Below are 142403 nucleotides of genomic sequence, written 5' to 3'. Positions count from 1 at the left end.
TGGGGAGTTCAGTCGTACCCAAAGCCTTCCTTTGGGGGCACTTTTGGATGGGTGAAAGGGGCTCGCAATGCGTTTTCTGGGGCCTGAGCTTTCAGACGTCTCCCATGCCGGCTAGTGCTATGTTTAGGGTTGCTGGGAAAGACCAAACACGGAGAGTCCAGTTGCATGTGGGGCTGCATAAAGGCTCCTCTGGGGAGTTCACTTGTACCCAAAGCCTTCCTTTGGGGGCACTTTTGGATGGGTGAATGGTGCTTGTAACGCGTTTTCTGGGGCCTGTTTTTTCAGTCGTCTCCGATGCCGGCCAAAGCTGTATTTAGGTTTGTTGGGATAGAGTGAATACGGGGGGTCCAGTAGCATGTGGGACTGCAAAAAGGCTCCCCTGGGGAGTTCACTTGTAACCAAAGCCTTCCTTTGGGGGCACGTTTGGATGGGCGAAAGGGGCTCCCAACGCGTTTTCTTTGGCCCGGTTTTTTAAAACATCTCCGATAGTGGTGAGGGCTATGTTTATGCTTGCTTGGAAAGAGCTAACACGCAGGGTCCAGTTGCATGTGGGGCTGCGTAAAGGCTCCCCTGGGGAGTTCACTTGTACCCAAAGTCTTCCTTTGGGGGCACGTTTGGATGGGCGAAAGGGGCTCGGAACCCGTTTTCTGGGGCTCGATTTTTCAGACGTTTCCGATGCCGGCCAAAGATATATTTAGCCTTGCTCGGAAACAGCAAAGGCGGAGGGTCCAGTTGCATGTGCGGCTGCGTAAAGGCTCCCCTGGGGAATTCAGATGTACCCAAAGCCTTCTTTTTGGGTTACTTTTAGATGGTCCAAAGGGGCTCGGAACTAGTTTTCCTAGGCCCAATTTTCAGTAGTCTCCGATGCCGGCTTGGGATATATTTCGCCTTTTTTGGAAAGAGCGAACACACAGGGACCAGTTGCATGTAAGGCTGCGTAAAGACTCCCCTAGGGAATTCACTTGTACCCAAAGCCTTCCTTTGGGGGCACTTTTGGATTGTCCAAAGGGGCTCGGAACGCGTTTTCTAGGGCCCGATTTTTCAGTCGACTCCGATGACGGCTAGGGATATATTTAACCTTGCTCGGAAACAGCGAACCCAGAGGGTCCAGTTACATTTGGGGCTGCGTAAAGGCTCCCCTGGAGAGTTCAGTTGTACCCAAAGCCTTCCTTTGGGGGCACTTTTGGATTGTCCAAAGGGGCTCGGAACGCGTATTCTCGGGCCCGATTTTTCAGTCGACTCCGATGCCGTTAAGTCTATATTCAACCTTACTCGGAAACAGCGAACCCGGAGGGTCCAGGTGCATGTGGGGCTGCGTAAAGGCTCCACTCAGGAGTTCACTTGTACCCAAAGCCTTCCTTTGGGGGCACTTTTGGATTGTCCAAAGGGGCTCGGAACGCGTATTCTGGGGCCCGATTTTTCAGTCGACTCCGATGCCGTTAAGTCTATATTCAACCTTACTCGGAAACAGCGAACCCGGAGGGTCCAGTTGCATGTGGGGCTGCGTAAAGGCTCCCCTGGGGAGTTCAGTCGTACCCAAAGCCTTCCTTTGGGGGCACTTTTGGATGGGTGAAAGGGGCTCGGAACTTGTTTTCTGGGGACCAATTTTTCAGTCGTCTCCAATGGCGGCTAGGGCTATATTCAACCTTGCTCGGAAACAGCGAAGGCGGAGGGTCCAGTTGCATGTGGGGCTGCGTAAAGGCTCCCCTGGGGCGTTCAGGTGTACCCAAAGCCTTCCTTTGGGAGCACTTTTGTATTTTACAAAGGGGATCGGAATGCGTTTTCTGGGGCCCGATTTTTCAGTCGTCTCCTATGCCGGCCAGGGTTATGTTTCGGGTTCCTCGGAAAGAGCGAACCCGGAGGGTCCAGTTGCATGTAGGAATGCAAAATGCTCCCCTGGGGAGTTCAGTTGTACACAAAGCCTTCCTTTGGGGGCCCTTTTGGATGGGTGAATGGTGCTTGTAACGCTTTTTCTGGGGCCCGATTTTTCAGTCGTCTCCGATGCCGGCCAAAGCTGTATTTAGGATTATTGGGATAGAGCGAATACGGAGGGTCCAGTTGCATGTGGGGCTGCAAAAAGGCTCCCCTGGGGAGTTCACTTGTACCCAAAGCCTTCCTTTGGGGGTGCTTTTGGGTGGCCGAAAGGGGCTCGCAATGCGTTTTCTGAGGCCCAAGCTTTCAGACGTCTCCAATGCCGGCCTGGGCTATGTTTATGCTTGTTCGGAAAGAGCGAACACGGAGGGTCCAGTTGCATGTAGGGCTGCGTAAAGGCTCCCCTGGGGAGTTCACTTGTACCCAATGTCTTCCTTTGGGGACACCTTTGGATGGGCGAAAGGGTCTTGGAACCCGTTTTCTAGGGCCCGATTTTTCAGTCGACTCCGATGACGGCTAGGGCTATATTTAACCTTGCTCGGAAAGAGCGAACCTAGAGGGTCCAGTTGCATTTGGGGCTGCGTAAAGGCTCCCCTGGGGAGTTCAGTTGTACCCAAAGCCTTCCTTTGGGGGCGCTTTTGGATGGCCGAAAGGGGCTCGCAATGCGTTTTCTGGGGCCTGAGCTTTCAGACGTCTCCCATGCCGGCTAGTGCTATGTTTAGGGTTGCTGGGAAAGACCGAACACGGAGAGTCCAGTTGCATGTGGGGCTGCGTAAAGGCTCCCCTGGGGAGTTCACTTGTACCCAAAGCCTTCCTTTGGGGGCACTTGTGGATGGGCGAAAGGGGCTCCCAACGCGTTTTCTTTGGCCCGATTTTTTAAAACATCTCCGATAGTGGCGAGGGCTATGTTTATGCTTGCTTGGAAAGAGCTAACACGCAGGGTCCAGTTGCATGTGGGGCTGCGTAAAGGCTCCCCTGGGGAGTTCACTTGTACCCAAAGCCTTCCTTTGGGGGCGCTTTTGGGTGTCCGAAAGGGGCTCGCAATGCGTTTTCTGGGCCCTGAGCTTTCAGACGTCTCCGATGCTGGCTAGGCCGATGTTTAGGGTTGCTCGGAAAAAGCGAACCCGGAGGGTCCAGTTGCATGTGGGGCTGCATAAAGGCTCCCCTGCGGAGTTCCGCTGTACCCAAAGCCTTCCTTTGGGGGCACGTTGGGATGGGCGAAAGGGGCTCGGAACGTGTTTTCTGGGGCCCAATTTTTCAGTCGACTCCGATGGCGGTTAGGGCTATATTTAGGGTTGCTCGGAAACAGCGAACCTGGAGGGTGCAGTTGCATGTGGGGCTGCGTAAAGGCTCCACTCAGGAGTTCACTTGTACCCAAAGTCTTCCATTGGGGACACTTTTGGATGGGTGAAAGGGGCTCGGAACCCGTTTTATGGGGCCCGATTTTTCAGTCGACTCCGATGCCGTTAAGTCTATATTCAACCTTACTCGGAAACAGCGAACCCGGAGGGTCCAGTTGCATGTGGGGCTGCGTAAAGGCTCCCCTGGGGCGTTCAGGTGTACCCAAAGCCTTCCTTTGGGAGCACTTTTGTATTTTACAAAGGGGATCGGAATGCGTTTTCTGGGGCCCGATTTTTCAGTCGTCTCCTATGCCGGCCAGGGTTATGTTTCGGGTTGCTCGGAAAGAGCGAACCCGGAGGGTCCAGTTGCATGTAGGAATGCAAAATGCTCCCCTGGGGAGTTCAGTTGTACACAAAGCCTTCCTTTGGGGGCACTTTTGGATGGGTGAATGGTGCTTGTAACGCTTTTTCTGGGGCCCGATTTTTCAGTCGTCTCCGATGCCAGCCAAAGCTGTATTTAGGATTGTTGGGATAGAGCGAATACGGAGGGTCCAGTTGCATATGGGACTGCAAAAAGGCTCGCCTGGAGAGTTCAGTTGTACCCAAACCCTTCCTTTGGGGGCACTTTTGGATGGGTTAATGGGGCTCGGAACGTGTTTTCTGGGGCCCAATTTTTCAGTCGTCTCCCATGCCGGCTAGTGCTATGCTTATGCTTGCTCGGAAAGAGCGAACACGGAGAGTCCAGTTGCATTTCGGGCTGCGTAAAGGCTCCCCTGGGGAGTTCACTTGTACCCAAAGACTTCCTTTGGGGGCACTTTTGAATGGGCGAAAGGGGCTCCCAACACGTTTTCTTTGGCCCGATTTTTTAAAACATCTCCGAGAGTGGCGAGGGCTATGTTTATGCTTGCTTGGAAAGAGCTAACACGGAGGGTCCAGTTGCATGTGGGGATGCAAAAAGGCTCCCCTGGGGAGTTCACTTGTACCCAAAGCCTTCCTTTGGGGGCGCTTTTGGGTGTCCGAAAGGGGCTCGCAATGCGTTTTCTGGGGCCCGAGCTTTCAGACGTCTCCAATGCCGGCCTGGGCTATGTTTATGCTTGTTCGGAAAGAGCGAACACGGAGGGTCCAGTTGCATGTGGGGCTGCATAAAGGCTCCCCTGGGGAGTTCACTTGTTACCAAAGCCTTCCTTTGGGGACACTTTTGGATGGGCAAAAGGGGCTCGGAACCAGTTTTCTGGGGCCCGATTTTTCAGTCGACTCCGATGCCGGTTAGGGCTATATTTGGGGTTGCTCGGAAACAGCGAACCTGGAGGGTGCAGTTGCATGTGGGGCTGCGTAAAGGCTCCCCTGCGGAGTTCACTTGTACCCAAAGTCTTCCATTGGGGACACTTTTGAATGGGCGAAAGGGGCTCGGAACCCGTTTTATGGGGTCCGATTTTTCAGTCGACTCCGATGACGGCTAGGGCTATATTTAACCTTGCTCGGAAACAGCGAACCCAGAGGGTCCAGTTGCATGTGGGGCTGCGTAAAGGCTCCCCTGGGGAGTTCACTTGTACCCAAAGCCTTCCTTTTGGGGGCACTTTTGGATTGTCCAAAGGGGCTCGGAACACGTATTCTGGGGCCCGATTTTTCAGTCGACTCCGATGCCGTTAGGTCTATATTCAACCTTACTCGGAAACAGCGAACACGGAGGGTCCAGTTGCATGTGGGGCTGCGTAAAGGCTCCGCTGGGGAGTTCAGTCGTACCCAAAGCCTTCCTTTGGGGGCACTTTTGGATGGGTGAAAGGGGCTCGCAATGCGTTTTCTGGGGCCTGAGCTTTCAGACGTCTCCCATGCCGGCTAGTGCTATGTTTAGGGTTGCTGGGAAAGACCAAACACGGAGAGTCCAGTTGCATGTGGGGCTGCATAAAGGCTCCTCTGGGGAGTTCACTTGTACCCAAAGCCTTCCTTTGGGGGCACTTATGGATGGGTGAATGGTGCTTGTAACGCGTTTTCTGGGGCCCGTTTTTTCAGTCGTCTCCGATGCCGGCCAAAGCTGTATTTAGGTTTGTTGGGATAGAGTGAATACGGGGGGTCCAGTAGCATGTGGGACTGCAAAAAGGCTCCCCTGGGGAGTTCACTTGTAACCAAAGCCTTCCTTTGGGGGCACGTTTGGATGGGCGAAAGGGGCTCCCAACGCGTTTTCTTTGGCCCGGTTTTTTAAAACATCTCCGATAGTGGCGAGGGCTATGTTTATGCTTGCTTGGAAAGAGCTAACACGCAGGGTCCAGTTGCATGTGGGGCTGCGTAAAGGCTCCCCTGGGGAGTTCACTTGTACCCAAAGTCTTCCTTTGGGGACACTTTTCGATGGGCGAAAGGGGCTCGGAACCCGTTTTCTGGGGCTCGATTTTTCAGACGTTTCCGATGCCGGCCAAAGATATATTTAGCCTTGCTCGGAAACAGCAAAGGCGGAGGGTCCAGTTGCATGTGCGGCTGCGTAAAGGCTCCCCTGGGGAGTTCAGATGTACCCAAAGCCTTCTTTTTGGGTTACTTTTAGATGGTCCAAAGGGGCTCGGAACGAGTTTTCCTAGGCCCAATTTTCAGTAGTCTCCTATGCCGGCTTGGGATATATTTCGCCTTTTTTGGAAAGAGCGAACACGCAGGGCCCAGTTGCATGTAAGGCTGCGTAAAGGCTCCCCTAGGGAATTCACTTGTACCCAAAGCCTTCCTTTGGGGGCACTTTTGGATTGTCCAAAGGGGCTCGGAACGCGTTTTCTAGGGCCCGATTTTTCAGTCGACTCCGATGACGGCTAGGGATATATTTAACCTTGCTCGGAAACAGCGAACCCAGAGGGTCCAGTTACATTTGGGGCTGCGTAAAGGCTCCCCTGGAGAGTTCAGTTGTACCCAAAGCCTTCCTCTGGGGGCACTTTTGGATTGTCCAAAGGGGCTCGGAACGCGTATTCTCGGGCCCGATTTTTCAGTCGACTCCGATGCCGTTAAGTCTATATTCAACCTTACTCGGAAACAGCGAACCCGGAGGGTCCAGGTGCATGTGGGGCTGCGTAAAGGCTCCACTCAGGAGTTCACTTGTACCCAAAGCCTTCCTTTGGGGGCACTTTTGGATTGTCCAAAGGGGCTCGGAACGCGTATTCTGGGGCCCGATTTTTCAGTCGACTCCGATGCCGTTAAGTCTATATTCAACCTTACTCGGAAACAGCGAACCCGGAGGGTCCAGTTGCATGTGGGGCTGCGTAAAGGCTCCCCTGGGGAGTTCAGTCGTACCCAAAGCCTTCCTTTGGGGGCACTTTTGGATGGGTGAAAGGGGCTCGGAACTTGTTTTCTGGGGACCAATTTTTCAGTCGTCTCCAATGGCGGCTAGGGCTATATTCAACCTTGCTCGGAAACAGCGAAGGCGGAGGGTCCAGTTGCATGTGGGGCTGCGTAAAGGCTCCCCTGGGGCGTTCAGGTGTACCCAAAGCCTTCCTTTGGGAGCACTTTTGTATTTTACAAAGGGGATCGGAATGCGTTTTCTGGGGCCCGATTTTTCAGTCGTCTCCTATGCCGGCCAGGGTTATGTTTCAGGTTCCTCAGAAAGAGCGAACCCGGAGGGTCCAGTTGCATGTAGGAATGCAAAATGCTCCCCTGGGGAGTTCAGTTGTACACAAAGCCTTCCTTTGGGGGCCCTTTTGGATGGGTGAATGGTGCTTGTAACGCTTTTTCTGGGGCCCGATTTTTCAGTCGTCTCCGATGCCGGCCAAAGCTGTATTTAGGATTATTGGGATAGAGCGAATACGGAGGGTCCAGTTGCATGTGGGGCTGCAAAAAGGCTCCCCTGGGGAGTTCACTTGTACCCAAAGCCTTCCTTTGGGGGTGCTTTTGGGTGGCCGAAAGGGGCTCGCAATGCGTTTTCTGAGGCCCAAGCTTTCAGACGTCTCCAATGCCGGCCTGGGCTATGTTTATGCTTGTTCGGAAAGAGCGAACACGGAGGGTCCAGTTGCATGTAGGGCTGCGTAAAGGCTCCCCTGGGGAGTTCACTTGTACCCAATGTCTTCCTTTGGGGACACCTTTGGATGGGCGAAAGGGTCTTGGAACCCGTTTTCTAGGGCCCGATTTTTCAGTCGACTCCGATGACGGCTAGGGCTATATTTAACCTTGCTCGGAAAGAGCGAACCTAGAGGGTCCAGTTGCATTTGGGGCTGCGTAAAGGCTCCCCTGGGGAGTTCAGTTGTACCCAAAGCCTTCCTTTGGGGGCACTTGTGGATGGGCGAAAGGGGCTCCCAACGCGTTTTCTTTGGCCCGATTTTTTAAAACATCTCCGATAGTGGCGAGGGCTATGTTTATGCTTGCTTGGAAAGAGCTAACACGCAGGGTCCAGTTGCATGTGGGGCTGTGTAAAGGCTCCCCTGGGGAGTTCACTTGTACCCAAAGCCTTCCTTTGGGGGCGCTTTTGGGTGTCCGAAAGGGGCTCGCAATGCGTTTTCTGGGCCCTGAGCTTTCAGACGTCTCCGATGCTGGCTAGGCCGATGTTTAGGGTTGCTCGGAAAAAGCGAACCCGGAGGGTCCAGTTGCATGTGGGGCTGCATAAAGGCTCCCCTGCGGAGTTCCGCTGTACCCAAAGCCTTCCTTTGGGGGCACGTTGGGATGGGCGAAAGGGGCTCGGAACGTGTTTTCTGGGGCCCAATTTTTCAGTCGACTCCGATGGCGGTTAGGGCTATATTTAGGGTTGCTCGAAAACAGCGAACCTGGAGGGTGCAGTTGCATGTGGGGCTGCGTAAAGGCACCACTCAGGAGTTCACTTGTACCCAAAGTCTTCCATTGGGGACACTTTTGGATGGGTGAAAGGGGCTCGGAACCCGTTTTATGGGGCCCGATTTTTCAGTCGACTCCGATGCCGTTAAGTCTATATTCAACCTTACTCGGAAACAGCGAACCCGGAGGGTCCAGTTGCATGTGGGGCTGCGTAAAGGCTCCCCTGGGGCGTTCAGGTGTACCCAAAGCCTTCCTTTGGGAGCACTTTTGTATTTTACAAAGGGGATCGGAATGCGTTTTCTGGGGCCCGATTTTTCAGTCGTCTCCTATGCCGGCCAGGGTTATGTTTCGGGTTGCTCGGAAAGAGCGAACCCGGAGGGTCCAGTTGCATGTAGGAATGCAAAATGCTCCCCTGGGGAGTTCAGTTGTACACAAAGCCTTCCTTTGGGGGCACTTTTGGATGGGTGAATGGTGCTTGTAACGCTTTTTCTGGGGCCCGATTTTTCAGTCGTCTCCGATGCCAGCCAAAGCTGTATTTAGGATTGTTGGGATAGAGCGAATACGGAGGGTCCAGTTGCATATGGGACTGCAAAAAGGCTCGCCTGGAGAGTTCAGTTGTACCCAAACCCTTCCTTTGGGGGCACTTTTGGATGGGTTAATGGGGCTCGGAACGTGTTTTCTGGGGCCCAATTTTTCAGTCGTCTCCCATGCCGGCTAGTGCTATGCTTATGCTTGCTCGGAAAGAGTGAACACGGAGAGTCCAGTTGCATTTCGGGCTGCGTAAAGGCTCCCCTGGGGAGTTCACTTGTACCCAAAGACTTCCTTTGGGGGCACTTTTGAATGGGCGAAAGGGGCTCCCAACACGTTTTCTTTGGCCCGATTTTTTAAAACATCTCCGAGAGTGGCGAGGGCTATGTTTATGCTTGCTTGGAAAGAGCTAACACGGAGGGTCCAGTTGCATGTAGGGCTGCAAAAAGGCTCCCCTGGGGAGTTCACTTGTACCCAAAGCCTTCCTTTGGGGGCGCTTTTGGGTGTCCGAAAGGGGCTCGCAATGCGTTTTCTGGGGCCCGAGCTTTCAGACGTCTCCAATGCCGGCCTGGGCTATGTTTATGCTTGTTCGGAAAGAGCGAACACGGAGGGTCCAGTTGCATGTGGGGCTGCGTAAAGGCTCCCCTGCGGAGTTCACTTGTTACCAAAGCCTTCCTTTGGGGACACTTTTGGATGGGCGAAAGGGGCTCGGAACCAGTTTTCTGGGGCCCGATTTTTCAGTCGACTCCGATGCCGGTTAGGGCTATATTTGGGGTTGTTCGGAAACAGCGAACCCAGAGGTTCCAGTTGCATGTGGGGCTGCGTAAAGGCTCCCCTGGGGAGTTCACTTCTACCCAAAGCCTTCCTTTGGGGGCACTTTTGGATTGTCCAAACGGGCTCGGAACACGTATTCTGGGGCCCGATTTTTCAGTCGACTCCGATGCCGTTAGGTCTATATTCAACCTTACTCGGAAACAGCGAACACGGAGGGTCCAGTTGCACGTGGGGCTGCGTAAAGGCTCCGCTGGGGAGTTCAGTCGTACCCAAAGCCTTCCTTTGGGGGCACTTTTGGATGGGTGAAAGGGGCTCGCAATGCGTTTTCTGGGGCCTGAGCTTTCAGACGTCTCCCATGCCGGCTAGTGCTATGTTTAGGGTTGCTGGGAAAGACCAAACACGGAGAGTCCAGTTGCATGTGGGGCTGCATAAAGGCTCCTCTGGGGAGTTCACTTGTACCCAAAGCCTTCCTTTGGGGGCACTTTTGGATGGGTGAATGGTGCTTGTAACGCGTTTTCTGGGGCCCGTTTTTTCAGTCGTCTCCGATGCCGGCCAAAGCTGTATTTAGGTTTGTTGGGATAGAGTGAATACGGGGGGTCCAGTAGCATGTGGGACTGCAAAAAGGCTCCCCTGGGGAGTTCACTTGTAACCAAAGCCTTCCTTTGGGGGCACGTTTGGATGGGCGAAAGGGGCTCCCAACGCGTTTTCTTTGGCCCGGTTTTTTAAAACATCTCCGATAGTGGCGAGGGCTATGTTTATGCTTGCTTGGAAAGAGCTAACACGCAGGGTCCAGTTGCATGTGGGGCTGCGTAAAGGCTCCCCTGGGGAGTTCACTTGTACCCAAAGTCTTCCTTTGGGGACACTTTTCGATGGGCGAAAGGGGCTCGGAACCCGTTTTCTGGGGCTCGATTTTTCAGACGTTTCCGATGCCGGCCAAAGATATATTTAGCCTTGCTCGGAAACAGCAAAGGCGGAGGGTCCAGTTGCATGTGCGGCTGCGTAAAGGCTCCCCTGGGGAATTCAGATGTACCCAAAGCCTTCTTTTTGGGTTACTTTTAGATGGTCCAAAGGGGCTCGGAACGCGTTTTCCTAGGCCCAATTTTCAGTAGTCTCCGATGCCGGCTTGGGATATATTTCGCCTTTTTTGGAAAGAGCGAACACGCAGGGCCCAGTTGCATGTAAGGCTGCGTAAAGGCTCCCCTAGGGAATTCACTTGTACCCAAAGCCTTCCTTTGGGGGCACTTTTGGATTGTCCAAAGGGGCTCGGAACGCGTTTTCTAGGGCCCGATTTTTCAGTCGACTCCGATGACGGCTAGGGATATATTTAACCTTGCTCGGAAACAGCGAACCCAGAGGGTCCAGTTACATTTGGGGCTGCGTAAAGGCTCCCCTGGAGAGTTCAGTTGTACCCAAAGCCTTCCTTTGGGGGCACTTTTGGATTGTCCAAAGGGGCTCGGAACGCGTATTCTCGGGCCCGATTTTTCAGTCGACTCCGATGCCGTTAAGTCTATATTCAACCTTACTCGGAAACAGCGAACCCGGAGGGTCCAGGTGCATGTGGGGCTGCGTAAAGGCTCCACTCAGGAGTTCACTTGTACCCAAAGCCTTCCTTTGGGGGCACTTTTGGATTGTCCAAAGGGGCTCGGAACGCGTATTCTGGGGCCCGATTTTTCAGTCGACTCCGATGCCGTTAAGTCTATATTCAACCTTACTCGGAAACAGCGAACCCGGAGGGTCCAGTTGCATGTGGGGCTGCGTAAAGGCTCCCCTGGGGAGTTCAGTCGTACCCAAAGCCTTCCTTTGGGGGCACTTTTGGATGGGTGAAAGGGGCTCGGAACTTGTTTTCTGGGGACCAATTTTTCAGTCGTCTCCAATGGCGGCTAGGGCTATATTCAACCTTGCTCGGAAACAGCGAAGGCGGAGGGTCCAGTTGCATGTGGGGCTGCGTAAAGGCTCCCCTGGGGCGTTCAGGTGTACCCAAAGCCTTCCTTTGGGAGCACTTTTGTATTTTACAAAGGGGATCGGAATGCGTTTTCTGGGGCCCGATTTTTCAGTCGTCTCCTATGCCGGCCAGGGTTATGTTTCGGGTTCCTCGGAAAGAGCGAACCCGGAGGGTCCAGTTGCATGTAGGAATGCAAAATGCTCCCCTGGGGAGTTCAGTTGTACACAAAGCCTTCCTTTGGGGGCCCTTTTGGATGGGTGAATGGTGCTTGTAACGCTTTTTCTGGGGCCCGATTTTTCAGTCGTCTCCGATGCCGGCCAAAGCTGTATTTAGGATTATTGGGATAGAGCGAATACGGAGGGTCCAGTTGCATGTGGGGCTGCAAAAAGGCTCCCCTGGGGAGTTCACTTGTACCCAAAGCCTTCCTTTGGGGGTGCTTTTGGGTGGCCGAAAGGGGCTCGCAATGCGTTTTCTGAGGCCCAAGCTTTCAGACGTCTCCAATGCCGGCCTGGGCTATGTTTATGCTTGTTCGGAAAGAGCGAACACGGAGGGTCCAGTTGCATGTAGGGCTGCGTAAAGGCTCCCCTGGGGAGTTCACTTGTACCCAATGTCTTCCTTTGGGGACACCTTTGGATGGGCGAAAGGGTCTTGGAACCCGTTTTCTAGGGCCCGATTTTTCAGTCGACTCCGATGACGGCTAGGGCTATATTTAACCTTGCTCGGAAAGAGCGAACCTAGAGGGTCCAGTTGCATTTGGGGCTGCGTAAAGGCTCCCCTGGGGAGTTCAGTTGTACCCAAAGCCTTCCTTTGGGGGCACTTGTGGATGGGCGAAAGGGGCTCCCAACGCGTTTTCTTTGGCCCGATTTTTTAAAACATCTCCGATAGTGGCGAGGGCTATGTTTATGCTTGCTTGGAAAGAGCTAACACGCAGGGTCCAGTTGCATGTGGGGCTGTGTAAAGGCTCCCCTGGGGAGTTCACTTGTACCCAAAGCCTTCCTTTGGGGGCGCTTTTGGGTGTCCGAAAGGGGCTCGCAATGCGTTTTCTGGGCCCTGAGCTTTCAGACGTCTCCGATGCTGGCTAGGCCGATGTTTAGGGTTGCTCGGAAAAAGCGAACCCGGAGGGTCCAGTTGCATGTGGGGCTGCATAAAGGCTCCCCTGCGGAGTTCCGCTGTACCCAAAGCCTTCCTTTGGGGGCACGTTGGGATGGGCGAAAGGGGCTCGGAACGTGTTTTCTGGGGCCCAATTTTTCAGTCGACTCCGATGGCGGTTAGGGCTATATTTAGGGTTGCTCGGAAACAGCGAACCTGGAGGGTGCAGTTGCATGTGGGGCTGCGTAAAGGCTCCCCTGGGGAGTTCAATTGTACCCAAAGTCTTCCATTGGGGACACTTTTGGATGGGCGAAAGGGGCTCGGAACCCGTTTTATGGGGCCCGATTTTTCAGTCGACTCCGATGCCGTTAAGTCTATATTCAACCTTACTCGGAAACAGCGAACCCGGAGGGTCCAGTTGCATGTGGGGCTGCGTAAAGGCTCCCCTGGGGAGTTCACTTGTTACCAAAGCCTTCCTTTGGGGACACTTTTGGATGGGCGAAAGGGGCTCGGAACCAGTTTTCTGGGGCCCGATTTTTCAGTCGACTCCGATGCCGGTTAGGGGTATATTTGGGGTTGCTCGGAAACAGCGAACCCAGAGGTTCCAGTTGCATGTGGGGCTGCGTAAAGGCTCCCCTGGGGAGTTCACTTCTACCCAAAGCCTTCCTTTGGGGGCACTTTTGGATTGTCCAAACGGGCTCGGAACACGTATTCTGGGGCCCGATTTTTCAGTCGACTCCGATGCCGTTAGGTCTATATTCAACCTTACTCGGAAACAGCGAACACGGAGGGTCCAGTTGCATGTGGGGCTGCGTAAAGGCTCCGCTGGGGAGTTCAGTCGTACCCAAAGCCTTCCTTTGGGGGCACTTTTGGATGGGTGAAAGGGGCTCGCAATGCGTTTTCTGGGGCCTGAGCTTTCAGACGTCTCCCATGCCGGCTAGTGCTATGTTTAGGGTTGCTGGGAAAGACCAAACACGGAGAGTCCAGTTGCATGTGGGGCTGCATAAAGGCTCCTCTGGGGAGTTCACTTGTACCCAAAGCCTTCCTTTGGGGGCACTTTTGGATGGGTGAATGGTGCTTGTAACGCGTTTTCTGGGGCCTGTTTTTTCAGTCGTCTCCGATGCCGGCCAAAGCTGTATTTAGGTTTGTTGGGATAGAGTGAATACGGGGGGTCCAGTAGCATGTGGGACTGCAAAAAGGCTCCCCTGGGGAGTTCACTTGTAACCAAAGCCTTCCTTTGGGGGCACGTTTGGATGGGCGAAAGGGGCTCCCAATGCGTTTTCTTTGGCCCGGTTTTTTAAAACATCTCCGATAGTGGCGAGGGCTATGTTTATGCTTGCTTGGAAAGAGCTAACACGCAGGGTCCAGTTGCATGTGGGGCTGCGTAAAGGCTCCCCTGGGGAGTTCACTTGTACCCAAAGTCTTCCTTTGGGGGCACGTTTGGATGGGCGAAAGGGGCTCGGAACCCGTTTTCTGGGGCTCGATTTTTCAGACGTTTCCGATGCCGGCCAAAGATATATTTAGCCTTGCTCGGAAACAGCAAAGGCGGAGGGTCCAGTTGCATGTGCGGCTGCGTAAAGGCTCCCCTGGGGAATTCAGATGTACCCAAAGCCTTCTTTTTGGGTTACTTTTAGATGGTCCAAAGGGGCTCGGAACTAGTTTTCCTAGGCCCAATTTTCAGTAGTCTCCGATGCCGGCTTGGGATATATTTCGCCTTTTTTGGAAAGAGCGAACACACAGGGCCCAGTTGCATGTAAGGCTGCGTAAAGACTCCCCTAGGGAATTCACTTGTACCCAAAGCCTTCCTTTGGGGGCACTTTTGGATTGTCCAAAGGGGCTCGGAACGCGTTTTCTAGGGCCCGATTTTTCAGTCGACTCCGATGACGGCTAGGGATATATTTAACCTTGCTCGGAAACAGCGAACCCAGAGGGTCCAGTTACATTTGGGGCTGCGTAAAGGCTCCCCTGGAGAGTTCAGTTGTACCCAAAGCCTTCCTTTGGGGGCACTTTTGGATTGTCCAAAGGGGCTCGGAACGCGTATTCTCGGGCCCGATTTTTCAGTCGACTCCGATGCCGTTAAGTCTATATTCAACCTTACTCGGAAACAGCGAACCCGGAGGGTCCAGGTGCATGTGGGGCTGCGTAAAGGCTCCACTCAGGAGTTCACTTGTACCCAAAGCCTTCCTTTGGGGGCACTTTTGGATTGTCCAAAGGGGCTCGGAACGCGTATTCTGGGGCCCGATTTTTCAGTCGACTCCGATGCCGTTAAGTCTATATTCAACCTTACTCGGAAACAGCGAACCCGGAGGGTCCAGTTGCATGTGGGGCTGCGTAAAGGCTCCCCTGGGGAGTTCAGTCGTACCCAAAGCCTTCCTTTGGGGGCACTTTTGGATGGGTGAAAGGGGCTCGGAACTTGTTTTCTGGGGACCAATTTTTCAGTCGTCTCCAATGGCGGCTAGGGCTATATTCAACCTTGCTCGGAAACAGCGAAGGCGGAGGGTCCAGTTGCATGTGGGGCTGCGTAAAGGCTCCCCTGGGGCGTTCAGGTGTACCCAAAGCCTTCCTTTGGGAGCACTTTTGTATTTTACAAAGGGGATCGGAATGCGTTTTCTGGGGCCCGATTTTTCAGTCGTCTCCTATGCCGGCCAGGGTTATGTTTCGGGTTCCTCGGAAAGAGCGAACCCGGAGGGTCCAGTTGCATGTAGGAATGCAAAATGCTCCCCTGGGGAGTTCAGTTGTACACAAAGCCTTCCTTTGGGGGCCCTTTTGGATGGGTGAATGGTGCTTGTAACGCTTTTTCTGGGGCCCGATTTTTCAGTCGTCTCCGATGCCGGCCAAAGCTGTATTTAGGATTATTGGGATAGAGCGAATACGGAGGGTCCAGTTGCATGTGGGGCTGCAAAAAGGCTCCCCTGGGGAGTTCACTTGTACCCAAAGCCTTCCTTTGGGGGTGCTTTTGGGTGGCCGAAAGGGGCTCGCAATGCGTTTTCTGAGGCCCAAGCTTTCAGACGTCTCCAATGCCGGCCTGGGCTATGTTTATGCTTGTTCGGAAAGAGCGAACACGGAGGGTCCAGTTGCATGTAGGGCTGCGTAAAGGCTCCCCTGGGGAGTTCACTTGTACCCAATGTCTTCCTTTGGGGACACCTTTGGATGGGCGAAAGGGTCTTGGAATCCGTTTTCTAGGGCCCGATTTTTCAGTCGACTCCGATGACGGCTAGGGCTATATTTAACTTTGCTCGGAAAGAGCGAACCTAGAGGGTCCAGTTGCATTTGGGGCTGCGTAAAGGCTCCCCTGGGGAGTTCAGTTGTACCCAAAGCCTTCCTTTGGGGGCGCTTTTGGATGGCCGAAAGGGGCTCGCAATGCGTTTTCTGGGGCCTGAGCTTTCAGACGTCTCCCATGCCGGCTAGTGCTATGTTTAGGGTTGCTGGGAAAGACCGAACACGGAGAGTCCAGTTGCATGTGGGGCTGCGTAAAGGCTCCCCTGGGGAGTTCACTTGTACCCAAAGCCTTCCTTTGGGGGCACTTGTGGATGGGCGAAAGGGGCTCCCAACGCGTTTTCTTTGGCCCGATTTTTTAAAACATCTCCGATAGTGGCGAGGGCTATGTTTATGCTTGCTTGGAAAGAGCTAACACGCAGGGTCCAGTTGCATGTGGGGCTGCGTAAAGGCTCCCCTGGGGAGTTCACTTGTACCCAAAGCCTTCCTTTGGGGGCGCTTTTGGGTGTCCGAAAGGGGCTCGCAATGCGTTTTCTGGGCCCTGAGCTTTCAGACGTCTCCGATGCTGGCTAGGCCGATGTTTAGGGTTGCTCGGAAAAAGCGAACCCGGAGGGTCCAGTTGCATGTGGGGCTGCATAAAGGCTCCCCTGCGGAGTTCCGCTGTACCCAAAGCCTTCCTTTGGGGGCACGTTGGGATGGGCGAAAGGGGCTCGGAACGTGTTTTCTGGGGCCCAATTTTTCAGTCGACTCCGATGGCGGTTAGGGATATATTTAGGGTTGCTCGGAAACAGCGAACCTGGAGGGTGCAGTTGCATGTGGGGCTGCGTAAAGGCTCCACTCAGGAGTTCACTTGTACCCAAAGTCTTCCATTGGGGACACTTTTGGATGGGTGAAAGGGGCTCGGAACCCGTTTTATGGGGCCCGATTTTTCAGTCGACTCCGATGCCGTTAAGTCTATATTCAACCTTACTCGGAAACAGCGAACCCGGAGGGTCCAGTTGCATGTGGGGCTGCGTAAAGGCTCCCCTGGGGCGTTCAGGTGTACCCAAAGCCTTCCTTTGGGAGCACTTTTGTATTTTACAAAGGGGATCGGAATGCGTTTTCTGGGGCCCGATTTTTCAGTCGTCTCCTATGCCGGCCAGGGTTATGTTTCGGGTTGCTCGGAAAGAGCGAACCCGGAGGGTCCAGTTGCATGTAGGAATGCAAAATGCTCCCCTGGGGAGTTCAGTTGTACACAAAGCCTTCCTTTGGGGGCACTTTTGGATGGGTGAATGGTGCTTGTAACGCTTTTTCTGGGGCCCGATTTTTCAGTCGTCTCCGATGCCAGCCAAAGCTGTATTTAGGATTGTTGGGATAGAGCGAATACGGAGGGTCCAGTTGCATATGGGACTGCAAAAAGGCTCGCCTGGAGAGTTCAGTTGTACCCAAACCCTTCCTTTGGGGGCACTTTTGGATGGGTTAATGGGGCTCGGAACGTGTTTTCTGGGGCCCAATTTTTCAGTCGTCTCCCATGCCGGCTAGTGCTATGCTTATGCTTGCTCGGAAAGAGCGAACACGGAGAGTCCAGTTGCATTTCGGGCTGCGTAAAGGCTCCCCTGGGGAGTTCACTTGTACCCAAAGACTTCCTTTGGGGGCACTTTTGAATGGGCGAAAGGGGCTCCCAACACGTTTTCTTTGGCCCGATTTTTTAAAACATCTCCGAGAGTGGCGAGGGCTATGTTTATGCTTGCTTGGAAAGAGCTAACACGGAGGGTCCAGTTGCATGTGGGGATGCAAAAAGGCTCCCCTGGGGAGTTCACTTGTACCCAAAGCCTTCCTTTGGGGGCGCTTTTGGGTGTCCGAAAGGGGCTCGCAATGCGTTTTCTGGGGCCCGAGCTTTCAGACGTCTCCAATGCCGGCCTGGGCTATGTTTATGCTTGTTCGGAAAGAGCGAACACGGAGGGTCCAGTTGCATGTGGGGCTGCATAAAGGCTCCCCTGGGGAGTTCACTTGTTACCAAAGCCTTCCTTTGGGGACACTTTTGGATGGGCAAAAGGGGCTCGGAACCAGTTTTCTGGGGCCCGATTTTTCAGTCGACTCCGATGCCGGTTAGGGCTATATTTGGGGTTGCTCGGAAACAGCGAACCTGGAGGGTGCAGTTGCATGTGGGGCTGCGTAAAGGCTCCCCTGCGGAGTTCACTTGTACCCAAAGTCTTCCATTGGGGACACTTTTGAATGGGCGAAAGGGGCTCGGAACCCGTTTTATGGGGTCCGATTTTTCAGACGTCTCCGATGACGGCTAGGGCTATATTTAACCTTGCTCGGAAACAGCGAACCCAGAGGGTCCAGTTGCATGTGGGGCTGCGTAAAGGCTCCCCTGGGGAGTTCACTTGTACCCAAAGCCTTCCTTTTGGGGGCACTTTTGGATTGTCCAAAGGGGCTCGGAACGCGTATTCTGGGGCCCGATTTTTCAGTCGACTCCGATGCCGTTAGGTCTATATTCAACCTTACTCGGAAACAGCGAACACGGAGGGTCCAGTTGCATGTGGGGCTGCGTAAAGGCTCCGCTGGGGAGTTCAGTCGTACCCAAAGCCTTCCTTTGGGGGCACTTTTGGATGGGTGAAAGGGGCTCGCAATGCGTTTTCTGGGGCCTGAGCTTTCAGACGTCTCCCATGCCGGCTAGTGCTATGTTTAGGGTTGCTGGGAAAGACCAAACACGGAGAGTCCAGTTGCATGTGGGGCTGCATAAAGGCTCCTCTGGGGAGTTCACTTGTACCCAAAGCCTTCCTTTGGGGGCACTTTTGGATGGGTGAATGGTGCTTGTAACGCGTTTTCTGGGGCCCGTTTTTTCAGTCGTCTCCGATGCCGGCCAAAGCTGTATTTAGGTTTGTTGGGATAGAGTGAATACGGGGGGTCCAGTAGCATGTGGGACTGCAAAAAGGCTCCCCTGGGGAGTTCACTTGTAACCAAAGCCTTCCTTTGGGGGCACGTTTGGATGGGCGAAAGGGGCTCCCAACGCGTTTTCTTTGGCCCGGTTTTTTAAAACATCTCCGATAGTGGCGAGGGCTATGTTTATGCTTGCTTGGAAAGAGCTAACACGCAGGGTCCAGTTGCATGTGGGGCTGCGTAAAGGCTCCCCTGGGGAGTTCACTTGTACCCAAAGTCTTCCTTTGGGGACACTTTTCGATGGGCGAAAGGGGCTCGGAACCCGTTTTCTGGGGCTCGATTTTTCAGACGTTTCCGATGCCGGCCAAAGATATATTTAGCCTTGCTCGGAAACAGCAAAGGCGGAGGGTCCAGTTGCATGTGCGGCTGCGTAAAGGCTCCCCTAGGGAATTCACTTGTACCCAAAGCCTTCCTTTGGGGGCACTTTTGGATTGTCCAAAGGGGCTCGGAACGCGTTTTCTAGGGCCCGATTTTTCAGTCGACTCCGATGACGGCTAGGGATATATTTAACCTTGCTCGGAAACAGTGAACCCAGAGGGTCCAGTTACATTTGGGGCTGCGTAAAGGCTCCCCTGGAGAGTTCAGTTGTACCCAAAGCCTTCCTTTGGGGGCACTTTTGGATTGTCCAAAGGGGCTCGGAACGCGTATTCTCGGGCCCGATTTTTCAGTCGACTCCGATGCCGTTAAGTCTATATTCAACCTTACTCGGAAACAGCGAACCCGGAGGGTCCAGGTGCATGTGGGGCTGCGTAAAGGCTCCACTCAGGAGTTCACTTGTACCCAAAGCCTTCCTTTGGGGGCACTTTTGGATTGTCCAAAGGGGCTCGGAACGCGTATTCTGGGGCCCGATTTTTCAGTCGACTCCGATGCCGTTAAGTCTATATTCAACCTTACTCGGAAACAGCAAACCCGGAGGGTCCAGTTGCATGTGGGGCTGCGTAAAGGCTCCCCTGGGGAGTTCAGTCGTACCCAAAGCCTTCCTTTGGGGGCACTTTTGGATGGGTGAAAGGGGCTCGGAACTTGTTTTCTGGGGACCAATTTTTCAGTCGTCTCCAATGGCGGCTAGGGCTATATTCAACCTTGCTCGGAAACAGCGAAGGCGGAGGGTCCAGTTGCATGTGGGGCTGCGTAAAGGCTCCCCTGGGGCGTTCAGGTGTACCCAAAGCCTTCCTTTGGGAGCACTTTTGTATTTTACAAAGGGGATCGGAATGCGTTTTCTGGGGCCCGATTTTTCAGTCGTCTCCTATGCCGGCCAGGGTTATGTTTCGGGTTCCTCGGAAAGAGCGAACCCGGAGGGTCCAGTTGCATGTAGGAATGCAAAATGCTCCCCTGGGGAGTTCAGTTGTACACAAAGCCTTCCTTTGGGGGCCCTTTTGGATGGGTGAATGGTGCTTGTAACGCTTTTTCTGGGGCCCGATTTTTCAGTCGTCTCCGATGCCGGCCAAAGCTGTATTTAGGATTATTGGGATAGAGCGAATACGGAGGGTCCAGTTGCATGTGGGGCTGCAAAAAGGCTCCCCTGGGGAGTTCACTTGTACCCAAAGCCTTCCTTTGGGGGTGCTTTTGGGTGGCCGAAAGGGGCTCGCAATGCGTTTTCTGAGGCCCAAGCTTTCAGACGTCTCCAATGCCGGCCTGGGCTATGTTTATGCTTGTTCGGAAAGAGCGAACACGGAGGGTCCAGTTGCATGTAGGGCTGCGTAAAGGCTCCCCTGGGGAGTTCACTTGTACCCAATGTCTTCCTTTGGGGACACCTTTGGATGGGCGAAAGGGTCTTGGAACCCGTTTTCTAGGGCCCGATTTTTCAGTCGACTCCGATGACGGCTAGGGCTATATTTAACCTTGCTCGGAAAGACCGAACCTAGAGGGTCCAGTTGCATTTGGGGCTGCGTAAAGGCTCCCCTGGGGAGTTCAGTTGTACCCAAAGCCTTCCTTTGGGGGCGCTTTTGGATGGCCGAAAGGGGCTCGCAATGCGTTTTCTGGGGCCTGAGCTTTCAGACGTCTCCCATGCCGGCTAGTGCTATGTTTAGGGTTGCTGGGAAAGACCGAACACGGAGAGTCCAGTTGCATGTGGGGCTGCGTAAAGGCTCCCCTGGGGAGTTCACTTGTACCCAAAGACTTCCTTTGGGGGCACTTGTGGATGGGCGAAAGGGGCTCCCAACACGTTTTCTTTGGCCCGATTTTTTAAAACATCTCCGATAGTGGCGAGGGCTATGTTTATGCTTGCTTGGAAAGAGCTAACACGCAGGGTCCAGTTGCATGTGGGGCTGCGTAAAGGCTCCCCTGGGGAGTTCACTTGTACCCAAAGCCTTCCTTTGGGGGCGCTTTTGGGTGTCCGAAAGGGGCTCGCAATGCGTTTTCTGGGCCCTGAGCTTTCAGACGTCTCCGATGCTGGCTAGGCCGATGTTTAGGGTTGCTCGGAAAAAGCGAACCCGGAGGGTCCAGTTGCATGTGGGGCTGCATAAAGGCTCCCCTGCGGAGTTCCGCTGTACCCAAAGCCTTCCTTTGGGGGCACGTTGGGATGGGCGAAAGGGGCTCGGAACGTGTTTTCTGGGGCCCAATTTTTCAGTCGACTCCGATGGCGGTTAGGGATATATTTAGGGTTGCTCGGAAACAGCGAACCTGGAGGGTGCAGTTGCATGTGGGGCTGCGTAAAGGCTCCACTCAGGAGTTCACTTGTACCCAAAGTCTTCCATTGGGGACACTTTTGGATGGGCGAAAGGGGCTCGGAACCCGTTTTATGGGGCCCGATTTTTCAGTCGACTCCGATGCCGTTAAGTCTATATTCAACCTTACTCGGAAACAGCGAACCCGGAGGGTCCAGTTGCATGTGGGGCTGCGTAAAGGCTCCCCTGGGGCGTTCAGGTGTACCCAAAGCCTACCTTTGGGAGCACTTTTGTATTTTACAAAGGGGATCGGAATGCGTTTTCTGGGGCCCGATTTTTCAGTCGTCTCCTATGCCGGCCAGGGTTATGTTTCGGGTTCCTCGGAAAGAGCGAACCCGGAGGGTCCAGTTGCATGTAGGAATGCAAAATGCTCCCCTGGGGAGTTCAGTTGTACACGAAGCCTTCCTTTGGGGGCACTTTTGGATGGGTGAATGGTGCTTGTAACGCTTTTTCTGGGGCCCGATTTTTTAAAACATCTCCGAGAGTGGCGAGGGCTATGTTTATGCTTGCTTGGAAAGAGCTAACACGGAGGGTCCAGTTGCATGTGGGGATGCAAAAAGGCTCCCCTGGGGAGTTCACTTGTACCCAAAGCCTTCCTTTGGGGGCGCTTTTGGGTGTCCGAAAGGGGCTCGCAATGCGTTTTCTGGGGCCCGAGCTTTCAGACGTCTCCAATGCCGGCCTGGGCTATGTTTATGCTTGTTCGGAAAGAGCGAACACGGAGGGTCCAGTTGCATGTGGGGCTGCATAAAGGCTCCCCTGGGGAGTTCACTTGTTACCAAAGCCTTCCTTTGGGGACACTTTTGGATGGGCAAAAGGGGCTCGGAACCAGTTTTCTGGGGCCCGATTTTTCAGTCGACTCCGATGCCGGTTAGGGCTATATTTGGGGTTGCTCGGAAACAGCGAACCTGGAGGGTGCAGTTGCATGTGGGGCTGCGTAAAGGCTCCACTCAGGAGTTCACTTGTACCCAAAGTCTTCCATTGGGGACACTTTTGGATGGGCGAAAGGGGCTCGGAACCCGTTTTATGGGGTCCGATTTTTCAGACGTCTCCGATGACGGCTAGGGCTATATTTAACCTTGCTCGGAAACAGCGAACCCAGAGGGTCCAGTTGCATGTGGGGCTGCGTAAAGGCTCCCCTGGGGAGTTCACTTCTACCCAAAGCCTTCCTCTGGGGGCACTTTTGGATTGTCCAAACGGGCTCGGAACACGTATTCTGGGGCCCGATTTTTCAGTCGACTCCGATGCCGTTAGGTATATTTATTCAACCTTACTCGGAAACAGCGAACACGGAGGGTCCAGTTGCATGTGGGGCTGCGTAAAGGCTCCGCTGGGGAGTTCAGTCGTACCCAAAGCCTTCCTTTGGGGGCACTTTTGGATGGGTGAAAGGGGCTCGCAATGTGTTTTCTGGGGCCTGAGCTTTCAGACGTCTCCCATGCCGGCTAGTGCTATGTTTAGGGTTGCTGGGAAAGACCAAACACGGAGAGTCCAGTTGCATGTGGGGCTGCATAAAGGCTCCTCTGGGGAGTTCACTTGTACCCAAAGCCTTCCTTTGGGGGCACTTTTGGATGGGTGAATGGTGCTTGTAACGCGTTTTCTGGGGCCCGATTTTTCAGTCGTCTCCGATGCCGGCCAAAGCTGTATTTAGGTTTGTTGGGATAGAGTGAATACGGGGGGTCCAGTAGCATGTGGGACTGCAAAAAGGCTCCCCTGGGGAGTTCACTTGTACCCAAAGACTTCCTTTGGGGGCACGTTTGGATGGGCGAAAGGGGCTCCCAACGCGTTTTCTTTGGCCCGGTTTTTTAAAACATCTCCGATAGTGGCGAGGGCTATGTTTATGCTTGCTTGGAAAGAGCTAACACGCAGGGTCCAGTTGCATGTGGGGCTGCGTAAAGGCTCCCCTGGGGAGTTCACTTGTAACCAAAGTCTTCCTTTGGGGACACTTTTCGATGGGCGAAAGGGGCTCGGAACCCGTTTTCTGGGGCTCGATTTTTCAGACGTTTCCGATGCCGGCCAAAGATATATTTAGCCTTGCTCGGAAACAGAGAAGGCGGAGGGTCCAGTTGCATGTGCGGCTGCGTAAAGGCTCCCCTGGGGAGTTCAGATGTACCCAAAGCCTTCTTTTTGGGTTACTTTTAGATGGTCCAAAGGGGCTCGGAACTAGTTTTCCTAGGCCCAATTTTCAGTAGTCTCCGATGCCGGCTTGGGATATATTTCGCCTTTTTTGGAAAGAGCGAACACGCAGGGCCCAGTTGCATGTAAGGCTGCGTAAAGGCTCCCCTAGGGAATTCACTTGTACCCAAAGCCTTCCTTTGGGGGCACTTTTGGATTGTCCAAAGGGGCTCGGAACGCGTTTTCTAGGGCCCGATTTTTCAGTCGACTCCGATGACGGCTAGGGATATATTTAACCTTGCTCGGAAACAGCGAACCCAGAGGGTCCAGTTACATTTGGGGCTGCGTAAAGGCTCCCCTGGAGAGTTCAGTTGTACGCAAAGCCTTCCTTTGGGGACACTTTTGGATTGTCCAAAGGGGCTCGGAACACGTATTCTCGGGCCCGATTTTTCAGTCGACTCCGATGCCGTTAAGTCTATATTCAACCTTACTCGGAAACAGCGAACCCGGAGGGTCCAGTTGCATGTGGGGCTGCGTAAAGGCTCCCCTGGGGCGTTCAGGTGTACCCAAAGCCTTCCTTTGGGAGCACTTTTGTATTTTACAAAGGGGATCGGAATGCGTTTTCTGGGGCCCGATTTTTCAGTCGTCTCCTATGCCGGCCAGGGTTATGTTTCGGGTTCCTCGGAAAGAGCGAACCCGGAGGGTCCAGTTGCATGTGGGGCTGCAAAAAGGCTCCCCTGGGGAGTTCACTTGTACCCAAAGCCTTCCTTTGGGTGTGCTTTTGGGTGGCCGAAAGGGGCTCGCAATGCGTTTTCTGAGGCCCAAGCTTTCAGACGTCTCCAATGCCGGCCTGGGCTATGTTTATGCTTGTTCAGAAAGAGCGAATACGGAGGGTCCAGTTGCATGTGGGGCTGCAAAAAGGCTCCCCTGGGGAGTTCACTTGTACCCAATGTCTTCCTTTGGGGACACCTTTGGATGGGCGAAAGGGTCTTGGAACCCGTTTTCTAGGGCCCGATTTTTCAGTCGACTCCAATGACGGCTAGGGCTATATTTAACCTTGCTCGGAAAGAGCGAACCTAGAGGGTCCAGTTGCATTTGGGGCTGCGTAAAGGCTCCCCTGGGGAGTTCAGTTGTACCCAAAGCCTTCCTTTGGGGGCGCTTTTGGATGGCCGAAAGGGGCTCGCAATGCGTTTTCTGGGGCCTGAGCTTTCAGACGTCTCACATGCCGGCTAGTGCTATGTTTAGGGTTGCTGGGAAAGACCGAACACGGAGAGTCCAGTTGCATGTGGGGCTGCGTAAAGGCTCCCCTGGGGAGTTCCGCTGTACCCAAAGCCTTCCTTTGGGGGCACGTTTGGATGGGCGAAAGGGGCTCCCAACGCGTTTTCTTTGGCCCGATTTTTTAAAACATCTCCGATAGTGGCGAGGGCTATGTTTATGCTTGCTTGGAAAGAGCTAACACGCAGGGTCCAGTTGCATGTGGGGCTGCGTAAAGGCTCCCCTGGGGAGTTCACTTGTACCCAAAGTCTTCCTTTGGGGACACTTTTCGATGGGCGAAAGGGGCTCGGAACCCGTTTTCTGGGGCCCGATTTTTCAGACGTTTCCGATGCCGGCCAAAGATATATTTAGCCTTGCTCGGAAACAGCGAAGGAGGAGGGTCCAGTTGCATGTGCGGCTGCGTAAAGGCTCCCCTGGGGAGTTCAGATGTACCCAAAGCCTTCTTTTTGGTTTACTTTTAGATGGTCCAAAGGGGCTCGGAACGCGTTTTGCTAGGACCAATTTTCAGTAGTCTCCGATGCCGGCTTGGGATATATTTCGCCTTTTTTGGAAAGAGCGAACACGCAGGGCCCAGTTGCATGTAAGGCTGCGTAAAGGCTCCCCTGGGGAGTTCACTTGTACCCAATGTCTTCCTTTGGGGACACTTTTGGATGGGGGAAAAGGGTTTTCAACGCCTTTTCTGGGGCCAGATTTTTCAGTCGTCTCCAATGCCGGCCAGGGTTATGTTTCGGGTTGCTCAGAAAGAGCGAACCCGGAGGGTCCAGTTGCATGTGGGGCTGCAAAAAGGCTCCCCTGGGGAGTTCACTTGTACCCAAAGCCTTCCTTTGGGGGCGCTTTTGGATGGCCGAAAGGGGCTCGCAATGCGTTTTCTGGGGCCTGAGCTTTCAGACGTCTCCCATGCCGGCTAGTGCTATGTTTAGGGTTGCTGGGAAAGACCGAACACGGAGAGTCCAGTTGCATGTGGGGCTGCGTAAAGGCTCCTCTGGGGAGTTCACTTGTACCCAAAGCCTTCCTTTGGGGGCACTTCTGGATGGGCGAAAGGGGCTCGGAACTCGTTTTCGGGGACCCGAGTTTTCAGTCGTCTCCGATGCCGGCTTGGGATATATTTCGGCTTTTTCGGAAAGAGCGAAGGCGGAGGGTCCAGTTGCATGTGGGGCTGCGTAAACGCTCCCCTGGGGAGTTCCGCTGTACCCAAAGCCTTCCTTTTGGGGGCACGTGTGGATGGGCGAAAGGGGCTCCCAACGCGTTTTCTTTGGCCCGATTTTTTAAAACATCTCCGATAGTGGCGAGGGCTATGTTTATGCTTGCTTGGAAAGAGCTAACACGCAGGGTCCAGTTGCATGTGGGGCTGCGTAAAGGCTCCCCTGGGGAGTTCACTTGTACCCAAAGTCTTCCTTTGGGGACACTTTTCGATGGGCGAAAGGGGCTCGGAACCCGTTTTCTGGGGCCCGATTTTTCAGACGTTTCCGATGCCGGCCAAAGATATATTTAGCCTTGCTCGGAAACAGAGAAGGCGGAGGGTCCAGTTGCATGTGGGGCTGCGTAAAGGCTCCTCTGGGGAGTTCACTTGTACCCAAAGCCTTCCTTTGGGGGCACTTCTGGATGGGCGAAAGGGGCTCGGAACTCGTTTTCGGGGACCCGAGTTTTCAGTCGTCTCCCATGCCGGCTTGGGATATATTTCGGCTTTTTCGGAAAGAGCGAAGGCGGAGGGTCCAGTTGCATGTGGGGCTGCGTAAACGCTCCCCTGGGGAGTTCCGCTGTACCCAAAGCCTTCCTTTTGGGGGCACGTGTGGATGGGCGAAAGGGGCTCCCAACGCGTTTTCTTTGGCCCGATTTTTTAAAACATCTCCGATAGTGGCGAGGGCTATGTTTATGCTTGCTTGGAAAGAGCTAACACGCAGGGTCCAGTTGCATGTGGGGCTGCGTAAAGGCTCCCCTGGGGAGTTCACTTGTACCCAAAGTCTTCCTTTGGGGACACTTTTCGATGGGCGAAAGGGGCTCGGAACCCGTTTTCTGGGGCCCGATTTTTCAGACGTTTCCGATGCCGGCCAAAGATATATTTAGCCTTGCTCGGAAACAGAGAAGGCGGAGGGTCCAGTTGCATGTGCGGCTGCGTAAAGGCTCCCCTGGGGAGTTCCGCTGTACCCAAAGCCTTCCTTTGGGGTTACTTTTAGATGGTCTAAAGGGTCTCGGAACGCCTTTTCCTAGGCCCAATTTTCAGTAGTCTCCGATGCCGGCTTGGGATATATTTCGCCTTTTTTGGAAAGAGCGAACACGCAGGGCCCAGTTGCATGTAAGGCTCCGTAAAGGCTCCCCTAGGGAATTCACTTGTACCCAAAGCCTTCCTTTGGGGGAACTTGTGGATGGGCGAAAGGGTCTTGCAACGCCTTTTCTCGGGCCCGATTTTTCAGTCGTCTCCTATGCCGGCAAGGGTTATGTTTCGGGTTGCTCGGAAAGAGCGAACCCAGAGGGTCCAGGTGCATGTGAGACTGCAACATGCTCCCCAGGGGAGTTCAGTTGTACGCAAAGCCTTCCTTTGGGGGCACTTTTGGATTGGTGAAAGGTGCTTGTAACGCTTTTTCTGGGGCCCGATTTTTCAGTCGTCTCCGATGCCGGCCAAAGCTGTATTTAGGTTTGTTGGTATAGAGCGAATACGGAGGGTCCAGGTGCATGCAAGACTGCAAAAAGGCTCCCCTGGGGAGTTTAGTTGTACCCAAACCCTTCCTTTGGGGGCACTTTTGGATGGGTGAATGGGGCTCGGAACGTGTTTTCTGGGGCCCAATTTTTCAGTCGTCTCCCATGCCGGATAGTGCTATGCTTATGCTTGCTCGGAAAGAGCGAACATGGAGAGTCCAGTTGCATTTGGGGCTGCATAAAGGCTCCCCTGGGGAGTTCACTTGTACCCAAAGCCTTCCTTTGGGGGCACTTTTGGATGGGTGAAAGGGGCTCGCAATGCGTTTTCTGGGGCCCGATTTTTTAGTCGTCTCCGATGCTGGCTAGGAAGATGTTTAGGGTTGCTCGGAAAGAGCGAACCCGGAGGGTCCAGTTGCATGTGGGGCTGCATAAAGGCTCCCCTGGGGAGTTCCGCTGTACCCAAAGCCTTCCTTTGGGGACACTTTTGGATGGGCGAAAGGGGCTCGGAACCCGTTTTCGGGGGCCCGATTTTTCAGTCGACTCCGATGCCGGTTAGGGCTATATTTAGGGTTGCTCGGAAACAGCGAACCCAGAGGGTGCAGTTGCATGTGGGGCTGCGTAAAGGCTCCCCTGCGGAGTTCACTTGTACCCAAAGTCTTCCATTGGGGACACTTTTGGATGGGCTAAAGTGGCTCGGAACCCGTTTTCTGGGGCCCGATTTTTCAGACGTCTCCGATGACGGCTAGTGTTATATTTAACCTTGCTCGGAAACAGCGAACCCAGAGGGTCCAGTTGCATGTGAGGGTGCGTAAAGGCTCCCCTGGGGAGTTCATTTGTACCCAATGCCTTCCTCTGGGGGCGCTTTTGGATGGGCGAAAGGCGCTCCCAACGCGTTTTCTGCGGACCGATTTTTCAGTCGTCTCCAATGCCGGCCAGGGTTATGTTTCGGGTTGCTCGGAAAGAGCGAACCCGGAGGGTCCAGTTGCATGTGGGGCTGCAAAAAGGCTCCCCTGGGGAGTTCACTTGTACCCAAAGCCTTCCTTTGGGGGCACTTTTGGATGGGCGAAAGGGGCTTGCAACGCGTTTTCTGGGGACCAATTTTTCAGTCGTCTCCGATGGCGGCTAGGGCTATATTTAACCTTGCTCGGAAACAGCGAAGGCGGAGGGTCCAGTTGCATGTGGGGCTGCGTAAAGGCTCCCCTGGGGAGTTCACTTGTACCCAAAGCCTTCCTTTGGGGACACTTTTGGATGGGCGAAAGGGGCTCGGAACGCGTATTCTGGGGCCCGATTTTTCAGTCGACTCCAATGCCGGTTAGGGCTATATTCAACCTTGCTCAGAAACAGCAAACCCGGAGGTTCCAGTTGCATGTGGGGCTGCGTAAAGGCTCCCCTGGGGAGTTCAGTTGTACCCAAAGCCTTCCTTTGGGGGCACTTTTCGATGGGCGAAAGGGGCTCCCAACACATTTTCTGGGGCCCGATTTTTCAGTCGTCTCCACTGCCGGCCAAAGATGTATTTAGCCTTGCTCGGAAACAGCGAAGGCGGAGGGTCCAGTTGATTGTGGGGCTGCGTAAAGGCTCCTCTCAGGAGTTCAGATGTACCCAAAGCCTTCCTTTGGGGTTACTTTTGGATGGTCCAAAGGGGCTCGGAACGCGTTTTCCTAGGCCCAATTTTCAGTTGTCTCCGATGCCGGCTTGGGATATATTTCGGCTTGTTCGGAAAGAGCGAACACGCAGGGTCCAGTTGCATGTGGGACTGCAAAATGCTCCCCTCAGGAGTTCAGTTGTACACAAAGCCTTCCTTTGGGGGCACTTTTGGATGGGTGAAAGGTGCTTGTAACGCTTTTTCTGGGACCCGACTTTTCAGTCGTCTCTGATGCCGGCCAAAGCTGTATTTAGGGTTGTTGGGATAGAGCGAATACGGAGGGTCCAGTTCCATGTGGGACTGCAAAAAGGCTCCCCTGGGGAGCTCACTTGTACCCAAAGCCTTTCTTTGGGGGCACTTTTTGATGGGCTAAAGGGGCTCGGAACTCGTTTTCTGGGACCCGAGTTTTCAGTCGTCTCTGATACTGGCCAGGGGATATATTTCAGCTTGTTCGGAATATGCGAACACGGAAGGTCCAGTTGCATGTGGGGCTGCGTAAAGGCTCCCCTGGGGAGTTCAATTGTACCCAAAGTCTTCCACTGGGGACACCTTTGGATGGGCGAAAGGGGCTCGGAACCGGTTTTCTGGGTCCCGATTTTTCAGTCGACTCCGATGCCGGTTAGGGCTACATTCAACCTTGCTCGGAATCAGCGAACCTGGAGGGTCCAGTTGCATGTGGGGCTGCGTAAAGGCTCCCCTGGGGAGTTTACTTGTACCCAAAGTCTTCCATTGGGGACACCTTTGGATGGGCGAAAGGGGCTCGGAACCCGTTTTCTGGGGCCCGATTTTTCAGTTGTCTCCGATGCCGGCCAGTGTAATGTTTCGGGTTGCTCGGAATGAGTGAAACCGGAGGGTCCAGTTGCATGTGGGGCTGCGTAAAGGCTCCCCTCAGGAGTTCACTTGTACCCAAAGTCTTCCTTTGGGGACACCTTTGGATGGGCGAAAGGGTCTTGGAACCCGTTTTCTGGGGCTCGATTTTTCAGTTGTCTCCGATGCCGGCCAGTGTTATGTTTCGGGTTGCTCAGAAAGAGCGAACCCGGAGGGTCCAGTTGCATGTGGGGCTTCAAAAAGGCTCCCCTGGAGAGTTCACTTCTACCCAAAGTCTTCCTTTGGGGACACTTTTCGATGGGCGAAAGGGGCTCGGAACCCGTTTTCGGGGGCCCGATTTTTCAGTCGACTCCGATGCCGGTTAGGGCTATCTTTAGGGTTGCTCGGAAACAGCGAACCCAGAGGGTGCAGTTGCATGTGGGGCTGCGTAAAGGCTCCCCTGCGGAGTTCACTTTTACCCAAAGTCTTCCATTGGGGACACTTTTGGATGGGCGAAAGGGGCTCGGAACCCTTTTTCTGGGGCCCGATTTTTCAGACGTCTCCGATGACGGCTAGGGTTATATTTAACCTTGCTCGGAAACAGCGAACCCAGAGGGTCCAGTTGCATGTGAGGGTGCGTAAAGGCTCCCCTGGGGAGTTCATTTATACCCAATGCCTTCCTCTGGGGGCGCTTTTGGATGGGCGAAAGGGGCTCCCAACGCGTTTTCTGCGGACCGATTTTTCAGTCGTCTCCAATGCCGGCCAGGGTTATGTTTCGGGTTGCTCAGAAAGAGCGAACCCGGTGGGTCCAGTTGCATGTGGGGCTGCAAAAAGGCTCCCCTGGGGAGTTCACTTGTACCCAAAGCCTTCCTTTGGGGGCACTTTTGGATGGGCGAAAGAGGCTTGCAACGCGTTTTCTGGGGACCAATTTTTCAGTCGTCTCCGATGGCGGCTAGGGCTATATTTAACCTTGCTCGGAAACAGCGAAGGCGGAGGGTCCAGTTGCATGTGGGGCTGCGTAAAGGCTCCCCTCAGGAGTTCACTTGTACCCAAAGCCTTCCATTGGGGACACTTTTGGATGGGCGAAAGGGGCTCGGAACGCGTTTTCTGGGGCCCGATTTTTCAGTCGACTCCAATGCCGGTTAGGGCTATATTCAACCTTGCTCAGAAACAGCAAACCCGGAGGTTCCAGTTGCATGTGGGGCTGCGTAAAGGCTCCCCTGGGGAGTTCACTTGTACCCAAAGCCTTCCTTTGGGGGCACTTTTGGATGGGCGAAAGGGGCTCGGAACGTGTTTTCTGGGGCCCAATTTTTCAGTCGACTCCGATGCCGGTTAGGGCTATATTTAGGGTTGCTCGGAAACAGCGAACCTGGAGGGTGCAGTTGCATGTGGGGCTGCGTAAAGGCTCCCCTGGGGAGTTCACTTGTACCCAAAGCCTTCCTTTGGGGGCACTTCTGGATGGCCGAAAGGGGCTCGCAAAGCGTTTTCTGGGGCCCGAGCTTTCAGACTTCTCCGATGCCGGCCAGGGCTATATTTATGCTTCTTCGGAAAGAGCGAAGGCGGAGGGTCCAGTTGCATGTGGGGCTGCGTAAAGGCTCCCCTGTGGAGTTCACTTGTACCCAAAGTCTTCCTTTGGGGACACCTTTGGATGGGCGAACGGGGCTCGGAACCCGTTTTCTAGGGCCCGATTTTTCAGACGTCTCCGATGACGGCTAGGGATATGTTTATGCTTGTTCGGAAACAGCGAAGGCGGAGGGTCCAGTTGCATGTGGGGCTGCGTAAAGGCTCCCCTCAGGAGTTCACTTGTACCCAAAGCCTTCCTTTGGGGGCACTTTTGGATTGTCCAAAGGGGCTCGGAACGCGTTTTCTGGGTCCCAATTTTTCAGTCGACTCCGATGCCGGTTAGGGCTATATTCAACCTTGCTCGGAAACAGCAAAGGCGGAGGGTCCAGTTGCATGTGGGGTTGCGTAAAGGCTCCCCTGGGGAGTTAACTTGTACCCAAAGCCTTCCTTTGGGGGCACTTTTGGATGGGCGAAAGGGGCTCGCAATGCGTTTTCTGGGGCCCGAGCTTTCAGACTTCTCCGATGCCGGCCAGGGATATGTTTATTCTTGTTCGGAAAGAGCGAACCCGGAGGGTCCAGTTGCATGTGGGGCTGCGTAAAGGCTCCCCTCAGGAGTTCAGATGTACCCAAAGCCTTCCTTTGGGGTTACTTTTGGATGGTCCAAAGGGGCTCGGAACGCATTTTCCTAGGCCCAATTTTCAGTTGTCTCCGATGCCGGCTTCGGCTATATTTCATCTTGTTCGGAAAGAGCGAACCCGGAGGGTCCAGTTGCATGTGGGACTGCAAAATGCTCCCCTGGGGAGTTCAGTTGTACACAAAGCCTTCCTTTGGGGGCACGTTTGGATGGGCGAAAGGGGCTCAGAACTCGTTTTCTGGGACCCGAGTTTTCAGTAGTCTCCGATGCCGGCTTGGGATATATTTTGGCTTCTTCGGAACGAGCGAACCCGGAGAATCCAGTTGCATGTGGGGCTGCGTAAAGCCTCCCCTGGGGAGTTCCGCTGTACCCAAAGCCTTCCTTTGGGGGCACTTTTGCATGGGCGAAAGAGGCTTGTAACGCGTTTTCTTTGGCCTGATTTTTCAGTCGTCTCCGATGCTGGCTTGGGATATATTTAGGCTTGCTGTGAAAGAGCGAATAAGGAGAGTCGAATTGCATGTGGGGCTGCATAAAGGCTCCCCTGGGGAGTTCACTTGTACCCAAAGACTTTCTTTGTGGGCATGTTTGCATGGGCGAAAGGGGCTCGGAATGCATTTTCTGGGGCTCGAGTTTTCAGTCGTCTGCCATGCGGGCCAGGGCTATATTTAGGGTTGCTGTGAAAGAACGAATACGGAGGGTCCAGCTTCATGTGGGGCTGTGTAAAGGCTCCCCTGGGGAGTTCAGTTTTACCCAAAGCCTTCCTCTGCGGGCAGCAGACTTCCCTACGGGTAGGGTCAGGTCGACAAATAGGGTTGCTCGGAAAGTACGAACACGGAGGGTCCAGTTGCATGTGGGGCTGCGTAAAGGCTCCCCTGGGGAGTTCACTTGTACCCAAAGCCTTCCTCTGGGGGCGCTTTTGGATTGTCCAAAGGGGCTCGGAACGCGTTTTCTGGGTCCCAATTTTTCAGTCGACTCCGATGCCGGTTAGGGCTATATTCAACCTTGCTCGGAAACAGCGAACCCGGAGGGTCCAGTTGCATGTGGGGCTGCGTAAAGGCTCCCCTGGGGAGTTCACTTGTACCCAAAGCCTTACTTTGGGGGCACTTTTGGATGGGCGAAAGGGGCTCGCAATGCGTTTTCTGGGGCCCGAGCTTTCAGACTTCTCCGATGCCGGCCAGGGATATGTTTATTCTTGTTCGGAAAGAGCGAACCCGGAGGGTCCAGTTGCATGTGGGGCTGCGTAAAGGCTCCCCTCAGGAGTTCAGATGTACCCAAAGCCTTCCTTTGGGGTTACTTTTGGATGGTCCAAAGGGGCTCGGAACGCATTTTCCTAGGCCCAATTTTCAGTTGTCTCCGATGCCGGCTTCGGCTATATTTCATCTTGTTCGGAAAGAGCGAACCCGGAGGGTCCAGTTGCATGTGGGACTGCAAAATGCTCCCCTGGGGAGTTCAGTTGTACACAAAGCCTTCCTTTGGGGTTACTTTTGGATGGGCGAAAGGGGCTCGGAACGCATTTTCCTAGGCCCAATTTTCAGTTGTCTCCGATGCCGGCTTCGGCTATATTTCATCTTGTTCGGAAAGAGCGAACCCGGAGGGTCCAGTTGCATGTGGGACTGCAAAATGCTCCCCTGGGGAGTTCCGCTGTACCCAAAGCCTTCCTTTGGGGGCACGTTTGGATGGGCGAAAGGGGCTCAGAACTCGTTTTCTGGGACCCGAGTTTTCAGTAGTCTCCGATGCCGGCTTGGGATATATTTCGGCTTGTTCGGAACGAGCGAACCCGGAGAATCCAGTTGCATGTGGGGCTGCGTAAAGCCTCCCCTGGGGAGTTCCGCTGTACCCAAAGCCTTCCTTTGGGGGCACTTTTGGATGGGCGAAAGGGGCTTGTAACGCGCGTTCTGGGGACCAATTTTTCAGTCGTCTCCGATGGCGGATAGGGCTATATTCAACCTTTCTCGGAAACAGCGAACCCGGAGGTTCCAGTTGCATGTGGGGCTGCGTAAAGGCTCCCCTGGGGAGTTCACTTGTACCCAAAGCCTTCCTTTGGGGGCACTTCTGGATGGCCGAAAGGGGCTCGCAAAGCGTTTTCTGGGGCCCGAGCTTTCAGACTTCTCCGATGCCGGCCAGGGCTATATTTATGCTTCTTCGGAAAGAGCGAAGGCGGAGGGTCCAGTTGCATGTGGGGCTGCGTAAAGGCTCCCCTGCGGAGTTCACTTGTACCCAAAGTCTTCCTTTGAGGACACCTTTGGATGGGCGAACGGGGCTCGGAACCCATTTTCTAGGGCCCGATTTTTCAGACGTCTCCGATGACGGCTAGGGATATGTTTATGCTTGTTCGGAAACAGCGAAGGCGGAGGGTCCAGTTGCATGTGGGGCTGCGTAAAGGCTCCCCTCAGGAGTTCACTTGTACCCAAAGCCTTCCTTTGGGGGCACTTTTGGATTGTCCAAAGGGGCTCGGAACGCGTTTTCTGGGTCCCAATTTTTCAGTCGACTCCGATGCCGGTTAGGGCTATATTCAACCTTGCTCGGAAACAGCGAACCCGGAGGGTCCAGTTGCATGTGGGGCTGCGTAAAGGCTCCCCTGGGGAGTTCACTTGTACCCAAAGCCTTACTTTGGGGGCACTTTTGGATGGGCGAAAGGGGCTCGCAATGCGTTTTCTGGGGCCCGAGCTTTCAGACTTCTCCGATGCCGGCCAGGGATATGTTTATTCTTGTTCGGAAAGAGCGAACCCGGAGGGTCCAGTTGCATGTGGGGCTGCGTAAAGGCTCCCCTCAGGAGTTCAGATGTACCCAAAGCCTTCCATTGGGGACACTTTTGGATGGTCCAAAGGGGCTCGGAACGCATTTTCCTAGGCCCAATTTTCAGTTGTCTCCGATGCCGGCTTCGGCTATATTTCATCTTGTTCGGAAAGAGCGAACCCGGAGGGTCCAGTTGCATGTGGGACTGCAAAATGCTCCCCTGGGGAGTTCAGTTCTACACAAAGCCTTCCTTTGGGGGCACGTTTGGATGGGCGAAAGGGGCTCAGAACTCGTTTTCTGGGACCCGAGTTTTCAGTAGTCTCCGATGCCGGCTTGGGATATATTTCGGCTTGTTCGGAACGAGCGAACCCGGAGAATCCAGTTGCATGTGGGGCTGCGTAAAGCCTCCCCTGGGGAGTTCCGCTGTACCCAAAGCCTTCCTTTGGGGGCACTTTTGGATGGGCGAAAGGGGCTTGTAACGCGCTTTCTGGGGACCAATTTTTCAGTCGTCTCCGATGGCGGATAGGGCTATATTCAACCTTTCTCGGAAACAGCGAACCCGGAGGGTCCAGTTGCATGTGGGGCTGCGTAAAGGCTCCACTCAGGAGTTCACTTGTACCCAAAGCCTTCCTTTGGGGGCACTTTTGGATTGTCCAAAGGGGCTCGGAACGCGTTTTCTGGGGCCCGATTTTTCAGTCGACTCCGATGCCGGTTAGGGCTATATTCAACCTTGCTCGGAAAGAGCGAACACGGAGGGTCCAGTTGCATGTGGGGCTGCGTAAAGGCTCCCCTGCGGAGTTCACTTGTACCCAGAGTCTTCCATTGGGGACATTTTGGGATGGGCGAAAGGGGCTCGGAACCCGTTTTCTGGAGCCCGATTTTTCAGACGTCTCCGATGACGGCTAGGGCTGTATTTAACCTTGCTCAGAAACAGCGAACCCGGAGGGTCCAGTTGCATGTGGGGCTGCGTAAAGGCTCCCCTGGGGAGTTCAGTTGTACCCAAAGCCTTCCTTTGGGGGCACTTTTGGATGAGCGAAAAGGGCTTGCAACACCTTTTCTGGGGCCCGATTTTTCAGTCGTCTCCAATGCCAGCCAGGGTTATGTTTCGGGTTGCTCGAAAAGTGCGAACCCGGAGGGTCCAGTTGCATGTGGGGCTGCAAAAAGGCTCCCCTGGGGATTTCAGATGTACCCAAAGCCTTCCTTTGGGGTCACTTTTGGATGGCCGAAATGGGCTCGCAATGCATTTTCTGGGGCCCGAGCTTTCAGACGTCTCCCGTGCCGGCCAGGGTAATGTTTATGCTTGTTCGGAAAGAGCGAAGGCGGAGGGTCCAGTTGCATGTGGGGCTGCGTAAAGGCTCCCCTGGGGAGTTCACTTGTACCCAAAGTCTTCCTTTGGGGACACCTTTGGATGGGCGAAGGGGGCTCGGAACCCGTTTTCTGGGGCCCGATTTTTCAGTTGTCTCCAACGCTGGCCACTGATATGTTTCGGGTTGCTTGGAATGAGTGAACACGGAGGGTCCAGTTGCATGTGGGGCTGCGTAAAGGCTCCCCTGGGGAGTTCACTTGTACCCAAAGTCTTCCTTTGGGGACACCTTTGGATGGGCGAAGGGGGCTCGGAACCCGTTTTCTGGGGCCCGATTTTTCAGTTGTCTCCAACGCTGGCCACTGATATGTTTCGGGTTGCTTGGAATGAGTGAACACGGAGGGTCCAGTTGCATGTGGGGCTGCGTAAAGGCTCCCCTGGGGAGTTCAGATGTACCCAAAGCCTTCCTTTGGGGTTACTTTTGGATGGTCCAAAGGGGCTCGGAATGCGTTTTCCTAGGCCCAATTTTCAGTTGTCTCCGATGACAGCTTGGGATATATTTCGGCTTATTCGGAAAGAGCGAACACGGAGAGTCCAGTTGCATGTGGGACTGCGTAAAGGCTCCCCTGGGGAGTTCACTTGTACCCAAAGCCTTCCTTTGGGGGCACTTTTGGATGAGCGAAAGGGGCTTGCAACGCCTTTTCTGGGGCCCGATTTTTCAGTCGTCTCCTATGCCGGCCAGGGTTATGTTTCGGGTTGCTCGGAAAGAGCGAACCCGGAGGGTCCAGTTGCATGTGGGACTGCAAAATGCTCCCCTGGGGAGTTCAGTTGTGCACAAAGCCTTCCTTTGGGGGCACTTTTGGATGGGCGAAAGGTTCTTGTACCGCTTTTTATGGGGCCCAAGTTTTCAGTCGTCTCCCTTGCCGGCCAGGGCTTTATTTAGGATTGTTGGGAAAGAGCGAACCCGGAGGGTCCAGTTCCATGTGGGGCTGCGTAAAGGCTCCCCTGGGGAGTTCACTTGTACCCAAAGCCTTCCTTTGGGGGCACTTCTGGATGGGCGAAAGGGGCTTGTAACGCGTTTTCTTTGGCCTAATTTTTCAGTCGTCTCCGATGCTGGCTTGGGATATATTTAGGCTTGCTGTGAAAGAGCGAATAAGGAGAGTCCAATTGCATGTGGGGCTGCATAAAGGCTCCCCTGGGGAGTTCACTTGTACCCAAAGACTTTCTTTGTGGGCACGTTTGCATGGGCAAAAGGGGCTCGGAATGCATTTTCTGGGGCTCGAGTTTTCAGTCGTCTGCCATGCGGGCCAGGGCTATGTTTATGCTTGTTCGGAAAGAGCGAACCCGGAGAGTCCAGTTGCATGTGGGGCTGCGTAAAGGCTCCCCTGGGGACTTCACTTGTACCCAAGGTCTTCCTTTGGGGACATTTTTGGATGGGCGAAAGGGGCTCGGAACCCGTTTTCGGGGGCCCGATTTTTCAGTTGTCTCCGATGCCGGTCAATGTTATGTTTCGGGTTGCTCGGAATGAGTGAACTCGGCGGGTCCAGGTTCATGTGGGGCTGCGTAAAGGCTCCTCTGGGGAGTTCACTTGTACCAAAAGCCTTTCTTTGGGGGCACTTTTGGATGGCCGAAAGGGTCTTGTAACGCGTTTTCTGGGGCCCAATTTTTCAGTCGTCTCCTATGCCGGCTAGTGATCTATTTAGTGTTTTTGGGAAAGAGCGATCCTGGAGGGTCCAGTTGCATGTGGGGCTGCATAACGGCTCCTCTCAGGAGTTCAGATGTACCCAAAGCCTTACTTTGGGGGCACTTTTGGATGGGCGAAAGGGGCTTGTAACGCGTTTTCTGGGGCCCGATTTTTCGGGCGTCTCCGATGCCGGGCAAGGATATGTTTAGGCTTGCTGTGAAAGAGAGAATAAGGAGGGTCCAGTTGCATGTGGAGCTGCGTAAAGGCTCCCCTGGGGAGTTCACTTGTACCAAAAGCCTTCCTTTGGGGGCACTTTTGGATGGGCACAAGGGGCTCAGAACGCATTTTCTTTGGCCCGATTTTTCAGTCGTGTCCCATGCCGGCTACAGATATTTTTAGGGTTAGAATCATAGAATCATAGAATATCCTGAGTTGGAAGGGACCCTTAAGGAACATCAAGTCCAACTCTTTACACCGCACAGGTCTATCCAAAAGTTCAGACCATGTGACTAAGTGCACAGTCCAATCTCTTCTTAAATTCAGTCAGGCTCGGTGCAGTGACCACTTCCCTGGGGAGCCTGTTCCAGTGTGCAACCACTCTCTCTGTGAAGAACCCCCTCCTGATATCAATCCTAAACTTCCCCTGCCTCAGCTTAACCCCATTCCCGCGGGTCCTGTCGCTGGTGTTAATGGAGAAAAGGTCTCCTGCCTCTCGACACCCCCTTACGAGGAAGTAGTAGACTGCGATGAGGTCTCCCCTCAGCCTCCTCTTCTCCAGGCTGAACAGGCCCAGTGCCCTCAGCCGTTCCTCGTACGTCTTCCCCTCCAGGCCTTTCACCATCTTCGTAGCCCTCCTCTGGACACTCTCCAACAGTTTCATGTCCTTTTTATACTGTGGTGCCCAGAACTGCACACAGTACTCGAGGTGAGGCCGCACCAGCGCAGAATAGAGCGGGACAATCACCTCCCTCGACCTACTAGCGATGCCGTGCTTGATGCACCCCAGGACACGGTTGGCCCTCCTGGCTGCCAGGGCACACTGCCGGCTCATATTCAACTTGTTGTCTACCACGACCCCCAGATCCCTCTCTTCTACGCTGCTCTCCAGCATCTCATTGCCCAGTCTGTATGTGCAGCCAGGGTTTCCCCGTCCCAGGTGCAGGACCTGGCACTTGCTCTTATTGAACTTCATGCGGTTGGCGATCGCCCAGCTCTCCAACCTATCCAGATCCCTCTGCAAGGCCTTTCCACCCTCAACAGAGTCCACAACTCCTCCAAGTTTGGTGTCATCAGTAAACTTGCTCAAAATACCTTCTATTCCTACATCCAGATCGTTTATAAAAATATTGAAAACTACCGGCCCTAAAATGGAGCCTTGAGGGACCCCACTGGTGACCGCCCGCCAGCCTGACGCAGCGCCATTCACCATAACCCTTTGGGCCCTGCCCGTTAGCCAATTGCTCACCCATCGTATGATGTTTTTATTTAGCTGTATGGTGGACATTTTGTCCAGTAGGATCCTATGGGAAACCGTGTCAAAAGCCTTGCTGAAGTCCAAAAAAATCACATCAGCTGGTTTCCCTTGGTCCACCATATGGGTGATCTTATCATAAAAGGAAATCAGGTTAGTTAGGCAGGACCTACCCTTCACAAACCCATGCTGGCTGGGACCAATGACTGCTTTGTCCCCCAGGTGCGCCTCAATACGTTCGAGAACCATCTTCTCCATGATTTTACCAGGCACTGACGTGAGACTGACAGGCCTGTAATTGCTAGGGTCTTCTTTCTGACCCTTCTTGAAAATCGGCACAACATTTGCCAGCTTCCAGTCTACCGGGACCTCTCCAGACTCCCAGGATCGTTGAAAAATAATTGAGAGAGGTTCCGCGATGACGTCCGCCAGCTCTTTCAGCACCCAGGGATGAATCCCATCCGGACCCATGGACTTGTAGGGATCCAGGTGGAGTAGCAAATCCCGCACACGTTCAGGGTCGGTTGGGAGTTTGTCATCCCCACCGTCCCGGTCATCCAGCTCAGGGCACCCTGGGTCCCGAAGCCCATCATCGGCATTGAAGACAGAGGCAAAGAAGGCGTTAAGCGTCTCTGCTTTGCCTATGTCATCGTCTGTGAGAAGACCTTCCCTATCAAGGAGCGGCCCTATGTATTCTTTAGTTCTCCTTTTTCCATTCACATATCTAAAAAAACCCTTTTTATTTTCTCTCACAGACACAGCCAGCTTCAACTCTAGGTGTGCTTTAGCCACACGAATTTTCTTCCTACAAACACGAACAGCATCCCTGTATTCTTTCCATGTCACCTGGCCTTCCTTCCAGTAGCGAAACACTCTCTGTTTCCGCCTAATCTCCATAAGAATGTTCCTGGTCAGCCACACCGGCCTCCTGCTGCGCCTGCCTGACTTGCGATATTTAGGAATTGCCTGATCTTGTGCTTCTAGGAGGCATCGCTTAAAGAATGACCAGCACTGGTGGACATCAAGGCCTTCAAGAGCAGCTTCCCAGGGGACCTTGCTGACTAGTTCCCTGAGCAGCCTGAAGTCCGCCTTCCCCATATCTAGGGATGAGGTTTTGGTGGCACTTTTCCTTCTGTCACCGTAAATTTTGAACTCAACCACTTCATGGTCACTATGACCGAGGCGGCCACCAATCACCACATCTGCCACCAGACCCTCTCTGTTTTCTAGCAACAGGTCTAGGAGGGCACCTTTCCTAGTTGGCTCCGTTAGCACCTGCACCAAGAAGTTATCATCTAGGTGCTTCATGAACCTCCTGGACTTGCTCGTGTCAGCCGTGTGGCACTCCCAGTTAACGTCTGGCAAGTTGAAGTCCCCCATAAGGACAAGGGGAGTTAATCTCGAGGCCTCTCTTAGTTCTGTAAAGAATAATTTATCGGCGCTATCGTCCTGTCCAGGCGGTCTGTAATAGACTCCCACAATGACATCCCCTTTATTCGTTCGTCCTTTGATCCTTACCCAGAGGCTCTCAACTTTGCCATCGCCGACCTGGAGTTCCACACAGTCCAGCCCCTGCTTCACATACATCGCCACCCCACCACCTCGCCTACCCTGCCTGTCCCTCCTGAAGAGCCTGTAACCATCTATCGCAACACCCCAGTCACAGGACTCATCCCACCAGGTTTCGCTTATGCCGATGATGTCGTAGTTGCGGGACTGGGCCAGGACTTCTAGCTCATCCATTTTATTCCTCATACTGCGTACGTTCGTGTAGAAGCATTTCAGGTGCGTCTCCTTACACTCAGCACCTTGTGGATCTAACCGAAGGACCTCACTGGCACACAGCCCCTCTGATTCTAGCGTACCATCCCTTGGGTCTTCACCGGCGTGCCTGGTTTTAGCCCCTTCCCCCTTCGACTCTAGCTTAAAGCCCTATCTATCAGCCCTGCCAACTCCTGACCAAAGATCCTTACCCCTCTCCGAGAGAGGCCCATCCCATTCGGTGCCATCAGGCCCGGTGTAGCATAGACCTTCCCGTGATCAAAGAACCCAAAGTTCTGCCGATCACACCAGTCTCGAAGCCACGAGTTTATGCGAACAGCACAACTTTCAGCTTCGATCCCCCCTATCGGAAGGACAGAGGCAAACACAACCTGCGCGCCTGAACCTCTACGTTGTCGCCCCAAATCCCTAAAGTCTCTTTTGATCGCCTTCGGACTTCTCTTTGCTACTTCATCGCTACCAGCCTGAAAGACCAGTAGCGGGTAGTAGTCAGTGGGCCGTACCAGGCGCTTGACTTTCTTGGCAACGTCCCTGACCCTGGCCCCAGGGAGGCAGCAGACTTCCCTACGGGTAGGGTCGGGCCGACAAATAGGGTTGCTCGGAAACAGCGAACCCAGAGGGTCCAGTTGCATGTGGGGCTGCGTAAAGGCTCCCCTGGGGAGTTCACTTGTACCCAAAGACTTCCTTTGGGGGCACTTTTGGATGGCCGAAAGGGGCTCTCAAAGCGTTTTCTGGGGCCCGATTTTTCAGTCGTCTCCAATGCCGGCCAGGGTTATGTTTCGGGTTGCTCGGAAGGAGTGAACTCAGAGGGTCCACTTGCATGTGGGGCTGCGTAAAGGCTCCCCTGGGGAGTTCACTTGTACCCAAAGCCTTCCTTTGGGGGCACGTTTGGATGGCCGAAAGGGGCTCGCAAAGCGTTTTCTGGGGCCCGATTTTTCAGTCGTCTCCAATGCCGGCCATGGCTATGTTTATGCTTGTTCGGAAAGAGCGAACCCGGAGGGTCCAGTTGCATGTGGGGCTGCGTAAAGGCTCCCCTCAGGAGTTCACTTCTACCCAAAGCCTTCCTCTGGGGGCACTTTTGGATGGGCGACAGGGGCTCGGAACCCGTTTTCTAGGGCCTGATTTTTCAGTCGTCTCCAATGCCGGCCATGGCTATGTTTATGCTTGTTCGGAAAGAGCGAACCCGGAGGGTCCAGTTGCATGTGGGGCTGCGTAAAGGCTCCCCTGGGGACTTCACTTGTACCCAAGGTCTTCCTTTGGGGACACCTTTGGATGGGCGAAAGGGGCTCGGAACCCGTTTTCTGGGGCCCGATTTTTCAGTCGTCTCCGATGCCGGTCAATGTTATGTTTCGGGTTGCTCTGAATGAGTGAACTCGGAGGGTGCAGTTGCATGTGGGGCTGCGTAAAGGCTCCCCTGGGGAGTTCACTTGTACCCAAAGCCTTCATTTGGGGGTACTTTTGGATGGGCGAAAGGGACTCGCAATGCCTTCTCTTGGGCCCGATTTTTCTCTCTTCTCCCATGCCGGCTAGGGCTATGTTTAGGCTTGCGGTGAAAGACTGAACCCGGAGGGTACAGTTGCATGTGGGGCTGCGTAAAGGCTCCCTTGCGGAGTTCACTTGTACCCAAAGTCTTCCATTGGGGACACTTTTGGATGGGTGAAAGGGACTCGGAATCCGTTTTCTGGGGCCCGATTTTTCAGTTGTCTCCGATGCCGGCTAGGGTTATTTTTAACCTTGCTCGGAAACAGCGAACCTGGAGGGTCCAGTTGCATGTGGGGCTGCGTAAAGGCTCCCCTGCGGAGTTCACTTGTACCCAGAGTCTTCCATTGGGGACATTTTGGGATGGGCGAAAGGGGCTCGGAACCCGTTTTCTGGAGCCCGATTTTTCAGACGTCTCCGATGACGGCTAGGGCTGTATTTAACCTTGCTCAGAAACAGCGAACCCGGAGGGTCCAGTTGCATGTGGGGCTGCGTAAAGGCTCCCCTGGGGAGTTCAGTTGTACCCAAAGCCTTCCTTTGGGGGCACTTTTGGATGAGCGAAAAGGGCTTGCAACACCTTTTCTGGGGCCCGATTTTTCAGTCGTCTCCAATGCCAGCCAGGGTTATGTTTCGGGTTGCTCGAAAAGTGCGAACCCGGAGGGTCCAGTTGCATGTGGGGCTGCAAAAAGGCTCCCCTGGGGATTTCAGATGTACCCAAAGCCTTCCTTTGGGGTCACTTTTGGATGGCCGAAATGGGCTCGCAATGCATTTTCTGGGGCCCGAGCTTTCAGACGTCTCCCGTGCCGGCCAGGGTAATGTTTATGCTTGTTCGGAAAGAGCGAAGGCGGAGGGTCCAGTTGCATGTGGGGCTGCGTAAAGGCTCCCCTGGGGAGTTCACTTGTACCCAAAGTCTTCCTTTGGGGACACCTTTGGATGGGCGAAGGGGGCTCGGAACCCGTTTTCTGGGGCCCGATTTTTCAGTTGTCTCCAACGCTGGCCACTGATATGTTTCGGGTTGCTTGGAATGAGTGAACACGGAGGGTCCAGTTGCATGTGGGGCTGCGTAAAGGCTCCCCTGGGGAGTTCACTTGTACCCAAAGTCTTCCTTTGGGGACACCTTTGGATGGGCGAAGGGGGCTCGGAACCCGTTTTCTGGGGCCCGATTTTTCAGTTGTCTCCAACGCTGGCCACTGATATGTTTCGGGTTGCTTGGAATGAGTGAACACGGAGGGTCCAGTTGCATGTGGGGCTGCGTAAAGGCTCCCCTGGGGAGTTCAGATGTACCCAAAGCCTTCCTTTGGGGTTACTTTTGGATGGTCCAAAGGGGCTCGGAATGCGTTTTCCTAGGCCCAATTTTCAGTTGTCTCCGATGACAGCTTGGGATATATTTCGGCTTATTCGGAAAGAGCGAACACGGAGAGTCCAGTTGCATGTGGGACTGCGTAAAGGCTCCCCTGGGGAGTTCACTTGTACCCAAAGCCTTCCTTTGGGGGCACTTTTGGATGAGCGAAAGGGGCTTGCAACGCCTTTTCTGGGGCCCGATTTTTCAGTCGTCTCCTATGCCGGCCAGGGTTATGTTTCGGGTTGCTCGGAAAGAGCGAACCCGGAGGGTCCAGTTGCATGTGGGACTGCAAAATGCTCCCCTGGGGAGTTCAGTTGTGCACAAAGCCTTCCTTTGGGGGCACTTTTGGATGGGCGAAAGGTTCTTGTACCGCTTTTTATGGGGCCCAAGTTTTCAGTCGTCTCCCTTGCCGGCCAGGGCTTTATTTAGGATTGTTGGGAAAGAGCGAACCCGGAGGGTCCAGTTCCATGTGGGGCTGCGTAAAGGCTCCCCTGGGGAGTTCACTTGTACCCAAAGCCTTCCTTTGGGGGCACTTCTGGATGGGCGAAAGGGGCTTGTAACGCGTTTTCTTTGGCCTAATTTTTCAGTCGTCTCCGATGCTGGCTTGGGATATATTTAGGCTTGCTGTGAAAGAGCGAATAAGGAGAGTCCAATTGCATGTGGGGCTGCATAAAGGCTCCCCTGGGGAGTTCACTTGTACCCAAAGACTTTCTTTGTGGGCACGTTTGCATGGGCAAAAGGGGCTCGGAATGCATTTTCTGGGGCTCGAGTTTTCAGTCGTCTGCCATGCGGGCCAGGGCTATGTTTATGCTTGTTCGGAAAGAGCGAACCCGGAGAGTCCAGTTGCATGTGGGGCTGCGTAAAGGCTCCCCTGGGGACTTCACTTGTACCCAAGGTCTTCCTTTGGGGACATTTTTGGATGGGCGAAAGGGGCTCGGAACCCGTTTTCTGGGGCCCAATTTTTCAGTCGTCTCCTATGCCGGCTAGTGATCTATTTAGTGTTTTTGGGAAAGAGCGATCCTGGAGGGTCCAGTTGCATGTGGGGCTGCATAACGGCTCCCCTCAGGAGTTCAGATGTACCCAAAGCCTTACTTTGGGGGCACTTTTGGATGGGCGAAAGGGGCTTGTAACGCGTTTTCTGGGGCCCGATTTTTCGGGCGTCTCCGATGCCGGGCAAGGATATGTTTAGGCTTGCTGTGAAAGAGAGAATAAGGAGGGTCCAGTTGCATGTGGAGCTGCGTAAAGGCTCCCCTGGGGAGTTCACTTGTACCAAAAGCCTTCCTTTGGGGGCACTTTTGGATGGGCACAAGGGGCTCAGAACGCATTTTCTTTGGCCCGATTTTTCAGTCGTGTCCCATGCCGGCTACAGATATTTTTAGGGTTAGAATCATAGAATCATAGAATATCCTGAGTTGGAAGGGACCCTTAAGGAACATCAAGTCCAACTCTTTACACCGCACAGGTCTATCCAAAAGTTCAGACCATGTGACTAAGTGCACAGTCCAATCTCTTCTTAAATTCAGTCAGGCTCGGTGCAGTGACCACTTCCCTGGGGAGCCTGTTCCAGTGTGCAACCACTCTCTCTGTGAAGAACCCCCTCCTGATATCAATCCTAAACTTCCCCTGCCTCAGCTTAACCCCATTCCCGCGGGTCCTGTCGCTGGTGTTAATGGAGAAAAGGTCTCCTGCCTCTCGACACCCCCTTACGAGGAAGTAGTAGACTGCGATGAGGTCTCCCCTCAGCCTCCTCTTCTCCAGGCTGAACAGGCCCAGTGCCCTCAGCCGTTCCTCGTACGTCTTCCCCTCCAGGCCTTTCACCATCTTCGTAGCCCTCCTCTGGACACTCTCCAACAGTTTCATGTCCTTTTTATACTGTGGTGCCCAGAACTGCACACAGTACTCGAGGTGAGGCCGCACCAGCGCAGAATAGAGCGGGACAATCACCTCCCTCGACCTACTAGCGATGCCGTGCTTGATGCACCCCAGGACACGGTTGGCCCTCCTGGCTGCCAGGGCACACTGCCGGCTCATATTCAACTTGTTGTCTACCACGACCCCCAGATCCCTCTCTTCTACGCTGCTCTCCAGCATCTCATTGCCCAGTCTGTATGTGCAGCCAGGGTTTCCCCGTCCCAGGTGCAGGACCTGGCACTTGCTCTTATTGAACTTCATGCGGTTGGCGATCGCCCAGCTCTCCAACCTATCCAGATCCCTCTGCAAGGCCTTTCCACCCTCAACACAGTCCACAACTCCTCCAAGTTTGGTGTCATCAGTAAACTTGCTCAAAATACCTTCTATTCCTACATCCAGATCGTTTATAAAAATATTGAAAACTACCGGCCCTAAAATGGAGCCTTGAGGGACCCCACTGGTGACCGCCCGCCAGCCTGACGCAGCGCCATTCACCATAACCCTTTGGGCCCTGCCCGTTAGCCAATTGCTCACCCATCGTATGATGTTTTTATTTAGCTGTATGGTGGACATTTTGTCCAGTAGGATCCTATGGGAAACCGTGTCAAAAGCCTTGCTGAAGTCCAAAAAAATCACATCAGCTGGTTTCCCTTGGTCCACCATATGGGTGATCTTATCATAAAAGGAAATCAGGTTAGTTAGGCAGGACCTACCCTTCACAAACCCATGCTGGCTGGGACCAATGACTGCTTTGTCCCCCAGGTGCGCCTCAATACGTTCGAGAACCATCTTCTCCATGATTTTACCAGGCACTGACGTGAGACTGACAGGCCTGTAATTGCTAGGGTCTTCTTTCTGACCCTTCTTGAAAATCGGCACAACATTTGCCAGCTTCCAGTCTACCGGGACCTCTCCAGACTCCCAGGATCGTTGAAAAATAATTGAGAGAGGTTCCGCGATGACGTCCGCCAGCTCTTTCAGCACCCAGGGATGAATCCCATCCGGACCCATGGACTTGTAGGGATCCAGGTGGAGTAGCAAATCCCGCACACGTTCAGGGTCGGTTGGGAGTTTGTCATCCCCACCGTCCCGGTCATCCAGCTCAGGGCACCCTGGGTCCCGAAGCCCATCATCGGCATTGAAGACAGAGGCAAAGAAGGCGTTAAGCGTCTCTGCTTTGCCTATGTCATCGTCTGTGAGAAGACCTTCCCTATCAAGGAGCGGCCCTATGTATTCTTTAGTTCTCCTTTTTCCATTCACATATCTAAAAAAACCCTTTTTATTTTCTCTCACAGACACAGCCAGCTTCAACTCTAGGTGTGCTTTAGCCACACGAATTTTCTTCCTACAAACACGAACAGCATCCCTGTATTCTTTCCATGTCACCTGGCCTTCCTTCCAGTAGCGAAACACTCTCTGTTTCCGCCTAATCTCCATAAGAATGTTCCTGGTCAGCCACACCGGCCTCCTGCTGCGCCTGCCTGACTTGCGATATTTAGGAATTGCCTGATCTTGTGCTTCTAGGAGGCATCGCTTAAAGAATGACCAGCACTGGTGGACATCAAGGCCTTCAAGAGCAGCTTCCCAGGGGACCTTGCTGACTAGTTCCCTGAGCAGCCTGAAGTCCGCCTTCCCCATATCTAGGGATGAGGTTTTGGTGGCACTTTTCCTTCTGTCACCGTAAATTTTGAACTCAACCACTTCATGGTCACTATGACCGAGGCGGCCACCAATCACCACATCTGCCACCAGACCCTCTCTGTTTTCTAGCAACAGGTCTAGGAGGGCACCTTTCCTAGTTGGCTCCGTTAGCACCTGCACCAAGAAGTTATCATCTAGGTGCTTCATGAACCTCCTGGACTTGCTCGTGTCAGCCGTGTGGCACTCCCAGTTAACGTCTGGCAAGTTGAAGTCCCCCATAAGGACAAGGGGAGTTAATCTCGAGGCCTCTCTTAGTTCTGTAAAGAATAATTTATCGGCGCTATCGTCCTGTCCAGGCGGTCTGTAATAGACTCCCACAATGACATCCCCTTTATTCGTTCGTCCTTTGATCCTTACCCAGAGGCTCTCAACTTTGCCATCGCCGACCTGGAGTTCCACACAGTCCAGCCCCTGCTTCACATACATCGCCACCCCACCACCTCGCCTACCCTGCCTGTCCCTCCTGAAGAGCCTGTAACCATCTATCGCAACACCCCAGTCACAGGACTCATCCCACCAGGTTTCGCTTATGCCGATGATGTCGTAGTTGCGGGACTGGGCCAGGACTTCTAGCTCATCCATTTTATTCCTCATACTGCGTACGTTCGTGTAGAAGCATTTCAGGTGCGTCTCCTTACACTCAGCACCTTGTGGATCTAACCGAAGGACCTCACTGGCACACAGCCCCTCTGATTCTAGCGTACCATCCCTTGGGTCTTCACCGGCGTGCCTGGTTTTAGCCCCTTCCCCCTTCGACTCTAGCTTAAAGCCCTATCTATCAGCCCTGCCAACTCCTGACCAAAGATCCTTACCCCTCTCCGAGAGAGGCCCATCCCATTCGGTGCCATCAGGCCCGGTGTAGCATAGACCTTCCCGTGATCAAAGAACCCAAAGTTCTGCCGATCACACCAGTCTCGAAGCCACGAGTTTATGCGAACAGCACAACTTTCAGCTTCGATCCCCCCTATCGGAAGGACAGAGGCAAACACAACCTGCGCGCCTGAACCTCTACGTTGTCGCCCCAAATCCCTAAAGTCTCTTTTGATCGCCTTCGGACTTCTCTTTGCTACTTCATCGCTACCAGCCTGAAAGACCAGTAGCGGGTAGTAGTCAGTGGGCCGTACCAGGCGCTTGACTTTCTTGGCAACGTCCCTGACCCTGGCCCCAGGGAGGCAGCAGACTTCCCTACGGGTAGGGTCGGGCCGACAAATAGGGTTGCTCGGAAACAGCGAACCCAGAGGGTCCAGTTGCATGTGGGGCTGCGTAAAGGCTCCCCTGGGGAGTTCACTTGTACCCAAAGACTTCCTTTGGGGGCACTTTTGGATGGCCGAAAGGGGCTCTCAAAGCGTTTTCTGGGGCCCGATTTTTCAGTCGTCTCCAATGCCGGCCAGGGTTATGTTTCGGGTTGCTCGGAAGGAGTGAACTCAGAGGGTCCACTTGCATGTGGGGCTGCGTAAAGGCTCCCCTGGGGAGTTCACTTGTACCCAAAGCCTTCCTTTGGGGGCACGTTTGGATGGCCGAAAGGGGCTCGCAAAGCGTTTTCTGGGGCCCGATTTTTCAGTCGTCTCCAATGCCGGCCATGGCTATGTTTATGCTTGTTCGGAAAGAGCGAACCCGGAGGGTCCAGTTGCATGTGGGGCTGCGTAAAGGCTCCCCTGGGGAGTTCACTTCTACCCAAAGCCTTCCTCTGGGGGCACTTTTGGATGGGCGAAAGGGGCTCGGAACCCGTTTTCTAGGGCCTGATTTTTCAGTCGTCTCCAATGCCGGCCATGGCTATGTTTATGCTTGTTCGGAAAGAGCGAACCCGGAGGGTCCAGTTGCATGTGGGGCTGCGTAAAGGCTCCCCTGGGGACTTCACTTGTACCCAAGGTCTTCCTTTGGGGACACCTTTGGATGGGCGAAAGGGGCTCGGAACCCGTTTTCTGGGGCCCGATTTTTCAGTCGTCTCCGATGCCGGTCAATGTTATGTTTCGGGTTGCTCTGAATGAGTGAACTCGGAGGGTGCAGTTGCATGTGGGGCTGCGTAAAGGCTCCCCTGGGGAGTTCACTTGTACCCAAAGCCTTCATTTGGGGGTACTTTTGGATGGGCGAAAGGGACTCGCAATGCCTTCTCTTGGGCCCGATTTTTCTCTCTTCTCCCATGCCGGCTAGGGCTATGTTTAGGCTTGCGGTGAAAGACTGAACCCGGAGGGTACAGTTGCATGTGGGGCTGCGTAAAGGCTCCCTTGCGGAGTTCACTTGTACCCAAAGTCTTCCATTGGGGACACTTTTGGATGGGTGAAAGGGACTCGGAATCCGTTTTCTGGGGCCCGATTTTTCAGTTGTCTCCGATGCCGGCTAGGGTTATTTTTAACCTTGCTCGGAAACAGCGAACCTGGAGGGTCCAGTTGCATGTGGGGCTGCATAAAGGCTCCCCTGGGGAGTTCAGTTGTACCCAAAGCCTTCCTTTGGGGGCACTTTTGGATGGGCGAAGGGGGCTTGCAACGCCTTTTCTGGGGCCCGATTTTTCAGTCGTCTCCAATGCCGGCCAGGGTTATGTTTCGGGTTTTTCGGAAAGAGCGAACCCGGAGGGTCCAGTTGCATGTGGGGCTGCGTAAAGGCTCCTCTGGGGAGTTCACTTGTACCCAAAGCCTTCCTTTGGGGGCACTTTTGGATGGCTGAAAGGGGCTCGCATCGCGTTTTCTGGGGCCCGAGCTTTCAGACGTCTCCGATGCCGGCCAGGGCTATGTTTATGCTTGTTTGGAAAGAGCGAACACGGAGGGTAGAGTTGCATGTGGGGCTGCGTAAAGGCTCCCCTGGGGAGTTCACTTGTACCCAAAGCCTTCCTTTGGGGGCACTTTTGGATGGGCGAAAGGGGCTCGCAATGCCTTTTCTGGGGCCCGATTTTTTAGTCTTCTCCGATGCTGGCTAGGCCGATGTTTAGAGTTGCTTGGAAAGAGCGAACCCGGAGGGTCCAGTTGCATGTGGGGCTGCATAAAGGCTCCCCTGGGGAGTTCACTTGTACCCAAAGCCTTCCTCTGGGGGCACTTTTGGATGGGCAAAAAAGTCTCGGAACGCGTTTTCTGGGTCCCAAGTTTTCAGTCGTCTCCGATGGCGGCTAGGGCTATATTTAGCCTTGCTCAGAAACAGCGAAGGCGGAGGGTCCAGTTGCATGTGGGGCTGCATAAAGGCTCCCCTCAGGAGTTCACTTGTACCCAAAGCCTTTCTTTGGAGGCACTTTTGGATGGGCGAAAGGGGCTCCCAGCGCCTTTTCTTTGGCCTGAGTTTTCAGTCGTCTCCGATGCCGGCTAGGGCTATATTTAGCCTTGCTCAGAAACAGCGAAGGCGGAGGGTTCATTTGCATGTGGGGCTTCGTAAAGGCTCCCCTGGGGAGTTCACTTGTACCCAAAGCCTTCCTTTGGGGGCACTTTCCGAGCAAGCCTAGACATAGCCCTAGCCGGCATCGGAGACGACTGAAATATCGGGCCCCAGATAACGCGTTCCGAGCCCCTTTCGCCCATCCCAAAGTGCCCCCAAAGGAAGGCTTTGGGTACAAGTGAACTCCCCAGGGGAGCCTTTACGCAGCCCCACATGCAACTGGACCCTCCGGGTTCGCTCTCTCTGAGTAAGCCTAAACATAGCCCTAGCCGGCATCAGAGACGACTGAAAAAGCGGGCCACAGAAAACGCTTTCCAAGCCCCATTTGCCCATCCAAAAGTGCCCCCAAAGGATACAAAAGACAATGAACAAACATTTATTGTGTATTACAATCCCTTCTCTTTCTTTTAGTTACTCATTTTGTTAATTGAATATCTGCAATGCTTGTCTACTAAGAACTAATGTTTCCTCGATTTCTTCGTTAGTACTTACTGGTTCATATTTGGCACGTATGAGCATTATATGTGCCGCTTCTAAATGACCTTTTACAATCGCAATCAGTTTATCAAAAATACATGGCCCGAAAGTTAGCGCTGCTATTAATAACAATAAAGGTCCTGCTATAGTTGATAGTAAGGTAGTAAGCCAAGGTGAATAATTAAACCAAGATTCCTACCAATTCTGTCGGTCTTCATATTCCCATTTTCTCTTCTCCAATCCTTCCCTGAGCTTGGACTCTTTCCAAATCTTAATTAAAACCTTGTCCCCGGGTTGTATCTTGTGAATTGCTATGTCTAACGGAGGGCGTTGTGCTACCAAACCTTTCACTCAGAGCTCCCTCTGTCGGTTCGTGAGTTGTATTAAATAAGGTCTTAACTGGGCATTCTGTAACTGAGGGTGATCAAGTGGCAATTCCAAGTCATAGGGCATACCATATAACATTTCAAAAGGAGAAATTCCTACATCAGTCCTGGGCTGTGTCCGTATGTTTAACAGCACAAGAGGTAAACATTTTACCCAAGAGGCTTTTGTTTCCAGCATTAGTATAGTTAGTTGTTTTTTAATTTCACCATTCATTCACTCTACCTTTCCAGAACTTTGGGGATGCCATGGAGTGTGGTATTCCCAGATTGTTCCTAACGCTTTCATGGTCTCTTGAGACACTTTGGAGACAAAATGAGGGCCTCGGTCAGAGTTAATTGTTTCTACAATTCCATATCTAGGAATAATATTCTCAAGTAGTATTTTTACCACGGTTTGAGCCGTGGCCCTTGCTGTCAGAAAAGCTTCCACAAAATGTGTAAGATGATCTACAATCACTAATAGATATTTGTACCTCCCTGTTTTTGGCAGGTCTGTAAAGTCCAATTGAATTTTAGCAAAAGGTCGGTGAGCCAATTCCCGACCTCCCGATACTTTTTTTCTCAAGTGTTGGGCGTTTACCTTTCTGCAAGTTAAACAATCATTTACAATTCGTTTTGCTATATTATAAATTCCAATACACATATACTTTATTGCAACTTGATCCACCAATTCTTGAGTTCGCCAGTGGGTGTTTTCGTGAAACCTTTGTAATACCCTCAGAGCTGCGGATTTTGAAAGCATTCCCCATCCATCAGGCAGCACCCATTTGCCTTTATCTGTTTCTTTTATCCCCATCTGAATCATTTTGCTTTTTTCTTGTAATGTGAAGCTAAGCAGAGTATAAATTGGCCTATGATGGTAACAATGTGTATATTTCTTCCTGTCCCCCCATTCATAATCATAGCATGGAAATTTCATTGAATCATTCCCGCAGTCTAAGCAGTCTTCCCTTGTTTTTATAATTTGCACGGTCATTAGTGCCGCTCTTTTAGCCTCCTGGTCTGCCAAATTATTCCCTCTGATCTGAGGGGTGAGGCCTCGCTGGTGTCCTTTAACGTGTACTACAGCAATTTCTTTAGGTCCTCTGATAGCCTGTAGGACTTGGGTAATCAGTTCTTGGTGTACTAATCCCTTTCCCTGTGAATTAATGAGCCCTCGCTCTTCCCATATTTTACCAAATGTATGTAATACCCCGTATGCATATTTTGAATCTGTATATATTGTGCCACTTTTGCCCTTTAACAGTCTTAAGGCCCGTAGTACAGCATATAATTCACAAGCCTGGGCAGACCAACTTGGACTTAAAGGTCCGGATTCAATTATTTCAAAAGTTTTCCCATTCACTAATGCGTACCCCGATTTCCGTTTCCCTTCCACTATTCTTGAAGAACCATCTACATATATCTGTTCCCCTATAAGTAACTCTTCTTCCTCCAAATCAGTCCTCAGTTTTGTTTGCTCTTCTATATTTTGGAGGCAATCATGTTCTAAGGGCTAGTTCGGTTTCCCATAAAGAAACTGAGCAGGACTTTGCAGGGAAATTGTTGTTAATGCTAGTTTTGGGGAGGAAATTAAAATTCCTTCATATTTTAGTAACCTAGCATCTGTGATCCATTTTTCTGCTTTTTGCTGTAGTACTCTCCGGATATTGTGTGGGGATATCACCTTGATTTCTCCTCCGAAGGTAATTTTCTGTGCTTCTTCTACTAATAAAGCAGCTGCTACTACTACCTGTAAACAACTTGGCCAGCCCCGACTAACTGGGTCCAGCAATTTGGATAGGTAAGCCACAGGTTTTTAACTCCCTGCCCATTCTTGGGCTAATACTCCATATGCAGTGCCCTCATTGCTGTTAACAAATAAGAAAAACGGTCTCCTCAAATCCGGAAGACTCAACACCGGAGGGCGTGCTAATTCTTCTTTTAATTTTTCTAATTGTTTTTCATCTTCTTTGGTCCATTTTAGCAACCCATCCTTAGTCAATTTTTTATAAAGAAATTTAACTTTGCCGCTGTAATCTTCAATCCATTGTCTACAATAGCCAGTCAACCCTAATAACTGTCGTACCTGCCTCTTAGTTTGTGGAGTCGTTAAAGCCAATATCCCACTGATTCTGTCTGGGTCTAATTTCTTAGTTCCCTCACTTAGTCGGTGGCCCAAGTATTTTACCTCTTGTTCTACAAACTGCAGCTTCGATTTCGAGACTTTCAGTCCCTGCAAGCTAAGAAAATTCAACAGCTGTATGCTGGCCTGCCTAACAGTATCTTCATCTCTCCCTGCTAATAACAAATCATCTACATACTGTTATTGTTACATACATATGTTACTCCTGGTGGCTTATTGTAGTTTTGTAAAATTTGCTCCAGGGCTTGTCCAAATAAATTAGGTGATTCAGTGAATCCTTGAGGAAGGACAGTCCACCGTAACTGCTGCTTTCGGTGGGTATCTGGGTCTTCCCATTCAAAGGCAAAATAATCCCTACTACCTTCCTCCAGAGGACATGCCCAAAATGCATCCTTTAAATCCACTACACTATACCACTGACCATCTGGGTGCAATTGACCTAATAGGGTATGGGGATTTGCCACAACAGGAAATCTGGTTACGGTTCTCTTATTAATTTCTCTTAGACCATGTACCAATCTATGTTTGCCATCTTTCTTTTACACTGGTAATATTGGAGTATTAAACGGGGACATACAAGGTTCTAGCAACCCTTGTTGTAATAACCTTTGAATTTCAGGTTTTAACCCTTGTCTGCCTTGCTCAGACAGGGGGTATTGTTTAATTCTCGTTGGTACACCCGGGTTGGTTATAGTTACCTTAAAAGGTTTAATATCTTATCTTCCTACACTTTCTGGAGTGTACCAGACTTCAGGATTTATACTTTGCTCGTCCTCCGTTCTCAGAGGACACAACATAATTTTTAGCTCTTTATCTACTACCTCTAAACTTATGCCTAATTCTACTATTAAGTCTCTCCCTAACAAGTTATATTCTGCCTCAGGCGCTAAGAGTAAGGATCCCACCCCTAATTTAGAATCCGATTCAATTAACACCTCTTTGATAACAGGGACCCCAAAGGGTTCCCCTTTTGCTCCAATTACTTGAACCTTTTCTGTCGAGATTTTACATCCTAAAGGCAGATTTTGGACGGTAGATCTTTCAGCCCCTGTATCTATGAGGAACACAATTTCCTCACGCTGGGGACCTATTTTTAACTTTATCAAGGGCTCAGTTTTCTTTCGGGTCCCCAGCAGATAGAGTCCCTGACACCCCTAGTCTTCCTTAAACATCTTCTCATCCTCCATTCTCAGTCGACACTGCTTCTTCTTATGACCTTTCTTATTGCAGTAAAAACAAGTCACATCCCTCAATCCTCCCGTCACTTTCCCTTCTCCCTCTAGTTTTTGGCGAACCACCTTTGAATCTTTTCTGTATTCGCCTCTTCTCTGCCCCTCGCGCATCACACCCATCATTATTCGTGCTTGCTTCTTCTCCTTTTCATCCTCCCTCCTTAAATACACTTTCTGTGCCTCCCTTAACAATTTGTCTAGACCCCGGTCTTGCCAATTGTCTATTTTCTCTAATTTTTTCCTAATGTCTATCCAAGACTGTGCTACAAACTGAGTTTTTAGCAAAGCCTCTCCAACAGGGGTTCCTGGATCTAATCCCGAGTATAGTTGCAAACTTTTGCGTAATCTCTCCAACCATTCTGTCGGCGTTTCATCTTTCTCTTGTTGCTCATTAAAGGACTTATTAATGTTTTGCCCTCTCAGGACTGATTCCCTAATTCCCTGAATGATAATGGTCCTAAGGTCCTGCATATGGCCACGATGTATAGGGTCCTGATTATCCCAATTGGGCCTCTGTAATGGCCATTTAACATCTGCTGCAGGACCTTGCTGGTGTTGCTGATCCCAAATTCGCATTCCAGCTTTTCTAATCATTCCTCTCTCTTCTGATGTAAATAATATCCCTAAAATAGATTGCATCTCTTCCCAGGTGTAGATATTGGGCCCTAAGAACTGATCTACCCGTTCTGCCACCCCTAAGGGGTCCTCCAATAGGTTTCCCATTTCTTTCTTAAAGTCTCGGACATCTCCGGAGTTCATGGGGATGGCCACATATCCCATACCGGGTTGTGGTCCTCCCATTGCTATTTCCTTTAGTAGATACAACCCCTCTTCATTTTTAAGCTGCTGTCTTCTGGCCTGACTCCTAGTTATTGGTCCCTGAGCACTAGAGTCAGAGTTGCTGTCGGCATCTCCCTGGGGGTGCAGATTAGGAGGCCCGGGAGTCGGAGGGGCTGCAGGTGGGATTGGTGAAACATAGGGAGGCGGTGGGGCTGGGATCTCAAATTCTTGTTTTTTCTTATGCCTCCCGTCCCCTCCTTTTTCTTTTAGAGGGTATAATTTGGTCTGAGTTTCCGAACTGATCCACAAATGTGCATACTCACTCTCTTCTAAACTAAAGGGTTCCTTTGAGTTCACATAAATATTTAGGGCCTGGCAAACCCAATCATCAAAGGACCCAAATACAGGCCAGTAAAGGTGGTCTCCTCGAATCTGTTTACCACCCCAAACTTCAATGCAATAATGTATCATTTTTACTTTATTTCTTCCCCGCCTAAAAGGGGAATCATCCCAATTTTTGATCATTAATCCCAAAGGACTATCTGGAGGAATAGGGGGTAACCTAACATCTGTCGTTACCCCGCCCATGGGACCAGAAGGCTTACTCTTCTTCTGTCCCATCTTCTGGAGCGCCTTCACACACACACACACAAATCGCTTCCCCCTTTTCATGGCCCAGTCCCTCACGGGATGTGGGAACCGCACTACCGAGGGGTCCGCACTCGCTTCGTCCGCAATTGGACGTCTCACAACGCTACGCTCCAGGATACCCAACCCCAACTGAACGGATCACCGGCCTATACTTACTCACTCCTGAGTCTTCGTTCGGTCTTCGTGCACAAAGATTACTAGGGGTTGCCGGCTTTATTTGCTTGCTGCCGAATTTAGGGTTCGTCGGTGAAGGATTTGAATGAAAGTAATCCTAGCGAAGGCCGCTGAAATCAGCGGGGCGCCCCCTCCAAAGGTCTTTCAATCAGATTGCCTTCATCCGAGTCACAGCACCAAATTTGTTATAAGTTGCCCCCTTAATTAATTTTCAGACAGCATTGCATTAATAATAGAAAGGAATTTATTGAGTAAGCAACAGCAAGCAAAACAGCGCTGGGTGGCCAGGGAGTCTCAGCTCCGCCAACGGCGCGCACCTCACCCCCGCCAGGGTCCCTTTGTATATCTTGGTAATTCCGGGATTACGCAGCACATCCTGGTATATTCTGCGACTGCGTGCACTGTTGCTAGGGGGTCGTCTCTGTCCCTCTGGTGGTCATGAAGATGAAGGCCGTAGTCTTCCTCGGCGTTGTGGTTCAACTTCTTTTTTTATTTGGTCATGTTGGCCCAGCGTGAGACAGGAAGGCAGGATGTTGATACACTAGTTTATCAACTTATCAGGAGATGGTTACATGAGCTTTGCAGCAGGGTCTTTGAACAAAAGAGGCACCCAACATGGCTGCCCGAAAGCCCATGCTGGAGAACTGCGTCTCCCGACATGCTCTGGGCACCCAACATGGCCTCCAGGAAGTCCAGTGCCCGAGAACTGCATCTCCCGGCATGCTCTGCGCACCCAACATGGCCTCCATGGTTTGGGTCAATCCTGGGCATGAAGACGGACTAGGAGAAGCACTCTTTGAGAGCAGTCCTGCAGAGAAGGGCTTGGGGGTTCTGGTGAATGAAAAGCTTGAAATGAGCCAGGAGTGCATGCTTGCAGGCCAGAATGCCAACTGAATCCTGGGCTGCATCAACAGAGGAATGGCTAGCAGGTTAAGGGAGGGGATTGTCTCCCTCTATTCTGCCCTTCTAAGGCCCCACTTGAAGTAGTGTGTCCAGGTCTGGGCCTCCCAGAACAAGAAGGATGTTTATATTTTAAGAGCAGGTCCAGAGGGGGCCTACAAAAGTGCTCAAGGGGATGGAACACTTCTCCTATGAAGAAAGGCTAAGAGAGCTGGGGCTTTTCAACCTACAGAAGAGAAGGCTCCGGGGTGACCCCATTGCAACCTTGCAGTACTTAAAGGGGACGTAAAAAAAAAAGATGGGGAACAACTATTCCTAATCAGATAAAGACAGGATAAGGGGGAATGGCTTTAAACTAAAAGAGGTGAGATTTAGATTAGAGGTTAGGAGGAAATACTTCACTTGGAGGGTGGCGAGGCACTGGAACAGGTTGCCCAGAGAGGTTGTGAACGCCTCATCCTTGGTTCAAGACCAGATTGGACAAGGCCCTGAGCAATCTGATCTAGTGAGTGGTGTCCCTGCCTATGGCAGGGTGGTTGGAACTGGATGATCTTTGAGGTCCCTTCCAACCCAAGCCATTCTATGATTTCATGCTGTCGTTCTGTTGATTACTATGTTGGACACTTCATATTTTGAGCTTCCTTTTTTTTTATAAGCTATGTAGGCTTTGGCTGCAGCTCCATAGTGATCAGTGCAGTCTTTCTTCAGGGTATAGATAATTCCCCTTCTTTCTTAATAACTGTAATAGCAATTCCAAGCTGTAAACTACTTTGTCATCCTAAGTTGTCCTTTCTTCTTAGGCTTTAGGTTATATATTAGTGACAAAAGCTTAATTTAATTAAAATACCTGTTTGTATTAGGCGCTGAATTTGAAAACCACTGTGAAAGGGGATACACCACCTACCCTGGCAACCACCAGCTTCTGTAAAAAGGAGGTGAGTGAACCCATTTGTGTAAGGAGAGTTCAAAAAAAAAAAACCACTAAATTCAATTGAGCATAGCACTGTATATCAGTTGTATATATTGTTTATTTACTTTTCTGATTAGATACTATAGCAGCAAAGTTGTAACATATAGTGTGTTAAAGTGATTCTTCAGCCCATAGCAAATGAATAAAGGATGAGCCTGAAGGTAGTAGTACTTCTCATGCTAATGCAAGTCTGGATATTTTTATATCTGATCATATTTCATGAAAGAAAAAAACAAAACAAAACAAAAAACCATAATATGCTCCATAACCAATCATCTTTTGATTATTTTAACATCTTTATCAAGTTTAAAGCAAAATTTAGTTGTGTTTTTATTTCCTGTAACTACATTTTTTTTACAAGGCATAGGAGTGAAAAATGTAAATTACAATTTTCTAGGTGCATCTTATATATAGAAACTTCAGAAGTGCTTGTAGAATTTCAGACTGCAGCTTAATACTGAATATTAGAGAAGAGAGGGGAGAGAGGACAGAACTTAGGAGGTAAGTACAGAGAACACATGACAAAAGAACATTTTTGGGGAAAGGTAGTTTTAGCAGTACCATGTCTAAATATCACAAATGAACCATGAAATGAAATCAAACTGTATATGCATGGTGGTGCATATATTTTAAGTCTGTATTTTAATTGTTTAATAAGAAATTTCCAGGGTTGCACTGAATATCAGCTGCTTGGGTTTTAATTCCAGTGTTCCAAGAGTGTATCATACTTATTAGTCTCCAAATCCAATTGGTAGGGAGAGTATTTCTCTGCAAGAAAATTAGATTTTGTTATTTCAAATTCAAAAAATATACTTTTAAGAAATGTACCCTGCCAAAAGTATTTGCGTGTTCTTACATGTCACATCTCATTCGTGTCTATATGATCAGTATTTCTTAGTATAATTAATATGTATCCCTTATGTTACATCATAGCCTTGGGAGTCCCAATCTTTCTGCAGTAATTTTCCTCATGAAGTTGTCTGTGCAGATTCCTGGGGCCAGTCCTTGCTGGTTTCTACAGACGCTGGCATCTTGTTAATTGATGGTTAGTAAATGATGCTGTGTTCTTGTGTCAATTATTTATGTATCTGACCATTTTCTTCAAAATAAATGTTCATAAGCTCTGTTTAGGTAATTGGTAAGTCCTCACCTGCAAGGAGAGTACCAATCCAAGTGAGTCTATTACATTTATGTAATCTAGCTGCAGATTTTTTCTCTGCATCAGAATTCTTATTTGGAGCCAATTTTTGTGCAGATTTCTGAATGTTTTGTTATTTCAGATGCTGTTATCGTGGCCATCTGAAAAGATTTATGAAGTCAAACCCAAACTCAAGGAGCGTCTGGATTTTTTAGCCCTTGATGATACTAATGAACATGAAGCACAAGGCTTATGTGGTGATGAAAGCCTGTTTCTTCCATAGCAGTGCTTTTACTAGTTTGACCTCTTATCTTCTGTGTGCCACATAAGGCCATTGGGACTAAGGGAATGAAGTTAGTTATCAGTGAAAATTTTCAGACTTTCGAAAGAAAGGTCCCTTTCAGGCTTCAGTTGCATAATTTCATCCATGGCAATGATAAAACACTCCTATAAGGAAGTACTGGTTATGATGCTGCAGCATACATACGAGCTTTGTGCAGAATGTTTCATTTTCATGAGAAAAAACAAGACTTATTTTATTAGAAAGAAATAGTTCAGAACCATTGACTACCAAATTTTAGCAGAATTTTAAAGAAATACGTGTGTTTTCTTTTTTAGATGGTCAGCCATCAGTTCAAGTATTTGATAAAACTCTCCAAATAAAGCAGATGCATGTGTTGGAAGCTCTGGATCTTTTGATTGCCCGAACAGACGAAAGTAGGAAAGGTCCTTGTTATTTTGTTCTTATTTGAATGTCTGTTTAACTGTTTATTTGGCAGACATATCAGTAGAAGGGAATGCCTTAGGTGCTTTTCTTTAAGAGTTGTTTTTGTTTTTTAACTTGGAAGCATGCTGTAGAATTTTAATTCCCACAGCACTAGATTTATATAATCACCTTTTGTCCTTTTGTCACATCACATAGCTATTCTTAATTATTGTAATTAGGTTTTTGAGCTCTGAGTTTATTGTTCTCCTTTTCAGATCTTTCCACTACTTTCCCTTTGCTGATTTCCCCTGTGCTGCTTATGTACATGCCCTATGGCTTTAGGGTTTGTAAGTGTCTTGAGGTAATCATGTTTTTATCAGTGGCAAGTGCATTAGATGCCTCATTTAGAATAAAGGAGTGCATACAACAAGTACTGTTTGTTCTTTGTTTGCTTGTTTTTCTAAAAGGTGTGGAAAAAAATCTCTAGATGCTCAGAATCATGCTTCAGAGCAAACCTGAAACTGGCCATATTGAATCATCAAATGGTTTTGGTTGGAAACAACTTTTCAAGACCTTTTAGTCCGACCTCCCTGCCATGGTCAGGTACATCTTTCAGTAGATGAGGTTGCCCAAAGCCTCATCCAGCCTGACCTTGAACACTTCAGGAGATGGGACATCCACATCTTCTCTGGGCAACCTGTTCCAGTGCCTCACCACTCTCATAGATTGGATAAAGGGAATAAATTCTTTGCTAAATCTACCGTCTTTCTGTTTGAAACTATTACGCCTTGTGCTGTCACTACGTGCCCTTGTAAAATGTCTCTCTCTCTCTCTCTTTTTTATAAGCCTCCTTTAAGTATTGAAAGGCCACAATAACGTCTCCTCAGAGCCTTCTTTTATCCAGGTTAAAAGAACACAGCTTTCTCAGCCTTTCTTGTAGGTGTTCCAAGCCCTCTTATCATTTTTGTGACCCTTCTCTGGATCCACTTTAACAGGTCCATGTGCTTCTTGTGCTGGGCGCACCTGAGCTGAACACAGTACTCCAGGTTGTATCTTACAGGGGCAGTGTGAAGTGGGGGAGTATCACTTCCCTCGACCTTCTAGGCCACACTTCTTTTTGTGCAGCACAGGATATGATTAACTTTCTGGGCTGAAGGTAGACATTACTGGCTCATGTCAGATTTGTCATCCACCAGTATATATTTGGTCTCCAGCTACTCTTAGAACTCAACACGCTGGAAATCTCCCTAGCTGAATAATGTGTTTGTTCAGTTGTACAAAAACGTGGAGGAAATTACTTATGCTGTCACTGTTCTACCAAATGTGTTACTGGTTTTTGTTCTGTGATGTGTAACTGTAATACACAATAAATGTTTGTTCATTGTCTTTTGTAAAAACAAGGAGTTCTGTTTGAGGAACGGGAGTTGTGAAAACTCCCTGCTGAAGTAAGGAGCTGTATAATGCTTAGCTAGACACTATGAAAATTCCTTTGCTTAATGTAACAAAAAAGAGAACCCTCTCCCCTTCTCTCCTTCTGCATCTCAGTAGCCTCTTTTGTTCAAAAAAACACTGCTGCAAAGTTCATGTAACCATCTCCTGATAAGTTGTTAAACTAGTGTATCAACATCTTGCCTTCCTGTCTCAGGCTGGGCCAACACGACCAAATAAAGAAAGAAGTTGAACCACAACGCCGAGGAAGACTACGGCCTTCATCTTCACAACCACCAGAGGGACAGAGACGACCCCCTAGCAACAGTGTGCACAGTCGCAGAATATACCAGGATGTGCTGCGTAATCCCGGAATTACCAAGATATAAAAAGGGACCCTGGCGGGGGGTGAGGTGCGCGCCGTTGGCGGAGCCGAGACTCCCCGGCCGCCCAGCGCTGTTTTGCTTGCTGTTGCTTACTCAATAAATTCCTTTCTATTATTAATGCAATGCTGTCTGAAAATTAATTAAGGGGGCAACTTATAACAAATTTGGTGCTGTGACTCGGATGAAGGCAATCTGATTGAAAGACCTTTGGAGGGGGCGCCCCGCTGATTTCAGCGGCCTTCGCTAGGATTACTTTCATTCAAATCCTTCACCGACGAACCCTAAATTCGGCAGCAAGCAAATAAAGCCGGCAACCCCTAGTAATCTTTGTGCACGAAGACCGAACGAAGACTCAGGAGTGAGTAAGTATAGGCCGGTGATCTGTTCAGTTGGGGTTGGGTATCCTGGAGCGTAGCGTTGTGAGACGTCCAATTGCGGACAAAGCGAGTGCGGACCCCTCGGTAGTGCGGTTCCCACATCCCGCGAGGGACTGGGCCATGAAAAGGGGGAAGCGATTTGTGTGTGTGTGTGTGAAGGCGCTCCAGAAGATGGGACAGAAGAAGAGTAAGCCTTCTGGTCCCATGGGCGGGGTAACGTCTGATGTTAGGTTACCCCGGGATTAATGATTAAAAATTGGGATGATTCCCCTTTTAGGCGGGGAAGCAATAAAGTAAAAATGATATATTATTGTGTTGAAGTTTGGGGTGGTAAACAGATTCGAGGAGACCACCTTTACTGGCCCGTATTTGGGTCCTTTGAAGATTGGGTTTGCCAGGCCCTAAATATTTATGTAAACTCAAAGGAACCTTTTAGTTTGGAAGAAAGTGAATATACACATTTGTGGATCAGCTCAAAAACTCGAGCCAATTTATATCGTCTAAAAGAAAAAGGAGGGAATGGGAGGCACAAGAAAAAACGAAAATTAGAGATCCCAGCCCCACTGCCTCCCTATATTTCACCACCACCATCTGCAGCCCCTCTGACTCCCGGGCTTCCTAATCCGCAACCCCAGGGAGACTCTGATAGCGACTCTGACTCTAGCACTCAGGGACCAGTGACTAGGAATATGTGGCCGTCCACATTAACTCCGGGGACGTCCGAGATTTTAAGAAAGACAGGAGGAGCGTAAGCGAGCTTTAATGGCAACTGGCATAATGTTTCCAACTGCTGAGGAATAGTTGTAACTGGAATAATAACTGTACATTGTATATTGTATATATAAAAGCCCGGGCATTTTTGTTAAAGTGTTCTTTTATACATATGTTAATATGTAAATATGTAAATATAAGAACTGCCATTGAGGTGTATGTCTAAGGGAACAAAATTTGCCCAGGCATATTATCGGCTCATCAGGTTTAAATGTTCCCAGTGTAATTGTCTACAGGCAATTAATTTACAGTGGTCTGATTTTACTTGTGTATCTATATATTGTGGATTTTGGAGGGATTGGGATTGACTAGTAAAGAGCTTCTAGGAAAACGGTGGAATATTAACCACTGCAGATTACAATAGGAAAAGTTCAAAGCAAAGAAATCCCGAGGAAAAGCCCCCTAGGATGTATACTAACTAACACATTGGAGGGATATAGTGGGGTGAGCGTGTACAGAGAGTAAAAGAACTCTTATCAAATATTGTAATCAGTGGTGGCCACTTTATAAACTAGAGGATGGAGCGGAGTGGCCCCTAAATGAAAGTATTAATTATAACACCATATTACAGTCAATGTTGTTTTTGTGGAAAGAAGGAAAACAGGATGAAATGTTGTATATTGATGTTGTTTCAGCATCTTGGAGGGAAAAGGTACGGAATTAAGTTGGCCCCTGACTGAGCCTTTGATGTCGGCATTAGAAAAGTAAAGGCTAGAGAAAGATAAAGGAAGTGTTAAAAGGTTTGTTGAAAGTGTTAAAGGTATTCGAAGTTGAATGAGCAGGGAAAGGTGATGTAGGCATTATCTAAGTAACAGTCTAGAAGTTTTGGTATATTTGCATATTTGCTGTGGTGTTTGTTCAGTTTCCCAAGCATCGGGGAGGGGGACGGTGGGGGGGGAACAGCCTGCTCCACCAGGGGCCTCTCCAGCGGCCGCAGGGGGGCTTCGGCTCCAGCACCTGGAGCGCCTCCTCCCCCTCCTTCTGCACTGACTTTGGTGTCTGCGGGGGGGTTTCTCACTCTCCCAACTGCTGTTTCTTGTAAAGTATCAGGGATTAAATTAACTAATGAAGCCCCAAATGTGATGGGGGTAGAAGGGACTGGGATAACAGTGCCACTTTTGGGGGATACCAAGCTGAGACTAGGGGATAAAATGATCACTGGGCAATTATTGTATGTATCCAAGGCAGAGACTAACTTGTTGGGAAGGGATTTGGTGATTAAATTGGGCATTCAACTAGTAAATTGTTAGACTGGAATAACAGTGTTATTAATGGAGTGCTCTCTGGCCCTGAGAGCAAACATACATGTATATTCACCTCTGACTGGAAAGACCCTGAAATGGGGGCGGAAGCAACAATATAGGTGGACAATTTTACCTCAGGGGTTTACAGGGCCACCTATCTATTTGGGTAAATTCTAAAAAAGATTTTGGAGCAATTACAACCTCCCAAGGAGGTATTAATGTTACAAATATGTGGATCATTTTAAGGAAAATCGATACTTCCTGATGGGAGAGAAATGCTGAATAAAGTGATAATGAGGCAAATATTAACTGTTTTACATCAGAAGAGTCATTGGGAGGTGCAAGCAATGTGTGATGTTGTTCTAAGAAAGCATGTTTGTGTAGGAATATATACTTTAGAGAAGCACACATGCAGAGGATGTACTATATGTCAAAAGGTAAATAAAAAGGTCTTCTGTAACCTATCTAGAGGGGGACGGGAGCCAGGGCTTTGACCTTTCCAAAGTATACAGGTAGACTTTACTGAGTTACTTGTTTGTCCTAATTGACCACGTGACTGAATGGGTGTAAAGCTTTACTGCAAGGATCAAAGCAGGCCTTAGAGATTGAGTGGGATTTTCACAGCCCTTGGCACCCCTCCTCTTCTGGAAAGGTAGAGCGAATGAATGGTGAAATTAAGAAACAACTAACAAAACTTGTGCTGGAAACTAAGGCTTCTTGGGTAAAATGCTTACCCCTTGCACTGTTAAACATACGGACACAGCCCAGAACTGATGTAGGAATTTCTCCTTTTGAAATGCTATATGGTATACCCTATGACTTGGAATTGCCACTTGATCACCCTCAATTCTAATTAAGACTTGGAAAGAGACTGCTTTAACACCACGATGGGGAAGGCCCCTATGTTGTTTTGCTTACCACAGAAACGGCTATTCGAACTGCAGAGAAAGGATGGACGCATGCCAGCCGTGTGAAAGGACCAATCCGGGAAGGTAAATGGGAGGCAGCTCCAGGCCCTGACGACTTGAAGCTGACACTAAGACGGACTCGATAAGTATTTTATATTATCTGTGTATCGTGGGAAGGGGAGGAGGCCCTGTTTCAAAGGCTCCCTAGTAGGTTCCCCTGAAGAACACTGCTGCTGCCAAGAAGAACCGATACCTTGTAGTTCGCTGCAACCGAACTGACAAGTGAGGCAGAGAAGTGAAAACGGTGGGGGACTGAGGGGCTGACAATTTAGATGGGCTCCAACCACCTCCTACGATACATGGGAGTCAGTATCATCGTTTTGGTCAGCTATGGGTCTGCGCATCCCCATCAGCCTTTTAAATGGAGCTTGATCAGATGGAAGGATCAATTCGTTATCCAGCAAACAACGACAGCGGGTGCTCCCAGTTTCCGCATCACATTATGTGACCTGGTGTCAGTGCAGCCATGCTTTAACCGATCAGGATTTTATTTCTGCCCAAGTTCTAACCCAGGAAAGGGGTACTGTAATTACCCAAACATGTATTATTGTGCATACTGGGGGTGTGAAACCATTGCTATGGACTGGACACTCGGGGCTGGTCGGAATAAATTCTTACAAGTGGGATATGGGCCGCAAGGTTGTAACCAACAAGCAGGTCCCCGTTACAGGTGGTGAGGGCATGGTATAGGGTATACAGGAACTTTCCATGGAAATAAAGAAATTTGCAAGGTTCTATATATAAATATAACAAACTTGGATGATACTAGCTGGGTGCTAGGAAAAATGTGAGGTGTCAGATTTTACAAACACAGAACAGATAGGGGAGGACTCATACTAATAAAAAGGAGGATGCTGATAGGCCCCAGGCAGTAGGACCAAATGAGGTATTGTCAGAAAATGTCCAGGGAATCCAGCCTGCGGAAAATACTACACTTCCAACCCTCGGCAGCCCTACGAGCTCAGGTGAAGCCGAGAATTATAACATAGCTGAGAATAACATATGGGGGGGTCATGAATGCCAGCTACCAATTATTAAACAAAACAAACCCAAATGTAACAAAACACTGTTGATTATGCTTTAGTATAAGGCCTTCATATTATGATGCTATTGGGAATCCTGGGGAGCCCTCCCGCACAAACGAGAACAGCCCTCTACATTGCAGTTGGGGAAAAGACATAAGGGTAACACTAACATAAGTCACTGGAGGTGGTAGGTGTGTGTGCACGGTTCCTAGTGGGAAGTGTCACCTATGTAATATCATGGAGAATGGAAAACAATCAGCCAAGTGGTTAATCCCAGCCAACAACGCTAGGTGGGTTTGTTTGTGAGTGGGCATAACTCCTTGTCTATCACTAAAACTCTTTAATGCGTCTCATGATTTCTGTATACAGGTGATAATTATACCAAGGATTCTATACCACCCTGAGGATTATATGTACACCCAGACACAGTGGAAAGTCATCATCTGGAAAGATGGGAACCATTCACGGCTCTAACTTTGGCCACCCTAGTAATCCTGGGAGGAGCTAGAGTGGGGACCAGGGTAGCCTCATTGGTTAAACAAAATCAAGAATTTACTTCTTTATGCATTGCTGTGGACGAGGACCTGACCCAAATTGAACAATCCATCTTGGCCCTGGAAAATCTATCAGGTTGCTTTCAGAGGTAGTGTTACAAAATCATAGGGGATTAGATTTGGTATTCCTTTTACAACAGGACAGGCTGTGTGCAGCCCCGAAAGAGGAATGCTGTGTGTATGCTGATCACACTGGAGAGGTAAGAGATACAATGGCAAGACCCAGGGAAGGGTTGAAAAAAAAAAGGAAACGGGAGAATGAAGCCCGACAGAGCTGGTACGAATCTTGGTTTAATTATTCACCTTGGCCTACTAGTTTATTATCAACAATAACAGGACCTTTGTTGTTCTTAATAATAGCACTAACTTTTGGACCATGTATTTTTAATAAATTGATTGCGATTGTAAAGGGACATTTAGAAGCGGCACATTTAATGCTCATACATGCCAGATACGAGCCAATAAGTACCAACGAAGGAATCGAGGAAACATTAGTTCTTAGTAACCAGGCATTGCCGAAATTCAATGAACAAAATGAGTAACTAAAAGAAAAAGGAGGGATTGTAATACACAGTAAATGTTTGTTCATTGTCTTTTGTAAAAACAAGGAGTTCTGTTTGAGGAACGGGAGTTGTGAAAACTCCCTGCTGAAGTAAGGAGCTGTATAATGCTTAGCTAGACACTATGAAAATTCCTTTGCTTAATGTAACAAAAAAGAGAACCCTCTCCCCTTCTCTCCTTCTGCATCTCAGTAGCCTCTTTTGTTCAAAAAAACACTGCTGCAAAGTTCATGTAACCATCTCCTGATAAGTTGTTAAACTAGTGTATCAACATCTTGCCTTCCTGTCTCAGGCTGGGCCAACACGACCAAATTAAGAAAGAAGTTGAACCACAACGCCGAGGAAGACTACGGCCTTCATCTTCACAACCACCAGAGGGACAGAGACGACCCCCTAGCAACAGTGTGCACAGTCGCAGAATATACCAGGATGTGCTGCGTAATCCCGGAATTACCAAGATATAAAAAGGGACCCTGGGGGGGGGTGAGGTGCGCGCCGTTGGCGGAGCCGAGACTCCCCGGCCGCCCAGCGCTGTTTTGCTTGCTGTTGCTTACTCAATAAATTCCTTTCTATTATTAATGCAATGCTGTCTGAAAATTAATTAAGGGGGCAACTTATAACATAACCACATTCTGGTGCTATAGATTATATTCTCTTAAATATTCTGGTATAAAAAAAAAAAAAAAAAAAACTTAAAACCCATCTGTCCAAACAACTTTTTTTTTTTTTTTACCCTCTTTTCAAAAGGATTAAATGTCCCTAAAATATGCACTTCTTCAGTTAGGTACTTTTTACCCAAAAGTCTGTGAAGTGAATACGCACAGTGCAAGAACAGGATCTGTATGTGTAACACAGATAAAATAATTAGAAATCTGGTTGTTTTATTGTTTTTTACCACATTATGTCTGTTTGCTCAATATTAGCTGAAGTGACATTTACCCAAGCTAAGGGTAAAATGTGGTTCTTTTCATATCATTGGGAGTTGCCCATTTTGGCTGGACCTGATGAAATTCATCCTGGAACCCTTGCAGAACCAGCTGAGATTACCTGAGAGTCATTTGCAGTCATCTCTGAAGACACCTGGCGGGTGGGTGACATTTTTGAAGATCTGAAAAGGGGAGTTGTATCTGAAGCTTAGTTTATGAAACTTCTAGAATAGATAATTGCATTTAATAGTCAAAACGCTGTGATGATTGGTTAAACCTGAAGAGAGAGATGTTACAAGCCATTTTGAGGTAACAGGATTAGGCATTACTGGCATCAATTCATGATGCTTCAAGCATATTTTGATAAAGAGTTTTTGTGTAAAAAGTTGAAGAGATTTTTGACTGCTGTTGTGGGTGCTTTCTGAATCATTTAGAGGAGAGAAAGGTCTTTTGTTCTTGCTAGTATCCTTGCCTCTTGTTTTGTATTTGTATACCATATTGAAACTGAGATCTGGAGTGGAAGTTATCATTGCCCTTTATTTTCAGACTATGCCTTAGTCTAGTTAAATGTTAGATGGGTAAAAGCAATCTTATATTGGGTGTACAAATTGGTATTAAAGACTATATGGGTTTTTAGGATACAATAATATATTAAAAGGTTAATTTTGTATGTACTTTAAATGTGTCCTTCTGATGTACTTCAAGTGCATCGATGTAGAACTGGTATTTTAAGACTCAAGCAGAAAGACTGATGTTTGTGTTATGAAAATGTTCATATAGAATGTGGTATTATCCAGCACTCAGTTCTAACAACCAGGTTTGAGATCACTTTAAGGTAGCTCATTTCAGAAGAAAATACTGTTTCTACTGCTTTCTAGTACCCTCTGCATTTCTGGGAGAGAGGAAATGTTAACAGTGAAACTAGAACTGAAGATAATGCTATCACTGAGATTTTTCAGGTCAGCATACCAAAAGAAGGGGGTATTTCAGGCACCAACAATACATCTGGTATTAATGACAGATGCAGAAATCGCTTTGGTAGCAGTGCTCTCTTTTCTAATGTTAATTAAATTTGACTTAGTAATGAGAGATGAGTTATAGAAGTGGATCCACTTTGTCCTCCAAACATGTTTGTTTATTTTTTTGCTACAACTTATTTTGTGAAACACTTAGACATGGTGAGGGGGAAGGAGGAAGAGCTCCTTCACTTGGAATAATCAAGTCTGTAGGAGGTGAAGAAAAACTCTCTTAAAAAAAACGACACCAAAGAAAAGCTTGGATGATAGTCAGTTTCATGAGCAGCCACAGATGTAACACCGCAGTGGGGTTATTTGGACATTTGCAAAACAACTAGTATCCTGAAAGAGGAACGCATTGAGGAGTGCAATCTCTAGGATGCATCCTATAGGACACACCTGACAAAGAGACAGAGCTGAATTAATGAGTAGTAATGCTGTTCTTGAACATTTGATTTAGCTTATGTTTTCTAGCCTTCCTTTCAAAAGGGTGAATTTTGCTTGCCATTCTTCCTCCATGAACTCATTCATGGAAGCACGCATTCTTGTATGTACGTTCTTGAAAAGAGAGAGATTGCATATATTTCATTTTCCTTTTATCGGTGTTGACAGTAAGAATTTGTTGGTTGATCAGTGTTTCAAGTTGTGGTGGACTTAAGGAAACATTGCATCTTCTTTTCTCTTACACTTTCTATGGGAAAAGAAGGCCATAAAGGTTCCAGAAGCTGGATTCATGTTTATCTATTATCAGAATTGAAGGCAGCACATGTGATCTTGCTTTTGTATTTATGGTTGGATCCACACTGACTATACATGTATATTAAGAAAGCGTGCTTATGTTTCCAGCTATACCAGCTGGACTAGTAAGAGAGTATACTTTTGTCAGAAAATCTTGTTTTACTTCCATTCTAAGAAACTTGGTTTTTAGTTAAGAAACTACTCTTAACAATAGCTTATTTCCAACTGCAAATAGTAGTGTATCATTTATTTATTTATTTATTTTAAATTTCAGAGTTGTGTATTCCACTCATGTCTATCTTTGTGGAAAAAAAAACATTTAGCCGTGGTGGTGGATTCTGTGCTATTTTTGCAGTTGGAATATGCCTTGAACCTAACTTGCCTAACGTTGAAGAACTGATAAGCAAAACCAGTCCGCATCCAAAAGGTTTTCAGACTCTGTTAAGGATCCAGGTATCAGCTGCTAGGCTGGATGGTTCCAGAATTTAAAGTTAACCCTTCTTCTCTTGCCTTTAGTTTGTATCTGTCGTATTTTCACCGTCTCCTAGCAGTGTAGGTTTCACTGTTTTGAGGCTCCTATTATTTATTGCCGCAGCACCATCTGATGGGAAACTCTGCTAGTGAACTGAAAGGGTTGCTTACTGGAACTGTAGAGTCTAGATAGAGTTCACAAGCAGTCTTCCTGTCACATTGCTGCTTACACTCAGAGAAGCAAAATTGTTTAACTTTGCTTTTATGGCAATGCTGTCTGTTAGGTGATTCATCTCTTTGGAAGTATTAATTTCAAACCACCACTGTCTTTTTCTAATTTGCTGTTTCACGACTTTCTCCATCTTCAGGAAAAGACTCTCGTCTCCTTGTCTTCAGATTGAGTGCTGTCCAAAAAGATATAGAAACAAAGCAGATGATAAGAAGCAAATATGACTGCAGAGAAAATAAATTGGAGAGAACAAAAGGTAGCTTTATTATCTTGTATTAAAAGTGTCCACTGTGGTATTGTGCCAGTAGTTGCCAGGGTTTATTAGCTCCCTTGAGGCTGTTGTAGGTATTCACCTTTAGTTTTATCCCTGGACAGTTAATTCAAACTTTAAGCTTATGTGTGAAAATAACATAGGGTACAGTCCAGCCTATCATTTGAGAACTTGGTAAAAAAATACCATGTTACTTGGCAATCACTGCTGATGAAAAGCTCTGGTGAAAAACAGATATGTTGCTTTCAGGATTGAGGGGTGTAAGAAAAATTACACATGGATGTAAGACTGAAATAAAGGTCACTGTGAGGTAGAAGAACAATGGCAAATCTTTTTTAATTAGTAATGCTTAGAATAGTTTGGGTATTGCAGATTATTTTAGTAGATGTAAACATTTTCCGATATTCAGCATCAAGCTTCCTTGGAAAGCTGGAAACTGCAGAATAGTAAAGAAAAAAACATATTTACTCTTTTACTTGCAAAAGGAGTAAGGGGGAAAATTGTTTTCAAAAGAGTTCCTGCCTCTTGTCTTTTTCTAGAATTTAATATTACCCTGTTGGGATGTTTGTAATTGTGTGGTGCTCAGGTATCAGATACCCATTGTACTAACCATCATACAAATACAGAACAAAAATAAAAAAATTAAAAAAAAAAAAACAGTCTTTACCCCAAATACTTACAACCTAAATTGTTTTTTTTCTTAGGCTGCCATTTGCATGCCATTAATACTCGCCATGGCAGTGAACTGAGGATTGTTGTGGCTATTCGGAACAAACTACTTCTCATCACAAAGAAATACAATCCATACAACAGTTTAACCAGTAGCTCTCTGCTGTCATTACCTGAATCTCCAGTAGACGAGTTCCAGTACATCTGGGTATGTGTAATCTAATCACTAATCACTTTTACAGACTGGGCAGCACTCAGCTAGTGGAGGAAAAAGGCAAAGAGCATGCATTTTATCGTCTGGAACCTCCAGACAGATGTAAGTGAGAAGCAATATGATGGAGATCCATCATTGATATGCCAAAGAAATATTTCAGACTTCTTAAATTGTCATCTTGTTCTGTATCATGCTTCTCTGCTTAGATTACATCCTTGTAAATTCATGGAGTAGTTCAATATTCACACTAAGAGCCTGAAAAATAGAATAATACTATTATTTATCTCATAGGAAATATGCCTTTCTGACCCTCCAGTGGTTATGACACTGGTGGATGGACCGACTGGAGACAGTGACGATATGATCTGTGTGGCGTATCGGCATCAGTTTGATTTAGTTAATGAAAGTATTGGGGAGTCCTATAGACTGCATCATGTTGAAGCAAACAAAGTAAATTTCTAGCATTTAAACTATTTTCTTGCAGAATTGGTCCATGCTGTGCTGGCCTCCTGGGAGCAGCATTTACGGAGATCCTCTCGTCTCCTTTACTTTTCACTTTTTTAACTTCTACTTTAGAGTACTCTGAGGCATTTTTTCCTTTTGGAATGTGTGATAATAATCACTCCTAGGAGAGGAGTGGAGTTATAAGGTATGATATATTAGGAAAGAGCCTGTGTTTCAAGCTCTGGAATATTGCTGTCAGTATAAATGCAAAGCCATTTTTTCTCCTTTCTCAGTCAATATTTTGATTTTTGTCTTTTCTTCATGGTCTCAGTGTTTTATTCTTTAGGAGGTTGCAGCAAAATAAATTCAGGTTTTGGCCACCATTATCTCATTCAGATTTGCCTATTTGCATGTACTAAAACTGAAATATTTGTGTATATCTTTTAGTTCTAAACTGCTGCCCAGCCAAGTAATACATTAACTGTATCTTACTAACTGGGACATAGGGTTGGGATTTAAGTAAACATCCTGATTTTTGGAAAAGGGTTCAAATGTTTCCTGTTGCTGAGAAGATAATGATCTTCAGCATTTTGAAAATCAAATAATTTCAATAATTTCTTAATATGGATGTGAATGTATAGCTTTAAGTGTAATTTAAAAAAAAAAAAAAAGAACCTTTTACAGGGTTACTCTTGTGTTCTGTTGACTTCTCTGCTCATAATGGTATAAGGGACGTCTCTTTTGATTTGATGCTTCTTGTTGATTTTTTTTTAAATCATCTGTGTTTTTATTCAGATTTGATGATGAAGAGGGTTGGTACTCCTAGCATTGGCAATACAGTGTTAAGATTCTCCACAGCAATGGGAATCTATTTTAATCTGGATTAAGAAGGAAATACAATTAAAGAATGTGGACAGTCAAGAATCGCCCCCCTCTGTTCTCTTCCCCATTAACCCTTATTTCCTTTGAGAACACAGACAAAGCAGGAAGTTAATTAGACCTGTGCCAGTGATTTTTGTGTTGTTGAAATTGGTTACCAAATTATTTCCACAGGTCACAAAGCAGAAATGTCTTTCAGTTGCTACAAAGGATAGGTCAAAATGTGTTTTGTATAGATATATATAAGTTTCCAGATCTGATTAACAGTTCTTGCCTTATATTTGTCTTAAATCAAGAGAACACCTACTTTATTGCACAAAGGAAAGCCATGAAGTTCATGAAGTCAATCTCCAGCCCTGCCCAAGTAGCAAATAATGTGGTCTAGGAGACATTTGTCTAATCCAGTCTTAAGTATTTCATCAGGGAGGTCTCCTTTTCTGAATGTATATACTACTACTTATGGGTGTCTTGTTTTTCTTTTAATTTAACTGTAAAAGACAAATACAGGATTAAAGTATGAGAATATAAGTAGCCTATGCTATGCAAAAACCATTTTAGTTTATCCAGCAGTGGTTCTCAGTTTCTAAATTCAGCTTATTCAGTAATTCTTGAAGTACATCCACATCAATCAATGTACCTGTTAGTGGTTTTGATCCAGTAATTGGCACTTTTGATCTTTCTGCTAGTCATGATTTTCAGTCGAGCTTTTTAGATTTCAGTTTTTGGAAAGAATTGCTATTTTTAGCATAGCATGTTAATTCAAAGCTACCCTGAAATAACTCAGTTTCCCAAAATTTATATTGTCAAGTAAGTTAGGTATGTTTGTATCATTTTATACTGTAGGTATGTATTTATACTGAAGTTACAAAATTGAATATGCATTACTGAAATACAGCATTGAATACAAAAGAAATTGATTTCCATCCTATCAGCATCCTGAAAATGAATCACAAAAAATAAAAAGTTTTTTTTTTTTTTCTTTTCTTTTATCTGTAATTGTGCACCAACTGATTTGATTGCTTCTTAGTCAAAACCTGGTCATAGTAACATCAGTATCCTATCTGCCTGATCATTACCCTTTCCTGTTATCATTGCAGGTAAATTTTGTTGCAGCTATTGATGTATATGAAGATGGTGAAGCTGGCCTACTGTTATGTTATAACTGTAAATAGTTAGGGAAGACTGGAAATGATAATATCTCAACATGTAATTCTTTCTTCATTGGAGTTTAGATCTGTATTTTAAAGTTTCAGTGTTTCATGGAAAGTATTTCAAAATACATTTTTTTTTCAATTTAAGCGCATATTAGAAGGACTAGAAATGGAAGTACTGTTTTATTGTGGTGTGTGTAATTGGACAGACGTTACCATCTTACTCACAAAAGTCCTATTTCTTCAGATCTATCTTATTCTTTGCCTAGTCTCACACTGGGTGTTTCTAGGACATGTACAAATTAGTATTCCACCCCTTTTTTTCTTTGTGCTTTCCCATTCTGTCATTGTGCTTTCTTTCCTTCTGCACACTTATTTGTGCTAGCACATTTTAAAATTGTAACTCTCTTAATCTCTTTTTATAAAACGGCCTTGGATTTAATATGCATATGCTCTTCTGTGCTGTACACATGTAGTTTTGCTTTCAGTCCTCAGGAAAATCAAAGTTATGAGTATGAAACGTCCTTTATGAGGTGATGCTGAAGGACAAAGCACAGCTTTCTGTTTCAGATGGCATGTCCTATTTGCCTTTCCAAAGAGAGCATTGATGGAAACAGGATAAATACATCTACGTATTCTAGCATTGGCCGTTAGATTGGTACCACAGGGAAAAAGTCTCTAAAGTGTATCTTTGTATGCTCTGTGAGGCCTCATTGGTTTCGGTAGTTTAACAAATCCTACCTAGTTCTGGTTCACTCAGTACTGCTTCAGAACTAAAAGGTCTGAGACAGAGTAGTGTGAATTCCCAAACCTGTACTTCTGTGCAGAATCAGTCCTACTCTAGTAGGCTCATCACAGAGCCAAAGCTAACAAACTTGGTTGATCCTAAGGTCCTAAAGCCTGTTGCACAGGGTTGCAGCAACTTGAATCCCTATTTGTAGGGCCGTGTCACAGGGAAACCTCTTTTGGTCTTGTGACAGTTTTACAATTATGAAAGTATCATCATGGAACAAGTATGAAAACACATGATTTGACAGTGTTCTATGTTTGGGTTTCAAACAAGACCTTTCTTTTACACTTGTGGATATAAAGTTATTTTAAGTTTAAGGACACCAATTACAGAAAAAAAAAAAAAAAAAAAAAAAAAAAAAAAAAAAAAAGGATTTTACCTAAAAATAGAGAAGTAGTAGATTCACAAGTTATATGATTAATGAAATCTTGGTATCTGTAGTATCCCATGTGTAGTACAATCCTCAGAGAACACAAACTGTGCTAGTATGTGGCTGCTTGAAGGGTAGTTCTTACAGTCAGAGGGGTACAGCTCTGCTTACATCACTTTCAGAAATGTTCTTAACTATTCCTCTATCCATAGACAAAGTAAAGAGCTGATGATTGCTGAAACAGAACAATACTTACTTTGTGAAATCTGACAAGTTGTTAAAATGTAGCTCTACTATTTGTATCTTGTAAATGTATTCACAAAGGAAGCACATTTCCCTTATGGTCTGTTTAGATATAGAGGGACTTCTACATAAGTGTTTGATATTTATCTGTGTATTACCCACACTTCTGTAAAATCTACCTATAATGTTGGTGTTTGTCATTTGTGCTGTAAGATATTGGAGGTTTCTTTTTTTCCTTTTTTTGTTACAGATGTTTGCCAATATAGAAAGGTGGATCCTTTTAATGGAGGTTCTCCACTCATCCAGTCATCGGCTTTCTAACTTTCTAACTTTTAAACTAACTTTCAATTTAGCTGGAATCAAGTTCCTTATGCTGTTGGTAAGAACATTCCTCTTTTACCTTTTTTTCATTACTATTTAGGCTTGCACTTGGCTGTTGGTAGAATTGCAGAATGTGTGCTAGGAATATATAAGAATAAATATAAAATTAAAAATAATTTAACATACATACATCTATTTTTAATATAATAAAATTTAATAAATATGGATTAATAAATTCCTATAAATAAGAATTTCTTCATGGAGAGGGTGGTTAACCATTAGAATGGACTGCCCAGGGAAGTGGTGGAATCCCTATCCCTGGAGAGGTGTTGACATAACACCAAGGTGTTGAAGGATTTTTTGAAACAGCAAAAATCCCATGGCTTGCTGCAGCTGAGCAAACCAAGCTACCAGGGCAACTATGAGAAGTTCCCATGACAGTGTTCCCACATCGACCAATTGAGGAATTTAGAAAAATATTGCTACCAGCCTCTGGCTTCAAGGACAAGGTCTACGTGACTGCTAATCACAAGAGGGGTTGTTTTCTTGCAAGTGGGGTAGTTTTCTTGTAGTTGTTTGTCTGAGTGCTTTTGACCAATAATTTTGTGTGAAACACTATCCACCCCTGTTAAGTTCACTATAAAAGGCTAGTCGGGCAATAAAATGGAGCATGATCTGACTCTACTGGTGTCTGTCGTGCTTTCAGCCGTGCTTCCTGCAACACCAAGGGACATAATGATGGAACTTGGTAGGTCAGGTTGATTGTTGGACTTGAAGGTTTTTTCCAACCTAGATGATTCTGTGATTCTCTAAGCGTGTTGCATTCATGATGCCACTTCAGCTAAGATTCTGCATATGGTATCTTTAATAAGTAGAGCCTTGGGGCCAAGTTTTTCCTCTGATAAACTTGTTTTTTCCTTTCTCTTTTTTCTGTTTTTTATTTTCCATTCAGTTTATATTCTGCCAGTCATGGAGAGTGACGTTTTCTTCAGGCTTGTATCTGAATGTCCATCAGTACAGTAGACAAATTTTGTCATAGGAAAGGGAGATACCAGAGTAGGTCAGATACTCAAGAATTGTTTTCAGGGAGCATCTGAGAAACATTTACATTAATCATTCTTCGTTGAAAAATAATTTTTGTTTCATTGCAGTCTGCGCTTTCCCTTCTATCCTTGCCTTCACTACTGATTCCATTGAGATCCAATTAGTGGTGAGTGGAAACTTAGTCCACACAGCATTTGTGCCTGAGCTTCAGCTTGTAGCATCAAGAGTAAGACACGAGAAGAGCATGTTTGACTATTTGTGAGGTGTTGGGACCTAATTCACATAAACAGTTGCTGAAGCCCAAACCAAACCAAAACTGACACATTTTCTGATTTGCATTAACTGTTAATTTGTCTGATCTTAGCTTGTAGTGAGTACAGTGAGAATCAGAATTGATCTAACTGTCCTTTATTGCTTGCAGTAATGCAGAGCTGAAGTATTTGATTATTTACAGGGCAAATGCTCTTCTGAACATCACAGAAGTTCTCCCCATTTACAGTGAGATAGCCTTTCTGTGGCCAGCTGTAGTTAACTTAGCAGCAATACAGCAACAGTGGCAATAGAACATAGTGGGCAAACATTTAAGCTCTTCTTCAGCAAGTGTTTAAGAAAGTTTTGCTGTACTAATGATGAGTTCTTTGTGATTTCAGTCAGATATTTATTTGAAAGCTACTGCTGCAGTAAGGGGATCATCTCATAGCAGTTCTAAGGAAATGAGTTCAAGTTCTCCTCAAGCACCGACGGCTTATGAAATACCAGAATGTCCTCTTTCTTCTTGAGAAGGTAACATGGTTTCCAGGATGCTTGAAGCTTTGATTATTATCTTTAGTAAAATGAAATCAATCCGTTAAAAGATTTTGTTTTCATGGCTGAGAGTCTGGAAGATGGAAACCTTATCCAGAGATCTGAAACACCTGGCTGAGCTTTTGCCCCATAGTATCTCTTCTGAATGCACAGCAGCACTGTTTTGAAGAAATCATGTCTGTAGGAGGGGAAGAATTAATCTTCACTACCTTAATGAGCCTTTGGCAATATGGCCAAGACTATAAAGCAAAAAGAGGTATAAAGTTATGGGAAAACTTTCAGACTTCACATATGCCATTCCTTTCATTTATGAACAGCTAATTAATTCATGATAGCTAATTAAACTAATGAAAACTAAAGGCAAGAAGTATTTATAGTCTCAAAAGAGTTAATAAATTTAAAGTTAATAAATGCACAGTAAATTTGGTGTAACATGATCTGTGAACAATCGATCTACAGGGATAAATAATAGAGAAACAAAGGAACACCAACTAGATAATGCAAGATGTATGTAGATCTTGTTCATTTAGATGTATTTAAATCTGCTGCTGCACTGTTGACAGAAGAGGAAAAGAGAAAGGAATCTGAATTTCAGTTTTTAAGACAGGCAACATGCTTTTTCTCAGTAAGCCAAGTTGTCAGTCTGCAAAATGTGGACGTATTTCTTCCTCCTCCTAGCCTATTTATAGTGAAAGATACAGTACAAGGAAGATCTTTGTTACTTGGGTTAAAAAGCACCCCACATAACGTTTATATCTTTTCTGTATAACTTTTCATTGGAAGTATTTAGAACTGATACTGGTAAGAAAGTGTAACGTTCTTTTTTCCTTCTGCATTTCAGGTGAAGTTCCAGGCTGGAGTAGTGGGCCCACGTGAACCTAATGAGGTTCAACAAGTCCAAGTGCAAGGTGCTGCACCTGCGTCAGGGAAATCCCAGATATGAGGACAGACTAGGAGAAGCACTCATTGAGGGCAGACCTGCAGAGGAGGACTTGGGAGTTCTGGTGGACAAAAGGATCGACATGAACCAGCAGCGTGCACTTGCAGGCCAAAAGGCCAACTGCATCCTGGGCTGCATCAACAGAGGAGTGGCCAGCCAGTTAAGGGAGGGGATTATTGTCCCCCCTCTACTCCACCCTTCTGAGGCCTCACTTGGAGTACTGCATCCAGGTCTGGACCCCCAGCACAAGAAAGATTTGGACCTGTTAGTGCGAGTACAGAGGAGGGGCTACAAAGATGATCAGAGGACTGGAGCACCTCTCCTATGAAGAAAGGCTGAGAGAGCTGCAACTGTTCAGCCTGGAGGAGAGAAGGTTACAGGGAGGACCTCACTGTGACCTTTCAATAATTAAAGGAGTCTTGTAAAAAAGATGGAGAAGGACTCTTTACTCGGGTAGAAAATGATAGAATGTGGGAAGTGGTCTTAAACTAAAAGAAGATAGGTTTAGATTAGACTAGGAGGAAATGCTTCACTGTAAGGGTAGTGAGGCACATGTAACCAAGAGAAGTCGATGCCCCATACCTGGAGGTGTTCAAGGCAAGGCTGGATGGGGCTTTGGCCAACCTGATCTAGTGGGTGGTGTCCCTATCCATGGCAGGGGGGTCAGAGTTAGATGATCTTTAAGATCCCTTCTAACACAAGCCATTCTATGATGATTCTATTGTAACCATATTCTAAGCCATCTGGGAACTTTTTAGTTAGTGTCGCGTTAAAGGGGTGTAGCTGATTAACCGTTACGGGCCCGGTTGGATTCAGAGTACTGAACCAGTCGGACATTCACCAAAACTGGGGGTCCGTTCGGACATTCACCAAAAACGTAATAACCGCCTGGGGGTCCGCTCAGACATTCACCAAAAACGTATTAACCACCTGGGGGTCCGTTCAGACATTCACCAACAATGCATTAACCGTCTGGGGGTCTGGTTAGATTCAGAACACTGAACTATCACGGATAACCACCCTCACCCTAGTTGCATTAATGAGAGCTATCACAATGCAATCAAGTATGGTTTATTAGAGCAACAGATAATCAGGTTCTTTTGGATTGCCGGTGATAGTGACTATCTGCAAAAGCAAGCTAGTATGCATGAAATACACAGGTGTTATAGGTGTTACAGATGTTATACAGGTGTTGTAGGTGTTACAGATGTTATAGATGTTATAAGTGTTACAGATGTTATAGGTGTTATAGGTGTTACAGGTGCGCAGCCTAGAAATAAACGCGTTAAAAGGATCAAAGACTCTATAGAGATTTATAAGCAAATATTCAGATCTCACCCAAAGGCGTCCCAATGGGGGGGGAAGAGAGGCTCAGCCCGTCGACTGATCCCAGGAGTCAGGAGATCCTAAGGATGTTGTATGTCCTCGGGATGGTATCTCCCCTGACGATGGTATCTTCCCTAACATCCCCTCTCTCTTGGGCCAATTTATATTATTTTCTATCTTTTAGGTGGAGCTTGAGTGGCTCTAGTCAAGCATATCTTAGTTATGATTGGTGTAAAGTTTTCCCGTCTCCGTTTAAAGTAATAGGCTCCGAGAAATTCAGGGCGCATGCTCAGTGAGGGGTGGTCGCACCTTGGAGGCGGGTAGCTTTTGGGATGGAGGTGTGTTTTGGTATTATAATGATATTATAATGAGCAAAAAGTACACTAGGGTACAGCATTTGTCAAAACATGACAGGTCTTTGGCTTAGGGTGGCAAAAAGTGCAGCTTTGTGCACAAGAACAATTGAGGCCCCACCTGATTACAGAGCCTAGCCGTGGTGTCTCCACTCCACTCCACGCTCCGTGGTGTTCCTTAGAGCTAGCACACCAAGTTTCCCCAGCGCGATAGCATCTAAGGTTGGGAGCCTAGGGAACGCTCAGATAATGCAGTTATGCCCTACCCTGAAAGCCTCTTCAATGCTATACCTTTTCCTTAAAAGTGTGAATGTTAGTTTTATTTTCCTAGTTACTTCAGGCATTTACACCACAGTTAGTAATGAAAACCATCAAGAGAGATCACAATGTTTTTTGTGAATGTTTTATTTCCTTTTGAGAGTATTAAGACTTTTATTCCTTTATTGAGGCCTTTTGAATGAACCTATTCCCAAGACAGAAGGTGCACAGAAGCAAAAAAAGGCTCCTCGAAGACAGTCAGATCCCAAGCAGGGAGTGGTAAGATCAACTAGTAGCGACAGGTAAATATATGGGCTTTAGAAAATAACCTAAGTTAGATTGTAAGTATTTTGGGAATTGATTGTTTCTCAACGTTTTTACTCTAATCTTAGTTCGGTATAGACTGACTGAGGCCCTTGTATACTACTGAGAATTTCATCCTAATGTGTGTTCAGAGTATCAGATATTATTCAGAGTATCTGAATACTATCAGTACTGAAATGGTTATACCTCTTGCTAAAGATATGTTATGAGCAAAGCAAGACTAAATGGGACTTTGTGGGGACCTGGTACAGTTGAGACAGTCATCAGGCCTACAGCATCTGCACTGTGCAGCCTCACTTGCTATTTTCTTCATATCCTTGTGTCTCATTATCTCCAAAATAAATTTTGTAAAGAAACACTATTGCATATGTCTGTTTGTATCTGCTTACCAGACCCCCTACCATTTTTTTTTCATTGTTTTTATAACCTGCATTTGTGATAAGTAGCAGCAGAATTCAGCCAAGATACAGTAGACTGAAATTATTTTTTTTCAATCCACTGCAATGTAAAACTTTATTATATTTATTCCACTACTGGAAAATTATATGGAGGGGAGCATTCATTAACGTTACCTTCGGGCAATAATCTGATGTATGTAATCTCTGTTTTAATATGAGTTGTTATCAAGTCTCTGGTTCAGTGCTAGCCTGGTGTGGAAGCAGAGTGAAACAGAGAGAAATTCAGTTTTAATGGTTTGTCTCTGCCTTTAGGATAACTTGATTGTATGCAGAAATAGCCACTGACCCTGCTTGCCCTTACCTGTGTATTGTTTCTCAGTAACTTTTGTCTTCATCTTTGCAGAATAATCTCAGCCTCTTTTGAAAGCTTTTCTGAGTCATTATCTTTCCACTAGTTCAGATCCTGATACTGTAGCAAGCAGAAAGGAGAGCTCACCATCTAGCTATCTGTTCCATCTGACTTCTTTGTACGATGAGGACATCATTGACTTGAAGTGAACACAGACATACTGTTCCTTACCTCACCTTTTCTTACAGATCTGTGAGCTCTGTAGGAATGTCACAAACACTGCTTCTAGTGGTAAAATGTGGCTGGAAGTATTGGTGATTAATCTTTATAGATCCCATGTTGTTCTGGCTTGCTTAGCCTGATTTGGTGATGCTTACATCTTTGACATGTGTATGTTTTCTTATCTCAGTTCATGAAACATTACTTTTTGTGGCATTCTAAAGGTAGGTAATCAATGAGAGCTTCAGGCTGAAAATGAAGTAAAAAGTATTATTTATTCTGAGCTTCTTATAATTGAAGTAGCTGAATGAAAGTGGCATTCAGTTAATTGCTGTTACTAATATCTTGAGCTGTTTTACAGGTGTGCACCATGTAGAAAGAAGAATTTGATGATGTAAATGATTCATTTTGTTTTTTCATTCTTAAAAAAAAAAAAAAAGCTTTTAGACAAGGTCTGTCCAGACAACGCAAGTGCAGTCTGTCCTTGAAATGATGGAGCTGTGTTTTATTCACTGAGGAATGATGGTTACTCTATAAAGATCAGGTAACACGAACGTGCTGTTTTCTTTTCTCAGACCTGTCCTTGCACTTTTTTTTTTTTAAGAGAAACTTGAAAACTGTTTTGACATTAAGAATCTTTGAGTAGAAGGACTTTTTATAAGAAAATACAAGCTTTCAAATCTTCCATAAAATTGGAAGTCAAAAACACATTGTATTTCTCCACAAAGGGAATGCTGTTTCTGTAGTGCACCTGCAGATTTCCTCATTACAGGCAGAAGCCCATGCCCTGATTTTCTTTCTGACTACACAAAGATTCCTGTGCTGGCATCAGAATTAATTGTTGTCTGCTTTTACACCAACAATAGAATTCATTGCTCCAAGTAAACATATTTTTCTAAATGGACAGGGCTGAAGTTTTACTGCCAAGAAGCTAGTTTTCTATGGTGAAATAGTCATATTAGATCTTTTGTTTAGTTAAAGGACAGTATTTCATCATTAAAGCTTGATTTTTTTTTAACCCTTTCCTCCATGCCAAAAATCAATTTTATACAATGTTGTGAAGGGGTTTGCTGTTTTTCATGAAAAAGTGATGCTTCCAGGCTTTTTGTATATGAAGATTTGGGCTTTATTAGGGTATTTCTTGCTCTTTGTGTAGAAATATTTCTGTATCCTTGATTTATTTTGTAATACCATTTATGTGTCATGATTTCCCCTGTCCAAGCATGACATCTGGTGATTTGTGCCTTTTGCTTCAGTCTGTCTGAATGTAAAACTTTTTTTTTTTTTTTTTTGCAAAGTTTCATGGTATATGATGATTTTATTTCTCCATCTAAGAAAATATGCAAGGCCTTAACTGAAAGGATTACTTCTTATTCTCAGTCAGAGTGGTTGATCAAGAAAAGAAGCAATATTTTAAACATTAATTAGTACAGGAACAGAAGCAGTATTAACCAGTGGCTACTTGTACTTTAGTATTTTTGCACCTAAATATGTATGGAGTGAACCTTAGTAAACACCCGGAAGTGCCACCTCAAAGTCTTTGCAAGAACTTCTAATTCTTTTTGAGAATGTCTCGGGGGGGAGAAGGGCGAGGGACAGTATCCATTTTCTCTGTTCTACTTACCTGGTTAGCTATGGTTTAAAAAAAAAATCACTCTCAAAGTATTGTGTAGTCCTTATTCTGCTGCAAGTTGTAACCACTTGTGTGGACTCGTTGAATCAGTTTTAGGGGAAGCACCGTTTGGGCTTGGGTATTTTTAGAAAGCAGAAGCATCACCTTTTTCCATAAACAGGTTTCTCAGTGTAGTATTTTTATTCCTGTTGTGTGGGTGTTTTTGAAGACTGTACTAGTGTGCTGCAAAACTCAGGCTTTAATTTCAATTTAATAAAATTTGAACTGGAAAGTTTGATTTGAACTTTTAGATTATCAGATTTTAAATGTATTGCAGAGGTTCACTTCTGCTATTCTAGCATGATTTAACATGATTAAATGATAGTTTGGTAGTAGTTGAATACACGTGTATACGTATGTTGATTAGAAAACTTGTTTGAAGAACCTGAACAAACACATATTTAGGTATCCTGAAAGACATAGAAAGACCTTTTAGATGGAGCAGTAGAGAGATCAAGAAGAATGGAGAAAGCTTGACTATAACTGACCTAGGGTGATAGTCAGGATGAAAAACCACAGCAGTGGCAATAAAGTATTGCTATGAAGTTTGTGTGTGGAGTTCTGCCTGTAATAGCAGCATTGATGACATCTAGCAAATACTAAACAAGCAGCGAAACTACTGTAAGGAATACAGCAAAAGTCTGACTGCTTAAACTAGATGAAAACGAAAAAAAAAAAAAAAAAAAAAAAAAAAAAAAGATCAGACTAGCTTCCTGGTATTTATTTTATCTGGAACAGGATGTTGGAAGAGTTTGAGGAGGGAGGAAGCACAGATCCCATATCAATTGGCTTGTCTCTCCCCTCGTCCGAATTTTATGGTATAGTTTAATGTGTCTGATGCAAACTGTTATGCAGGTCACATTGGGAACTACCAGACCTAAAATAATATTACTTGTACAGGACAGGCAGGATCTGAACACTGGAGAAAATGACCTGTCTTCATGCCTTAGGTATGCAGTAAGTGCCTTAACAGTGCTGTCACTTCTTGAGTATTTACTTCTGTGGTCAACCAGCATGTCATGCAGGCATGGAGGAATAATATTAGACCTAGCAAAAGGAGGTGAAGGAGGGATCAGACAAAATGATTTTGTTTTATATGACTCCTAGGTATGGTAACTGAAGCTTTAGGATCATGTATGTGTAGTTTACTCTCTACTTACCATGCAAGAGCAGCCTGGAGTGTAGGTAGAAGGCAGGGAACATGGTAGTTACGCTTGAATTTTGTTTGACACAAGCCACAAGAACCAGTGTGAAGTTCTTTTTCACATTTGTCTTATCTAAAAGACAAAGTACCATACAATAATATGAAACTGCTGGGAAAACTGGACAAATAGTCAGTATACGAGTAGTCTTTGTCAGACTGTGGCATGAATTTACATGCATCTTAGTGTGATGAGACGTTGTTCTCTGCACTAGCTTCTAGACATTGGCTGTCTCAAAGTAGTGTCTTAGATCCATCCTATTCAGTCTCTTGATCAAAACAAAAGCCAACTGTTGGTATTGATGGATATGTTCTTGTTTGTCATTTCTAAAGGCCACATTTTTCATACATCTGTGTAATCTCTCTTCAAACCAGTGTCAAGTGACCAGGAAACATGAAATGGCTTATTGGAAGGCTACTGAGATGGACAGGTATACCGTTCTTTACTCTGCCCCCTTGGAATCATGTTTTTTCTCTTCTTTGTAACATGCGTCTACTCATTAAAGCTTAGAAAGTAGCCTTTGTTAGAAATGGCTCATTCTTCAAAATAGGATTAAATAAAAAATAGGATTTATTAAAAGAATAGAGGCACCGTGAGTCTCCGCTCCACCAGGACGCACACCAATTACATCAAGTAGCTGATTTTTATGCTCCTAGACTAATACATATTCATTACTACTTCTAAAAAAATAAGGTTATTATAATTAGCTTCTGGGGTCCAGTCCCTCCTACTGGAGCATGCGCATCAGTCTCCGGTCGTCCCTCTAGGGGTCTCTAGGGGTTTTTCATGCTGAAGGCTCGTAGTCTTCCTCTCCAAGTTTTTTTCTCGTCCTTCCCCTTTGTACTCCTTTGGCACCGTATCAAGTTTATAGAACATTCCCTGCAGGTCTTGTCTCCTAGCCGTCCTTCAGCTTCTTTTTTTTCTTCTTCTTAATCTCTTGGCCACCTGGCCAGATATCAGAGGCTTGCATAGTATCCCATAACAGTCACTAGTTGTTATCAGTTGTTCTGAAACCCCCAGACATCAAAGACTTCATACAAACACAAATAGCTTTCTTATTGACACTTCACCAGTAATTAAAACATTCTTCACCAGCCATTCACAGGGACAGTCACACCTATAGCAGTGTTAAGTTAATCTCAAAGAAGACAAAAAAAAAGGCTGTAACTGTTAGAAGTCCGGAATAACAAAAGCAAACAGGTTCATAAATTTGAGGAGTATTTTCTGCAGACTTGATAAATTGACTGGAATGAGGGGGAGACTGGGACACACTGCATCTATGGTTCAAGAATTAAATTGCCAGTGCAGGACCCAGAGGCAGACAGGACTGTTCTTTATGGACACGAATTGTTAAAACATTCCTAACAATCCCTTATCTTCTTTTTAATATCCCCAATTTGTGTCTCTTCTGTTGCTAATAACTGGATTTCATCAGTCCGTTCTTGGAGGGTCCAATTCTTAAGCATTATAATTGACATATCCCTTTCCTTTTTTAATGAAGTTATTAGCAATGTACTATTTATCACCCGGTGTATTAATAATGTAAGGCAAGGTATCATACAAGGTATAAACAATAACATCATTACACCACATAACAATGAAAATAACACTCTTTTAAACCATGGTCCACCAGGCAGCCATGAAAATAAATCCCATTCCATATCCTTCCAGGTTTGTGCTGGTACGTGGGCCAATTTTCTAATTTCCTTTACAAGTTCATTTACAGCTTTTCTTTCTGTTGTGATTTAACCCAGTGGGCAGCTAAACAACACACAGCCGCTCGCTCACCTCTCCCCCTCCTTCTCTGGGATGAGAGAAATGGGAAAGTGAAGCCTGTGAGTTGAGATAAAAACAAGGAAATAATAACAATAATAATAATAACAATAATGATGATAATAGTACTACTAGTAATAATGTGTACAAAACAAGTGATGCACAATGCAATTGCTCACCACCTGCTGTCCGATGCCCAGCCTAACCCTGAGCAGTCTGGCCCTCCTCCCAGCCTGCTTGCTGGCAGGACAGTGAGAAGCTGAAACATCCTTGGCTTGGTGTAAGCACTGCTCTGCAACAATTAAAAACATCAGCATATTATTAACATTCTTCTAATCCTAAACCAGAACATAACATTCTATCAGCTACTAGGAAGAAACACCCTTTTCATCAATCTTTAAACAGCAATTACTAAAGTTAAATTTTCCACAGACTTCTCCTTCTTGTGCTAGTAAATAATCCAAAGCTAGGCAATTTTGATACAAAGCAGTTCTCATCTTGGTATTTTGCTTTGCAATTAATCCAAGTTCATCTCCGGTTTTATTTATAACTATTTCTATTACAGCTAATAACCTAATTATTCTATTTAGTATATATATTGGGGTCCTATAGACCCAGGATCTGTCTTCTGCTCATGTAGCTGGATCATAATAGGCAAACGCCTTCAATCAAGGGGTTGGGCCTGCTTTCAGGGTCAATTCAGGCTTGTGTTACCGTTCGGCCTGTCAGGGTGATCCAGCTCCTGGAAAACTAATCACAATTTTATATAGGTTTAAAAAAAGGTTCTTATGTTATTTTCTCGGGACAACCTAACCCTAGTGTGGGAGAAGTCCAGTCGAGGCCCTCTCACTCGGCAGGCAATACCCATAGGGGTTGCCTCCCTCGGTAGACCATACACACCGCAGCGGAGGGTCCTGTCCCGGTCTTGCCTTCTCCCTTTTCTCCCTTCAGGCTTGTCCCCTTTATTTGGCATCCTTAATTCATGCAGAGCTCGTTGCCAGAATATTAGATCTTCCTTAGCTTGAGTTTCAGTTTCCCAGGAGCGGACTCAGCCCTCCAAGTTTCAGTAGTTACTGGTCCTTTTATTCTGGATGCGTGGGTCCCTCTCTGTGGTTCTCACAGCTGTTTCAGTAGACAGTAAAACAAGGTACAGTCCTTCACATCGGGGGTTCAGTGATTCTTCCCTCCCGTGGCTGCTTGTTGAAACACTTTCTTTTTTATCTTCTGACAAGTTAAGCCATGGTTATGTAGCAGGATTCATCTGATAGCCATGGCTACATTCACATTTGTAGCCACCTTTCAGGTTGATACAGATTTGACTACAGATACCAGGGTTTTGGCATTCATCAATATTTCCACAGTTTCCCAGCTGGACAGTCACATTCATTTATGTTGCATTCCTTCAGGGGCTCATCACCCCAGTCCTTGCAGTCTCTCTGCTGGTTACACACTTTATTGATATCTATGTATTCTCCACTTCTGCACTTGAATTTGCCAGGTCCAGAGCACTGAATAACATTGTTACAGTTTGCTTCATCAGTGCCATCCAGTCTCTCACACCACTGCACTGCCTACTCCCATGGACACAGTTCCCATCTTCACATCTGAACTGGTCTGACCTGCAGGTCGAAGAAGGGCAGTTAATTTCATCACTTCCATCCTTGCAATAAGGATCTCTGTCACATCGTGGCCACACTGCTCCAAAGATTCATCCGAGTGGTCAGAGCAGTCACCTTGACCATTGCAGACAAAGCTTTTGGAAATACATTGCCCACTGCTGCATGTGAACTCTGCTGCACTACAAGTCACATTGCCACAATTCTCTTCATCTTCTCCACTGTCACAGTCTTTTTACCATCACATTTCCAGGACACTGGGATACACTGGGTTGACTGAGGACCACAGCTGATTTCATTTACCTGACATGTTCTCATATGACACAGCTCAGCACTCTTGTCAGACCCATCTTCACAGTCTGGATCCCCATCACACTGCCATCTGTTTGGCACATACTGACCACTGTTGCACACAAAGTCAGATTCAGCACACGTCTTCTTCACACAAGCACTCTCATCACTGCTATCTGAGCTGTCTTCACATTTTGCTCTAGCACCGTCGGCAGCAGTGCACAGTCAGGTGAGGGCTGCCCCGCACCATCACCTGTGTCACTTATACTACCCCTATTACCCATGCTGTTAATGTCAGTGGCATCCTCCTTTTCTTTTTGCCACTGACCATTCACCACAAATGGATGAGACACATGATTAACACATGATTACTAGTTCGGAAAGAGAGTGTAACGTCTGCTATACAGCTGCAGGCAATGCCAGCTGCAACCTTAGAAGCGGTTAGTGAAAGAGCCTGCTGGTGGTCATTTGGCAGTGTAATCTGCGTCTCTGCACTCCTGCCCCACAATAGAGCTAAGTTGTCATTAGTAATAGTTATAACACCGATCTGGGGACAAATAGTCTTTTTTGCATTGCAAGATAAACCTCTTATAAAAAGAATGCTAGAGTGAAGCAGCACAGCCGCCGCTGCCTCCATGGTTACATCAGACAGGCTGCAGGGTCCTGATGTCCGCCCCTCTGCTCTGTGCCGACTCGCCACACAGTGAGGGTCGGCTGCCATTGTCCACTGATGCCTCTGGTCTCCCGTCGCAACTCGATCTCTCGGCGCCGCTCCGGGCTCCCAGCCTGTTCAGGTCTCAGCGAGTCCAGGTCTCGGCCTGTGCGGGCCTCAGCCTGTTCGGGTCTCATATGTTGCAGGAAACACAGCCGAAAGCACGACAATAGAGTCAGATCATGCTCCCGCCTTTTTCTTGTCACAGTCAAAACATTTAAGAGCAAAAATAGAATCACAAGATACACCGCCAGGCCTGTATATTAGGCACCACCACTCAAAACTTGGATAAAACAGCACGTCTTTTCAGTCTGTCATGCACTTTGTTCATCTCTGCCCACTCCCCTTGCAGAGAGTACAGACCCACGGATCAGCACTCTGCACTCACTTTGCATCTCACTCACACAGCACAATCGCACACAGAGGCCTCCAGCACATCTCATTCATACCACAGGAATATAATTTAGAATGATAACCAACCAAACAAGTATTGTCTCTGACTGTGTTCTTCGTGAAGTGACTTGTAACACTTTGTTTCAAACCCTTACATTTACACAAATACTTTCAACACAAAATACATACATAAAAACAAATACAATTATTAACACTCCAGTTAGTATCCCTCCAGCAGCCGAAAACATACCGTTTGTCTGCAGTTTCAGGAGATCTTTGCTCCTGCGGTGAGCAGCTGAGAGTGGAGTCCCCTCCGAGCAAAAACACTCAGGGTGCACCTAGGGGCATCCACGCTGCAGCCGATCCCGCAGCCGAGCAGAGTGTCTCCTGCCTGGCTCACCAAAATGACTCTCAGAAAGCTGACTCCACAATCAGTAGGATTGTAAAGTAGGTATGTTTACTCAGTTCCGTGCAACACGGGGTGGGTAGTCCCACCAAAGTCGTGCACGCCTAATGTGACAAATTGCTTTAGTAAAGAGTTACATATACATAAACATTCCTATACATATGCATAACCTGTCCCTTTGTGAACAGTCCTCCTTATCTTAGACCCCTTGATTAAAGTCCGTACCATGAGGTTGTTTTTGATCTGGTTCTCGGGGCCCGAGAGGCTCCTGTTATCTGGAGGTATGGCACAAATGTAGCACATATTCATTCTTAATCAATTGCTCTCTAATTTCTAATTCCAATGTTTAAGCTTGCTCTTTTCCGGATCCATGGGTATTCTACTATTAATGTTCAAAGCCTGACAGACCCCGTCCTCCGTGGATCAAAATACATGGGGTCTTAAGGGTTCTTTTGGTCATTCCATCATATAATACTGGATCATTTTTAATTTACTCTTTAATTTTCTGGGGCCCCTATTGTTCCAATTTCTAATCATTATTTATAATGGACTTTTTGCTCCCTTCTTCCTGGTCCTTGGTCTTCGATTTTATCTGACCCATCTGGGAATTTTACTAGTGGCAATTCCCACAGCCCTTGGTTGCCCCCAGTGAGAGTGTCTTGCAGGGGGTTTAGGACCTATCACCCACCCATGTATCACTCCCTTTACCGGCCCAGCCCCCCCACAGGAGATTAGAACCGGTGAGAAAACAAAAAGACCTCCACACTGACTTTAGAAGTCCTGATTACACTCTCACACACACAAACACTGGCAACCGCACCTTTACCCAACCTGACGGTATCCACTTACGAATCAGTCGTCTTCGTCCAGAATCCAACCGGACGGTATTCACAAGCGTCTCTGCTGTCTTCGTCCAGTTCGATCCCGGACACCGGAATCCAATCAAACAGTATCCAAACGTCTTCGTCCGGATCTTCGCGCGCAGAATTACAGTCAAAAAAAAACACCCGGCAAGGGAGCTCAAAAAAAATCAAATTCTTTGCTTACCTTTATTCAGGTTCAGGATGGCATTAGTCCCGATCTGACTCAAACAAAAGCCACCAAATGGTGGGGCGCCTTTCCTAGATTAAATCAGAATTCAGGAACTATAGCCATCCCGGATGAGCCCCCAAATTGTTAGAAATGTCTCATTCTTCAAAATAGGATTACATAAAAAAAAATAGGATTTATTAAAAGAATAGAGGTAAGCAAACAGCGCTGCGTGCGTCCTGGTGGAGCGGAGACTCCCGGTGCACCCAGCACTGTTTACTTACCTCTATTCTTTTAATAAATCCTATTTTTTTATTTAATCCTATTTTGAAGAATGAGCAATTTCTAACACCTTGGACACAAATAGCAGCCCTGTCCACCCTAAGAACAACCTTTCCCACTTTCACATCTTCTGTTAAAACTGCTACTAGTAGTGATATTGTATAAACTCACTTTAGGATAGAATAAAACTTGTGGTTAAAAGTTAGCAAGGACAAAGTAAATGACATCTTGTTATCTGTAGACCTTCTGTTATGTTTAAGCATCTTGTTATTTGAAAACATCCCGGTATCTGTTAACCATTAGTCAGGCTGAGACTTGAGATAACTTGAGTCAACTGCCTGTTATGTCTTGTTAACTGAGACTTCCTGTTATCTGCCGACCCTCAGTTAAACTGAAAGCCAACTCAGCATTTTTACAGCTTGGAAAACAACTGATTAAGCAAAGGTGAAAAGTGCATTACGAGGAAGACCTACGGCCTTCCTCCCAAAGACCACTGCCCACATCCTGAAGACCCTGGCCCACAATTCTTGGAAGGCTTTGCGCAAGCGCAAGGACTGATAAGCTAATTAGAATATGAAGCGAGAGTAGGCGGGGTTAGGTAATGAATATGTATAGGCGCTAATAGAATATTCATTGTTTCACTGTATGTTGAGGGATTTCTTGAAACAGCAAAAATCCCATGGCTTGCTGTAGCTGAGCAAACCAAGCTACCAGGGCAACTATGAGAAGTTCCCATGACAGTGTTCCCACATCGAGGAATTCAGAAAAATATTGTTACCAGTAGCTGGCTTCAAGGACAAAGTCTATGTGACTGCTAATCACAAAGGGTTGTTTTCTTGCAGGTGGGGTTGTTTTCTTATAGTTGTTTGTCTGAGTGCTTTTGACCAATAACCTTGTGTGAAACACTGTTCACCCCTGTTAAGTTCTCTATAAAAGTTAGGCTATTCGGGCAATAGGATGGAGCATGATCTGACTCTACTGGTGTCTGTCGTGCTTTCGGCCGTGCTTCCTGCAACAGCTGTATAAATACGAGATAGTTTGTCATTTCAAACATGCACGATAAGCGGAAGGATCCCCTGTGCATCCAGCGCTGCAATAAAGAATATACCACTTAAGGAAATTTCGGCTTTGATCTTCAAATCAGTAGCCTGTATTCTTAGTGTTGGCTGATCATCATATCCATGAGAAAAAAGAAAGTCTTTCAAACTACAGCTATGATGGGTAGATGCTTTTTCCAATGAAGAAGACTACTGAATAAAGCTTGCTACCACCATCAACAGAAGGGTTAAAAAATATTTAGGCAAAATATGGGCGAAAGGGGCTTTGTACACATTTTCTGGGGTCCTATTTTAAATTCCTCTCAGATTCCGGGTAGGGATATATTTAGGGTTGTTCAGAAAGAGCACACACATAGAGTATTCAATGTATTGTTGGCAAGGGTATAGTAATGAAGCAGTTTTTGTCTTTCATTGGGACTTGGAAAGGCTGATCTCTCTCAAGAGCTTGATGTTGTCTGCTTTTCTTGATGGTAGCCATCATGGCCCTCAGTCTCTTGCTTGTGTGTTTTCGTGCTCATGTACGGTTTGGGAGCCTGGCTCCATGTGGTTTTGGGTCCCGGTTCTGAAGTTTTTGACTACTGTTTCTGGTTTGGGGGGAGAGATGGCTCCCTGCATTGCTCTTGCTGGCCTGCCCTGCGCTGCCCCCTCCCCCTGCCGCCACTGGGTTGTGCCAGCCAGCCCTGGCCCTGTCGCATTGAAGCTGTGAGGAGCTGAAGAAGAGCTAGTGAAAGAGAGGTATTGCAGCAGGTAGGCTGTGCCTGTTAGGTGCCTGAGGATCTGCCTTTTTTTTCTTTTAAGGCTGCTTCTTGCAGTCCCAGGGGGTTGAATCCTCTCCGGAGTGCTGAGGAAAGGCGGGAGGGTCGTCAGGCCAGTCAGTGTCTCTAAGCAAGGTACCCCCTAAGGCAAGTCTCTGAAGTGTTTCCCCTCTGTTTTAGTGGTGCTGTGGTAGGCATTGCTCAGAATCTGCTGAGGGTTTGAGGTGGGGGGGGGGGGGGGGGGGAGCTGCTTGTACACTGTTGGAGCCTGGGTTGGGGGGGGGAGCTGCTTCTACACCTTTGGGGCTGGCATCAGGGGTAGAGGGGTTGGGTGCAGGTTGTATACTGTAGGGGCCTGTTTTTGGGGGGGGCTTGGGGCCTGCGTCTGGGGGAGGGGTGGGAGCTGTTTGTACACCTTTGGGGACTGCATCTGGGGGTGGCTGGGAGCTGCTTGTACACTTTAAGGGCTTGTGTTTGGGGGGGCTTGGGGGCCTCCCTCGGGGGGAGGGTTGGGAGCTGCTTATGTAGGGTAGGGGACCTGCCTTGCAGGGGTTGGGAGCTCCTTGTAGAATTTGGGGCCCTGTGTCTCGGAGGGTTGGGGCCTGTGTCTTAGGGGGGTTAGGAACTGGTTGTACACCCTAGGGGCCTGTCTCTGGGGTGGGAGCTACTTGTACACTTTTTGGGCCTGTATTTGAGGGGGGTTGGGAGCTGCTTGTACACTTTTGGACCTATGTTTAGGGGGGTTGGGAGCTGCTCGTGCATTCTAGGTGCCTGCCTTTTGAGAGGGGTTGGGGCCTGCATCTGTGGGTGGTTGGGAGCTGCTTGTACACTTTAGGGGCCTGGGTCTCAGAGGGGGGTCTGGGCTGTTTGTACACCTTTGTGGCCTGTGTTTGGGGGGGGGTGCCTGTGCCTGGGGGAGTTGAGAGGTGCTTGTACACTCTAGGGGCCTCCATTTGGGGGTCTTTGGGGGGAGGGAGTTGGGAGTTGGTTGTACACCTCAGCATCCCATGTCTAGGAGGGGCAGGGGGTTGGGACCTGTCTCTGAAGGTCTATAGATCTATAGATGTTATAGAGCCTTAGTACTGAATAAGGAGATATTGGGGAGGCAAGGACAATCCCCAGACAAAGACTGTATATTTCGAAACAAGACACTGGAACCCATGATAAGGAAGCGGCAGACGGACAGAGAAACAAATGTAAGGACTATAAATCTCAAAACTGGACATTGGAATTCATGATAAAGATACAACAAACGGAAGAATTAGCAACAGCCAGCTCTTGCAATTAAGAAACATGCCAACTCAAGCAGAATCCTGACCAAAGGTGAAAAGTATACTGTGAGGAAGACTCGGGGTCTTCCTGCCAAAGACCACTGCCCATATCCCGAAGACCCCTGCCCACAATTCTTGGGAGGCTCTACGCAGGCGCAAGGTGCCAAAAGGCTAATTAGCATGAGAAGCGAGGGAAGACGGGGATAGGTAATGAATATGGCGCTTGTAGAATATTGATAGATTGATTGTATAAATTCAAGACTGCTTTCCGCTTTGGGTATGCACGATAGGTGGAGAGATCCCCCATGCATCCAGTGCTGCAATAAAGAATATACCACTTAAAGGAATATCAGTTTCAATCTTTGAATCAAGGGTAAGGGTTAGGGTAAGTGTTAGGATTAGGGTAAGGGTAAGGGTTAGGGTAAGGGTAAATGTAGGGGTAAGGGTTAAGGTATGGGTAAGGGTAAGCGTAAGTGTTAGGGTATGTTAAGGGTAAGGGTAAGTGTAAGCATAAGCACAAGTGTTAAGGTATGTTACGGGTAAGTGTTATGGTAAGGGCAAGTGTAAGGGCAAGTGTAAGGGTAAGGGTTAGAGTAATGGTTAGGGTAATGGTTAGGGTTAGGATAAGGGTTTGGGTAAGGGTTAGGGTAAAGATAAAGGTAAGGGTAAGAGTAAGGGTAAGGGTAAGGGTATGGGTTTTGCTTGCTGTTGGCTTACTCAGTGAATTCTGTTATAAGTTGCCCCCTTAATTAATTTTCAGACAGCATTGCATTAATAATAGAAAGGAATTTATTGAGTAAGCAACAGCAAGCAAAACAGCGCTGGGTGGCCAGGGAGTCTCGGCTCCACCAACGGCGCGCACCTCACCCCCGCCAGGGTCCCTTTGTATACCTTGGTAATTCCGGGATTACGCAGCACATCCTGGTATATTCTGCGACTGCGCACACTGTTGCTAGGGGGTCGTCTCTGTCCCTCTGGTGGTCGTGAAGATGAAGGCCGTAGTCTTCCTCGGCGTTGTGGTTCAACTTCTTTTTTTATTTGGTCATGTTGGCCCAGCGTGAGACAGGAAGGCAGGATGTTGATACACTAGTTTATCAACTTATCAGGAGATGGTTACATGAGCTTTGCAGCAGGGTCTTTAAACAAAAGAGGCAACTGAGATGCAGAAGGAGAGAAGTGGGGGGGGTTCTCTTTTTTGTTACATTAAGCAAAAGAATTTTCATAGTGTCTAGCCAAGCATTATACAGCTCCTTACTTCAGCAGGGAGTTTTCACAACTCCCGTTCCTCAAACAGAACTCCTTGTTTTTATAATACAAAAGACAATGAACAAACATTTATTGTGTATTACAAATTCCTTTCTATGGTTAATACAATGCTCTCTGAAAAATTAAGGAGGCAATTTATAACAGGTAGAGGCCTGCTTCTGGGGGGGGGGGGGTTGGGACCTGCATCTGGGGGAGGGGAGGGGGCTATTTGTATTCCTTTGGAGCCTGGGGGGGGGGGGGGGGGGGGGGCGGGGGAGTTGGGAGTTGCTTGTACACTGCTGAAGCCTGGGTTGGGGGGCGGGGGGTTTGGAGCTGCTTCCACACCTTTGGGGCTGGCATTGAGGTTAGGGTTTGGGTGCTGGTTGTGTACTGTAGGGGCCTGTGTTTGGGGGGGCTTGGGGGCCTGTGTCTGGGGGAGGTGTGGGAGCTGTTTGTACACCTTTGGGGCCTGCATCTGGGGGTGGTTGAGAGCTGCTTGTATATTGTAGGGGCCTGTGTATGGGGGGGGAGGGGGGGGGGCGCTTGAGGCCTGTGTCTCAGGGGTTTGTGAGCTGGTTGTACACACCTTTGGGGCTTGCGTCCATGGGGGGTTGGAGCCTGCCTCTGGGTGGGGGGTTTGGAGTTGCTGTTGCACTGTAAGGGCCTGCGTTGGGGGGGATTTTGAGGTGGTTGTACACCTTTGCGGCCTGTGTCTGTGGGGGGTCAGTGCCTGTGTTTAGGGGGTTGGGAAATGCTTGTACAATGTAGGAATCTGTTTCTGCGGAGGTGGGAGCTGTTTGTACAACTTTGGGGCCAGGATTTGGGGGTGGCTGGCAGCTGCTTGTACACTGTAGGGGCCTGTGTTTGGGGGGGCTTGGGGCCTCCCTCAGGGTAGGGGGGGGTGGGAGCTGCTTATACAGGGTAGGGGGCCTGCCTTGCAGGGGTTGGGAGCTGCTTGTAGAATTTGGGGCCCTGTGTCTGAGGGGGGGTTGGGGCCTGTGTCTCAGGGGGGTTGGGAGCTGGTTGTACACCTTTGGGGCCTGCCTGCTTTTGGTGGAGGGTTGGAAGCTGCTTGAACATGGTAGGTGGCTGCATTTGGGGGGAGGTGTTGGGAACTGCTTGTACAATGTAGGGATCTGCATCTGGAGGGGGTTGAGTGGTGCTTGTACACTGTAGGGGTTTATGTTGGGGGGAGGATTGGGAGCTGTTTGAACAGTGTGGGGGCCTGCTTTTGGAGTAGAGTTGGGATCTGCTTGTACACCTTTGGGGCCTGTGTCTGGGAGGGGTCGGGGCCTGCATCTGTGGGGGTTGGGAACTGCTTGCACACTGTAGGGACCTGTGTCTGGGGGATCTTGGGAGCTGTTTGTACACCTTTAGGGCCTGGGGGGGGGGGGGGGGGAGGGTTGGTGCATGCATTTTGGAGGGTTGGGAGCTGCTTATACCATATAGGGAGCTGTGTCTGTGGGGGTTGGGGTCAGCTTGTAGAATTTGGAGTGTGAATCTGGGGGTGGTTGGGAGCTGCTTGTACAACTTTGGGGCCTATTTCTGGGGGGGCTTGGTGCCTGCATGTCGGGGGGGTTGGGGCCCATGTCTTGGGGGGGTTGGGAGTTGGTTGTACACTGTAGGGGCCTGTGTTGGGGTGGATTGGGAGCTGTTTGTACAGTGTAGGGGTCTCCCTCGCAGGGGTTGGGAACTGGTTGTACACCCTAGGGGCCTGTCTCTGGCGGGGGGGGGGGGCTACTTGTACACTTTTTGGGCCTGTATTTGAGGGGGTTTGGGAGCTGCTTGTACACTTTAGGACCTATGTTCAGGGGGGTTGGGAGCTGCTCATACATTCTAGGTGCCTCTCTTTTGAGAGGGGTTGGGGCCTGCATCTATGGGTGGTTGGGAGCTGCTTGTACACTTTAGGGGCCTGGGTCTCAGAGGGGGGTCTGGGCTGTTTGTACACCTTTGTGGCCTGTGTTTGGGGGGGGGTGCCTGTGCCTGGGGGAGTTGAGAGGTGCTTGTACACTCTAGGGGCCTCCATTTGGGGGTCTTTGGGGGGAGGGAGTTGGGAGTTGGTTGTACACCTCTGCATCCCATGTCTAGGAGGGGCAGGGGGTTGGGACCTGTCTCTGAAGGGGCGGGTTGTGAGCTGCTTGTACACCTTTGGGACCTGTGTTTGGGGGGGTGGGAGGGACCTGGGTCTGGGGCCTGTGTCTGGGTGGAGTCCAGTTCTTGGGAGGGGGTGTGGGGGTGGGAGCTGCTTGTGGGCAGTTGGGGTCTGCATCTGGGTGTGGTTGGTGCCTGCTTCTGTTGGCAGTTTGGGGCCTGCTTGTAGACTTCTGCAGCCTGGGTTTGGGGGCTTTTCTGTAACATTTGGGGTCTGCATTTTTGCTTTGGGATGCATCTTGAGCTTTTGAGGCCTAGCTGTAGCATTTGGGGCCTGCATCTGGGGCTTTTCTGTAGCATTTTGGTTGCGTATTTGTGATTTGGGGCCTGTATCTAGGGTTTTGACTTTTTTGTAGTTTCCATCTTTGTGTCTGTGTGTTTCGTTGCTGGTTGTCTGGGGTTAGGGGCAGTTTGGGGTTTGGATTAAGGTCAGTATCATTAGCGTTAGGAGGTTGATAATAAGGGTTAGGGTTGTGGTTAGAGTTGTTAGGTTTAAGGGGAATAAGGATTTCAGGGTAAGGGGATCAAGGTTGTGGGAATAAAAATGTTGGTTTTGCACAGTTACATCCTTTAGAGGGAAGGAAGGTGGTATTGAGATATTCTTGCAGTGCTAAGAGAGCTTAACAGTGTGAAATGTGTTCATCTGATTTGTGTCAATATGGAACAATGCTAGGGCCGCCTGATATGATGAAATGAGACCTTCTGTCTTACATACCCTTGTATAACCACAAGTCTAAGAAAACCAGAGTGGTTAATGTATATAGTTCTTGTATCTTGCAAGGGAGTGGTCCAGCAATTCGGGTCAATAGGGGATAAGAGAACAAAGGGGTTTCAGAATAACTGCTAACTATTACAACTGCTGCATGGGACACTATGCAAGTCTCTGACATCCAGCAAAGATGGACAAAGGAGAAGGACAAGGGAAAAGCCTGGGAGGAAGACTACGAGCTTTCAGCATGAGAGACCCCCAGAGGGACCACCGGAGACTGATAATGCATGCACCAGTGGGAGGGTTCAGATTCCATGAACTAATTATAATAACCCTGCCTTTTCTAGAAGTAGTAAGGAATATGTATTAGCCTAGGAGCATAAAAACCTGGAGCCTGCTGTAACTTGTGTGCGTCTTGGTGGAGCAGAGACTCCCGGCGCACCCAGCGCTGCTTGCTTACCTCTATTCCTTTAATAAATTGTAAACTTTAATTGCAATCCTATTTGGGACTCAGTCATTTGTTACAACTGGGACCTCCCAATGGGTGGAAGCTATCGGGATAGCCCGGGATGCTGAGGCATGGTGCCGCAACGGGCGGCGGGTGGTTGGTGGCTTCTGTGGAAATGGCCCTTGTGTGGGGCGAGGGCAGCGTGTTCAGAGGAACCTTGTCAGGCTGCAGATAGGGGCAGGCAGGAACCTTTTGAAGTTCAGGAGAGGGAAATGCCAAGCCCTACCCCTAGGGAGGAACAACTCTATTCACCAGCACTGGATCTCTGGATACTAAATAAGCATCTCTTCATGGAAGGGGTGGTTACACATTAGAACAGGCTGCCCGGGGAAGTGGTAAGAGTCCCCATCCTTAAAAGTGTTTAAGAGACGTGTGGACATAGCACTTAGGGATACAATTTAGTGGTAGCATTAGGTTGATGTTTGGACTTGATGTTCTTAAGTGCCTTTTCCAGCATAAGAATTCTTGTTAAGCATGGGGATTCAAATAACAAATGCATTTTCGGGAAGTGGCTCTATCCTTCATTGTAGGTGACAGCAGCTCACCTTGCAAATGGAATCCACCCAAAGATCTCGGGTCATGTCATCACAGATACTGTAGAAAGGAAGAAAGTTGGAACTTTTTTTTTAGAGGGAAAACCTGCAGGTGAGTACAGAAGTAACATGTACACTGGGAGCTGTAGAGACTCCCTGAAAGTTTAGGGTTGAAATTTGGCTAGTCCTGCCTGTTCAACAAATGGGAAACTATGCTCTGCTTGACAGACAGCTTTTGAAAGGTAATTTTCAATGATGGAATGGAACATCGTGAATCCTTTTCTTGGGTTCCTTCCAGCTGATGACTTGCTGCATCAGCCTTGCATTCAAAGAACTAAGCAGAATTTGTATTGCTTTCAGTCTTAGAGGTTATCATGTCTTATTGATGATTTCAGGGTGAAAGCATGCATATAGAATGTACTGCTGAACTAAGACAGTGTGCGGTTTCATTTTTTATCCTAAGTTCTTTTTATGACTCAGTCTTTTGTTACTGTATGTAGCAATGTTTTCCTGCCTCTGTGTTGCTGTGACAATGTAACAAGGGCCACAGAAAGTCAGACCAAAGATCTGTGATCTTAGCAGAATAGAACAAGTATAGAGTGATACTTGTGACTTGCACTGTAAGACAAGCAAATGCCTTGGAGTATAGAAATGTTTAATGGATTTCTTGTAAAAATTGGCCATATCCTTTGAACCCATGTAAACACTTAGCATCCATGGGTCACAGCAGTCACGAGCCTTAACTAGGTATTGTGTGTAAACTCTGGAGCTAGCTTCACTATGTGAAGAACTGCTGCCTTTATTTTGTGTGTGCTTGTGGGCAGGAGGAGTGAAATTTGCTTCCTGCTAGCTTTTGATGCCCCCATCTTCTGTATGGAAAGAGAACATTGGTGATCGATCTCTGTTCAACTTCTATGATATGAGACATCGTATTTTCCCTCATCTCTCTTTCACGTGAAAGAGGTTTTTTCTTAGTCCTTTTCTACAGAAACTGTTCCAAACGTTTGGCAACACCTGTTTCTCTTGGCTGAAACTGTTTTTATTCTACTGTGACCTTTTTAAGGTGGGCAAAAATAAAATTTTGTGTAGCATCCAAGATGCAAATGAACCTTCAGTTTATAAGATAGCAAGGCTACCTTTGAGTTTTGATTAGATTGGTGATGCTTTTTGTTGCCTTTCCTAGGCCTTTTCCAAAAGGTTAAACAGGGAAGTTGGCTGTTCAATGCTGATGAGCATTAAAGTTATGTTTTCATAGGCTTGTGTGCAGTACCAAGGCCTGATTTCCCCTTTTGCCTGGAGGCAGCCAATGTCCTGAACTCCCGGTTGCCTTCATCCAGAGGCGTGGGATCCGACCATCCCAAGCCCCTGGGCTCCGGGTCTTGGGCGACGCGTGTGCTAGCCGCACCGGGGTCCAGGGCCGACCTCGAGCGGCTTGGGGACAGCGTGTCCGGGAGTTTGGCCTCGGGCGGCCCAGCGGCCAGCAGTCCCAAGCGTTGAGGGGGCAAGTCTCGGGTGGCAAGGGGGGCGGCTGTCCCTTGACCCGGGGTGGATGTCCTCAGGCTCATGTGGCCTGGGATCCTGGGAGCCGGTCTCTGGAGGCACAGGGGCTGGCTGTCCCGCGTCCCGGGGGTCCAAACTCGGGTGGTGTGGGGGCCAGCCATGCCGCAAAGCGGGAGGCTGGCGTCCGCTGGCTTGTGAATTGGCCATCCCAGAGACCTGGGAGTTCAGTCCCGTGCGGAGCGGTGGCTGGACTTCCCGAACTCCTGGGCTCCGGTCTTGGGCGACATGAGTGCTAGCTGCACCAGGGTCCGGAGCAAATTTCGGGTGGCTCGGGGATGGCGATCCCGGGGACCGGGTGTCTGGTCACGGGCTGCGCAGGGGCCAGTTGTCTCGTGTTCTGGGGGTCCGGCCTAGATCGGTATGGGGGCAGGCCAAGACTTGAATCAGGTGGCTGTCTTCTGCTGGCTCGGGCCTCCCTTTTCACGGCACGCCAGCACTTACGTCCCAGAGGATGGACCCTCGGGACACGGGACAGCCGGCCCCCACCGCCCATGGCTGGGCACCCGGTCCCCGGGATCGCCGTCCCCGAAACGCCTGAAGTCGACCTCGGATCCCGGTACGGCTAGCACACACGTCGCCCAGGACCGAAGCCTAGGTTTTCGGGATGGACGGCCGCCGCTCCGGACAGGACAGAACCCCGGGTCCCCAGGACGGACAGCCCCTGAGCCTGTGGACAACAGCCTCACACTTCACGACATGGCTGGCACCCATGCCTCTTGTGGCCGGACCACTGCGTCGTGGGATCTCTTTTACCGAGCTGCCCGAAATGGGATCCGGACCCCGGTGCGGCTAGCACACACGTCGCCCAGGACCGGAGCCTAGGAGTTTGGGAAGGATGGCTGCCGCTCCGGACAGGACAGAACCCCTGTCTCTGGAACGGCCAGTCCCCTAGCCAGCGGATGACAGCCTCCGGCTTCACGACACGGCTGGTATGCATGCCGTTCTTGGCCGGACACCCGTGTCGTGCGATCGCTGTCCCCAGGCCGCCCGAGACGAGACCCGGACTGCTGTACAACTAACACACACGTCGCCCAGGACCGGAGCCCAGGGGTTCGGGATGGATGGCTGCCGCTGAGGACGGAACAGAATCCCTGCCTCCGGGACGGCCAGTCCCCGAGACAGCGGATGACAGCCTCCGGCTTCACGACACAGCTGGTGCGCATGCAGCTCGTGGCCGGACAACCGTGTCGTGGGATCTCTGTCCCCAGTCAGCCCAAGATGGGACCCGGACCACGGTGCGGCTAGCACACACGTCACCCAGGACCGGAGGGTGGGTGTTGGGGACGGACGGCTGCCGTTCCGGACAGGACAGAACCCCGGGTCCCCACGACTGCCAGCCCCTGAGCAGGCGGAAGACTGCCTCCCTATTTATGGCACTGCTGACCCCCACCTCCCAGTGCACGGACCCTCGGGACACGGGACAGCTGGTCCCCACACCACCCATGGCTGGGCACCTGTGCCCCGGGATCGCCGTCCCCGAAATGCCTGAAGTCTGCCACGGACTCCGGTACGGCTAGCACACATGTTGCCCAGGACCAGAGCCTAGGGGTTCGGGACGGACGGTTGCCGCACCAGACAGGACAGAACTCCTGGTCTCCGCTATGGCCAGGCCCCGATCTGCCGGATGATAGCCTCCAGCTTCATGACACGGATGGCACCCATGCTGCTCGTGGCTGAACAACCGTGTCGTGGGACCGCCTTCCCCAAGCCACCAGAAACGGGACCCGGACACGGTCCAGCTAGCACACATGTCGCCCAGGACCGGAGCCAAGGGGCTCAGGACAGCCGGCCCCACACTGCCCGTGGACGGACACACGGGTCCTGCGATCACCATACCAGAGCCGCCCGAGGTCCAACCCTGACCCTGGTGTGCTAGCAAACACTTTGGCTGTGACCGGAGCCCAGGGACTCTGTACGGCCCGCCTCTGCCCTGCACGGGAATGAAGCTTCGTTCTCCCTGAGGGCCAGTCCCCAAGCCGGCGGACAACAGCCTCCTGCTTCATGACACGGCTAGCACCCAAGCAGCTTGTGGCTGGTCACCAGTGTCGTGGGAACGCCATCCCTGAGCGGCCAGATTGGGGACCTGGACCCCAGTGCGGCTAGCACACACGTCGCCCAGGACCGGAGCCTAGGGGCTCAGGTGGGTCGGATCCCGCACCTCCACATGGACACAACTGGGAGCTCGGGACGGCCAGCCACCACTCCGCACAGGACCAAACCGCTGGTCTCCGGGATGGCCAGTCCCCGAGCCGGCAGACGACAGCCTCCCGGTTCACTGCACGGCCGGCACCCCCGCCGCTCATGGCCGGAAATGCGTTGTCGTGGGATCGACTTCCCCGAGCCACCTGAAATGGGACCCAGACCCCGATGCTACTAGCACAATCGTCGCTCAGGACCGGAGCCCAGAGGTTCCGGATGGACGGCCGCCGCTCCGGACAGGACAGGACCCCCGGTCTCCGGGACGGCCAGTCCCCAATGCGGCGGACGACAGCCTCCTGCTTCACTGCACGGCTGCACCCACGTCCCAGAGGACGGACACTCGGGACACGGGAGAGCCGGCCCCCAGGCCGCCCATGGCTCGGCACCCGGTCCCCGGAATTGCCATCCCTGAGCCGCCCAAGATGGGACCCGGACTCCGGTGCGGCTAGCAAACACTTCGGCCGGGAACAGAGCCAAGGGACTCGGTATGGCTGGCACCCACGCTGCCCGTGGACGGATACCCGTGTCCTGAGATCGCCATGCCAGAGCCGTCCGAGGTCTGAACTGACCCCGGTGCAGCTAGCAAACACTTTGGCCGGGCACGGAACCTAGGGGTTCGGGAAAGGTAGGCCGCCGCTCCAGACAAGACAGGACCCCCGGTCTCCAGGATGGCCAGCCCCCAAGCCGGCGGACGACTACCTCCCACTTCATGGCACGGCCGGCACCCATGCCGCTCATGGCCGGACACCCGGGTCCTAGGATCGCCTTCCCTGAGCCGCCAGAAACGGGTCCTCGACATGGTCTAGCTAGCACACACGTCGCCCCGCATGGGAGCCTAGGGGCTCAGGTCGGTTGGATCCCAAACCTCCGGACTGAGGTAACCGGGAGCTCGGGACGGCCGGCCTCACGCTCCGAACGGGACAGGACCCCCGGTCTCCGGGATGGCCAGTCCCTGATCTGGCAGACGACAGCCTCCCGCTTCACTGCACAGCCGCACCCACGTCCCAGAGGATGGACACTTGGGACACGGGACAGCCGGCCCCCACGCCACCCATGGCTGGGCACCCGGTCCCCTGGATCGCCATCCCCGAAAAGCCCGAAGCTTGCCCCGGACCCCGTTGCAGCCAGCACACACAGGTCGCCCAGGACCGGAGCCCAGGGGTTCGGGACGGACGGCCTCCGCTCCGGATAGGACAGAACCCCCGGTCTCCGGGATGGCCAGTCCCCGAGCCGGAGGACGACAGCCTCCCGCTTCACTGCACGGCCGCACCCGTGTCCCAGAGGATGGACCCTCGGGACACGGGACAGCCGGCCCCCAAGCCGCCCATGGCGGTCCCCAGAATCGCTGTCCCTGAGCCACCCGAGATGGGACTTGGACCCCGGTGCGGCTAGCACACACATTGCCCAAGACAGCAGTCCAGTGGCTCAGGACAGCTGGGCGCTGCTCTGCACGGGACAGAACACCTGGCTCCAGGATCGCCAGTCCCTGAGCCGCCGGACGACATCCAAACACATCACGGCACGGCCGGCACCCACGTTGCTAGTGGCTGGAAAATCATGTCCTGGGATCGCCGTCCCCGAGCCGCCTGAGATGGGACCTGGACCGCGGTGCGGCTAGCAAACACTTCGGCCGGGAACGGAGCCAAGGGACTCGGTACGGCCAGCTCCCATGCTGCCCGTGGACGGATACCCGTGTTCTGCGATCGCCATACCAGAGCTGCCCAAGGTCCGAACTGTCCTCAGTGCGCCTACCAAACACTTTCCCAGGACCGGAGCCCAGGGGATCAGGACAGACAGCCGCCACTCCGGACAGGACAGAAGCCCCGGTCTCTAGTACAGCCAGTCACCGAGCCGGGAGACGACAGCCTCCAGCTTCACGACACGGCTGGCACTCATGCCGCTCGTGGCCGGACACCCGGGTTCTGGGATTGCCGTCCTTGATCCGCCCGAGGTAGAACCTGGACCCCGCTACGGCAATCACACACACGTCGCCCAGGACTTGAAACAAGGGGCTCGGGTCAGCCCGCCCCACGCTGCCCGTGGACGGACACCCGTGTCCTGCGATTGCCAACCAGAGCCGCCTGAGGTCCGAACTGACCCTGGTGCATCTAGCAAACACTTCGGCCAGGAACGGAATCCAGGGGTTCGGGACAGATGGCCGTATCTCCTGACAGGATAGTGTTATAAATGGCTCAGGATTCAAATTAGGATTAAATAAAAAAATAGGATTTATTGAAAGAATATAAAGGAATAGAGGTAAGCAAACAGCGCTGGGTGCTCCAGGAGTCTCCGCTCCACCAGGACGCACACCAGTTACATCAAGCAGCTGATTTTTATGCTCCTAGACTAATACATATTCATTACTACTTCTAAAAAAATAGATTATTATAATTAGCTTCCGGGGTCCAGTCCCTCCTACTGGAGCCTGCGCATCAGTCTCCTCTGGGGGTCTCTAGGGGTCTTTCATGCTGAAGGCTCGTAGTCTTCCTCTCACCTTTGTACTCACTCGGCACAATTCCAAGTTTATAGAACACTTTCTGTAGGTCTTGTCTCCCAACCGTCCTTCAGCTTCTTTTTCCTTCCTCTTAATCTCTTGGCCCCCTGGCCAGATACCAAAGATCCACATAGTATCCCATAACAGTCACTAGTTGTTATCAGTTGTTCTGAAACTCCCAGACATCAAACACAAACAGCTTTCTTATTTGACGCTTCACGAGTAATTAAAACATTCTTCCCCAGCCATTCACAGACACATCTATAGCAGTGTTAAGTTAATCTCGAAGAAGACAGGAAAAAAAAGGCTGTAACTGTTAGAAATAGAAGTCCGGAATAACAAAAGCAAACAGGTTCATAAATTTAAGGAGTGTTTTCTGAAGACGTGATAAATTGACTAGAATGAGGGGGAGACTGGGACACACTGCATCTGTGGTTCAAGAATTAAATTGCCAGTGCAGGACCCAGAAGCAGACAAGATTCAAACAGAATTGTTCTTTATGGACACGAATTGTTAAAACATTCCTCACAATAGGACCCCCGGTCTCCAGTACAGCCAGCCACCGCGTCAGGAGACGACTACCTCCCGCTTCACGGCACGGCTGGCACCCATGCCACTCGTGGTTGTATGCCTGGGTCCTGGGATCGCCTTCCCTGAGCCACCCGACATGGGACCCGGACCGTGGTGTGGCTAGCATACACTTCACCCAGGAGTGGAGCCGAGGGCCTCGGAACGCCAGCCCCAACACCGGCGGTAGCCGGACACCAGTGTCCTGGGATCGCCTTCGCCAAGCCGGCCGAGATGGCACCCGGACCCCGGTGTGGGTAGCACACACGTCACTCAAGACTGGAGCCCAGGAGTTCGGTACGGCCATGCGCCGCTCCGCACGGGAGAGAACACCCCTGGCTCCGGGACGGCCAGTCCCCGAGCCGGCAGACGACAAACTCCCGCTTCATGTCTGTCCTGGTTTCAGTTAGAACAGAATTAATTTTCTTCCTAGTAGCTGGTGGAATGTTGTGTTTTGGCTTAGGATGAGAAGAGTGCTGATAACACCCCAATGCTTTAATTGTTGCAGAGCAGTGCTTATACTAAGCCAAGGACATCTCAGCCTTTTGCTCTGTCCTGCCAACGGGCAGGCTGGGGGTGCACCAGGAGCTGGGAGGGGACAGACCCAGGACAGCTGACCCAAACTAGCCAAAGGGGTATTCCATACCATCTGACGTCATGCTAAACAATATATAGGGGTGGCTAGCCGGGGGGAGGGGGCCAGACTGCTCGGGGTTAGGCTGGGCATCGGTCAGCGGGTGGTGAGCAATTGCATTGTGCATCACTTGTTTGTATATACTATTATTACTTTCATATTATCACTATTGTATCATTATTATTATTATTGTTATTATTATTTTTGTTATTATTATTTTCCCTGTCTTATTAAACTGTCTTTATCTCAACTCACGGGCTTCACTTTCCATTTCTCTCCCCCGTCCCAGAGAGGGAGGGGGGAGGGTGAGCGAACGGCTGCGTGGTGTTTAGCTGCCGGCCGGGTTAAACCACGACAGTCTTTTTGGCGCCCAACGTGGGGCCCGAAAGGTTGAGATAACGGCAGATCTGATCAGAGTGTGTTAAACTAAAATTGGTGTAAGAATTAGACCTGCTTAATAGTCACCTGTCATGATGCTGATTGCTTTAATCTCAACTCTGCTGCGCCTGTTTTCCAAATTGAGTATTATAGTACATTATTTTCCGTATTTGCTCTCTGTCGTGTTGTTTATCCTCTCCGGGCCCTGGTTTCAGATCATTATGGTACTGAGTGTTATAGCAATGGCTTATGAGACGATAAGATATCTGGTCATGACTCTAACTTGGTATTTATACTCAGTAACATCGTGGACTCTGTACTTTGGAAACAGTATCTTGGGAACTATTAGCAATTATACCTATTGTTTTTCTCCACTAGAGAGTCAATCTGTGGAGGGAAAAGGGGAAGATAATTTTTCTTACTTGATTACTCTCCCTTTCTCCTTCACCACCCCTGTATCCTCCTGGATCACTCTGCCTTCCTCCTTCACCACCCTCTTACCCCCTGAGCTTGTCACAATAGCTCTCCAAGATATTGAATATTTTTGGAATACTCAGAGTACCATAGTCTTGTTGTTCTGCCTCATGAATGCACTTCAGGTTCTGCTTAAAGTTAAACAACTACTTGGGAAGCTTATCCGGATATCTGCCCGGAGGCAGGATAGTTGTGGGTGGCAGGGAGTATGGGTGGATATGGGCAGGCATCTAGAGCAGTTGGCACCCCCAGTGTGTTGGAAATTCACCCCTGAACAATGGCAAAATCCTCAAAAACTGGCAGAATGCTTGAAAAAAAGGTGTCATGATTCTGGCAGTTCCAAAGTAACACAAATCATTATAACGTGCTGGGGCCTGGCTCATGCCTATCGAGCTGCCATTGATACTGCTATCAACTTAGTGACAGACCCTGCGGCCACTCCAAGCCCTGTGACAGATCCAACGGCCACTGTGACCCCTACGGTGGACTCGGCAGCCGCTCCAGATCCAGTTCCTGCAGCCGCTCCAGTCCCAGCTCCTGCAGCCGCTCCAGTCCCAGCTCCTGCAGCTGCTCCAGCTCCAGCTCCTGCAGCCGCTCCAGTCCCAGCTCCTGCAGCCGCTCCAGTCCCAGTTCCTGCAGCCGCTCCAGCTCCAGCTCCTGCAGCCGCTCCAGTCCCAGCTCCTGCAGCCGCTCCAGTCCCAGTTCCTGCAGCCGCTCCAGTCCCAGCTCCTGCAGCCGCTCCAGTCCCAGCTCCTGCAGCCGCTCCAGTCCCAGTTCCTGCAGCCGCTCCAGTCCCAGCTCCTGCAGCCGCTCCAGTCCCAGTTCCTGCAGCCGCTCCAGTCCCAGCTCCTGCAGCCGCTCCAGTCCCAGCTCCTGCAGCCGCTCCAGCTCCAGCTCCTGCAGCCGCTCCAGTCCCAGCTCCTGCAGCCGCTCCAGCTCCAGCTCCTGCAGCCGCTCCAGTCCCAGCTCCTGCAGCCGCTCCAGCTCCAGCTCCTGCAGCCGCTCCAGTCCCAGCTCCTGCAGCCGCTCCAGCTCCAGCTCCTGCAGCCGCTCCAGCTCCAGCTCCTGCAGCCGCTCCAGCTCCAGCTCCTGCAGCCGCTCCAGCTCCGGTTCCTGCAACTGCTCCAGCTCCTGCAGCCGCTCCAACTCCTGTGGCTGTGTCAGAGAAACGAGCTGTAGCAGTGCAAGTTGATCCTGCAGAGGGTATTCCAACCCCTGTGGCAGACCCTGTAACAAAGTCAGAGAAACGAGCTGTGGCAGTGCAAGCTGCCCCTGTAGAGAAGGTGAAAAAATGGTATAGAGATTCAGGTCGTTTAGAACGCAGAGAGTCTTCTGCCAATCCAGGTAAGGCTTCTGCCAAAACTAGGTATAGAGATGACGAAGATGACGACGACGCTGGGCCATCAAGGATTCAGGAGGAGGAAGATGAGGATGCCGAAAAAGCAACAGTAACTACCCGAAGCCTAAACGAACGTGAGCTACGAGATGTGCGAAAAGATTTTGGTCGCTGTATAGGTGAGCAGCTTGTCACCTGGCTGCTCCGGTGCTGGGACTCTGGAGCCAATTGTGTGGAATTAGACGGCAGGGAAGCCAAGCGGCTGGGATCCCTTGCTCGAGACGCCGGCATTGACAAAGCAATTGCAGATGGAGCACAATCCACCAGCCTCTGGAGGCGTCTCCTCTCAGCTGTGAGGGAAAGGTATCCCTTCAAGGAAGAACTTTTATGTCTACCAGGCAAGTGGACCACTATGGAGAAGGGAATCCAGTACCTGAGGGAATTAGCCGTACGGGAAGTGATTTATGAGGATCCAGACCAGAGACAAACATCCAAAGATCCAGATGAAGTCAAGTGTACACGACCCATGTGGCGGAAGTTTGTACGGAGTGCACCATCATCATATGCCAGCTCATTGGCAATAATGGCCTGGAAAGAGGATGAGGAACCCACAGTGGATGAAGCGGCTAAACAACTCCGGCAGTACGAAGAAAGTCTTTCCTCTTCCTTACAGGCCTGCGTCTCAGCTGTGGAGAAACTTTCTGAAGAGGTCCACCAACTTAAAGAGAATCTATCTTCCCCCCAACCTGAACCAACCGGTGTCCAACGACCAAAAGAGAACACTTGGGAGAAACTTTCTGAAAAGGTTCACCAACTTGAAGAGAGATTATTCTCCTCTGTACCTGTACAAAGCAGTGTCTCAGCTGTCAGGGGTAGGCGTTCACCCACACAAGGAAGACGATATGGTGGGTACTCACCCCGTGCCACCCTGTGGTTTTACTTACGAGACCATGGAGAGGACATGAGAAAATGGGATGGAAAATCTACTGCGACCCTAGAGGCACGGGTACGTGAGTTGCAAAAGAAAACAATCAGGAAAAAGGGATTCTCTGAAAAGTTTGCTGCTCCAACTTCCAGCAGACAGTCCTTCAAACACAGAAACGAAGAAGATTCTGACCAGGATTAGGGGGGCCCTGCCTCCAGCCAGGGGGAGGAAAGGGACAATCGAGTTTATTGGACTGTGTGGATTCGATGGCCTGGCACGTCACACGCACAGAAGTATAAGGCTTTAGTAGACACTGGTGCACAATGTACTATAATGCCATCGAGCTATAAAGGACCAGAGCCCATCTATATTTGTGGAGTGACAGGGGGATCTCAGCAGTTGACTGTATTGGAGGCTGAAGTGAGTCTGACTGGGAATGAGTGGGAAAAGCACCGCATTGTGACTGGTCCGGATGCTCCATGTATCCTTGGCATAGACTATCTTAGAAGAGGATATTGCAAGGACCCAAAAGGGTTCCGGTGGGCTTTTGGTATAGCTGCCTTAGAGACAGAGGACATTAAACAATTATCTACCTTGCCTGGTCTCTCAGAGGACCCCTCTGTTGTGGGGTTGCTGAGGGTCGAAGAACAGCAAGTGCCAATCGCTACCACAACTGTGCACCGGCGGCAATATCGCACTAACCGAGACTCCCTGATTCCCATCCATAAGCTAATTCGTCAATTGGAGAGCCAAGGAGTGATCAGCAAGACCCATTCACCTTTCAATAGTCCCATATGGCCAGTGCGAAAGTCTAATGGCGAGTGGAGACTAACAGTGGACTATCGCGGCCTGAACGAAGTCACGCCACCACTGAGTGCTGCAGTGCCGGACATGCTGGAACTTCAGTATGAACTTGAGTCAAAGGCAGCCAAGTGGTACGCCACAATTGATATCGCTAATGCATTTTTCTCCATCCCTCTAGCAGCAGAGTGCAGGCCACAATTTGCCTTCACTTGGAGGGGAGTCCAATATACTTGGAATAGGCTGCCCCAGGGGTGGAAACACAGCCCTACCATTTGCCATGGACTGATCCAATCTGCGCTAGAGCAGGGGGAAGCTCCTGAACACCTGCAGTATATCGATGACATTATTGTGTGGGGTGACACAGCAGAGGAAGTTTTCAAGAAAGGGAAGAAAATAGTCCAGATCCTTCTGAAAGCCGGTTTTGCCATAAAACAAAATAAAGTCAAAGGACCTGCACGAGAGATCCAGTTTTTAGGAATAAAATGGCAAGATGGACGTCGTCAAATCCCAATGGATGTGATCAACAAAATAACAGCTATGTCTCCACCAACTAACAAAAAAGAAACACAGACTTTCCTAGGTGTTGTGGGGTTTTGGAGAATGCACATCCCAAATTACAGTCTAATTGTAAACCCGCTCTACCAAGTAACCCGTAAGAAGAATGAGTTTGAATGGGGCCCTGAACAGCGACAAGCCTTTGAACAAATCAAGCAGGAAATAGTCCATGCAGTAGCCCTTGGGCCAGTTCGAACAGGACCAGATGTAAAGAATGTGCTCTACACTGCAGCCGGGGAGAATGGCCCCACCTGGAGCCTCTGGCAGAAAGAACCTGGGGAAACTCGAGGTCGGCCTCTGGGGTTTTGGAGTCGGGGATACAGAGGATCTGAGGCCCGCTATACTCCAACTGAAAAGGAGATACTGGCAGCATATGAAGGAGTTCGATCTGCTTCGGAGGTGGTCGGTACTGAAGCGCAGCTCCTCCTAGCACCCCGATTGCCAGTACTAGGCTGGATGTTCAAGGGAAGGGTCCCCTCTACGCATCATGCAACTGATGCTACATGGAGCAAGTGGGTTGCACTGATTACTCAGCGGGCTCGAATAGGAAACGCCAGTCGCCCAGGAATATTGGAAGTGATCATGGACTGGCCAGAAGGCAAATACTTTGGGATATCATCAGAGGAGGAGGTGGGTCGTGCTGAAGAAGCCCCGCTGTACAACCAGTTACCAGAGAATGAAAAGAAATATGCCCTGTTCACTGATGGGTCCTGTCGTATTGTGGGGAAGCATCGAAGATGGAAGGCTGCTGTATGGAGTCCTACGCGACGAGTTGCAGAAGCTGCTGAGGGAGAAGGTGAATCAAGTCAGTTTGCAGAAGTGAAAGCCATTCAGCTGGCTTTAGACATTGCTGAACGAGAAAAATGGCCAGTTCTCTATCTCTACACCGATTCATGGATGGTAGCAAATGCCCTGTGGGGATGGTTACAGCAATGGAAGCAAAACAACTGGCAGCGTAGGGGCAAACCCATCTGGGCTGCTGCATTGTGGCAAGATATTGCTGCTCGGGTAGAGAACCTGGCTGTGAAAGTACGCCACGTAGATGCTCATGTGCCCAAGAATCGGGCTACTGAAGAACATCAAAACAACCAGCAGGTAGATCAGGCTGCTAAGATTGAAGTAGCTCAGGTGGACCTGGATTGGCAGCATAAAGGTGAATTATTTATAGCCCGATGGGCCCATGACACCTCAGGCCATCAAGGTAGAGATGCAACATACAGATGGGCTCGTGATCGAGGGGTGGACTTGACCATGGACGCTATAGCACAGGTTATTCATGACTGTGAAACATGTGCTGCAATCAAGCAAGCCAAACGGTCAAAGCCTCTTTGGTATGGAGGACGGTGGCTGAAATATAAATATGGAGAGGCCTGGCAGATTGATTACATCACACTCCCTCAAATTCGTAATGGCAAGCGCCACGTACTTACAATGGTGGAAGCAACCACCGGATGGCTGGAAACATACCCGGTGCCTCATGCCACCGCCCGGAATACCATCCTGGGCCTTGAAAAGCAAGTCCTATGGCGACATGGCACCCCAGAAAGAATAGAGTCAGACAATGGGACTCACTTCCGAAACAACCTTATAGACACTTGGGCCAAAGAACATGGTATTGAATGGGTGTATCACATCCCCTATCATGCACCAGCCTCCGGGAAAGTTGAACGATACAATGGCCTGTTAAAGACTACCTTGAAAGCAATGGGCGCTGGGACGTTCAAAAACTGGGATACGCATTTGGCAAAGGCCACCTGGTTAGTCAATACTAGGGGATCTACCAACCGAGCTGGACCTGCCCAATCAAACCTGTTACGTACTGTAGATGGGGATAAAGTTCCTGTAGTGCATGTAAAAAATATGCTGGGTAAAACAGTCTGGGCTACTCCTGCCTCAGGAAAAGGCAAACCTATTCGTGGAATTGTTTTCGCTCAGGGACCTGGATACACTTGGTGGGTGATGCAAAAGAACGGAGAGGTCCGGTGTGTACCTCAAGGAGATTTAATACTGGGTGAGAATAGCCCATGAACTGAATTGTACCATGTTAATTAGTATATTATACTGTATGTTATCACTACCATGATTACTATAGGTGACTAATTAGAATGTATGGAAAAGAGTGTAACCTGAGCATGACATAAATGGTATGGAATAAGGGGTGGATAGATGTCCTGGTTTCAGTTAGAACAGAATTAATTTTCTTCCTAGTAGCTGGTGGAATGTTGTGTTTTGGCTTAGGATGAGAAGAGTGCTGATAACACCCCAATGCTTTAATTGTTGCAGAGCAGTGCTTATACTAAGCCAAGGACATCTCAGCCTTTTGCTCTGTCCTGCCAACGGGCAGGCTGGGGGTGCAGTAAGAGCTGGGAGGGGACAGACCCAGGACAGGTGACCCAAACTAGCCAAAGGGGTATTCCATACCATCTGACGTCATGCTAAACAATATATAGGGGTGGCTAGCCGGGGGGAGGGGGCCAGACTGCTCGGGGTTAGGCTGGGCATCGGTCAGCGGGTGGTGAGCAATTGCATTGTGCATCACTTGTTTGTATATACTATTATTACTTTCATATTATCACTATTGTATCATTATTATTATTATTGTTATTATTATTTTTGTTATTATTATTTTCCCTGTCTTATTAAACTGTCTTTATCTCAACTCACGGGCTTCACTTTCCATTTCTCTCCCCCGTCCCAGAGAGGGAGGGGGGAGGGTGAGCGAACGGCTGCGTGGTGTTTAGCTGCCGGCCGGGTTAAACCACGACAATGTCATGGCCGGAAAACACGATCGAGGCCGGACACCCGGGACACGGGACAGCCTGTCCGCATGCCGCCCGACACAATCCGCAGAATTAGGAACCAGCGGTCCCCATACCTCTCAACAGCAGCAATCCGGTTCAAGGCATGGCAAGCCCCGCGCGAAACGCGGCTGCATCTCCGTGCACTTGGATCGCGGTCCCCGAGCCGCCCGAGGTTCGGCCCCAATCCCCAGTGTGTCTAGCACACTTGTCGCCCAAGACCGGAGTCCAGGGGCTCTTGACGGTCGGCTCCCACGCCTCCGGATGGATATATCCAGGAGTGCGGGATGGTCATCCGCCGATCCGCATGGGATAGAACCCCCGGTAAATGGGATGGCGAGTCCCAGTAGCAGCGGACACCAGCCTTCCGCTTTACGGCACAGCTGGCCAACATGCCGATCGAGGCCGGACACCCGGGACATGGGACAGCCTGCCCACATGCCATTCGAGGCAGTCCTCAGATTGCGGAACCACTGGTCCCCAAACTGCTCGACAGCAGCATCCCGGCTCAAGGCATGGCAAGCCCCGCAGCGAACGTGGCCGGATTCCCGTGCACTTGGATCGCGGTCCTCGAGCCGCCCGAGGTTGGCCCTGGTCACCCGGTGTGTCTAGCACTCTTGTCGCCCACGACCTGAGCCAAGGGGCTTGGGACGGTCGGCTCCCGCACCTCCGGACGGTGGCACCCAGGAGCGCGGGCCGGCCGGCCACCACTCCGCATGGGACCCCGGTCTCCAGGACAGTGAGTCACCAAGCCGGCAGACACTAGCCTCCCGCCTCACGTCACGGCTGAAAAACACGCCGATCGAGGCCGGACACCCGGGACACGAGACAGTCTTAAAAAAAAAGGACGTCTTAAAAAACTTAGGACGCTCAAAACCCTATCCCGAAAACATTAAGATGCTCAAAACCCAAACCCCCAAAATTAAGATACTCAAAACCCTAGCCCTGGAGAACCTAACCTGAAAAAAAAAAAAAAAAAAAAAAAAAAAAGATCTTAAAACCCTAACTGTAAATAACTGACCAAAAATAAAACCCTAAGACTCTAACCCTAAAAAACATATCAACACTACAACCCAAAAAACTCTAATACCCTAACACGCTAACCCTGAAACCCTTAAAACCCTAACCCCCAAATCCTTAAAATCCTAACCGTTAAAACTCCAACCCTAAAAACCTTAAAATCCTAAACATAAACCCTGAAACCCCTTACTCTGAAACCCAACCCTAGTGCCCAATCCCTGAAACCTTAAAACCCTGAATCAATCTGTAGCAAATAGCATAGGCTGAGTCGAGGATCTCAGTACAGTAGCATTATTATTCGGGATTACAATGGCGGGTGTCCCACAAGCAGGAGGGTGCCTACTAATTCTATACACAGTTTATACACTTTTTTTTTTCTGCCGAGGACCGGGACCCTCCCCTGTTTCCCCATTAACTGTGATATTCAAGGTTCATAATCTAGCTGGTGCTTCACAGAAAATACACAGCTGCTGGCCTGTTATAAGTCACATTTCTTTTGAGGTTTTTACTCTTTGAGGTGGCAATGTTTCTTACGCCGTGATTTCCACCTAATTGCTGAAAGGATTCTGGTTGTCTGCATTTTACAAGGTTGTCTGTTATAATAAATAATAAAAGTCCCACATAGGATTACAATCAAAGTTTACAATTCATTGCATGAATAGAGGTAAGCAAACAGTGCTGGGTACGCTGGGAGTCTCTGCTCCACCAAGACGCACACCAGTTATACACCAGTTACCTCCCTTAAGGGATATAGAGAAGCTCTCTCAGATACAGCAGTCCTACTTCTCGTGCATGCAGCTGGAGGTCGGTCTAATTCTGGTGCTGTTGGTGGTGGAAGCTGGGGCAACGGTGGTACTGGTGGAGATACCACAGCCACCGGAGAGGGAGCCGCCGGGGGTGGATTGTTGGATATGGAGGTGGTAGCTTATCCAATGGCTCACGTTTATCTTCTTTTTCTTTTTCATGTTCTTCTTCTTCTTCAAATTTCTTATCTGCTTTTAGTGTAAATATTGAGGCTGGAAAAGGACGTGAAGTCCTCCTGATCCATAATCCTGCATAATCACTTTCTTCCTGGCTAAAAGGTTCCTTTGAATTAACATGGATATTTAAGGCCTGGCAAATCCAGCCTTCAAAGGATCCAAAAAAAAGGCCGAAAGACATGTGGTCTTAAAGGCTCCTTTGGCCATTCTATCACACAATACTGGACCATTTTTAATTTACTTTTTCCTTTTCTGGGGTCCCTATAATTCCAATTTCTAATTGTTATTCCTAATGGACTTTCTGGTGGTATGACTGGTAATTTACTCCCTTTCTCCTGGTCCCTGGTCTTCGATTTTGTCTGACCCATCTTGCAATTTTACTATGGCAATTCCCACAGCCCTTGGTTACCTTAGTAAGAGTGTCTTGCAAAGGGTTTAGGACCTATCACCCACCCACAAATCCTATAGGAATCACTTCGGTCCTTCACCGGCCACGTCCCTTGTGGGGGAGATTGGAACCGCAGTTAGAAGACCTCCACAATCGCTTTGGAACTAAGTTCCATCTCAGTCACACTCTTACACACACAGGCAACCGAACCCCACCCAACCGAACGGTGTACACTTTAAATACTTAGGACTCCGTCGTCGTCCTTCAGATCTTCACATGCAGAATTACGGGCAAAATATAGTGCTGCAGCTGGCAAGGGAGCTAAAAAAATAATCAAAAACTTTGCTTACCTTCATTCAGGTTCAAGATGCCATTAGTCCCGACCCGATTCGAAAACAGCCACCAAATGGTGGGGCGCCTCTCCTAGACCAAATCAGAATTCAGGAACCAAAGCCGTCCCGGACAAGCACCCAGTTGTAATAAATGACTGGGTCCCAAATAGGATTGCAATTAAAGTTTACAATTTATTAAAGGAATAGAGGTAAGCAAGCAGCGCTGGGTGCGCCGGGAGTCTCTGCTCCACCAAGACGCACACAAGTTACAGCAGGCTCCAGGTTTTTATGCTCCTAGGCTAATACATATTCCTTACTACTTCTAGAAAAGGCAGGGTTATTATAATTAGTTCATGGAATCTGAACCCTCCCACTGGTGCATGCATTATCAGTCTCCGGTGGTCCCTCTGGGGGTCTCTCATGCTGAAAGCTCGTAGTCTTCCTCCCAGGCTTTTCCCTTGTCCTTCTCCTTTGTCCATCTTTGCTGGATGTCAGAGACTTGCATAGTGTCCCATGCAGCAGTTGTAATAGTTAGCAGTTATTCTGAAACCCCTTTGTTCTCTTATCCCCTATTGACCCGAATTGCTGGACCACTCCCTTGCAAGATACAAGAACTATATACATTAACCACTCTGGTTTTCTTAGACTTGTGGTTATACAAGGGTATGTAAGACAGAAGGTCTCATTTCATCATATCAGGCGGCCCTAGCATTGTTCCATATTGACACAAATCAGATGAACACATTTCACACTGTTAAGCTCTCTTAGCACTGCAAGAATATCTCAATACCACCTTCCTTCCCTCTAAAGGATGTAACTGTGCAAAACCAACATTTTTATTCCCACAACCTTGATCCCCTTACCCTGAAATCCTTATTCCCCTTAAACCTAACAACTCTAACCACAACCCTAACCCTTATTATCAACCTCCTAACGCTAATGATACTGACCTTAATCCAAACCCCAAACTGCCCCTAACCCCAGACAACCAGCAACGAAACACACAGACACAAAGATGGAAACTACAAAAAAGTCAAAACCCTAGATACAGGCCCCAAATCACAAATACGCAACCAAAATGCTACAGAAAAGCCCCAGATGCAGGCCCCAAATGCTACAGCTAGGCCTCAAAAGCTCAAGATGCATCCCAAAGCAAAAATGCAGACCCCAAATGTTACAGAAAAGCCCCCAAACCCAGGCTGCAGAAGTCTACAAGCAGGCCCCAAACTGCCAACAGAAGCAGGCACCAACCACACCCAGATGCAGACCCCAACTGCCCACAAGCAGCTCCCACCCCCACACCCCCTCCCAAGAACTGGACTCCACCCAGACACAGGCCCCAGACCCAGGTCCCTCCCACCCCCCCAAACACAGGTCCCAAAGGTGTACAAGCAGCTCACAACCCGCCCCTTCAGAGACAGGTCCCAACCCCCTGCCCCTCCTAGACATGGGATGCAGAGGTGTACAACCAACTCCCAACTCCCTCCCCCCAAAGACCCCCAAATGGAGGCCCCTAGAGTGTACAAGCACCTCTCAACTCCCCCAGGCACAGGCACCCCCCCCCAAACACAGGCCACAAAGGTGTACAAACAGCCCAGACCCCCCTCTGAGACCCAGGCCCCTAAAGTGTACAAGCAGCTCCCAACCACCCATAGATGCAGGCCCCAACCCCTCTCAAAAGAGAGGCACCTAGAATGTATGAGCAGCTCCCAACCCCCCTGAACATAGGTCCTAAAGTGTACAAGCAGCTCCCAAACCCCCTCAAATACAGGCCCAAAAAGTGTACAAGTAGCCCCCCCCCCCGCCAGAGACAGGCCCCTAGGGTGTACAACCAGTTCCCAACCCCTGCGAGGGAGACCCCTACACTGTACAAACAGCTCCCAATCCACCCCAACACAGGCCCCTACAGTGTACAACCAACTCCCAACCCCCCCAAGACATGGGCCCCAACCCCCCCGACATGCAGGCACCAAGCCCCCCCAGAAATAGGCCCCAAAGTTGTACAAGCAGCTCCCAACCACCCCCAGATTCACACTCCAAATTCTACAAGCTGACCCCAACCCCCACAGACACAGCTCCCTATATGGTATAAGCAGCTCCCAACCCTCCAAAATGCATGCGCCAACCCTCCCCCCCCCCCCCCCCAGGCCCTAAAGGTGTACAAACAGCTCCCAAGATCCCCCAGACACAGGTCCCTACAGTGTGCAAGCAGTTCCCAACCCCCACAGATGCAGGCCCCGACCCCTCCCAGACACAGGCCCCAAAGGTGTACAAGCAGATCCCAACTCTACTCCAAAAGCAGGCCCCCACACTGTTCAAACAGCTCCCAATCCTCCCCCCAACATAAACCCCTACAGTGTACAAGCACCACTCAACCCCCTCCAGATGCAGATCCCTACATTGTACAAGCAGTTCCCAACACCTCCCCCCAAATGCAGCCACCTACCATGTTCAAGCAGCTTCCAACCCTCCACCAAAAGCAGGCAGGCCCCAAAGGTGTACAACCAGCTCCCAACCCCCCTGAGACACAGGCCCCAACCCCCCCTCAGACACAGGGCCCCAAATTCTACAAGCAGCTCCCAACCCCTGCAAGGCAGGCCCCCTACCCTGTATAAGCAGCTCCCACCCCCCCCTACCCTGAGGGAGGCCCCAAGCCCCCCCAAACACAGGCCCCTACAGTGTACAAGCAGCTGCCAGCCACCCCCAAATCCTGGCCCCAAAGTTGTACAAACAGCTCCCACCTCCGCAGAAACAGATTCCTACATTGTACAAGCATTTCCCAACCCCCTAAACACAGGCACTGACCCCCCACAGACACAGGCCGCAAAGGTGTACAACCACCTCAAAATCCCCCCCAACGCAGGCCCTTACAGTGCAACAGCAACTCCAAACCCCCCACCCAGAGGCAGGCTCCAACCCCCCATGGACGCAAGCCCCAAAGGTGTGTACAACCAGCTCACAAACCCCTGAGACACAGGCCTCAAGCGCCCCCCCCCCTCCCCCCCCATACACAGGCCCCTACAATATACAAGCAGCTCTCAACCACCCCCAGATGCAGGCCCCAAAGGTGTACAAACAGCTCCCACACCTCCCCCAGACACAGGCCCCCAAGCCCCCCCAAACACAGGCCCCTACAGTACACAACCAGCACCCAAACCCTAACCTCAATGCCAGCCCCAAAGGTGTGGAAGCAGCTCCAAACCCCCCGCCCCCCAACCCAGGCTTCAGCAGTGTACAAGCAACTCCCAACTCCCCCGCCCCCCCCCCCCCCCCCCCCCCCCCCCAGGCTCCAAAGGAATACAAATAGCCCCCTCCCCTCCCCCAGATGCAGGTCCCAACCCCCCCCCCCCCAGAAGCAGGCCTCTACCTGTTATAAATTGCCTCCTTAATTTTTCAGAGAGCATTGTATTAACCATAGAAAGGAATTTGTAATACACAATAAATGTTTGTTCATTGTCTTTTGTATTATAAAAACAAGGAGTTCTGTTTGAGGAACGGGAGTTGTGAAAACTCCCTGCTGAAGTAAGGAGCTGTATAATGCTTGGCTAGACACTATGAAAATTCTTTTGCTTAATGTAACAAAAAAGAGAACCCCCCCCCACTTCTCTCCTTCTGCATCTCAGTTGCCTCTTTTGTTTAAAGACCCTGCTGCAAAGCTCATGTAACCATCTCCTGATAAGTTGATAAACTAGTGTATCAACATCCTGCCTTCCTGTCTCACGCTGGGCCAACATGACCAAATAAAAAAAGAAGTTGAACCACAACGCCGAGGAAGACTACGGCCTTCATCTTCACGACCACCAGAGGGACAGAGACGACCCCCTAGCAACAGTGTGCGCAGTCGCAGAATATACCAGGATGTGCTGCGTAATCCCGGAATTACCAAGGTATACAAAGGGACCCTGGCGGGGGTGAGGTGCGCGCCGTTGGTGGAGCCGAGACTCCCTGGCCACCCAGCGCTGTTTTGCTTGCTGTTGCTTACTCAATAAATTCCTTTCTATTATTAATGCAATGCTGTCTGAAAATTAATTAAGGGGGCAACTTATAACAGAATTCACTGAGTAAGCCAACAGCAAGCAAAACCCATACCCTTACCCTTACCCTTACTCTTACCCTTACCTTTATCTTTACCCTAACCCTTACCCAAACCCTTATCCTAACCCTAACCATTACCCTAACCATTACTCTAACCCTTACCCTTACACTTGCCCTTACACTTGCCCTTACCATAACACTTACCCGTAACATACCTTAACACTTGTGCTTATGCTTACACTTACCCTTACCCTTAACATACCCTAACACTTACGCTTACCCTTACCCATACCTTAACCCTTACCCCTACATTTACCCTTACCCTAACCCTTACCCTTACCCTAATCCTAACACTTACCCTAACCCTTACCCTTGATTCAAAGATTGAAACTGATATTCCTTTAAGTGGTATATTCTTTATTGCAGCACTGGATGCATGGGGGATCTCTCCACCTATCGTGCATACCCAAAGCGGAAAGCAGTCTTGAATTTATACAATCAATCTATCAATATTCTACAAGCGCCATATTCATTACCTATCCCCGTCTTCCCTCGCTTCTCATGCTAATTAGCCTTTTGGCACCTTGCGCCTGCGTAGAGCCTCCCAAGAATTGTGGGCAGGGGTCTTCAGGATATGGGCAGTGGTCTTTGGCAGGAAGACCCCGAGTCTTCCTCACAGTATACTTTTCACCTTTGGTCAGGATTCTGCTTGAGTTGGCATGTTTCTTAATTGCAAGAGCTGGCTGTTGCTAATTCTTCCGTTTGTTGTATCTTTATCATGAATTCCAATGTCCAGTTTTGAGATTTATAGTCCTTACATTTGTTTCTCTGTCCGTCTGCCGCTTCCTTATCATGGGTTCCAGTGTCTTGTTTCGAAATATACAGTCTTTGTCTGGGGATTGTCCTTGCCTCCCCAATATCTCCTTAGTCAGTACTAAGGCTCTATAACATCTATCTTCCCACTTTAGAGGTACTGCTTGATCCTTACTGGTTGCTTTCCCTCCTTGAGCCTAATCTCAACAGGTGGGGCATTTTTAGCTCTCCCAGGTACATCAGTAGCCCATACCCCTGGGTATACCTGGTTTACAACTTGTTCATTAACTTTTCCTTCCATTGGAAGGTTGACTTGGGCTAAACTCATTATCTGTATATATTGTTGATCATTTACCTCCAGAGTAATCTCCCCTTTTTCAAATTTTATTGCTGTTCCTAATTGCTCTAATAAATCTCTACCTAACAGTGGGGAGTTAGGCATATTATATATGGAGTGGTAATTTGTGTTGAGAAAATGGTTGATATTAATAAAGGTGGAGATTTGGGAGTGTGGCCATTGGGGTTAGAAAGCCCCATGGTTGAGATAACATTAGACTCTTAACGATGAGTCCATCAGGAATATAAAAGAGTTTAGAGGGAACAAAGAAGGGTAATTCAGGAGACTCCATGCAGTCTCTGGTTTCTTGTTCTCCAGCTGGTTTCTTGTTCTCCAGCCGTTAAGGCATGGAAGTTTCTGGGTGTTTGCTGTTGTTATATTCAAAGTTGTTTGACCAATGAAAAGTTGTTTTGAAAAGGACTGCTGTGGGGAGAAGGGTATAAGAGGGGAGCCTGTCCTCAAGATAAAAAAGGCAACACAATGTGATGAAGTTATGTCATCAATAAAGAAGCAGGAAAAAGAAGTGAAGAAGAACAGGCTGGCAGAATGGAGACCAGGACGGGAACAGACACTTTGCCTCATAAAGATGGGTTCGGCCAAACTCAGCAAACCGCTCAGAGAAGCTCGTACTGAAAGTTGCTGGAAATGGGTGCACTGGAGCTGGAAAGAAGCTCAAGCTGAGAGAAGCGGACCCGCGCACACAACTGCCCCTCACTGGTAAGCAGTTGCACATTATGGGGAATCATACGTCCTTAGAAACTGATTCAAAGATCGAAGCTGAAATTTCCTTAAGTGGTATATTCTTTATTGCAGTGCTGGATGCACAGGGGATCCACTCATCGTGCATGTTCGAACTAACAAACTATCTCATATTTATACAGCAAAACAATGAATATTCTATTAACGCCTATACATATTCATTACCTAAACCCACCTACTCTCGCTTCATATGCTAATTAGCTTATCAGTTCTTGTGCTTGCATAAAGCCTTCCAAGAATTGTGGGCTGGGGTCTTCGGGACGTGGGCAGTGGTCTTTGGGAGGAAGACCGTAGGTCTTCCTCGTGATGCAGTTTTCACCTTTTGCTTAAAGAATGCAAGGCTGGCTGAATCAGTTGTTTTCCAAGCTGCAGAAATGCCACGTTGGCTCAAGCTATCTCAAGTTTCAGCCTAACTGAGGGTCGGCAGATAACGGGATGTTTCAGTTCACAAGACATAACAGAAGGTTGACTCAAGTTATCTCAAGTCTCAGCCTGAGGGTTGACAGATAACGGGATGTTTCAATTAACAAGATGCTTCAGCATAACAGAAGGTCGACAGATAACAAGATATCATCTATTTTGTTCTCATTAATTTTTAACCACAAGATTTATTCTATCCTAAAGTGAGTTTATACAATATCATTCCCCTCTTTTCTGGAAAATCTAGTAAATTCTTTTACTTAATACGAAAATTATTTGAGGAGGAATGGAGACAGGTCCCTGCTCGACATGGCAGGCGATGCCCTCCCCTTCTGACCCCACCTTCCCGGGTGCCCTTATGAAACAGGTTTGAGGCCCTGGAGCTTGACAGACCAGTAACTGAGGAAGAGGTAGCAAGTGTTCCCAGGAGGATGCCTAGGGCGAGGAGGTCGACTCCACGCCTCAGGACTGCCTCCATCAAGAAAGACAGGAGGGTTATTGTTGTGGGAGACTCTATCCTTAGGGGAACAGAGGGCCCTATTTATCGGCCTGACCCTACCCGTAGGGAAGTCTGCTGCCTCCCTGGGGCTCGGGTGAGAGACTTTGCCAAGAAAGTCAAGCGCCTGGTACGGCCCACTGACTACTACCCGCTACTGGTCTTTCAGGCTGGAAGCAATGAAGTAGCAACAAGAAGTCCGAAGGCGATCAAAAGAGACTTTAGGGATTTGGGGCGACTACTTAGAGGATCAGGGGCGCAGATTGTGTTTGCCTCTGTCCTTCCGATAGGGGGGATCGAGGCTGAAAGGTGTGCTGTTCACATAAACTCATGGCTTCGAGACTGGTGTGACCGGCAGAACTTTGGGTTCTTTGATCACGGGAAGGTCTATGCTACACCGGGCCTGATGGCACCGGATGGGATGCGCCTCTCTCGGAGAGGGGTAAGGATCTTTGGTCAGGAGTTGGCAGGGCTGATAGATAGGGCTTTAAACTAGAGTCGAAGGGGGAAGGGGCTAAAACCAGGCACGCCGGTGAAGATCTAAGGGATGGTACGCTAGAATCAGAGGGGCTGTGTGCCAGTGAGGTCCTTCGGTTAGATCCACAAGGTGCTGAGTGTAAGGAGACGCACCTGAAATGCTTCTACACGAACGCACGCAGTATGAGGAATAAAATGGATGAGCTAGAAGTCCTGGCCCAGTCCCGCAACTACGACATCATCGGCATAAGCGAAACCTGGTGGGATGAGTCCTGTGACTGGGGTGTTGCGATAGATGGTTACAGGCTCTTCAGGAGGGACAGGCAGGGTAGGCGAGGTGGTGGGGTGGCGATGTATGTGAAGCAGGGGCTGGACTGTGTGGAACTTCAGGTCGGCGATGGCAAAGTTGAGAGCCTCTGGGTAAGGATCAAAGGACGAACGAATAAAGGGGATCTCGTTGTGGGAGTCTATTGCAGACCGCCTGGACAGGACGATAGCGCCGATAAATTATTCTTTACAGAACTAAGAGAGGCCTCGAGATTAACTCCCCTTGTCCTTATGGGGGACTTCAACTTGCCAGACGTTAACTGGGAGTGCCACACGGCTGACACGAGCAAGTCCAGGAGGTTCATGAAGCACCTAGATGATAACTTCTTGGTGCAGGTGCTAACGGAGCCAACTAGGAAAGGCACCCTCCTTGACCTGTTGCTGGAAAACAGAGAGGGTCTGGTGGGAGATGTGATGATTGGTGGCCGCCTCGGTCATAGCGACCATGAAGTGGTTGAGTTCAAAATTTACAGTGACAGAAGGAAAAGTGCCACCAAAACCTCATCCCTAGATATGGGGAAGGCGGACTTCAGGCTGCTCAGGGAACTAGTCAGCAAGGTCCCCTGGGAAACTGCTCTTGAAGGCCTTGATGTCCAACAGTGCTGGTCACTCTTTAAGCAATGCCTCCTAGAAGCACAAGATCAGGCAATTCCTAAATACCGCAAGTCAGGCAGGCGCGGCAGGAGGCCGGCGTGGCTGACCAGGAACATTCTTATGGAGATTAGGCGGAAACAGAGAGTGTTTCGCTACTGGAAGGAGGGCCAGGTGACATGGAAAGAATACAGGGATGCTGTTCGTGTTTGTAGGAAGAAAATTCGTGTGGCCAAAGCACACCTAGAGTTGAAGCTGGCTGTGTCTGTGAGAGAAAATAAAAAGGGTTTTTTTAGATATGTGAATGGAAAAAGGAGAACTAAAGAATACATAGGGCCGCTCCTTGATAGGGAAGGTCTCCTCACAGACAATGACATAGGCAAAGCAGAGACGCTTAACGCCTTCTTTGCCTCTGTCTTCAATGCCGATGATGGGCTTCGGGACCCAGCGTGCCCTGAGCTGGAGTACCGGGACGGTGGGGATGACAAACTCCCAACCGACCCTGAACGTGTGCGGGATTTGCTACTCCACCTGGATCCCTACAAGTCCATGGGTCCAGATGGGATTCATCCCCGGGTGCTGAAAGAGCTGGCGGACGTCATCGCGGAACCTCTCTCAATTATTTTTCAACGATCCTGGGAGTCTGGAGAGGTCCCGGCAGACTGGAAGCTGGCAAATGTTGTGCCAATTTTCAAGAAGGGTCAGAAAGAAGACCCTAGCAATTACAGGCCTGTCAGTCTCACGTCAGTGCCTGGTAAAATCATGGAGAAGATGGTTCTCGAACGTATTGAGGCGCACCTGGGGGACAAAGCAGTCATTGGTCCCAGCCAGCATGGGTTTGTGAAGGGTAGGTCCTGCCTAACTAACCTGATTTCCTTTTATGATAAGATCACCCGTATGGTGGACCAAGGGAAACCAGCTGATGTGATTTTTTTGGACTTCAGCAAGGCTTTTGACACGGTTTCCCATAGGATCCTACTGGACAAAATGTCCACCATACAGCTAAATAAAAACATCATACGATGGGTGAGCAATTGGCTAACGGGCAGGGCCCAAAGGGTTATGGTAAATGGCGCTGCGCCAGGCTGGCGGGCGGTCACCAGTGGGGTCCCTCAAGGCTCCACTTTAGGGCCGGTACTTTTCAATATTTTTATAAACGATCTGGATGTAGGAATAGAAGGTATTTTGAGCAAGTTTGCTGATGACACCAAACTTGGAGGAGTTGTGGACTGTGTTGAGGGTGGAAAGGCCTTGCAGAGGGATCTGGATAGGTTGGAGAGCTGGGCGATCACCAACCGCATGAAGTTCAATAAGAGCAAGTGCCGGGTCCTGCACCTGGGACGGGGAAACCCTGGCTGCACATACAGACTGGGCGATGAGACGCTGGAGAGCAGCCTAGAAGAGAGGGATCTGGGGGTCGTGGTAGACAGCAAGTTGAATATGAGCCAGCAGTGTGCCCTGGCAGCTAGGAGGGCCAACCGTGTCCTGGGGTGCATCAAGCATGGCATCGCTAGTAGGTCAAGGGAGGTGATTGTCCCGCTCTACTCTGCGCTGGTGCGACCTCACCTCGAGTACTGTGTGCAGTTCTGGGCACCACAGTATAAAAAGGACATGAAACTGTTGGAGAGTGTCCAGAGGAGGGCTACGAAGATGGTGAAAGGCCTGGAGGGGAAGACGTACGAGGAACGGCTGAGGGCACTGGGCCTGTTCAGCCTGGAGAAGAGGAGGCTGAGGGGAGACCTCATCGCAGTCTACTACTTCCTCGTAAGGGGGTGTCGAGAGGCAGGAGACCTTTTCTCCATTAACACCAGTGACAGGACCCGCGGGAACGGGGTTAAGCTGAGGCAGGGGAAATTTAGGCTTGACATCAGGAGGGGGTTCTTCACAGAGAGGGTGGTTGCACACTGGAACAGGCTCCCCAGGGAAGTGGTCACTGCACCAAGCCTGTCTGAATTTAAGAAGAGATTGGACTGTGCACTTAGTCACATGGTCTGAACTTTTGGGTAGACCTGTGCGGTGTAAAGAGTTGGACTTGATGATCCTTAAGGGTCCCTTCCAACTCAGGATATCCTATGATTCTATGATTTTTCTTCCCACTCTTTATGATATGTACCCCTCAATACCGTGCCATGCACATTTGTCAAGGAGGTTAACATGGACATTCGTTGTAACAATTTCCAATTCCAAACAAGTAATACAAAAGACAATATTAAACTTATACCAACTAATATCAATAAAACAATAATTGGGTGACTCAGTGTGTTCAAAATTTCATTTGCAGTTGGCAACCATCTAAAGAGTGTATCCCACCAGTTGTGATTTGTGTCTTGTTTTACTCTTTGCAAAACTCTGCTTATTTCCTTTGTATCATGATGGACAGTGATTAGAGTCTTCTCTCCATTTTCCTGACTGCCTTTTAAAATTTTAATCAGGTGTTGGTGTTTTTATTAGTTGCTTCACTAGTGTGAGGTTCATCCCAATAGGTGTAGGTAATAACTTACGATACATTGTGTTGTTAGACTTGACCAGCTGGTGGGATACCACTGGTGCCAAATATAGAAAATCACACCCGATGATTCTGACAAAGTTACAAATACAGAAGTTAGAATGATTTTTGCTACGGAGAGTTATGTTCTCCTTATCTATTTCTACAAAATCACAAGCAGTTCTTAAACACACACAGCCTTGACCTATATATACAAGCACAGTCTTTTGACTAGTATTTGGATGAATTTCAAAGTGGCAGACACCTTGCTCCGTGTCAAAACATACATCCTCAGCATCAATTGTATTGCTTTCACAAATAAATCCTTGTTGTTCCCGGGTAACACATGATTCTAGATTTACAGACTGCCATTTCCCATTCTCCATCCGTGCCCATGTTCTGTGCTCCAAAGGATAGAGCACTGTCTTCTCATGGTTTAATCCTAATGCAATGATTGGGTGGATAAACTGTGGCATTACGTATAGTAAGCACAAAGGCAGTAGCCATATTAACAAATGGGATCATAAGTAAAATTTACCAGGGTCCACCAAGACTGGAACTTCTTCTCAAAATCATTGGCATTGTCCCAAACAGTCTTTCGGACTTCAGCCAGAAAAATGCCTTCACTTCCCTCCCTAAAGATCAAGGCAGCTGTTGCCTGCAACCATAACTGTGCTTGCATACAACTAAGAGCTAAGGATACATTATCTTGAACCATACTAAGTGCATCTATTATTAGTTTGTGGTCTTGGTCTTCTGCATTTTCCCATCTCGGTAACACCTTTGAAACTTGCCATTGGCTAGTTCCCAATGCCAATAAGGATGATAGTAGGGGTTGTTTTAGTTTTGTCAAAAAAAACTTTTTGCACCACTCCACAACATGGGGAATTCACCTCTCCAGGACTATACCAGGGAATGGCAGAAACAAGATGAAAAGCACACTCTGAGGTACCTCATAACCACACTCTACCTACTGCAATACCTATCTCTTCCCAGCTGTTTTACTTCTGCTGCTCTCTGTCTCCAAATCAAATTCTTTTAACTGCCATGCAGAGCAGTGGTCCTCCAGGCACCATAGATTGGCGGTCATCTGGGTTCCATAAAGCACATAAAGCAGTGCCATATTTTTTTTTTTTTTTTTTTTATTTCAAAACAGCAGTCTGCATCCCTCTGGAGATGAACAGTAGGTCAATCCAGTCACTGAGTTACCAATGCAAAGCTTCACAGTTCCAGAAGGCGCTCTTTCCTTTGACCGATTCCTTATAAGTGTTATCCACCACTAGCAAAAGCAATTAAGAGACTGCAGACAGGCACTGCCACATTTGACAAACTTCATCTTTTTCATTTTATCATTTCAAAAGAGCAGTCCACTTACCTCTACACCTGAGAAGTAGATCAAACTAGTCACTGAGTTGCCGAACAAGAACTTGACAGTTCCAGAAAGCACTGTTTCCTTTGACCAGTTCCTCCTAAGGTTTACCTGCTGCTGGAAAAAAGAAAAAAAGACTCTGTGCCAGCTGCCCTTGAGTACTCACCCAGAGCTTGATTATTCACCCAGAGACAGACCAGATGTCTTTTCCAAAATAGTCAGGACAATGTATTATTGCACTGACGTACCACCACATTAGCTACCATCACTAATTGCCAGGCAGGACAGCTCCAGGCCAAACGCACACATAAAAAGGCACACTACAAATATCATGAATGAAACACGGGAAAGAATTATTTATGCTATAGGAATTACTATAAGAATTACTCACCTGAGGAAGAACTGCATGTGATAAAGGCACCTACTATTATATAGATTGATTTACTTTAAATGATCCTACTAGATTTTACCTTAAGTAGATATACTTATCTCTTTCAACTTGGAAACACATCAACCCATAGACTCTGACCCACACCCCAAAAAAAACAAAAAAAACACAACCTGCAACTGACTGAAGGAAGAGCAAAGCACTTACCCCAAAGAGCAGCTCAGGCAGAAAGAGCTCTTTGATAGGACACCTGCGGTTCATATATGTGAGAAACACTCTGTAGCCAATAACTTAGGCTCAGGCGAGGATCTCAGTGAAGCAGTAATTTATTCGCAATTGCAATGGCAGGCGCCCCACAAGCAGGAGAGAGCGCGTCTACTAGTTCCATAACACAATTTATATACTTTTTGATGACAGGACCCTCCCCTGTTTCCCCACTGAGTGGGTAGTCCAGGTTCACAATCTACCTGATGCTTCACAAACAATGCATGGCCTTCAGTTGCTGGCCTGTTAAATTTCAAATTTCTTTTGACATTTTTACTGCTTGAAGTGGTAATGTTTCTTCACTTATCTGACTTGACACCGTGATTTTCACCTAATTGTCCTAAGGAGTCTGGTTGTCTGCATTTTACAAGGTCGCCTGCTAAGCTTTCTTATCACTGCACACATATCTCAATACCACATTCCTTTCCTCTAAACAATATAACTCTGCAAAAACAACATTTATATTCCCATGTATACCATCAGGCCCCACCCAGCATCCTGGCCCAATCACCTGGGAAAGAGGAGGGGCAAAGCACAGGAAGGGATAAAGAGAGCAGGAGGAGCAGCAGCTGTGTTTTTTATTTGGCTTAGCTCAACAGTGTGTGGAGTGTTACTAAAAACAGCAATTCCTGTGCTTTTACTTCAGTTCTGATCATTGAAATGACAACGTGACCAAGTAGGTAACGAAAACTGGTTTTGACTGTAATTAGCCAAAATTTTTATTTACATAGGTAGAAATAATCTAGGAGTGTAGCAGATTACAAACCACAAAAATACTATATTGAAGTGTAAAATGACTCACAGAAGCAGTAACGTATGTTAGTAGACTATCTAAAAAACAATGCAGATGGGTCCAAAACTATGCAGATGAGTCCAAAAAAGTCAACCCAATCAAGATCTGAGAAGGGTACAGACATTCTCAAAAGAAGCAGGGAAAAAATAGTGGCACACTACAAGCCGGAAAGGACACTGTGCAGATTTAAGGGACCTGTAGGACCTCAGGAGGAGCAAAGCATGTAGGTCCTTAGAAAGTGTGTTTGGGGGGGAGGGGGTCAGGTTAGGCAGGGACTAGGAATACTAAGTAGAAGAGAAAAGGAGTGTTGTGAGCCTGAAATGTGTATAAGGATTGTAAAGAGGGCTCCTGAGAGGACAAGGAAACAAAGGGAAAGCCGCTTACCTCTTAGAAGTCATCCTTGATCTTCGTGCCACGGACATTTGTCTCGCATGCTCGGTGCACGAGTTTAGATGTCCCCGTCCATTGAAGGCTTACCTCTGAGAAGTCCTACATGGCTCTGCCTGCGTTACTGATTTTTTTCGCCAGCAGGCGGTGGCAGAGGGCGCTACCGCCCTCATCCCGAGAATGACAGACACAGCCTCCCAAACAGTTTTCTCAATAATGGAAGCAGTGCGAACCGCATGGAAAACCACACCCCACGTTGTCTCAGGGAGGAAATAACTGCTATGAGCAACGTGCACTTCCCAGCTAGGAAGCTGAGCAGCAATGTGAAGAACTACGTTTCCCGTCATGCCATGGAAACCAACATGGTCGACAATGTTATACATGTATATGGAGTAGTAATTCTTGTCGAGAAAATAGTTGCTATTAATAAAGAAGGAGGAGATGTGGGAGTGTGCCATGGGGGTCGGCAAACCCCATGGTTAATGATAACAGTAGACTCTTAACGATGAGGCCATCAGGAATATAAAAGAGTTTAGAGGGCACAAAGAAAGGTGACTCCATGCAGTCTCGGGTTGCTTGTTCTCCAACCAAAGTTTCTGGGTGTTTGCCATTGCTGTTATTTGCAAAGTTGTTTGACCAATGAAAAGTTGTTTTTGAAAAGGACTGCTGTGGGGAGAAGGGTATAAGAGGGGAGCCTATCCTCAAGATAAAAAAAATTTAAAAAAAAGGCAACACGATGAAGTTATGTCATCAATAAAGAAGCAGGAAAAAGGAATGAAAAGGAACAGGCTAGCAGAATGGAGACCAGGACGGGAACACTTTGATTGCCTCATGAAGATGGGTTCGGCCAAACTCAGCAAACCGCTCAGAGAAGCTTGTACTGAAAGTTGCTGGAAATGGATGCACCGGAGCTGGAAAGAAGCTCAAGCTGAGAGAAGCAGACCCGCGCACACAACTGCCCCTCACTGGGCAGTTGCACATTATGGGGAATCATACGTCCTTAGAAACAAAGACTGTCCTGATAACTTTACAGCTTATTATCCTTATTAACAATCAGACAGTTTATGACCCTGAAATATGGGACCAAGGGTACAATATGGGACCATGGGTCAAGGTATGGGACTCTGCAACTAAAAACGACAAGGTTGCAGTGGAATTGCTTGGCACCTGGTGAGCAGTCTCTGAGGCCTTAAAGAGCTGTGTGGGACCACAGTCAGAAACGTGTGGTTTGCCAGACAGTGAGGGAGCTGTGGGCTCGTTTACTGCTACGCCATCGGCCCCTCTGCTGCTACAGCCGTCAAAAGCTTTTGCTGTTCCGCCCCCTGGTGACCTGGATGTGCCTTTTGACCCAGGCCTCATTGGCCTTGAAAAGGAGATGGATATGCTTTTCTTCAATCTGGGAAGAACGGGATACATAAGGCCCAAAGACCGAGTTGCTTGACAACTTAAAGCAAGACATAGTGTTCAAAAGGAATGGAAAATGGAGACCTGTTTGTAATCAGGAAAAGGAATGGAAAATGGAGACTGTTAAGTCATGGAACTTAAAGGATTGTTTGTTACCTTTTCTGATTGTATATGCATACTCGGGTTTAGTATGTAAAAGCAATGTTCTGTATATTTAGAATGTTTGATGTTTGTGTGTACGTGTTGGTGGAGCGTAGACTCCCCGCACACACAGCGCTGTTTACTTGCTTTTTATACCTTTGATAAATATTTCTTTTACAAATATTACTAATTTCAGATTGAGTTGAGACTTAATTTATAACAACAGGAAGCTCAAAACCCAAAGACCACGACTCCCAGCAAGCCCCTCAGGTCACCTGGCTCTGCGGATACCCCGGAGCCAGCCCCCAGCTTCCCGCCCTGCAGCCCGACGCCCCACCCCACCCCCCGCCGGGGCTTTCCCTGCCCCAGCTGCTTCACCTGCAGTATCACGTTCCCAGCAGCAGGTGGCGGCATAGGGCGACGCACCACTACCGCGCATGCGCGCCGGGCCCCGCTGGCTGCACTGCTTTTTCCCCGTCCCCTTGCGTGGAACCAGGCACGGCTTCTCAAAACGTTTTATCGTTAACACAAGCAGTGGGATCCGTGCGGAAAACCACATGAAAGCAGCAAAGAGGCACCCCGGTCCACTGGTGCGGAGGAAACAACTACCCTTCCTACCCGTCTCCATGTTGCTCCTGACTTGGAAGCCGAGCGGCAACGTGGAACTACATTTCCCAGCATGCCACAGAAGCCAAAGTGGCCGAATGTAAGCTCGGAGCCCAAAGACCACAACTCCCAGCATGCTGCGGGGCACCAATCTTGGCAATTACTATAGCGCATGCGCGTCGTCTCCGCCTGCAGTACCTCCCTCTCACCAGCAGGTGGCAGCAGAGAGCGACGCGCCATGCAGCGACTCTGCCTACAGCACCGCTCGCTGTTCAAAGCGGCGCCAGCCCGCTCTGTGCATGGGCGGAAGCAGAACAGCGGGCACGGCTTCCCAGGCCGTATGCTCGTTAAGGGAACACCAGACGGAAACTACCAGAAAAGGCACCCCGCTCCACTGGCGCGGAGGAAGTACCTGCCCATCCTAAATGGCCCCGTGCCGAGTGGCAACTCGAAACTACCGTTCCCAGCATGTTCCGGAAACCAATGTGGCCGACCAGAAGGCCAGAGCCCCAAGACCACAACTCCCGGCATGCTCCGGGGCAAGATGCTCCTAGCCACCATCCCACAGCCCCATCTGTGCTTCCTAACCACCCGCCTACCCCCTGCAGCTTTCCCTACCCCAGCTCTTGGTAAACATTAACATAGCAGCAGGTGTCTTGGTAGTGAATCCAGTATTGCTACTAGAAATGCATACCGCAAATGTTTATTTAATCTAAACAAGAGATAGTCAAGATAAGTATTATGGGTATCTGCGAGATTATTGCTAGGTGAATGAATAGTTTTCAAACCACTGAAATCCAATGTAATCAGTAAAGTATCTAAGTAACTGAAAAAGGTAAATAGAGATAAGAAAAGGGACCAATCAGATTAATAAAGGGGCTGTGATTATAGAAGACCCCCCGTACTGGGTCTCGCTGGAATGTTAACTTTCCCGGCAGCAGCCCATACAGTGCCATTGTGGTGGTTTTACCGTACTGGGCAGCTAAACCCCACAACCGCTCTCTCACTCCCCCTCCTTTAGATGAGGAGGGGGAGAAGTAAAGCAAAGAACAACTCACGGGTTGAGATAAGGATAATTTAATTAAAGGGAAATAATTATAACAATTAAATAAAGACTACCATGAACTAAACAATTTAACTAAGGGGAAAATAAAAAGGGAAAGGGGAAAGGGAGGGGAAAAAAAGGAAAATAAAAAGAAGGGAGGAAAACAAACAAACAAAATAAATGAAGGCTATATGGAAGTGCAGAGGAAAGAAATTACTCTCTACTTCCCACAAATGAGCGATGATTGACCACGTCCTTGAAGCAAGGCCTCAACGCACGCAGCCGGTGTTCGAGAGCAGGACCGCCGTCTTCCAAATGAGAGCCCACCCCTCCCCTCTTCTTCCTGTTTCCACCTTTTATTGCTGAGTGTGACATCACATGGTATGGAATATCCCTTTGATTGGTTTAGGTCAGCTGCCCTAGTGATGTTTCTCTCCTCACTTTTTGCCCATCCCCTAGGAGGGTTAGAGAAAGGCCTAATACTGTGCCACTGCTGCTCAGCAGCAGACACAACACTGGTGTGATAACACTGCTGTTCCAGCTACAAGTACAGAGTACGGCACTGTATGGGCTGCTGCTGGGAAAGTTAACATTCCAGCCAGACCCAATACAGCCATACTAGCCATTATAGTTCAGTAACCTGAATCCGACCAGACCCATAACAGTTAGTCAGCTACACCCCTTAACACAACAGTATTTCACAGGGAAAAACATAAAGCCTAAGATTTCTCATCCCAAAGGCCTTGGGGGGCAGGCAGAGAAGGAACCCAAGACTCTTAATATGTCTCCTGAGAATCGCAGCTTACAATTACTCCATGTCTCCTGGTCTCACAGGATGAGGCAGAGGTATAATTAATTCCTTCTACATCTCGCTGGAAAGAACTTTTCTCATATCTGTGACAATGGAAAAAAATGTTATGATCATGGGAGTCATTATACAAAGCCACACTCAGTGAATTCACAATTACCGTTAAAATCGCTTTTAATTAAATGCACCTCAGCAGCAATATGACCACTGCAAACATAGCACTGCAAAAAAATTCAACTCAAGATAAAGGAAAGAGCAAGCTAAAAGGACAAATAACGTGATCAAAGGCATCTGCAACAACCATCTGGTAGATGGTTGTCCACAACCCTCAGATTTCATGGTCATCTTTCCTGACAAATGAATCCTGGAAGAATAGCAAAGATACACAACATGTCCACAAAAACTTTTGGGGAGACTACTGAAAAGAATAACAAAAAACAAAAACAAACAAACAAACAAAAAAAAAAACACAGAAACAGCAAGCAGCTAGTAAGTCAGTTTTGTTAGCAGAGTAACCTTAACATACTAGAAATTTCCACATTCTATGTAGCCCCAAGGTGGTGCTGGGTACATCCACTCATATTATTAATGGAGTGGCACAATGTGAAAGATAGTTAATAGACAAGGTACACCCAAGGCGCACAGATTGCATATTCCAGGCAACAAAAAAGGCACAGCTTGGCATCCAGTTTCGATCAGCTTGCATATGAGCCTGCTGATACACGAGTATATGCAACAAGCAGAAAAGTCTTTCACTCCACAGACTCAGTTTCATCTATATATATACAAACAAACATTTTAAACTTTATAACCACTTGAGTAACAATCATTAGCTACACCTAAGCTTAAAGCCAGGACTACACTTAAGTAGTTAAGTAAACATGAAACCTTATATGTGAAACGCTGAAAATTCCCCCAAACCACTGGGCATCTTTAAGCATACATTATTTTTGCACGAATGTGCATCTTAATACACAAAGAGGAGAGGCAGACAAAGTTTTTAGAGATGTGTCAAGACCAGAACAACCAATGGGCAATTGTTCAGATGTGCAAAGCTCAGCCAAAACCCGCAAAAATCCACTGAAGGAAGGAGGCTACCTACTTGTCTGCTTAAAATAACCTCTACAAAGAACGTATTACAAAATAAAAAAAATTGAAACCATCGCCCAGCAAAGCAAACAACTGGAATACAAAGGGCTAAAACTGACAGCTGAGGTTTGATCATTTAGCAGTGTCAAAGGTCTTCAGATCCTACCTGACTTCTAGTGGATGTTGGTGTTGCAGCATAGAAATGAGGGGATTGGGAAGACTGCAGCAGGCCAAACGCAGTGCTGAGCTCCTAAAGGAGCTGGTGGGACAGCACTAATGAGAGTGAGGCAGGCTGTCAGCCTTCTGCACGAGCTGAAGAAGAGGAGTGCAAGTATCCGAAAAAGGTGTTTCTTCTCATCCTTCATTTAATACACACCGTCTTTAAATCTGTGACATTTTCTTAGGGAACATATAGAGGTAGAGTTAGCAGCTCCAAGGACACTTCAGGATTTCAGTTCTTTTTATAGTTAGCTGCTATCCATATAACTGAACCAGTTGAAATAGAGAGTTACATTAAAAATTCCAGATAATAACAAAAGTATGGGATTATAAATGCATGGAAAAGAGGTTAAATGATCTTTCATTTCCCAATTCCCCTGCAAACTATGCTCAGCTCCTCTTAACTCACTTACCTATCCAAACACAGGGCAGACGCATCAGTTCTCATCATTCTTGGTAAAAAGATGACATTTTCATGATTGCTGTCAAATATCATCTCTTTCCAGCATAATTTTCTGCAAGCTATGCTAATTCCTCCAGGCTTTTTAATATATGGTAGAAAGTTAACTGTTTTATCTTAATGGCCTTCTCGGGGGGAGTCGCCGAGCTGCTATCTCTGATTCTGCTGTCTTCATAAATATAAATAAAACAGTACTTCAGCTATGCTCTATGACAAACTATGCAATATATGCATTGACTTCTTACATAAGTAAGGAAAGAATTTGTAGACAACATCCAGAAAGCATTACTTTGTTAGACATTAGAGTGGTGGAGCAGAATGACAATGCTACACAACACTGTACTCCTGGGATTGTACACAGTTTGCTGGAATCCAAAAAAAAAAAAAAGTAAGGTCACTGTGTGGAACAAGTTCATTCACTCCATTATTATTGTGAATGACAAGAATATTTTAGTAAGCATTCTTTTAAACCCATAGACATTTTTGGATTTATCTCAATTTGGCTTCATGAAAAATGAAACTTGCAGTGCAAAGATCATTTATAAAAGCTTTAGCAGCTGACCTTTTTAGACATGGATTTGGTAACCTTTCTGGAGGGTAATATTCATCTCTTTCCCCCTATCCCCCCCCCCCCAAAAAAAAAAAGCTTAAAGACCAAAAAAATGGGACTTCTTGGAGGCGTGTCTCCCTTTTTCACCTTACCTAATACACACTGTTTCTTTACTATGTTAAACTTTCACCATGACTGCATAACAGAGCCTCACTGATATTGTTTGTCTGTGAGTTTGATACCTCCCCAAACTGAATGAGATGAGCATTTTCTGTTGTGATGGACATCAAAACCAACGATGTCTCTTGTCAGCTGTGGAGTCCTGCTGGCACTATCACCAGCTCTCACACAACCCCCTCATTTTGGGATCCACCCCATCCATCCTCAGCAGTGGGAAGTTCTTCCAGAAGCAAACACACTGCTATTCGTTCCTAGGTGGAGCTGAGGCTCTGTAAGGCTTTCCTGTTTTATTTCCCAAGCTTAAACATAAAACATAAGCTCGTGGGGCTGGGGGAGGGGAGGGGAGAATCCCCAAATCAAATCCTAGCCCCAGCATCCCACAGTGCTCTACTCTCAGGTCCATCAATCTACAAATGCACACAATGCTACAGACTGTGGCAGGCAGGTCCTTCAGGGCAGGGATGTCATCATCTTTTCAGGTGATGTTCAGCTCCCTGAAAGGGCTGAAATACCACATCCATACTCCCTTCTCCTATTTAATTCCCACAGGTGTAGTCAGGGGAGCAGGACCACACCAGCACTCCCTGCTCACAAAGCTGACCGCCTACCTCCAGGTTTGCGTCATTTCCCTGGATTACTGCTACTTCTGACACAGTCCTGCTACAAAAGCATAGCTCAGTGCCATTAAGCAACCAAATGCGTGGATTGTGCTGTCCGCAGTATTTTGTCCCACATGCTCCTGCCCCAGGCCAGTTATTTAATCAGCTAGTGAACTCATGACTTAAGGAAGCCTCTTGCTGGGTAACCAGCTCCTAGCCTTGAGGGGACACGTGAGAACTTCCAACTTTGTTTCCTGGTAATGTTTGAAGTAAAAGCAGTAAGGAAAATCCCTGGAAGAAAAGTCTTCCATGAGCTGAAGACCTGCAATATCGCAAAACTGCTATGAAATATTACAAAGGCAGGATGATGGCTGAGTCAGCCCACTCTGACCAAGTATCAGTAACCTCCCAGAGGTCTTTCTGTTTGCAAGAGCCCATATTTGAGATACTTTCGTGCAGCTACCCTAGTGCATGCTGTGTGTTTCTCAGGCCACCTAAAATTCTAGAAATGCAACAGTTCTGGTTTTCCCACCTCTTATTAATACCATTATTTCAAGACAGTCAAAAAAAGTAATTTATGTTTTTATTTGGTAGAGTGAAATCACTTTCACTATCATTACGCTCATGGCTTGGACTGACATACACTTCGTTGAGTTAAAAACTGGCTGAGTAGCCAGGCCCAAAGAGTTGTGGTGAATGAAGTCAAATCCAGATGGAGGCTGGTCACTAATGGAGTCCCCTGGGGTTCAGTACTGGGGCCAGTCCTCTTTAATATCTTATCGATGATCTGGATGAGGGGATCGAGTGTACCTGCAGTAAGTTCACAGATGATACCAAGTTAGGTGCATATGTTGATCTGCTTGAGGGTAGGAAGGCTCTGAAAGAGAATCTACATAGGCTGGACTGAGGGGCTGAGGTCAACTCTGTGAAGTTCAACAAGGCCAGGTCCTGCACCTGGGGCGCAACAACCCCAAGCAGCGCTACAGGTTGGGAGCTGAGTGGTTGGAAAGCTGCCTGGCAGAGAAGGACCTGGCAGTGATGGTTGATAGTCAGCTGAATATGAGCCAGCAGTGTGCTCAGGGGGCCAAGAAGGCCAACAGCATCCCAGCTTGTGTAAGAAGCAGTGTGGCCAGCAGGTCTAGGGAAGTGATTGTCCCCCTGTACTCGGCTCCAGTGAGGCCGCACCTCGAGTACTGTGTTCAGTTTTGGGCCCCTCGCTACAAGAAGGACATCGAGGTGCTCAAGAGAGCCCAGAGAAGGGCAACAAAGCTGATGAGGGGTCTGGAGAACAAGTCTTACGAGGAGCGGCTGAGGGAGCTGGGATTGTTCAGCCTGGAGAATTGTGAATAAATTACTGCTTTACTGAGATCCTCACCTGAGTCTAAACTATTGGCTACAGAGTGTTTCTCACAAGATGCTACAGAACGTGAAACTGTAAGGTTACTACTACATTTTGTGACCTGTGGGATCTTCGGTAGGAACAGCTATCTAAAGAGCCAACAAAATCCCCTTCACGCCTCGATTTCACCCGAAGGTCGCTACATCTTACCTGGACAACCTGTGACTGCAGCACACCAGCTGCAGCCTTCCTCAGTTTACCTGCCGTACCACCCTCACTCGGCAACAAACCCCGCAGGGGTCCTAGCGCCGGGGAGCTGCTTCTGCCCTGGTGAACCGCAGAACATGGAGAGAGCCGGCTGTCAGAACGCAGGGAGAGGAAAACCTCCGAGGCACAGTCCAATGATCAAGCGCAGCGAGGACCCGCGCCCGGCCGCCGCAACCCCGACCTCTCCCAGCCCGACGCTCCGGGGAGGCACCCCCCATAGTTCTCGCTCGCCTCACCGCCGGCAGCCGCGCTCGCAGCCAGCGGCAACCTGCGCCTCCCGGCGCGCACGGCCCGACCCGGGGAAAGACCGGCCGCCCACGGCCCGGAGCCCGGCACCACAGAACTACAGCTCCCAGCACGCCTCGGGACGGAGCACCCATCCAACCCAGAGGGGAGTCGGCCAAGCGCACGCAACCGCACCTCTCCCCTTCCCCTTCCCCTGCCGCCACCGCCTCCTCCCGCCCCCCTCTCCCCCAGCCCCCAGAAGCCCTGCGCAGTGCAAACTCCCGCGCACGCCCGGTCTGGTCCGGCGCCGCCCCCCCCCCCCGCACAAGGGCTATTTCCGCAGAAGCCACCGATCCAGTGGCGCCCGAACCGCCCGCCGCCTCGCCCCATCCCATCCGGGGGAGGCACCGACCCGATCACCAACCTCGTCGCGGCACCGCCCTTCGATGTGGCGTGGCGTCCCGAGCCCGGACCCGCTTCAGAGAAGGACGCCGCCATTTCGCCACGCGCAGAGGTCCTGCGGCGCCGCTCGGCTCCCCCGCCTTAGGCGAGCCACCTGGCTGCGCGCGTGCGCGGAAGCAGAACGGCAGGCACAGCTTACGGAGCAGTGCTGATGTGAGAGCTAAAAACAAAACAAAAAAAACGCCACTCACAGCTTTATGCGTTTACACAATTTAGGGCAGAGGTTTGCCTCTGTGTTGCCTTTTTTTTAAAAAAAAAAAAAGAAAAAAAATTTTCTTTTTTTTTTTTTTTTTTTTTTTAATCGAGAGGGTCCGGGTATGCTTGGTCCTCTCTCATTGCATATTGCAAGAGGAACACGAACACCTTTTCTGGAAGCTGGAATTGCTCAAAAATTTCTTCTGGAACTTGCCCAAATACATTTGGTGGCCTTGAGGTAGAACTGTCCATCCCTATCGTTGCTTCTGCCCCATTTCAGGGTCTGTCCAAGGCAAGCGTATCTTTGCTTTTGGCGTCTGAGAGCACCCCGCTAATAGCATTGTTATTCTGCTGGAAACCAGTCTCGGTTATGCACAAGAATAACTAAGTTCCCATCTCGTCACAGAGCTTAGCCACAGCGCCTCTGCTCTGCTCTGCACTCTGTACTGCTGTTCCTCTCAGAGTCAGCATGCCCGGTTTCCCAGTGCAATCAACATCTAAGGCTTGAGGCCTCAGGATCTTTTCTGTAGCATAGCTACACTCCACCTTGGAAGCTTCTTCAGCACTGTACCTTTTTTAAAAATGTGAATATCAGGTTAATTTTCAGGTCACGTGAGGCAATTATTACCCATAGCAGGGACTAGGAATGCTAAGTAGAGGAAAAAAATGAAAGTTGTGGGCCTCAAGAGTGCACAAAGAGTGTAAGGAGGGCTCCTGAGAGGACAGGGAAACAAAGGGAAACCTGCTTACCTCTGAGAAGTCATCCTCAATCTTCGTGCCACGGACATGTCTTGCACGCTCGGTGCATGAGTTATGGGTCCCCATATGTTTGAAGGCTTCTTACCTCTGAAAAGTCCCCCTGGGCTTTCTTCTGCCAGACGATGGCTTTCCCAGAGACTCGCCACCATGCCACAGCTGCTCTCCCCACGTGTTGTTCTTTGTTTGTTTGTTTGTTTTTAAAATATATATATATATTTAGTTTTGTTGTGTGTTCAAAATTACAATACAATCAAAAACACACTCCACCTGTAGATAACCACATTTGGTTTTCTACAATGCAGCAACAGTGGCTGTTTTTGATCTGAAAATAACTCTTCTCAGAACAGTGAAAAAATAATAATTTAGAGCAAAACAAGTAACAAGTACTTTAGGAGCATAAACTCAGGTGGGGAGCTACCTATCAGAGCTTCCAGCTGATTCTAATACTTTCTTCTCTCTAATTACAGCCTCTGTTACCAGCCTTTCCTTTCGTTTCAGCAGTCAGTCAAGCAGGTGAGCTTCCATCACCATGACACAACTATTGGATGCAGCATTTTGGGTGGTGCTTATCAGCCTTCTATTTATAGAAGCAAGCTCCATCAGACTTACTTTCTTCTTTAAGCATTTATTTATTTATTTATTTATTTAGAGGGGACTGGTCCAGCTTAAGGTCTGTTGGTGTCTTTGGGTGGTTTGTTTGTTAAGCTTTAAGAAGGAATCAAGTGCTGAACTGTTGTCTTATGCTGCTGGAGTACACTTAAGAAAATTAGATGGTGACATTATGTGCTTAGAATATGGATATATCCAGAGGAATGGATGTCTTCCAGATCTATAGGTTCCTGTTGTTTGTTTGTTTTGGCAATCTACTTGCTGAAAGGAGTGGAAACAATTGTGATAGTCTTGAAAGAAGCCAGAAAGAAAAGGCTTGTTAGCAATTATATTAATCTCCATGCATTTC

The 142403-nt window shown here is 48.7% G+C and overlaps 2 protein-coding genes across 13 annotated transcripts; one reads left to right on the top strand and one right to left on the bottom strand.

Moving 5' to 3' along the window:
* Nucleotides 1–56947: 56947 nt before the first annotated feature.
* LOC113840478 (GTPase-activating Rap/Ran-GAP domain-like protein 3) lies at nucleotides 56948–77947 on the top strand. Its single transcript, XM_038183743.2, is given in 11 exon segments — nucleotides 56948–57166; nucleotides 58093–58167; nucleotides 59136–59247; nucleotides 59959–60057; nucleotides 70879–70995; nucleotides 71715–71887; nucleotides 72185–72343; nucleotides 74314–74380; nucleotides 76021–76149; nucleotides 77243–77361; nucleotides 77786–77947. Coding segments are annotated over 11 exon segments (1398 nt in total). The 3' UTR covers nucleotides 77915–77947.
* A 7580-nt stretch (nucleotides 77948–85527) lies between these two features.
* On the bottom strand, nucleotides 85528–141919 carry LOC110352453 (uncharacterized). Of its 12 annotated transcripts, XM_072042694.1 has the most exons (9): nucleotides 139748–140126; nucleotides 136823–139008; nucleotides 133021–136589; nucleotides 129272–129379; nucleotides 117175–117247; nucleotides 95458–95594; nucleotides 91219–91292; nucleotides 91021–91144; nucleotides 85528–89504 (listed from the first exon to the last, which is right to left on the bottom strand). In XM_072042694.1, exons 5-9 carry the CDS (start codon nucleotides 117178–117180, stop codon nucleotides 89300–89302), a joined length of 546 nt encoding a protein of 181 aa, XP_071898795.1. In that variant the 5' UTR covers nucleotides 117181–117247; nucleotides 129272–129379; nucleotides 133021–136589; nucleotides 136823–139008; nucleotides 139748–140126; the 3' UTR covers nucleotides 85528–89299. The 12 variants fall into 12 exon arrangements, 7 of the variants coding, with proteins under 7 accessions (XP_071898795.1, XP_071898794.1, XP_071898793.1 ...); XR_011811531.1 differs by lacking the exons at nucleotides 95458–95594; nucleotides 117175–117247 and having other exon boundaries at nucleotides 85528–91144; XM_072042690.1 differs by lacking the exons at nucleotides 85528–89504; nucleotides 91021–91144; nucleotides 91219–91292; nucleotides 133021–136589; nucleotides 136823–139008 and adding exons at nucleotides 91497–94883; nucleotides 140454–141919 and having other exon boundaries at nucleotides 129272–129382; nucleotides 139748–139895.
* Between the last annotated feature and the right edge of the window lie 484 nt (nucleotides 141920–142403).

Source organism: Anas platyrhynchos, chromosome 9 (genome assembly GCF_047663525.1).
Source record: "Anas platyrhynchos isolate ZD024472 breed Pekin duck chromosome 9, IASCAAS_PekinDuck_T2T, whole genome shotgun sequence".
Lineage (NCBI taxonomy): Eukaryota > Metazoa > Chordata > Aves > Anseriformes > Anatidae > Anas > Anas platyrhynchos.
This window is presented reverse-complemented; position numbering and strand designations above follow the sequence as displayed.

Bases quoted from the DNA above. Each gene is read 5' to 3' on its own strand.
- LOC110352453 (XM_072042688.1), bottom strand. From the start codon at position 140,184: ATGGGTGCTCCGTCCCGAGGCGTGCTGGGAGCTGTAGTTCTGTGGTGC. The intron at 139,865-140,040 runs GTGAGGCGAGCG...GCGGTTCACCAG, and splicing joins TGCGAGCGCGGCTGCCGGCG to GGCAGAAGCAGCTCCCCGGC. The intron at 129,383-139,747 runs GTAAGATGTAGC...TCTTTTTTCCAG, and splicing joins TGCAGTCACAGGTTGTCCAG to CAGCAGGTAAACCTTAGGAG.